Here is a 144,179-nt window from a genome sequence, read left to right on the forward strand (position 1 = left end):
CGGGGTACACACCTGAGTGTTATTTCGGAGATTTCATAAAATCAAACTAAGGAGGCCTTTTCTGGTACCCGAGTAGAATTAGGGTTCCTGTGCGTTGATTTCTAGATGGTCGAAGCTCCTTTCGATGCCATTTTTCTAAAGATTTCAACAATTCTTTAAAATCTCTATGTTCAATGACCCCCGGTAGACGACTATGGGGCATATTTCGTGATTACTTAAAAATGTCCTAAAAAGGCAACACGAAACCTTTGGAAGACTTTGTCTTTCACTATTTGGGGACCTTTCGGTCAAATGTGCTTTGGAGTGCTATTTTATGAGAAATCAAACAAATTTTTAAAAATCCTCCGAGTTAGTGAACCGGGGTACACGCCTGAGTGTTATTTAAGAGATTTCATAAAATCAAACTAAGGAGGCCTTTTCTGGTCCCCGAGTAGAATTAGGGTTCTTGTGCATTGATTTCTAGACAGTCGAAGCTCCTTTCGATGCCATTTTTCTAAAGATTTCAACAATTCTTTCAAATTTCTATGTTCGGTGTCCCCCGGTACACGACCGTGGGGCATTTTTCGTGATTATTTAAAACTATCCTAAAAAAGCAACACGAAACCTTTGGAAGACTTTGACTTTCACTATTAGGGCCCTTTCGGTCAAATTTGCTTTGGAGTGCTATTTTATGAGAAATCAAACATATTTTCATAAATCCTCCGAGTTAGTGAACCGGGGTACACGCCTGAGTGTTATTTCGGAGATTTCATAAAATCAAACTAAGGATGCCTATTCTAGTCCCCGAGTAGACTTAGGGTTCCTGTGCATTGATTTCTAGACGGTCAAAGTTCCTTCCGATGCCATTTTTCTAAAGATTTCAACAATTCTTCAAAATCTCTATATTCGGTGACCCCCGGTACACGCCTGTGAGTCATTTTTCGTGATTACGACAAATCTTTTGGAAAACCGACGAAATAGAGTAGGAAGAAGATCGGATTGACGAAGAATAGAGAGGAGAGAGAGTTTGCGAAAATTTCGATCTTCTTCAGTATGAATTTGGGATTTGGGAAAAACAGAGGAGAGAGAGATTGCGAAAATGGGGGTTGTGGCTGGCGAGGGAGGGGATGGGGGCCGTGTGGTGGAGGGGAGAGGGTGTTGCGGAGGGTGGGAGGGTCGGCGACTAGGGGTCGGGGGTCTTTTGGGGTGGTGGGTAGAGTGTGGTTGGGGAGGGTGGTGGGGAGGGTGGTTAGGGTTTAGTGTTAGTGTTTAGGGTTAAGTTAAATTAATTAGGACTAATGAGAGTTTAATTAGGGTTAAGTTAGGTTAATTAGGGCTGAATAGAGTTTAATTAGGGTTAACATTAACGGTAGTTAACGACAGTTAGCGTCGTTAGTCATTAGGGGTATTGGGGGTGTATTATGTTGAAACTAAGGGGTACCCCATGTATTTTCAAAAGTGCGGGGTACCTGGTGAATTTCGTGAAAACTCGGGGGCATTTGGTGAAAAAACCGAAATTACAAATAAAGTTGCAATTTTGCAAAACCCAAAAAAAGTTGCAACCTACCATTATAGAAGGACCAAAAACAGAAAAATTTAACCTGGACCAAAATAAAGTGATAAAAAATAATTGAAATTTATATTAGATAATATCAAAATTTTATTAAAAAAAATTATGGATTAAGGGTCTGTTCTTTTTAATTAATTTGTTTTGCACTATTTTTAATAAAATATTATGAACTAATCTAACATAACAAAAAACAATAGGGGTAAAATTAAATTTATCATTTTATTACTCCGATTCACTATGAAGTTCTACAATATACAAATATCAAAATTTTATATTAAATGAAAATACGAGTGGGAGTATAACACTAAAAACTAAAGAAAGATTGAAATTTATATGCATCAACAACCTTTAAAGTCTACAACATGATATAAAAATAAAAATATATTTTCATGGCCTAATTTGTCTACTTATATGGCCCAATCTATTTTCGAGCTCAGTCGTTCATTAAAATTAATCAGCAACAATCTGATTTCACAAAACTTATTTGAGTTTTCAAAAAAATTAATTTGATTTAATGTATAATACTTAGTTACTATGAAAAAATAAAGTGTGTCATTAAAATTCTCAAATAATTATAATAATTCTTGGTCGAAAAATGAAGTAATAAAATTCTGAATTTGCAAAACCTAGATCAAATAAAGAACGAAAATTGCAAAGAAAAGAGAAAAAATTACCCAAAAAATTTGAGCTTTTGACTTCTATACAAGTATATTAAATGGCGTGCATAAACAGTAAACTGTGTTTGATATTGAGACCTCAAGTACATATACTAAAGTCTTAACCATTAGACTAAGCTGTATTTAATGTTATTATCATAAAGTATTATATTAATAAATGAAATTTTTTCTTACCCGGGGTATAGTCCGGGCCTAATAACTAGGCCTGTCAATTAGGTCGGGTTGAGTCGGGTTCGTCTTCGGGTCAAGTAAAATCGGGTTGAAAATCCCTAACCTGAACCTGATCTGTTTTAATTTTCGGGTCAATATCATCAACCCTAATCTGATCTGAAAATCATCGGGTCAACCTGAGCTGTTTGACCTGATTTTTTAAAAAACGGGTTGTAAATGGGTCAACCTGAACCTGTTTAACCCGGTTTTTTCAGGTTGACCCGACCCATATAACCTGATTTTTTTTTTCAAAACAATTGCATAGTTCATAGTTATAGTTGGCACTTGGCATTTGGGCCTTGAAATTTCATCAAAGTATTAGCTAACCAAGTTTATACTTGGCAATATCACATACTTCTACCAAGTTCTAGCTAACCAAATTCATACTTGGCAATATTATAAACCAATTTAGCAAAATTTTATGAAATAAAACAATATTAATGTATCCTTAATGTTTTAGACATGTACAACCACAAGTCCACAACTCAAACAAACATTGTTGAGGTTTCACGGCATTTGTAAGAGTGGAGTCAATCTCCTCCTCCACCTCTGATGAGAGCTCAATTTGCTCCTTGAAGTCGTCAGCAGCCACATTAAACTAGAAACCAAAGTAAACAAATAAATAAAGAGCATGAAAAGCAACAGGATATTAATACTAATTGGTAGGAAAAATAGAAAATAACATTAAACAGAAAAACAACATAGAAAAATTAAACAGAAATAAATGACAGAACATTAAACAAAAAAATAAACAAAAAAATAGCATAAGAAAATAAAACATAAAATAAATAACAGAACATTAAACAAAAAAAAACAAAAAATTAAACAAAAAAACAGAACATTAATACTAATTGGTAGGAAAAATAGAGAATAACATAGAAAAATAACATTAAACAGAAAATAAATGACATGCAGAACATTAAACAGAAAATTAAACAAAAAATAGAAAATTAAACAAAAAAAAACAGAACATTAAACAGAAAATAACGCAGAAAAACAAATGACAAAGTACGAAAAAAACGAAAGACAAAATATGAAAATCACATAAATAACATAAAATAAATGACAAAATACGAAAAAAGGGTCAAAATACGAAAATCACATAAATAACAGAAAATAGCAGAAAAAAAAAACGAAAGAAAATAGATGAGAATAAGAAAATAAAGGACAAAATAAGAAAAAAATTTGACAAAAGAAGAATACCTGATGTTGAAGAAGAACAGCAAATTGTGAGACTTTGCGAGACGAAGAAGAGCAAATGTTGAAGAAGAGCAACAAATTGCGACTTTTCGAGACGAAATTGAATGCCTTTACGTTTATTTTAAAGCAATTTTGGGTTTCACGAGAAATGAACAATGGCGGTGTTAAGATGCTTTTCGAGGCTTCGCAAATGGTGTCAAGCACCCGCGTATCACGTCGGCACTCCTAAAAACGTTTATTCTAACAATGATAATCCTAAATACAATAAATAGTAGGTTTTTAGCTTCGCAACTTTCTAAATTTTAAACTTGTTTTAAACTTTAAACTTTTAGTTATCAAGAGCATCTAATGATTATTATCTAAATGCTCATTTGGTCGAAGGTAGGGAGTGCAAGTTTATTGGAGGTTTTATTTTTACATGTAATTATATTTTTTTAGGAATTACTAAATGTTGTTTGGTGATTCATGAAAAATATTTTTACATGTAATTATATTTTCTAGGTCCTATTAGGTAAGTAATTTCTTCCAATTGTAGTAAATGGAACTTGTTAGGATATTCTACTTCCATGAATTTGTCAATCAAACAACACCAAAAAAAATTCAATTCCTAGGAATTTCAGCTCCATATGTTAAATAATGTCAACTAAAAAATACCAAAATTTTAAGAATATTTGGTGCATTTCTAAAACAAGTAGGGGTATAATGCATTTTATGAAACCTCATCAGTAGCTTGTAAAAAAAACAGTTAAAAATGTGAAATTTTGAATCCTTATCCGTATCTATGAATCTAATAGCAAATAAACTATTTGAAGTCAACTATCATGTCGATAGAAAGCTGACATCGCATGAAGACATAATCATTTGACATTAGCAATAAATGAGGTAAGCAACATCATCATCATGTATTCATGTTTATCGTTTTGAAGCAATGAAAATGCCGCAGATGCAAACTGCTTCGTATATTGATGTGGGCACTTGGACGACTCGTGGGAAGTTGGACGACACATGCAGTGATGCAGACGCTAATTACAAAATTGGCTTCATAATAGACTATAAGAATACCAACCTTTATAGGTAATAAAAATACAAACCTAAAATTTGTATAATATTGTAGTCACTATTTATTTATTCAAAAATTTTTGAAAATATTGGTCTAATTTTAATATAAAAGTAAACCAACTAACTAAATGAATTAACTAGTCACGAAAAGAAAGTAACCTAGTCATTATTGGACTAATTCTCTTTTTAATATTAAATTTACCACGCATTATCTAATTTTAATTTAAAAGTAGACGGTCATTTACAAGACAAACTCAAAACAAAAGTTAACTATCAATGCAGATCAAACTACGGAAACAAAATCACATATTCACTATTAATTTCACTAACTATATTGATGTTTATGTCATGGAGGTTATAGAAGGCGTAATAGATAAATGGCCCGCAAAACTAATTGGACCAATGGTTTCCATCATCCTACTTAGATGGAAGAGTAGAAGGAGATATAGGTTACGGATCAAGTCTATGGAAACCCTTAAGCGAGAAGTGCAAAGAGTGGCTACAAAGTAAGCCAACAAAATCAGTCATTTACATCTCATTTGGTAGCATGGTTTCACTAACACAAGAACAAATAGAGGAAATTGCATTGGCATTAAAGGAAAGTGACTATTACTTTCTTTGGGTGGTTAAGGAGCCCCAGATTAGCAAGCTCCCTAAGGAGTTCCAGGCGGAGGTTTCGATAACTAATAAGGGGATGATTGTTACATGGTGCAATCAACTCGAGAAATTGGCCCACGAAGCAACTGCATGCTTCGTGACTCATTGTGGTGGAACTCGACACTGGAAGGGCTTAGCCTCGGGATCCCAATGATAAGGGTCCCACAATGGAGTGACCAATTACCGGATGCCAAGTTCATTGAGGAGGTCTGGGGGTGGGAATTTGGCCAAAGGAAGATGAGAAAGGAGTGATAACGGCCTTTTGAAGTTGACCATTGTGCATAAACATTTATGAACTAATGGAGTTACTTGTATGAATATGTGGTTGCTATTAACAATAAAAAGAGTCACTCCTATAAATAAATGTTAGTTATTTCTATAATAAAAGGGAATATTGACCAATTTACTCTTATGAACGAATGATGTTACTCATGTGAAGAAATGGGGTTACTTTTGTGAGCAATTGGACTTACTTATATGATTAAATAGGTGAGGTTACTCTTATGGATTCATGAGGTTACTCATGTGAAAGAATAAGGTTACTTTGTGAACAATTATTGGGGTTGTTTTAATTTAGTAAATACATGGAGTTACTCGTATGATTAAATAGTTAAGTAAGGCTACTCTTATAAACGAATGAGGTTACCCGTATGAAATAATGGGGTTATTCGTATGAATAAATGAGAGTTACTCGTTCGATTAAATAATCTCATCGTATAATTAAACGGGGTTACTCTTATAAAGCGAATGAGATTACTCGTATCAATAAATTAAAAAGATATTACTCTTATGAATGGACGGGGCTACTCGTTTGAATAAATGGGGTTACTAATCAAGTTTACTCTTATAAGTGAATGAGGTTACTCGTTTTAATAAGTTTACTATTGTGAATGAATGAGGTTGTTCGTTTGAATAAACACGGTTACTTTTGTGAACCTTTAGGGTGACTCATGTGATTAAACGAGGTTACTCATATAAATAAACGAGATTACTAGTATGAATAAATTGAGTTGTTTATATATTAAATGACACTAGTTGTATGACTAAACGAGAAAATGAAAAACTAATCAATTTACTATTGAGGGGGTTGCTCATTTGAATAATATGGATACTTTTATAAACAATTGGGGGTTACTCATATGATTAAAATAAGGTTACTTGTATAGATAAATGAGTCACTAGTATGAATACGTGGAATTACTCATAAAATTAACTGAAGTTACTCATAAAATTAAATGAAGTTAGTCATAAAATTAACCGAAGTTATTCATAAAATTAAACGAGGTTACTTGCATTAATAAATGGGATTACTCATAAGATTAAATTGAGATTTCTCACTTTTGAATCTCCTAATTGCAATTACCACATTAAATCAACCCAAATTCTCTTCCTTTTCCCTTCGTTCCATAAACACTTCACACAACCTAGAAAGGGACACGGGGTACAGCTGTACCCCCAATTTTTTTTAAAAATAAGTTAAAAAAATAAAAAAAATAAAAAAAAACAAAAAAAAACTCGCGCAGCACGCGTTTGCGTTTCAATTTCATTTTTCTATTTGAAACTCCTCTTTCTTCTCTCTCTCCTCTCTCACACCTACCAGCGATTGAACAACGACTACCGAGATACTTCCGGCGAAATCTGTGAGGGGCGCCGACCGCCGTCGTTGCGACACTGCCTGAGCCAGACGCCAGTTGCCCAGTTCGCCTTCTTCGGCTTCGCGAATCGCGACCCAGGCTGCCAGAATTCAAAGCTTGTATGTATATATATAAGCAGAATTCGAATTGTAAGTTCATATATTGTTAGATTCTTAATTTAACTTTTCTAAGCTTCGAATTGTAAGTTTATATATTGTTAGATTCGAAGTTTGTATATATAAAACACAAAAGCTTGTAACTTTTCTAAGTTTATAAATTGTTGGATTCTTAATTTAACTTTTCTAAGCTTCGAATTGTAAGTTTATATATTGTTAGATTCCTAATCTAAGTTTATATTATACACACTAACTGTTTCTGCCTAGAAACTAGTCAAAAGAGTAATATGCTTAAGGTGAGAGTCAAATCCCGAGTTAGGTTAGAATCCCGAGTCTCGTAGTCTCCAATCCTGCAAAACAAGGAAAAACTGGCCCGGGGGTGTTTCCGGGAAAGCCCCTCCGACGCTCAAGTCAGTTGAGATTGAGGTAGAGAGAGAAAGTAATCCAGTCTAGAGAGAGATGCTCTGGTTTTGTTAGGTGAGAATTGAATACCTGTTCATTGATGGGATTGTTGGTATTTATAGTTGTTGGGGATTTTCCAGACAGAAAACCCTTTTTGGGAGCCTCCCAATACCTAGGGGAGCCACCACCTTTTTAAGGTAATCAGCTTTTTGTACCCTAAAAGCTGGTGAATCCTCCTTGATATGAGAGGACTAGGCTTTGGGTGAAATGCCTTTTAATATTTTATTGGGCCAGACCAGGGGCCCAAACAATTAACCCCGCGCCAAATAATCTTAAATGAACTCTGGCTTCAGAATACGGTTGGTTGGCGAATTTTTCGGAACTTGCTCTCGATCCGGGAACCCGACCCGAGTTCTCCCACTTGTAGGGGGATCTTTTGAGGGGAATTAATAGACCACGAGAGGAGCTTCGGCTGAAGGCCCAACATTGACCCCGACCCGAGGACATCGTGGCATCTCGCCACACCGATTGCTGGAGTCCCGAGTGGGGTTTTGGGTTATAGCGTGGAACAGGGGTGTCAGCCCCGTCCCGAGAGCGCACTAATGACCCCGAGTGTGGTATGCTGAAATCCCGAGTGGAGGGGGGAGTCCAGCCACAAGCGCGTCATCCCGACTCGGGCATGCCGCGGCATCTCTAGGGAAGTCCTTAGGTGGGGGCCCGAGTGGGGGAGGTGTTTATTTGCATAATACCGACCCCGGGACAGGGGGACACCCAAGGATCTCATGCTATCCCGAGTTGGTCTGGGATGGACTTAGGCTATTATTTGGCTAAGTGTGAGTCCCTTGGATTGACCAAGTAGGGGTTCCCAACTCGGGGGCTAATGAGCCTCCGTATGCGATCCCGAGTTGGTGATGATGGAACTTACTCATATTTGGCTAAGTATGAGAGCCCCTTGGATTGACCAAGTAGGGGTACCCAACTCGGGGGCCAATAGGCCTCCATGTAATCCCGAGTTGGTTATGATGGAACTTAGCTCATTATTTGGCTAAGTATGAGGCCCCTTGGATTGACCAAGTAGGGGTACCCAACTCGGGGCCAATAGGCCTTCCCATGTAATCCGAGTTGGTTAGATGGAACTTAGCTCATTATTTGGCTAAGTATGAGAGCCCCTTGGATTGACCAAGTAGGGGTACCCAACTCGGGGGCCAATAGACCTTCCCATGTAATTCCGAGTTGGTTATGATGGAACTTAGCCAAATATTGAGAGCCCCTTGGATTGACCAAGTAAGGGTACCCAACTCGGGGGCCAATAGGCCTTCCCATGTAATCCCGAGTTGGTTATGATGGAACTTAGCTCATTATTTGGCTAAGTATGAGAGCCCCTTGGATTGACCAAGTAGGGGTACCCAACTCGGGGGCCAATAGGCCTTCCCATGTAATCCCGAGTTGGTTATGATGGAACTTAGCTCATTATTTGGCTAAGTATTGAGAGCCCCTTGGATTGACCAAGTAGGGGTACCCAACTCGGGGCCAATAGGCCTTCCCATGTAATCCCGAGTTGGTTATGATGGAACTTAGCTCATTATTTGGCTAAATATTGAGAGCCCCTTGGATTGACCAAGTAGGAGTACCCAACTCGGGGATGATTGGAGGGAGTCTGGTTTTGAGAGTAGGGTTGACCCTTGGAGTTTGACCGTTGACTTTCTGACTTTTGGCCATTTGGACTTTTGGGGGCCTGAATTTGAATTGGGCTTCTTCTTCAATTTTGGCCCAATCTTTTGAGGGCCCATTGAGGGTCCAGAGGTTGTCGCGACGCGGAGGGGAGATTTGAGGTTATATATAGAGATGGAGAGAGAATTTGTCCGTATCCCAAATCATTTGCAATCACTTTCTCTCTCTCTAGAATCTCTCTCTAGAATTTCTCTCTAGAATCTCTAAAATTTCGTCCGATCCCGAGTCCTCCTAGTGCGCGTCTCAGTTTCCGCTCCCGACTGTTTTTTGAGAAGGTACGCCCCCTCGTGTCCCTTTTCTTTTCTTACTTCTTTGTTGTTAGGTGTTTAGGATGGATCCCGAGTCGGATCCTAGTGAGTCTTCTTCTTCTCCCATTAGACTTTCTGAGGAGGGGGGTAGATGGATTCTTGGTTAGTACTCGGGTTCCCTGTGAGGACCCTTCCACCGTTCCCGAGGCCATTCCTCTTTCCACTCCATCGGATTCCCTAAGCGAGGAAGATGAAGGGGTTGTCCCGGGACCTTTTGATGTTTCCTTGGCCCATAAACCCTGTAGTTCGAGTTATCTGGATAGGTTATTGTCGGACAAGGTGGTGACGGTTTCCGAGGAACCCGAAGATGAAGCCCCGACCACATCCGGACAAGAGGTCCCTTCCTTAGACCCCGAGGGCGGTCCTCATACTTTCTTTCCCGAGGCCGGCTTTATGACTTATATGGAGAGAAATGCGAAGTATATTGGGACTGAGTTTTGGATCCAAGACCCCTACTTTGTTGTGAGGGCCAAGAGTGCAGAGTCGGTATTGACTCCTCCTGCTGGGTGTGTTTCAGTGTACCACCATAGCATGCAGATGGGCCTTAGGTTTCCCTTGCACCCATTTATCAAGGACCTACTAAATGGTTACCAGCTTACTCTGACCAACTTACTTCCAAACAGCTGGTTAACTATAAATGGATTCATTGCTGTTTGTGATCTTCTCGGGGTGGCCCCGAGTTTGCGCCTGTGGCGCAATGTTTTTACATTGATGCTTGGCCCGGCTGAGCGCCACGGTCCGGGGTGGTTCCGTTTTCAGTGTCGCCCAGGTTACAAAGTGGTTCGTGATCCCCCTTCTAACCAAAAAGGATTCAGAAGAACCTTCTACCACGTCTATACCAGCGGCGATTGGGGAATCCCCATACTACCCCCCGAGGAAGGTCCCAGATTTAGATTGAATCAGACGGTCCTGAGATGTCTCGGGAGGAGGCGTTGTGGGATATACCTTTCTACTACCCGAGAATACATTCGGGGGATTTGGCTTATGTGCCTTCGAATTGGTTGCCCACTCGCCATGATATCCGGAACGAGATGTTCCTGGCGGCTGTAGGCTTGAGCCGTAGCTGTGATAAGGGTAAACTCCTTATCCAAATGTGCAATTTATCTTGTTTAGCTAAATTTTGACATTTTGTTTGTTTCAGTTCTAGCCCGACACCGACTCGATCCTGTAATGGCCGAACGATTCATCAGTAGCCACGACTTGGCAGCTAAGCTCTTGGCGGAACTGGACGCAGAGACTATGGCTGTACCCCCGGCTCCCAAGGTGAATCTTAATTTCAGCTTAAGCCCGACACCGAGTTGATTCTTCCGTTTTGCTAACTCCTTTTCATTTTCAGGATACCGAGTCCAAGAGGGCTAAGAAGCCTCACGTCCGCTCCCGCAAGGTGAGGTCAGATGTGGAGAAGGCTCAAGCTGCTGAAAAAGCAGAGGCGGAGATGGCTGCTAGGCGCCTTCGCTTCGTGGTCTCGAAGGTTTCCGACAAGGCCTCGTCAGGGGTCTCCTCGGGAAGCAAGCGGAAGGCTCCGAGCTTTCTCGAGGATGCTTTGATAGGTTCTGAGGAGCCTCTCCAAAAGCGTACCCGAGTCGAGAAGTTTGGGATTGATACTCCCTTTACTTCTATTACTCCGACGCAGAAGATGGCTAGAGTGAGGTCTGCTCTTCATACCCTCTATACCGATGCCGATGATAAGGCTCTCTTGGACTTGGGCATAGGCGAGAGTAATGCTTTGTACGAGTCCTAGCTCGAGTTAAATACCTGTCCCGACTCCTCTATTTTTCCATTTTAAGCATGTCTTAATGTTCTGCTTTATCTTGCAGACATCCATTCGTATGACCTCTGTGATAAATCGCCGTTCCCAATTTGAGGAGGGCGTCGTTGAGCTGAAAGGGGAGATTGACGTCCTTAAGAAGCAGATTCAGGAGAAGGATGCTGAAGTTATTCGGCTCACTGCTACCGAGTTGAATTCTCAAAAGGATACCTTCGAGCAAGCCTCCGCTGCTGTTAAGGAACATAAAGCGCTGAAGGATAATCAGAAGGTGCTGACCGATGACCTTAACGATGTTACCCTTGCGAGGAACACCCTTCAGGCGGAGTTGGACGAGCTACGCGTCAAGCTCTCGGCCGCAGAGAAGAAGGCCAAGCGCTCCGCGCACAAGCTAAAGAAGGCCTCCAAAGAGGTGAAGGCTGGGCAATCTGAGTTTTTGGAGGTATGGAAGAGGTCTCCCGAGGGTTTGGATTTCCTGGGAGAGATGGCTTCTCGTTCATACCGGATGGCGGTCAGGGAAACGAAGGAGCGATTGAAGGGTATCTTAGTTGGTCCCGACTCCTCTCTAGATTGGTCGAGGGTCGAGGCTGAGTTTGATGCCCGCATAGCCGAGGAGCAGCGGGTGAATGCAGAGAAGGCTGCAAGGAAGGATCCTCCCCAGTCATCTGCTTCCAAGGTGCTTCCGTCTCCGGCTTCGAAAGTTTCTGAGGACCCGACTGCCCTTCCTTCCACTTCCCCTGAGGCTCCTACTCCCAACCCCGAGGTAGATTGAACCAGAGACCTTCTGTCGGGAGTTCCAATGACGAGGACGGTACCGGCAGTACCGACAGCTCCCCACCAAGACTGCTGCTGTTTAGATTTTGTTTTTGTATCTTTTCTGTTGAACTTTTTTCCCGCCCGAGAGTTTGTTCCCGGGTATTATTTGCGGTTTCTGAGAGTCTGTTCTTGAAACCTTTAGGCGTAACTTTTTTCTTATGAATGGAAGTATTTTCTTGATTCATCTTTTGCCTTTTCCGTGTTATGCTATAAATATGTATCATTCGTTGCAATTATAAGATAATGTGAACTTTTCATTACGTTGCAATAATACCGAGCTCTAATAAGGTATTGCTAATGGCCCCGAGTTGTAACGAATGATAAAACCGACGGCTCAACTGTGGCAAGGCGGCTTTAGTCAATGTTAACTCAAAAGGGGACTGGCGAATACCCCGAGTTGGCTTGCATTTTGATTACAGAAATGGCTCAAGTGTGGCCATGTTACAAGGTAACTTAGATAAAATACTTCTTCAAATTGTCTGCATTCCAGGGTCGGGCAAGGGGGGTGCCTTCTGGTGACTCAAGTCGGTATGTCCCGGGCTTGACCTCGGCGACAACCTTGTAAGGTCCATCCCACTTTGGCCCGAGCTTGCCTTTGAGGTGGGTGAGGCCAGTGCTTCCACCTTCCTCACCACCCAATCCCCGACTAGGATAGGGCGAGCCCTGACCCTTTGATTGAACTGTCTGCTACTCGTAGCTTGTTGTGAATGGATTTCAGCAGAGCATTGCCTCTTGTCTCGGGAAGTAAGTCGAGATTGACTGGTTTTTCTTCTTCGTTCTGCTCGTAATCGTAGAATGTCATTCTCGGGGATGGTATCCCGACTTCTACAGGAAGGACAGCATCGCTTCCATAAACCAGGTTGAAGGGTGAATGGCCAGTTGCTTCTTTCACTGTTGTCCTTGCCGACCATAACACTCCCGGGAGGTCGTCAATCCAGCTTCCCTTAGCTCCTTCTAGAGACTTTTTTATCCCATTCAGCACAACTTTGTTTGCAGCCTCTGCTTGACCATTTGTCTGGGGTCGGGACACTGCTGAGAACCTTGTTCTAATGCCGAACCTGGAGCAGTATTCCCGAGTTGGCCCACTGTTAAATTGCCTTCCATTATCTGAGATGAGAGTCTTGGGAACCCCGAACCGGGTGATGATGTTTCTCCATATGAAGTTTGCACTTGCTTGTCTGTTATGGAGGCCAGTGGTTCCGCCTCGACCCATTTCGTGAAATAGTCGATGGCTACCAAGAGAAACCTCCTTTGCCCCGAGGCCGCTGGAAAGGGACCTATGAGGTCCATTCCCCATTTGTCAAATGGAAGAACAGCTTGGATGGTGGTTAGTTGATTGGTTGGGGCCCGAGGTATATCTCCATGAAGTTGGCAATTAGGGCACTTCCTGACCAGGACCTCTGCATCATGTTTTAGGGTGGGCCAATAGTACCCCGCCCTTAGAGCTTTCCCAGCTATTGTCCTGGCCCCCTGATGGCTGCTGCAAGCCCCTTCATGGATTTCCCTTAGAATATAGTTCCCTTCGAATGGAGTGACGCATTTTAGCAACGGGTGCGTGTAAGATTTTTTATACAAGTCGCCTTCATACCAGAGAAACCATCCCGCCTTCTTTTTAAGGGCTTCAGCCTCTTTCTCATCTATGGGCAAGAATCCGTCCCGAAGATACCCTATGATTTCTGCCATCCAGGTGTCGGTGCGGTTCAAAGTGTGCACTTCCAAAGAGTTGATGCTTGGTTGCTCAAGGACTTCCCAAATTATGCTGCGGGGGGCTAACCCTTCTGCTGAGCTAGCCATACGAGCCAGGGCATCAGCCTGTTGGTTCTCGGACCGGGGGAAATGCTGGATTTTGAATGAAGTTAGCTTCTGAATTAGTTGTTGGGTCTTGTTAAGGTACATCCTCATATTGTCTTCCTTAGCTTCATACTCCCCCGAGACCTGCCCCACTATTAGTTGGGAGTCGGATTTTGCCAGTATGTTCTGGGCTCCCGAGGTGATACAAATTTGTAGGCCTAGAATCAGTGCTTCATACTCGGCCTTGTTGTTTGAGGCAAGGAAGTCAAACTTCACTGCATATTCCATTTTGTCCCCGATAGAGGGTATGATGACCAGTCCAGCTCCACTTCCCGACTTGGTCGCAGAACCATCTACTTGTAATTCCCACGACTCCCTTATTTCGATGTCCTCCGGACGGGAGCAACATTCGCTGATGAAATCTGCGAGGGCTTGGGCCTTGATTGCCCGACGCGGCTCATATTCCAACCCGTAGTCGGCCAGCTGGTCCGCCCACTCGGTCATTCGGGTCGAGTGATTCCTGCTTTCAATTAGCTTCCTGATAGGTTGTCCGGTTAGGACGATGATTTGATGCGCCTGAAAAGACGGCTTCAACTTCCTACTTGCCATCACCAAGGCGAACACCATTTTCTCAGCCTCGCTGTATCTCGACTCTGCCCCTCGGTACGCATGGCTGATAAAATAGACGGGGTGTTGGATGTTTCCCTTTCTGCAACCAACACCGCACTGAGTGCATGCTCTGATACCGAGAGGTATATTAAAAGAGTCTCTCCCGGCAAGGGAGATATGAGTTTAGGCAGCGTGCCAAGTGTTGTTTCAATTGCTGGAACGCTTGTTCAACCTCTTTGTCCCAGTCGAACTCTTTTCTTTTCAAGGCTCTGAAAAACAACAGGCTTTTGTCGGTTGATCGGGACAGGAAGCGCCCCAAGGCAGCGAGGCACCCCGTCAGCCTTTGCACTTCCCGAACATTTCTTGGGGAAGACATGTTCAACACTGCATTAATCTTGTCGGGGTTTGCTTCTATCCCCCTCTCGTCTACCAGAAATCCCAGACACTTACCGCCAGTTACCCCGAACACACACTTCTTGGGGTTTAATTTCATACCATGGCGCCTAAGTGTCGCTAAGGTCTCCCTCAGATCTTCTACATGATCCTTCTTCTTCTTGCTCTTTACAATCATGTCATCCACGTAAACTTCTATGTTCCTCCCGAGTTGCTCTGCAAAGACCTTGTTTATGGTTCTTTGATATGTGGCCCCTGCGTTCTTTAGCCCAAAGGGCATCATCTTGTAGCAGTACACGCCTTGGGCCGTGACAAAGGCAGTATGGACTCGGTCCTTTTCAGCCATGGGGATCTGATGGTATCCCGCATTGGCGTCCATGAAGCTGAGCAACTCGTGACCCGCTGTGGAGTCAACCAATCTGTCAATTTTCGGGAGAGGATGGTTGTCTTTGGGGCATGCTTTGTTAAGGTCGGTGAAGTCGACGCACATACGCCAAGCTCCGCTGGCCTTCTTCACCAAGACCACATTAGCCAACCACTCCGTGTATTGGCATTCTTCGATGATTCCCGCCTCTATTAGCTTCTTCACTTCTTCGGCAGCTGCGACATTCCTTTCGGGACCCTGATGCCTGAGCTTTTGTTTGATAGGGCGGAACCCTTCCTTGATGTTTAGCTCATGGGAAGCAAAGTCGGGGTTCAGCCCTTGCATGTCCGCAGCTGAATAAGCGAATACATCCTTGAATTCTTTCAAGGTCGAACCAGCTGATCCCTGATCTCGGGATTGAGGTTTGAGCCAATCCTCAATGTATGCCCGACTTCTGGATCTATCACGACCTCTTCGACCTCCTCCACAGGTCGGGGGCGTTCATAGTTTTTGGGGTTCTCGGATATATAAACCCCGAATCCCGCGGGGGTTTCTGTTGGTTCCTCTCTCTTTCTCTTCTTTTCCTTCTTCTCCTCGGGTGCCTTAGCTCGAAAGCTGTTGACATAACATTCCCGGGCTGTTTGCTGGTCACCATAAATCTTCCCGACTTGCCCATCATCGGTTTCATACTGGAGCAGCAACTGATATACCGAGATGGCGGCTTTTATTTTGTTCATGGTGGGCCTACCCATAATGACGTTGTAAGGCAGCGGGGTGTCAACAACTAGGAAGTCTACTGGTAGACTCCTACCTTTTCCCCTGTCCCCGAGCCTTACAGCCAGTTTAACATGACCAAGAGGATAGACCGACCCGCCTCCGAAACCGATTAACGGTTGGTTGGTGGGGATCACATCCTTCTCGGTATACTTTAGTTTGAGTAGGCAATCAAGCGTGATGATGTCGGCTGAGGATCCACTGTCAACGAGGATCCTCTTCACCCGGGAGTTTGCTATTTTCATTTCAATGACCAGTGGGTCATCGTGGGGGGTGTGTAAGTGCCGGTCAGGCTCCCCGAATGTCATTACCGGGCACCCGCCTTTACGGGCTCCACTTCCAACACCCGATGTGTCATTGCTTGAAGGTGGGCCTTGCGAGCGCGGCCAGATGATCCTCCCGAGGCATGACCCCCCGCTATGACACCAACATACCCGTCGGTGTTGTCGCTATCGTTTCTTGCTTCTTTCTCCTTCCCCTTCTCCTCTCGGGGATGTTTGATGTATCTATTCAATTTTCCTTGATCAGCCAAGTGATCCAAGGCCTTCTTTAACTCCCGACAGTCTTTCGTGGTGTGACCACACTCCCGATGGTATTCACACCATAATCTCTGATCCCGCCTATCTTTGGAAGTTTTATAGGTGGGGGAATGGGAATACCGATTTGTGCTTGAGATCCAAATAGATTTCCCTCCTATTTCTGTTGAAACGTGGATCATTCCCGTTATCTACTGCTCTCGGGAGCAACTGTTGGTGATTCCTCATGCTTTTGTTTGGTTCCCGGTAAGGGAGTTCTTCCTTCTTCTTCTTAGCCTTTTCCCGACAGGCTTACAATATGTCGAGGCTTGGATGAATTTCTGAGCCCGACTCATGGCCTCGGTGAAAGTGGTACTTCGTTTCAGCAGGGACCATCTGAACTTTCCCGGCCAGAGTCCGACATTAAGGGCGGTGAAGCAACCCCGTCCTGAAGATCTGAAATCTTCAGACTCCTCATTGAATCGCTGATATAATCGCAAGGCTCTCGTGTCTTGTTGCTTGATGGACATTAAGTGGATGCTGGTTTTCTTGTGCCTACGTCCAGCAATGAAGTGTTGGTGAAACAATGCCTCCAGAACCGAAAAGTTAGTTATGATACCAGGTGACAAGCCCGAAAACCAACTGAGCGCCAACCCTTTGAGGGTCGTCGGGAAATAGCGGCACCAAGTGGCTTCACATCCCGTCTGCACACTCATCTGAGCCTTGTAGGCTGCCATATGATCCTCGGGATCGCTACTGCCCGAGTATTGCTCGATGGTGGGGACCTTAACCTTTCCCGGGTTGGGTACCTCCATGATCTCCCGACTGAAGGGGTCATAAAGTTGAGGACTCCCCTATTGATCAAGGTGTTGGCTTGTTCCGAGGGGCCCTGATCCGCTTCGTCCTCCTGTCTCGTCCTCTTGGACCCGACAGGAGACTTCTCCCGTTCCCTCCTCGGGGTCTGAGAGTGAGCCTGCTCCTCTCGGTGCGTCCTTTCCCTTTCTTCTCTCTTCTTATTTAAGAGGAGCGAGCGTCCTGCTCCGCTCTGCGCCTCTGGTTCTCTTCTATGATGCGCCTGGCATCCGAGTTCTGTGTCCTCTGAGAGTGAGCCTGTCGGGATCTCTCTCCTACCACTCGCTGCTCGCTCCGGTTAGGAACGTGAGTTTGAGGATTATCCCGCCACGAGGCTCTCCCTGGTCATCTCTCGGGGTCCCCTTGATTGAGCTGGGGGATCCCGGCTATGAGCTCCCGCAAACTCCTCTGCATGTTATCGTTCAGCTGTCGGGCAATCCGCTCAATGTCCGCATCGTGACCGGCATGGGTCATCTCGGGGAGCAGAATGTCGTCGTTACGGGGGTCGACCCCTCGTCGTCTATGGCCAGGATTCGACCAAGACATTGGGTTGGTGAGACTGGAGAGGTGTGGGTTGACGAGACAGTGAGCCTCGGGTGGTTTTCCTTCGGGGTGCCATGTTGCTCTCGGTACGTGACTTTGAGATGTAGTATCCCCACAGACGGCGCCAAACTGTTTCTGCCTAGAAACTAGTCAAAAGAGTAATATGTTTAAGGTGAGAGTCAAATCCCGAGTTAGGTTAGAATCCCGAGTCTCGTAGTCTCCAATCCTGCAAAACAAGGAAAAACTGGCCCGGGGGTGTTTCCGGGAAAGCCCCTCCGACGCTCAAGTCAGTTGAGATTGAGGTAGAGAGAGAAAGTAATCCAGTCTAGAGAGAGATGCTCTGGTTTTGTTAGGTGAGAATTGAATACCTGTTCATTGATGGGATTGTTAGTATTTATAGTTGTTGGGGATTTCCCAGACAGGAAACCCTTTTTGGGAGCCTCCCAATACCTAGGGGAGCCACCACCTTTTTAAGGTAATCAGCTTTTTGTTCCCTAAAAGCTGGTGAATCCTCCTTGATATGAGAGGACTAGGCTTTGGGTGAAATGCCTTTTAATATTTTATTGGGCCAGACTAGGGGCCCAAACACTAACAATTTATATAAGCTTCGAATTGTAAGTTTAATTAGAAAAGTTAAATTAAGAATCTAACAATATATAAACTTAGAAAAGTTACAAGCTTGTAAGTTTATATATACTTTTGTGTTTTAATTTCATATTTTTCAACTTTTTTAAGTTTATATATTTTTAGATTCTTAATTTAATTGAGTATTAAGATGTAAAATGTTGAATTTGGACATTGTTGATTAATTAGTTAGGGTTTGCTTATTGAAATTCGAAATTGAATTTGACAATTAATTTTATGAATACAATTAGGAAATGACAAATGACGAATGATACACCCAAGTTAAGTTTAATCTTTTGCATTTTTTTTACAAAATTGGTTGTATGACTATAGATATTTTGGTTGTAAGACTTATATATTGAACAATTTTTATGAACTTTTTTCTACGATTTTTGTGTTTGTTGTACGTCCGTAACTCCGTATCCCCAGATTCGAATTCCTGGGTCCGCCACTGTTCACACTCCTATACTTATTTTACCCAAATCGTCTCCCTCCTCCTCCTACCTTCTCCACCTCTTCCATGTTTTTTTTCACCAACCATAAAAATACCAAAGCAGCAGTATTCTCAGTATGTCAAACGTAACTACACAAAAAAAATCAACTTTCCACATCACTGTATTTTAATTGAAAAACGAGGAAGAAATTGATACAAAATAAAAATCTGTTCCAATTTCTCCTTCGAATTTTTCACCATTTTCATCCCTTTCTCTCTACATTATAAAGTCAACATCAAACATCCATAAAAACTAATCAAAAACAGAGAAAGAAAATAATGGCAATTCCCCTTGTTTCCCAACCAATTTTTCGTCATCTTCTCCTACAATGCCTATTGCCAGGTTACCACCACCAGTCGAATCTGTATGTTGCTTGGATACGGTGGGAAAGTCAGCAAAGAAGACCATTTCTTTGATTTAATGAAATTTTAGGAATTTCACTAGCAATATTTGTGTTGTTCTATTAAGACACGTTTGCTTGGACTTTATATATGGACTGGCCACATCTAAGAATTGGCCAAAAAAAAGTAAATTGAAGTTAAGGTGCAAGTGAGTTCTTCCCTAACTTGCTCCTTCCACTCCAGGTCGGGAGAATACCCGTCGTCTGTATACTATGCCTGCACATCGGTCTCTTTGTGCAACAGCAAGAGCAACTGGGCTCTCTCTTCTCCGAAAATACAAAGGTCTGAATCTCTCTTTTTCGTGTTTAGTTGTTTAGCAAGTAGCCATTCGCCATTCGCCATCAGTGCTTAACATCAGTGCTTAAGAAATTTCTCTCTGCCACAGTGAGAGTGGGAGTGACAGAGTCCGCCGCCTTCTCAAACCTACATCGACACGCATCAACAGTAACTTGGTATTTATAATGGAAGATAAGAAAAGTGGGTAATAACCTAAACGTATTATTAGGCAGGACTTCCTAGAATATTCAATCACTATCTTAATAAGAAGAGGAAGTTTTTAATTGCCACGTATCATTAGGAAATTTACCCTAAATATTGCAATCACAATTTATCTCAATCTCAATATTTAAATGATGTAGGTATCATGTGCATGGAGGTAAATTCAACATTTAGATTGATATATGGAGGTAAATTCAACGTGTTAATTTGTTAATTTATTGATTGAATTAAGAAGATTGGTGATGCCACTTGTCATTGTAATATTAGAATGTCACATGTTCATTATAGGAAAAGTATAAATTTGTTAATGTTATAAATTAAAAAATATATTAATTGGCGATGTTCAAGTTAATTGATAAAATTGATATTTTAAGCAATTAGACCTAGAATTGAGGCTAATTTATAGGAATAAAATTGTTATATGCTCACACGTTTCGTCAAATAGCCTTGATGGCATTTTCTTTAAAAAAAAAATCTAAATAATAGGCATAAGATTCCCCTTTTTTCGAAATTTGATTTTCAGTGCTATTAATCCCAGAAATTGAGAACATGGGAATTATGTACGTGTTAATTTGTTGATTTTATTGCTTGAATTAAGAAGATTGGTGATGCCACTTGTCATTGTAATATTAGAATGTCACATGTTCATTATTCATTCTTCAATTTTATGGTGAATTAATTGATTCTTTGTATGTATGGTATAAATTTTTGCTACTTTAATCACTTAAAGTAGGAAATAATCTTTGAAATAAATTAGGTTATTGTTTGATATCTTGATTGAATGACTTGATTGATTTATATTCTACCGAATAAAAAGATTTACTAATAAATCTAAGTTTAAAAAATTTACAATTTGTGTTTCCATAGTATAAAAGATCATTTTGTAAAGAATAACAAAATAGGGAAAACAGTAAAGGAAAAAGAGGAAATTACTTGGGTGTTTTCCTTTTAAAAAAATATTTAATGTTAGCATGCAAAATATTTTAAAATATTGATGTTACCAAAACTTAATGCTTAACTGTAGGAAAAGTGTAAATTTGTTAATGTTATAAATTAAAAAATATATTAATTGGTGATGTTCAAGTTAATTGATAAAATTGGTATTCTAAGCAATTAGACCTAGAATTGAGGCTAATTTATAGGAATAAAATTGTTATATCATCACACGTTTCGTCAAATAGCCTTGATGGCATTTTTTTATTTTTTAAAAATCTAAATAATAGGCATAAGTTTCCCCCTTTTTCTAAATTTGATTTTCAGTGCTATTAATCCCATAAATTGAGAACATGGGAATTTTTATTTTATTTTTTTGAATGGAGGGAATTTATTTTTTATATCATCAACATAAAATGTGCTAAGTTTTATATAATGATTAGTTAGAATTGAGAACATGTGCGAAGTCATCAATTTAATTTCTTGGAGTAGTGCTTGTATAGCATGCAGTAACATATTTGCGTTTAAGTTACTGATTTTTTTTTTCTTCTTTTTGGTTGGGCAGTTGAATCATGATGTATATATAAATCATATTATAAATTGTCATCTTTTAGTATTCATAAGATTGCAAATAATATCATGATAAGATTGATCATAAGTGGTTAGGAATATTTTTTATATCAAAAATTATATATTGTTATCATAAAGTAGTGCATATCATTAAATCAAATCATATGTAAAATACATTTCTAAAACAAATAAGAGTACAAATTGACTTTTATTCATAAGCTTTCATATTAAAACACCTGTAAAATTGCAAGAAATTAACAAAGTATATTATCAATCGTATTCTAAGACAAAGTACACTCTTATTAATCTCATACATGAAGAATGTGTAAGACATTAAATTCGATATCCCATCAACGTCTTCTAGTTTTGCAAGCATCTTCTGTTTCTCCTCCATGCGAATCCTGTAAAAATTAATAGTAGTGGTTTTAAATCAAAAAATGAATATAAAATATGTTTTTTTTTTTTTTAAAAAAAAAAAGGAAGTATGAAATTAAGATATAATACTTAAAGAGATAAGCACACTATTCAGCCCAATCCACGCATGTCAAGTCAACGACGTCAAAAGAAGGATAAAGTGAATTCTGAATTGTTGATTTTAGTAGAAAAATATAGGCATCTCCTATATGTGCGTAAAGCTTAGTGCGTAAAATGTTCTTGTAGTTGACCTAAACCAAAAAATATGTTAGTGACAATGAATTATATGCGTAAACAATATAACATATATGAATTTAACTACATACACTTCTTATATATAAATACGTACCTCATTAAGTTCATTTCGTAAATGATACTTTGATATTTGTAATATATATGCAATTTGGTTGTCACGCAATGTAACATTCATTGTTCCACTCATGTCTTTTATTTGAATAGTTACAGATAACCTACATTGATCAACATTGATGTTGTTAACTCTCCCAATAATTCTACAATACTTTTCCTGCAATGAATAAAACATAAAAATAAATAATCGTCCAATTGCCTAGAAAATCAAATGCAATTTTGTCAATAGGTTAGCATGAAGATCTTTCATACCCTTTTGTATTTTAGAAATTCGCGTATCGTCAACCGTTTTGCATTTGATATGAGCAACAATCTACTTAGTAGAAGGGAACTAATGTGTATCTTTCGAACCTTTTGTTGATTTATCATTGATGAACCTATTAAATTGACAATATTACAAATACGTATTTCAAGTTAGTACATAATTGAATTTAAATATTTTTTATTATAATAAATGTCTCACCATTTTCGTAATTTGTATGCACGCTTCATTCTAGGGTTGACCATCATTATTGTAGTACTTCGTGATTGTAAAAACAAACCTACAAAATCATGATATATTGTTCAATTAGAAAAGAATAACCCACGTAGATCATATATCTCTTTAAAATAAATTAAGTTTGGATTAAAATGTTTACCTGTTTGATCATTGTTAATGATCAAACCTTTTGCGAAAAGTGTGATATGTTGTGAGACAATATCCCAACTATTCTTTTGTAGAGTTCCATGAATGAAATTGTTCAAAAGGCACAATATAGTTGCAGTACAACTAATCATATTAATAAAATAAGTAAATTAGAATCAAAAGGATATATATGGTATCATGGTCAACATATAAAATGTGATGACAAAAAACTTTAGATTTACCTTTTATCTATAATGATAATATGTTGCTTATTGATGTTTTGAGTAGTATCTAATTCCACGGCACCTAAATATATAACCATTGCTAATACACCTACAAAAACCATTAGTTGAATATTCAGGTTGTGTGATTTAAAAATAATAATATATAAATACATATTTCAATGTTGTCAATTGCTTGAAGTATTTGGAGTTTGCATAGCTTTGTGAATTTGATAGTTGCTTCCATAGTCCACGTGTATCTTATTAAGTAATGAGATGATTTATGTATTGTATTGTAGTGACCGTTAAAGAATTGATTTCGGTATTATATAGGACCCATAATCGACTGTGTGTTTTTTAGAATAATATTAAAAAAACCGATTTGCTTGTATTATATTATAATATTATATGTAAAAAAACGATTATGCTAAAGTAAAGATTATATGTAATAAAACCTCACGGGATTTGCTTGCACAAAATATTGCATCATCATCATATTATTTACTAAAGTAAAGATTCTAGTCTTTACTTGTATTATATATGATTCTACATAGTGTATAGCCGAAAATGATATTTTTTTCTAAAGTCATTCAATCATCATATTCTTTCCTTAAATACTATTCTAAGAATTGGTTGATGAAAGCTAAGAATTGGTTGTAGTGACAATGAACGATGGAATTACTAATTACTTAATTAGTGAGGATTTTCTAAAAGTTGTAAACAAATTTCCTTTTCCATTGTCTCATATCATTGTACGGCCACCTCTTTACTTAAATAGTGAGGATTTTCTAAAAGTTGTAAACAAATTTCCTTTTCTATTGTCTCATATAATTGTACGCCCACGTTAATTTGAACGTAAATTTCTACACAAAGCATTGGTTGAAATTAGAAGATGACACATGGCAATTTTAAGATGACACGTGGCATAAGCAAAGAGGTGGCCGGAAGAATTAGAATGAAGGAGAGCGGAGGAAGCTTCATGTCTTGCCACGTGGGTGGAAGTTTTCTTGCTTTAATATTATACTAGATGCATATGCACTCTATGCGTGCGTCGACAATCTTATATAGTTATATATAAATGGACATGTCTTTTTTTATCTAAAGTTATTTTGATAGTGATATAAATTATTGAGGTTCTTTTGTAGATGTTATTATCTTTTTAAATTAAAGGTGAATGATTTTTAACTGTTCAATACCGTCACTGTAAAATTTGGTGAATAATTTAATAATTTTCTTTTCAGCGACTTTAGTATAGTTTTTAACAATTATAAATGTTAATAAACCATGTAGTTTGAACTTTATAAATTTAAAATATTATATTATCACGATATATTGCTAACTTTTTTTGGGTTGAAGATTCTAATTGATTTCATGAATTGATTGTTTCAATCTAGTTTTTCAAGCTATTAATGGTATTGCATATTTCATTTTTGACATACTCATATGGCAAGTTTCATTGATTCTCATTTTTCAATTTTTTATAAAAAGAAAAATATTATTTTAAATTATTAGAGGGTATTTAAGTCACTTCAAAAGAGGACACCACACCTCCTCTCTTGACTTATATAATAGTGACAAGTTTCATTGATTCTCATTTTTCAATTTTTTATAAAAAGAAAAATATTGTTTTAAATTGTTAGAGGGTATTTTAGTCTCTTTGGACACCACACCCCCTCCCTTGACTTATATAATAGAGATATGATGATGATGAACCGAGATACTTCCGGCGAAATCTGTGAGTGGCGCCGACCGCCGTCGCTGCGACACTGCCTGAGCCTGACGCCAGTTGCCCAGTTCGCCTTCTTCGGCTTCGCGAATCGCGACCCAGGCTGCCAGAATTCAAAGCTTGTATATATATATATAAGCAGAATTCGAATTGTAAGTTTATATATTGTTAGATTCTTAATTTAACTTTTCTAAGCTTCGAATTGTAAGTTTATATATTGTTAGATTCGAAGTTTGTATATATAAAACACAAAAGCTTGTAACTTTTCTAAGTTTATAAATTGTTGGATTCTTAATTTAACTTTTCTAAGCTTCGAATTGTAAGTTTATATATTGTTAGATTCCTAATCTAAGTTTATATTATACACACTAACAGTATATATAAGCTTCGAATTGTAAGTTTAATTAGAAAAGTTAAATTAAGAATCTAACAATATATAAACTTAGAAAAGTTACAAGCTTGTAAGTTTATATATACTTTTGTGTTTTAATTTCATATTTTTCAACTTTTTTAAGTTTATATATTTTTAGATTCTTAATTTAATTGAGTATTAAGATGTAAATTGTTGAATTTGGACATTGTTGATTAATTAGTTAGGGTTTGCTTATTGAAATTCGAAATTGAATTTGACAATTAATTTTATGAATACAATTAGGAAATGACAAATGACGAATGATACACCCAAGTCAAGTTTAATCTTTTGCATTTTTTTTACAAAATTGGTTGTATGACTATAGATATTTTGGTTGTAAGACTTATGTATTGAACAATTTTTATGAACTTTTTTCTACGATTTTTGTGTTTGTTGTACGTCCGTAACTCCGTATCCCCAGATTCGAATTCCTGGGTCCGCCACTGTTCACACTCCTATACTTATTTTACCCAAATCGTCTCCCTCCTCCTCCTACCTTCTCCACCTCTTCCATGTTTTTTTTCACCAAACATAAAAATACCAAAGCAGCAGTATTCTCAGTATGTCAAACGTAACTACACAAAAAAATATCAACTTTCCACATCACTGTATTTTAATTGAAAAACGAGGAAGAAATTGAACAAAATAAAAATTTGTTCCAATTTCTCCTTCGAATTTTTCACCATTTCCATCCCTTTCTCTCTACATTATAAAGTCAACATCAAACATCCATAAAACTAATCAAAAACAGAGAAAATTAAATAATGGCAATTCCCCTTGCTTCCCAACCAATTTTTCGTCATCTTCTCCTACAATGCCTATTGCCAGGTTACCACCCCCAGTCGAATCTGTATGTTGCTTGGTTACGGTGGGAAAGTCAGCAAAGAAGACCATTTCTTTGATTTAATGAAATTTTAGGAATTTCACTAGCAATATTTGTCTTGTTCTATTAAGACGCGTTTGCTTGGACTTTATATATGGACTGGCCACATCTAAGAATTGGCCAAAAAAAAGTAAATTGAAGTTAAGGTGCAAGTGAGTTCTTCCCTAACTTGCTCCTTCCACTCCAGGTCGGGAGAATACCCGTCGTCTGTATACTATGCCTGCACATCGGTCTCTTTGTGCAACAGCAAGAGCAACTGGGCTCTCTCTTCTCCGAAAATACAAAGGTCTGAATCTCTCTTTTTCGTGTTTAGTTGTTTAGCAAGTAGCCATTCGCCATTCGCCATCAGTGCTTAACATCAGTGCTTAAGAAATTTCTCTCTGCCACAGTGAGAGTGGGAGTGACAGAGTCCGCCGCCTTCTCAAACCTACATCGACGCGCATCAGCCAATGCTGGTAAGTGGTAGTGCTACCATTATGTTTTTCTCTATAAATTTCTCGTTTTTGCCAATATTTCAATGTCAAGTAAATGTATTTGTACTTTCTATGTTTTAGGTGCGTGATTTCATACATGCGGCGCTATATCACCCTTGCAATGGTTACTTCTCCAAAACCACAACATCAGATCCTGTTGGAGTCTTGGAGGCTACTATCAAGTTTAATTAGCTTCAAGGTTTTTCTTCTCTTTTTTACTTCCAACTTACTTCCCATTCTTTTCTATTCTAATTTCTAGGGTTCCTCTTTTTTCTACTTCAGGCAGGAAAGCTTATTTGCAACATCTAAACAAGATTTACAAGCAAAGTCACACATCATGGTTTACTCCCGTCGAGCTTTTCAAGGCAATCTATCTTATATACACCTTGTGTTTGTACTTGTGCCTTGTTTGATATTTCCCTCTAAAATGTCTTCACATAATGTACTCAGTCAAAGACTGCACTAGTTGCATCAACTACTATATCTTCAATTAAGAAGGAAAATTTTTTGAGTGTAATATATATGGCTCTTGAGCGTTCAATCTTATAAATGGATTGTACTCTGAGCAACTATATTAATCTAATATGCTTACTTATGGACACATACTTCTAAGCTCTAATCGCTCAACTTTCTCTACAGGGCATGCTGTATGGCTTTGCACTTGAGACCTAGTTCGTCAATGTTTTGCTTTGCACTTTATTTCATAATATTTTTGAAGGTTTGCTGCACCTGAATCACCGTTTGTTGATGCTCTATTTCACATGGTATTTCATCTCTTGCAGCCTTGGTATGCTCATGGCATAGCTGAAGCCATTTTGCGTACTGCTAATTTTTCAGTTCCTCTGAAAGTGAGTCTCTTTACCTCTCGTCTCTTATTCAATTATTTTTCATCTGGTTAATGGTGTTAATTGGCCAGTTGGCTGTCAATTATATATATGATTCGGTTATCATGGGTTCCAGAAATTCCATTTCTTACCCTAGAATCCATTCTTCCTTAAAACCTGCCAACCAATGTGTTTCTTAAAAAATTCTCGTTATTATTCCCCTGCATACGTCAGTCCACCTCTTGATCCTAATTATCTCGATTGAATTTTCTGTTATTGTCAGATCTATGAGATAGGTGGCGGATCTGGAACTTGTGCAAAGGGTATAATGGATTATGTAATGTTGAATGCACCACCTCAATTTTACAACAACATGACTTACATGTAGGTACATGGTTGTGGGTAGCTTTACCTTTGTTAGCATGTATGTAAATTGTGGATGATCCCTTCCTTTATTTTATTTTATTTATGTTCTGTTGGTACTTGCTTTATATTTTTCTTTCTGTCTCATCAGTTCTTCAATATTTTGTTGTTGTGTACTTTATCTTTTATTTTGTATTTTAATATTAACCTATATAGCAAGAAAAGAGAAAAATGGCATTCTAAAAACAAGGAAACTGGATAGAGTTAATTAACAGGGGCGGATCTATTAAGTAACAAGGGGTAGCACATGCTACCCCTAAAAAAAAATTTTGAAAAAAATAGGCTGGAAGAAAACAAAAGAAACTAATATATACTAAATCGCTAGTAATGTATCACTGATGAATTTGCTTGGCGCAGTGGTAGCATCACTATTCTGAGACACGGAGGTCTCAAGTTCAAATACTTGTGGTAACATTTTGTTGTTTAACTACCTACTTTAGTTCATTCTCTTTTTTCTTTTTGTTTTTTCCTTTTTCTTTTATTTTCTTTATGCCTTAATCTTTTCAATCTTCCACACTTACACTTGTCAATGTAAAAAAATATAATACTTCATATTACAACAAACTTTATTCTAGTTATAGTTGCTTTTCATTATATTATAAAAAAAATCACACTCTCGTAATTTCGAATAAAAAGGTTCTAACTTTTTATAAATCACATATTATAAAGAGAAACTTCTTGAATTTCTTTTTTTTATAAAATACTCATGTATTTTTCCATTTTCTGCGCTATATTTTGATTATTTTTTCTTTTCAAATTGTAGCTTTGAATTTTTTTTAGGGTAATGTTATATGTAGCCCTTAGGGCTACATATAAGCATTAAATACATTTCTTTAAATGGAAACAGTTTAAGAATTCAAGATACATTTTCACATCAACAGAGGTAATAAATGCTTGATTCAATATATTATTTCCATTTTAAGCACCTTATACATAGCCCTAAGGGCTACATATATCATTTTCCTTTTTTTTATTGTATATTCTACCCCTATGTTAAATCAACGTTAATTTTTTCATTAGTTTCTTACTTTTAGTTCTTCAGACTTACATTAACAGGGAGAGAAAATTCTTCGGCTTTAAAAGGGTCGGATATGATAAAGTAGTAGGGTATGTAGAATTTTTAAGGGAAGAACTCTATCATAATGTAAGTCTAAGGAATATAGTATCGTATTTTTAAAAGGATTATAAGTGTAGGTTAACGTGAATTATATTCTATCATTATGAACCGTTCTTTGGTTCGTTATATTATGCTACCCCTAATTGAAAATCCTGGCTCCGCCACTGTTAATTAAGGAAAGCAATTACTTCCTTTGTTTCTTTTTAGTTGTTCTACTTTGACTTCCACTTTTGTTAGTATAACTTTGACCATTAATATCTTCAACTATCTGTTAGTAAAAATTATAATTTTGAACTCTACGTTGAGACAAATTTAACAATAATTTTCAATTTTTTTAACTGTATATTAGTAAAAATAAAATGGTCAAAGCAGGGTATGTAAATAGTGTCAACAGTCAAAGTAGAACAACTAATAGGAAATAGAGGGAGAATTTTTAAATTGTTTTTAAAGAATTAATTACTTCCTTTGTTCTTTCTCGGTCACTACATATAGCTTGGGAACACATATTAAGGCAATGAAAATAGACAGTGTGTAAAACAAGTGGTCCTTAATACCATGCAAAAGTAGATATATGGACAGGGAAGAGTTACATTAAATAGGCATGTAGAGATTAATAGTAAACTTCCATGAAAAGGACTTGTAAGTGATTGATAAAAAATTGAGGAAGTATATTTATCAACGTTTTCTTTGTTCATAGTGATTCCTAGTGGTTAGATTTGAGAAACCAAATACTTCCTTCGTTCTAAAATACTATTTCCATTTCATATTTTCATGGTCTCTAAGATACATGATTGGCCATTGATATCTTTAACTACATATTAAAAAAGTTTTGGAAAGTTGATCTATCAAAAATACAGATTAAGAGCTTTTTAACAAGTTACCAAATGGTAATTCTTTTCTAATACATAATGAAAATATGGTCAAAATTGATGAACTATGGTTTCGAAACAATGAAATGGATTCAGTATTTTGGGACAGAGGAAGTATTATTTTGTGGTTTAAAATTAAGGTCCAACTTATGAGCCTAGCCCATGAACATACAACCGAAAATAGACGAGGATCACAAAAGCCCATCCACCTTCATTGAAACAACGAAAGCCAGGCCAACTTAGTGCTCCTCGTATTCCCCTCTCCGAAGAAGTAAGCTCCACTGTAACAATATTACATTGCCATGGATCTCACTTCCAAAGTTTTCATGCTTTCCCTCTCTCCTGAAGGATTTTTGGCGTTGTAGTTTTGTGGCAACTAGATAAGGCAATAGCCAGTATAAGGAGAGAAGGAAGCTGCTTTGTGGCTGGTTTAGCAAAATTCAAACATTTTTCTCCAGAGAAACTTATTTCCCTTCTTATTTCTTTCTAGCAAATGGGCCTGATTATCACTGGTGTGTCTGAATGCCTCACAAAAGTCCGCACAGACATTTCCTAATTTCCAAGACGTTTTCGGCAGTGGAAGCACTGTCAATACGTTTGTTTCGGCACTTCCTGGCATTTCTCATTTCCCACACTTTGAAACGCTACCCCTCAGTCGTTTCTGTGCTTCCTAGGTATCGACTAATTAGTAGTCTAGTTTTTTTCCTTACCCTTTGCATGTTGTCATTTGAGTTTATAAGTATGTGGTGCATCGACATAGAGTTTTGACTATTTGCTGCAAAATTGCTTATGTATTTCTGCACTTTTGTGAGTGTGGTTTATGACTATAGAGTCGATATGCAACATATCAACCACTCCACTAGATTGCATTTTCAGCATGCGCAGCTGCTATTTCCAGTCATAGAAGGCCGTTAAGACAACTGATAGAGTGATATAAGGTCAATATGGTAGAAGCAGGGCCATGTAAACCTTATGGCTGGTATCAGAGTAATGTTTCATCAATTATGATTCTTGACGCAATACCATAATAAAGTACATCTTGTGTGATGTGAGATGTTTCTGCGAGTTAAGTCTTGCCCTAGGGTGTTCATTGTACTAACCTTCTCCAGTCAAGACAAGCAAGGGGAGGTTGTTTTGCTAGTCTAGAGTAGAAGACATTATCAGAAAATGAAAGGTACTGAAAGATAAATTGTAATTGCTGTAGTGCAATTTCCTAAACCTTTATTGAGAGTCGATGCTGGTTCCTTCCAACACCCATTCTGCCACATATGGTTGTTGCTGGTGATTTTTTTCGGTTAGCTGATTTATCCTTTTCGTCCTCACTCTCTGTTAGGTGGTCTTTTTGATTTCCGATATATTTTCCTTACCTTTCTTTCTCTAGCTTCCACACATAACTCGCACACCTTTTTTTCCCCTAAACTCTAGCTTCGTTTTCAACATTTATCTCTATGCACTAGAGAACTCTTGACCGGTGACTTTATGTATTCTTTTGCTTTTCCCTAGTTATGTTTTTGCATATGTGTGGCTAAGCTCTGCTGTAACTTTCATTATTGAAAGCATAGTGACCAATTTATATTAGAGCTTCAATTTTACTTAATTCTTGGACTCTTTACTTGAACCAGTAAATATGTCGCAAGAATCTTAGTAAAAGTGTACCTCGCTCGCACCTTGGTCTCATGCCTTGCACCTGGCCCTTGAAGACTTTAGCAGCTTCATGCGCATCGCAATTTCCAAATCTAAGGGACGTGATTTGGTGTATGAGTCACTATTTTGTGAGTGTACAGGGTTTATGACACCGATGGTGAATCAAACACGCTGTCAGGGGAGACATTATGTTGTCGCGGGACATTTGCGTGTAATATTCTTGAACTCTCCTGGTTGGTGAGGGCTTGAAGTATAGCAAAGTGGTCTGCATTTAGCGGTGGATCAAAAAATAGGAGAAAAAGAAGTAGGAAAAAACAGGATAAAGACAACAAATATATACATCCCAATATCCCATGGCGCAATAGAACAGACAATTCAACTTGGCCGGGTAGTTTTGACTTTTACCAAGGTCATAAAGTCCCTATCTTCTCATGACGGATGCGGGCATGAATTCTGTTATAAGACTGAACTTTTTAACTTTTTTTTTCCTCATTTCTTCTTTTCTCTAGTATTTTTGGAACCCAAGCGGTTATCACATTGATATGGAGACGGGGACGGTCACGGGTACGGGGACGGAAAATGGCAATATCAATTTTTTCGAAAACGGGTATGGTTTGGATTCGCCAAAAAATAAAAATAATATGATACATTTAATGAATAACATTACCTTAAAATTTTCATGCATATAGTCTCCATATATTTTTTTTGTACAAAAAAATTAATCGACAGACATATAAAAGAATATATATTGATAAGCTTTCTTCCTTCCTAGAGTATAAATATATGGGGTTATAAAGTTGAAAGTCATAGTTACGTGGACTCGGCTAGGAGTGTCGGATATGGGTACGGATCCGAGTGTCGAGTATGACGATTCCAAAAAATCAGGACACGGGGACTTTGTCCGAAATTTGGACACGGGTACGAGTGTGCGAAAATAATATTTTATAATATAAAGTTTAATAATTAATCAGCTAATTTATATTCTATAATTGTCTATTTATAATATATTAATAAAATTAAGTGTTAAAAAGAACAACTTAGCCATAGGCTAAGAAGAAAAAAAATTTCTTAAGAAAAGAAAGTAGAACAGAAGAAGGAAAGGAGAGAAAGAAAATAAAAAAGAAAAAAGAAAAGAAAAGGACAAGTCATGTGGACTTGTGACAAAAAGAAAAAGAAAAAGAAAAAGGAAAAGAAAAGATGAAGAGACAGAAGAAGATCGAAGAGAGAGAAGAAGATAAGAGAGAAGGAAGAGAAGTGAAGACTGAAGAGACAAAATACTTACGGCGAGTTTGAAGTTTCGGCGGCGAGTTTGAAGCTCCGGTCGGCGAGTCAAGGTGAGTTATCGCCTTTTCCTTTTCTCCTCTTCTTCTTTTCTTCTCTTCTCCTCTTCGAACTCTAGGGTTTGAGAATCTAGGGTTTAGAGCCGCCGTGTCCGAGTGAACTTTGCCGGATCCGACACGTATTTCGTATCGGTGTATGGCAAAATTTGCCGAGTCTGGGTAACAGAGTTGAAAGTTGTAGATTATTAGGTTAGTTAGAAAAAAGAAGAAGAGAAAGTAGTAAAAAAGAAGGTGTTGGACAACTATACTTCACTATCGCCTCTTTCACGTGCCTTCTAGACTTAGTTCAACTTTTTTCCCATTTCCTTCCCCACGTTGAAAAAAAAAGTAAACTAGACAACATGAACAGAGTCGGACATGAAAGAGGAGTGCCAGACTATTCCTGCCGGTAGGGCTTATGGCGACATTAGTGGAGCGAAGACGACACTTGCACCATGGGGAACGTCAGTAAGTGTCTAAATCCGTCCCAAGACGTTCCCGCTGTTCCATATACTGTTTAGGGATGTATTTTTCCATAAGTGTCTAAATCCGTCCTTGACTACACGATTGTCCCCCAGTTCCATATACGGTTCAAGGATGTATTTTTGCCGTACTCGTCCCCTTTATACGGCACGTGGGAGAAATACTCGTGCTTTAGAGGTTATTTGGAGCATTTTTGTCACCTTAACTTCGTAATCACCACATTAATTTTATGTTGGTTTCAGCTTGGGTACTCGATCTTGGATCTTGGATATAGGTATTTGATTTGTAGTTAGATATTCCGAAATGTGCTTTGGGTGCATGTTAGATTGGTAGTCGTGATTAGCCTTATGTTGAAGGCTATGGTTTTAGATTCAAGAGAGGGTTGATTGAGCTGTCAATAGTTGGCAGACTTAGGCGCGGTTCTCCCTTGGTGCTTTATGGAATATTTTAGTCATAAAATGTGTTACGGAGCCTAGTTTCTTGGGTTGGGTCAACACTAAGCAAGGTGTTGCTCTCTTGAAGCAGGCGTAACTTTTTATGTGATTGCATGTCTGGAAGCTTTCGTGACACTATTGGAGGATGTAATGATCATTGTTGAGGTCTGAGTTGTCAACAATTAGTGGTTCTTTGTTCATACTTCTCTTTAAGCTCCAGGCCTAACTTTGTGGGTGCTTTAAGGGCATATCAGTTAGAGATAGAGCTGAAGTAAGGTGTGGTAAGTAAAACATTTTTCGCAGTGTAACTAAATCATTTTCTCAGGTGATCATGTCCTTGAATGATCATAGTGGAAAGTGTTCCTTGTAGCCTGAAGACTGAGAGTCTGAGACACTGAATTGTCTCCCCAATGATTATGAATTCTAGAACATAACAAAATTTTTAGTGCATCTGATTACCACTTGAGTACTCCCTCTTTTAGAAAGAAGGCTTTCTTAGTCTGTCCATCAGTTCATGACCATATCTGATTACTAAAGAGAATTGATATTCATACAATGGTTTAGAATGGTAAAGGAACTGAATTGACCCCTGATTGAAAGCTAGAAAGCAAGGAAAGCACTGTTTTTTCCGTCTATAAGATGGGAAGAACTTCGAAACTCCAGAACTGCCAGTGAAACTTGCCTGAAATGCCCTTCCCCTTCTGGAAATGATTCACGTGTTACTTTTGAGATATTTCGGAGATGCGGTAGTTGGATTAACCATGGCTGTCAGAACCTTCAGAAGTTGTCTCCAAGGAAGGCTGTTTACCTCTCCCCTTTTCTCTTGTGGCTTTATCTGCCAGAGGGGACATCCCTACGTGGCATCCCATATCTTTGGTGCACGAACCATGGGAATGTCTGCACATATTTGATTTGCCTTTAATTTTGGTCGTTTTTAGGCTCCTTTGTGTCCGGTCATATTTTTTTCTCCGAAACTTTCCTAGGTGGTTCGACTCGATTTGATTTGCGCCCTCTAGATTGCCCTAGAATGGCACCAAATGACCCAATATGATTTTTCGCCACGAAATGACCCTAAATGGTCGTAAAAGTCGTCCCTATGCCCGATTTAAGCTTTGGGAGTCCTTTATATACCCTCCCAAGTCCCCTGTCCCCACGAGGCATCCCACGGCCTTCGATGCACGGCCCTCGGGGACGTCCAAAAGCCTGACTTATAGTCTTCGGCTGTTTTTGCACTTCTCCGGTCCCCGCATATTTTTCGCTTAAATCTTCCTAGGGGGTTCGGCGCAACTTATAAGTTATAACGCATGCAGGGTCCACGCTCTGTATTGCCTCAGAATGCCACCAAACGACCCATTTATAATCTTTCGGTGCAGCTAATGGTCTAAAAGTCGCCGTTATTCCCGTTCAAAGTTGTACATCTAGGTGTAGTTAGGTAGTGGGAAACTTTGAGGCAACTACGAGGTATACTTGTGGCATATAAGGGCCACCCCCTTCATTCTTCTTTTTGTTTGATTCTTCTCCCTGCCCCTTAATTCTTTTAGAAATCTTTCCCACTAAAGTAAAATGAAGTAGCTTGTATGTATGCACAAAGCTAAAAATAGTCTAGATAATCTATAAGTTGTTTGCAAAAAAGCATAGTTCATGTGCATGATCAGCGTTGCCTCATTATTCATGCCTTGGCACCGAAAACTTTTTGTGTCTCGAAGGTCCTTTTAGACAATTGTAATTTCCAACGTTTGAAATTTGATTCTGATTGTGGGTATTGGAACATTCGAATAGTATTTTCCGTCTCATATATGTAATTTTGTTGTATGAGTTAGATACTCTGCAATCTCTATCTGGAATTTGCAGTAACCTTGGCAAAGGAACATAACGAGACTGTTCTCTATTTTTTTTTAGGTGCTTGATAACCTCCCCCATGATCTTATCCATTCTAAAAATCAAGCTTTACATTGGGAAGAAGTATGGGTTGAGAAGCAGCTTGACAGGTAGGTACTGGAACACAACTTGATGTCTTTATATAGCTTTTGTGGTTTAGATGCTATTTTTCACAACAATAAGAACAATTCAATATGGAAGCACATATTGATGCAGCTTTACTATTGAGGGGTTAAATTAGTAGAAAGATTTCATAGTTTAATGGTAATTTAGAAAATTTAATATTCTACCACTTGCCTATCTTATGACATGTTCTTAGTTTGACCTTTTATGATTCTAGAAGGTTATGACTTGTCTCAAAACCTTCATTTTAGCCGGAAACAAGATAATAGAAAATTTTATTATGTGGCCTCAAGATCACCAGAGTGTTGAGAAGGAAGAAAGCTTCACATGCAAAAGGCCTTAACAAGAGATATAATTTGTGATCTATGTTTAAGCTCCATGGCTGGTACAGTGTGTAGGCATATTTTTATTGCTTATGCGGTGTGAGGGCGAATTTAACTATCTCATTGAAGGGATTTGGTTTTGTGTTGAAGTCGCCAACAAGTCTTGGAAGGAAGACTAATAAACCTAATTGGATATTTGGGAAACCATAGGGACATCTATGGACTTAACCAATGTAGATTTCCCCGTCATAACTTCATAATTGGTCAATGAACCAAAAATTGAGTTCCTTGTTTAGGTTACAAACAGGATAATGAATCAAGCTCGTCCATTGTTGACCTCTCCTTGATACGATCTATAGATCTAGTTTTATGCAATTAAACAACCAAATTATATTTCAAACACCCTAAAATAGAAGTGAAAGTATTGGGTCAGACCGTCTGACCTAATATTCTCGTCAGACGGGCTGAGCCCAGTACTATAATATACAACAAAGGAGAAAAAAAACCTTCTTCTTCGTAACCTTCTCAAAATCCGCCATGGAAAGAATGTTAGCCAAGAAATATTATGTCCACAAAGACTCTAAAACAATAAGCAAAACCAAAGAATATAACGTGTCGTAGTACTGAGCAAGATTAATATGGCTACGACAGCAGGACAAATGAGAGAATTTGGTGTGAAGTTATGATGATTCAAGGTTGCTATATATAGTGAGGACTACGTACGTTGGAGTTGATTGTATTTGTATGAACATGGTTCATGATGTATTTATGTTACGTACTCTCATGAAATTTCTTAGAGAAGATTTTGGGTTTGAATTTCGGCGCCATTTGACGATAAAAACCAACGAAAATTAGAAGAAAAATGGTGTACGCAAAAATCGCCGTCTATTTCAAAACTGAAACCGGTATTATTGCAACAATTAGATAGTAACATGGTTAAGCAAATTCACCAACAATAATAACGCGTCCTTCAAGTGGAGATGGTGATAATTCTGGTGACACCATGAAGAAGAAGGAGAAAGTGAGAGAAAGTAGAGGTTAGTGTTTTGTTTTCTTTTCAGTTGGACTTTGTTTTCTTTCAGTTGGACTTTCTTTTCTTTCAGTTAGACTTTGTTTTCTTTCAGTTAGACTTTGTTTTCTTTCAGTTAGACTTTGTTTTCTATCAGTTGGACTTTCTTTTCTTTCAGTTAGACTTTCTTTTCTTTCAGTTAGACTTTCTTTTCTTTCAGTTGGACTTTCTTTTCTTTCAGTTGGACCAACTGAAAGAAATAATGGGCCAACTGAAAGAAATAATGGACTAACTGAAACAAAATGAAGACTACCTGAAGAAAAATGTAGACTACCTGAAAAAGAATAAAGACCAACTGAACCCAAGTAAGTCTAACTGAAGCACAAAAACCCACTGAAAAACAAAGAAGACTAACTGAAAACAAAATGAAGACTACTTGAAAAAAAATTAGAACCACCTGAAAAAAAATGAAGACTATTGAAAAAAAATTGGAACCACCTGAAAGTCGTCCGACCAAGATTATGGTCGGACGAGTCCGACACAATACGTTCTCAAAATATAATCTATATTGGTTTATTAAATACAAAAGACTAATTTGGTGATATGTTTATTGGCAATTAAATACTCAATTCCTCAATCAATTGTCCAAGTTATTAGACTTTAATATTAGAACATTTATTTAGGTCTTTGCTTAACAAAATAAACATATGAGGTGATGAAAGCAATAAAGTGATAAACACATAAACATGAATATGTACAAAAATATACAGAAAAGGTTGGGGATTTAGAATTTACAGAAAGACATGAATTGTTTAAGATTGTTGTCGACTGGGTCTTAATGAATATTGATCTTCATGAGGACCAATTTTAGAGCTTCAATCAAAATCAATAGAGATTGAAAAGTGTATTGAGTGTTTGAAGTGTTTTGGAGGTGTATGTTTGGAGTATGTTACTATGTTAGATGAGATCTCCGTTGAAAGTAGTGCCAAAAATCGGGTGGAACGACGCCTATTTGTAGGAAATTATAAATAACAAGAGAACATCTCAGACTGCGCAAGCATCATGCGCTTGACGCATAGGTGTTCTGCAATGCGTCGCGTGTGCGCACCAATGGTGCACGGGAGTACGGGATGCATTTCGGCTGCGTGATGCGCAACAGCAGATCAGCAAGCTTTTCTTAGAAATTAATAAAATTCCTTTTATCCTTCATTAAGTATTATTGTTTAAATCCAGAAATTATCCTTCTAAGAAGATAAATTTTGATTTTCATAATATCCTTTATTTTAGATAATATTTATTAAGAAAATGATTAAAAATACAATTAATTATTAAAAATAATTAATTGGGCTTTTCTAAAGATGGATACAAGTATCAAGAATATTTGATTAGGCTTTTAGAACCGGGCTTGGAACCTTCTAAACAAATAAATAGACTTTGCTAAATTAAAAAGATTTTGAGCTTAGCTCTTTGGACTGCTTGCATTCGAATCGGACCAATTAGGACGATGTGATGTATCATCATCATGTACTAAAATGGGGAGACACGATAATGTGTCTACAGTATGCATCCTTCGGATGTTTGATGTTACAAGGCTTATTTTACTTTATGTTTGTGTTACGAGAGAAAAGATTGATTAGCCCCTTAGAAGCATCCTTACAAGTTACATATGATAAGATTGAAGCTAACATCGAAGAGGATGATCTATGAATCAAAGCAGAGGACATGGCCCTTATGGGAAATAATATGTCGCTTGGTTCACCTAGTGAAAGCAATGTAACCAAAAATCTTAAAAGTCCTCCAAAATAATGGAGTAGATTTTGCAAGGAATTTTCCAGATCTTTTTAAGAGAATTAATGATACTCATATTGTCTCCACAACATCGTTAGACCTAGAACGGATTTGCTTCAATTTCTTATTGTAACCTCCGCGCTTCTGCACAGTTCCCGAACAACAAATATTACATAAATGATCATAATGAGAAAGTTGAACTACCATTAGAGAGTTTGTAACCTTTAAAAATACCTCATCACCTTTGAGAAATAGAGGAAGATTGGCTAGAAGGAGCTTTCATATTCCAGATACAATGGTGGTCAACTTTACGGGGGAGGGAAAGACACTTGAACGCTGAGCAATTCAGGCACCCTACTTCATTGAATAGGCAAAACCAGAACTGACAAAAAAAATTGTCTTTTATATCATTAGATGGAACAAAGAGGTTTTAAATAACATTAACAATGTTTGGGAGAACTAAATTGCTTAACAAATTTACATCTCATTGCCTGCCTCTTGTGATGACATCACATACCTTTAGATATTAATGGATATAGACTTGTATTTATCTTCTGCAAAAGTCGGAAATGGGACTTTAATGGTCGATCTTCATATATTGACACATGATCTATTTCAAGGGGAAAACTATTTGAGTGGATTTATCTTGCTAAAAGTTCAGCACAAAGGATGTAAGGATCATTCTCATGTAAGGAGCATTCTCATGTATAGAGGCAATATCACATGAGAATGCTTCTTACATGAGAAATGAGAATGAATCTCAACCACACGATTGGTTTAGAGTTACAACACTTATTCATTAGAGTTATACCTCCCTAAAAAAAATTGAGGCCAAAAAAAAATTGATTCTTTTTTCTAATATTCTTTATTTTGAGCTACATCATTTTTTCATTAGAGTTACATCACTTATTCATAAGAATTATAACGCGTAAAACTTCATTCTCATTTCTCATGTAAGTAAGCATTCTCATATGAACTCACTTATTCATAAGGTTGAAATCCAGTGAGAATACTCCCTTATATGAGAACACTTTAAAATTTAGAACATGATGTATATTGTCTTAGAACATGATATACATGATGTATATTGTTTTAGAACATGATATACATTATATTGTTTTATAACATGATGTACATCGTTTTAGAACATGTTGCTCATTATTTTAGAACATGATATACATTAATTCAGAACATGATATACATTGTTCTAAAGTAAGTCGTTGAGCACCTTGCAAACAACGAGAAGACAAATCGTCGATTCCGATGATATGTCCAGCAGAGTAATAGGCAAAATCACGTGTTTTCGATAATGATTTTGGAAAGAGGAGAAAGAATGAGAGAGAAAATTTGAATCGCTTATTGGACGAAGGAGGAGGAGAGAGAATCATGGTGGTAGTGCTAGTCATCGGATGTTGGTGGTGTTGATATCACCATTGATGGTGAGAGTAGAGAGAATCGTGGTGGTAGTGCTGGTCGGGCCGGATGTTGGTGGTGTTGATTCCACCATTGATGGTGAGAGGAGAAAGAATCGCGATGGTAGTACTGGTCACTAGATGTTTGTGGTGTTGATTTCACCATTGATGTTAAATTCGATCCAAATTTTTATTTAGTCCGGTAAGACAAGGTACACTTGGGCCAAAAAAACTCGTACCCTAAAAGAAGTGGATTTTTATTTGGGTACAAGTTTTGTCAGTAACAAAAAAATCCAAACATAATAAATGGATTCATGTGTAATTCTCTGAAACGTATCAAACTATCAATAACCTAGACCTGCAAGTTGTTTCATGCCATAAATAAACTCGAACGCTTAAAAATATGTTGGACAAGCGGATTCACATATCTCACAACCAACACAATCCTCTATTCTTGGAGCAGAAGCCATGTCCAGTTTGAAATAATTTTTTCGAGTCCTAATACAGTCTAGTCTAGTTTGATTATTATACAATATACCAATATATTCCCCCCTATTTAGATTCACAGTCTTTTATGATTATTGAATTATTGAAATTTGAAACATTAGACTCATTATATTCATTTCACAAAGTAAGCTAAATGCATATTTAAAGTCTTATAAAATGCAAATTGCAAAATACAAAAGCCACCAAAAGGGTTGAAGTACACAGTCTTTTCAAATTTCAATCCTCATTTTGGACATTTGGAGGATAAGTGAAAATTACTGTGCCAGGTAAAAGTATCTAGAGCGAGAATTGTAAAACGTCCAAAATTATTTCAACAAAAAAAGTTTAAGTATATATATATATATATATAATATTATATAATATATATATATATATAATATACATATATATATAATACATATAATATATATACATATAATATATATACATATATATATATAACATATATATATATATACATATATTATATATACATATATATATATATACATATATGTATATATATATATACATATATATATATATACATATATGTATATATATATCTATATATATATATATATATATATATGTATATGTATATATATATATATATATATATATGTATATGTATATATACATATATATGTATATGTATATATACATATATATGTATATGTATATATACATATATATGTATATGTATATATACATATATATGTATATGTATATATAAGTGAGTTCATATGAGAATGCATACTTATATGAGAAATGAGAATGAATTTTACACGCTACAACTCTTATGAATAAGTGATGTAACTCTAATGAAAAAGTGATGTAACTCCAAAAACATAATATTTGAAGAAAAAAAATTCAAAAAAAACAAATTTTTTTTTGAATTCAAAATTTTTTAGAGGGATGTAACTCTAATGAAGTAGAACCTCGAAACTTCTTTGAAAAACCGTTTTCTTTGTTGGGAACTAAAACCATGAGGCTCAATCCCACAAGCCAAATAATTCGCATAGTCCGTGAACCATGGAATCTCATTGTTCAAAATGGCGAATAACACTTCTTCTCTCAAATCGTCCTCAATAAGGGTCTCGTCGAGATCCAAGAGCTTCTCATCAAGAGGGAGGCGAGAAAGATGGTCAGCTTCCACATTTTTTGTCCCCTTCTTCTCTTTCATCTCAAAATCGAACTCTTGAAGAACCAACACCCACCTAACGAGTCGAGGCTTGGCATCTTTCTTACTCATCAAATAACGGACCGCAGAATGGTCCGTATACACAACAGCCTTATTACAGGTCAAGTAAGATCGGAATTTGTCAAATGCAAAGACTACGACCAACACTTCCTACTCTGTAGTTGCATAATTCCGTTGAGCATTATCCAGAGTCCTACTTTCATAAGCTATCACATGTAGCCTTCCTTCCTTTCGTTGCCCACAAACAACACCCACTGTAAAGTCACTAGCATCGCACATTAGTTCAAAAGGCAACCTACAATCCGGGGCTTGCACAATGGGGGCAGATTTAAGGACATTTTTCATAGTTTCAAAAGCCTTAATACAAGACTCATCACCTTTGAGTATATTCGTCAATGGTTTGGCTATTTGAGAAAAATCCTTGATGAAACACCAGTAAAAACCTGCATGTCCAAGGAAAGCAAGAACTCCCGTCACCGAGTTCGGTGACAGAAGCTTCTCAATAGCCGAAACCTTTGCCGAATCCACTTCAATGCCCTTCTTCGACACTTTACGCCCAAGGACAATGCCTTCCTCGACCATAAAGTGACACTTCTCCCAATTCAGGATGAGGTTCGTCTCTTCACACCTTTTCAATACACATTCAAGATTAATTAGACATGCATGTGTCAAAACACGAACCACACACGCTAAAATCGTCCATGAACACCTCAAAAGAATCCTCTAGCATGTTAGAGAAGATTGCTGTCATACACCTTTGAAAAGTGGAAGGGGCATTACACAAACCAAAGGGCATCCTTCGATATGAGAATGTCCCATACGGACAAGTAGTAAAGGTGGTTTTCTCTTGGTCATCAAGATGAATGGGAATTTTAAACAATCCGGAATAACCATCGAGAAAGCAAAAGTGTGAATGACGAGCAAGCCTCTCCAACATTGGTAAATGAAGGGAAGGGGGAAATGGTCCTTGCGGGTGGATTTGTTCAACTTCCTATAATTAATACAGACTCTCCACCCAGTGACAGTTCTAGTGGAGATTGTTTCTCCTTTCTCATTCTCAACTATAGGCATGCCTCCCTTTTTTGGAACCACGTGAATCGGGCTTTCCCACTTGCTATCTGAGATAGCGTAGATGATTCCTGCGTCATGTAGTTTCATGATCTCCTTTTTCACAACCTCTTTGAGTTAGGATGGAGCCTTCTCTTATGCTCTATGGTAGAGGCATTACTATCGATGAGATGGATACAATGCATAGCAAGAGAAGGGCTTATCCTTTATGGTCATCAATCGAATACCTAATGACATCTTTATATTTTTGTAGTATCTCAATCAGTTTTGATATAGAGATGTCATCAAGCCTCGAATTTACAATAACAGGGTAAGTACATGCATCATCAAGAAAAACATATTTGAGAGAGGAGGAAAGGGGTTTGAACTCTACATTTGGAGGGGGCTTATAACACTCCTCTTTGTCATTGGATGTAGCTAGAACCTCAAATGCTTCATTTTGTGGCTCCTCAATGGTAGTGTCAAGAAGCATGGAGAATTCGTTCACCTCTTTCATGTCCAACTAGGGGCTTCGATAAGAGTAGCATACAACTCATCTCCTGTGTGAACCGCACTCGCGGCATCCTCTATCTCATCCTCCACTAGACTTACACGGCAAATTCTCTCCATCATAGGCCTCTTCAAAGTCGAACTCAAATATAACCCGCTCATTGCCTACCTCTACCGTGATTGAATCGTTTTTGCAGTTTATCACGGCACCCAATTTCTTTAGAGCTTCTCTTCCAAGAATAAGAGGAGTCTCCGGATCTTCTTCCATATCCACTATCACAAAATTGCATGGCACAAAAACATGCCCAACTTGAATTCTTATATCCTCCAACTCACCATAGGGGACTCTCACAGTGCGGTCCGCCAATTGAATGATTTTTCGCGTAGGATGAAGAGGAAATTTAAGGTGCTTAGCAATTGATACATCAAATTGACTCTCGCTCCTAAGTTGGCCAGTGCATCCTTAGGCTCTAAATCACCTATCTTCACCGGCAAGGTGAAACTCTCAGGGTCCCTTTACTTCGTGGGCATGGTTTGTTGCACAAGAGCACTCACTTGGTAGGCTAGGGTGATAAGCTCATCTTCAAGTTTGCATTTGTTGGAGAGAATTTCCTTTAAGAACTTCGCATAAGCCGACATTTGAGATATAACCTCAAGAAAGGAGATGTTGATTTGCTGGTTCTTCATCACGTTGTGGAATTTAATGAACTTCTCACTCAGCTTTCTCTCTACCGACCTTTAAGGATAGGGAACTGGAGGCACATATGTCTTGGTTGGTGGAGGTGATGGCAATGGATTTTTATCACTAACTTGGACTTGTGGCTCATCTTTTTTCACAACTTCTTCTTTCTCAGTTTCCTCGGCTTCATCCTCCTTCTCAACGACCCCAACTTCTTCTTCCTTCTCTAACTCCCCATTAGGCATCTTAGGACCCTCATAATTTGTTTCCGACCTCAGATGGATGGCTTTGGCTTGATGGAGTTTGAGGTAAGGGATAGGTTGGCCCGGAAGTTGATTTGTGGGAGTTGAGGGATTTTTCTAGGCTACTTGGGCGATTTGGGTTTCAAGCATTTTGTTATGGGCTTGTAGCTCTTGAAAACTTTGCTCATGGTTTTGGAGAATTTGATTCATGGATTGGAGTTGTTGGATAATTTGGAGAGAGGTTCGATCGGGAGATGGAATGGGTTCGGCATTTTGTTTGTGAAATGGAGGATTAGAAGGGGTTTTTTTAGTATTGGCTCTTTGATGTGGAGCTTGGTAAGTGTTGGACCCTTGTGAGGATGAACCACCTTGGTTATAATTTTGGTTATACCCTTGTGCATACCTGATGTTATGGTTTTATATAGAGTTTTCTCCCCTAATTATGTGCTAAAAGTTGTGATTATGGTGCTCTTAGGAGCCATTTGGTACTAACTCTCTCCATCTAGTTGTGGTTTGCTATTTTGTATTGAATTGTAGGTTTTGGAAGCTATCACCTACTTTACATGATTGCACAGTGGATTAGAGGGTTAGATGCCGAGTTTCTAGATCCCGAGGATGATTTCCGGGACTTTGAGCAAAGGAAGAAAGAAAACGAAGATAGCTGACGGCCCGATGGATCGGGCGGCCCAGCCCGATCGGGCGAGATACCAGTTCTCATGCTTCTGCTGCGGGCCCGATCGGGCGTTTTATGCCCTGTCGTAATTCGGTCTTTCGCCCGATCGGGCGAGTTGGCCCGACGTCGGGCGCCATTCCAGCACTCTGCCTCCCATTTCATAAGACCGCCCGATGTCATCGGGCGGGTCAGCCCGATTGCATCGGGCGTCTGGCGATTTTGGCCTTAATCATCTTCTTTGGAGCCCGATCACGTCGGGCGACTTTGGCCCGATCGGGCGGCTGGCGAGACGCGAGATTTTTAATGATTGCGGGCCCTTTTTCGAGATTTTCTTCTATTGTTTTAGGGCTTGTATAAATAGAAAAATCAGAATTATTAACTCCTATCTAGTTTTTATTATTAGTTTTCTCCATAGATTGTTTTCAAGAACCTTAATTTATTGCGTTGTGATTTCAATTCAAGATCAAACCTTTTGCTTATTCATAGTTCAATATAATTCGGTAATCTTTCTTCTTTACTTCTTTGTTATTTCTTCCATTGTTAATATATTGTTTTCTTAGTTATTTGCCATGTTTCAAGTATGAGTTTTTATATGATTCTTGTTATTGATTTCATGATTATGAGTGAGTAGTTCTATATCTAGAATTGTGGAGATCTATGTTACAATAAGGGATTGATAGATTAGTTTGATTATCTGGTATTTCAATTGTTTCCTTTGATTGTTTCTTCATGCTAGGATTATAAGTTAGGCCTGATTTATATTTCTACTTCTGCAATACTGAATCTACTTCGAGAGGAGAGATACCGTATAGGCTTTCAATTATTAGGCAAAGTGACCCTTGACTATGCGAGAGCGGCTGGGTGATCTTTGAGGGAGGTAATGTTCGAGAGAAATTACATGTGCCCTAGACAATTGACTTACTAGGTGGTTATCGTTTATCCTTGATTTCCCGAATTGTATGCATAGTGATCCATGATTCTAGTACTTTACTGATATATTTACACCTTCTTATTTAATTCTGTTACCTGTTTAGCTTAGTAACACAACCATTCATCTGATTTTGTTAGTATAATATTAGAGTTCAGATACAATAGTATAACTTCTCCCTGTGGATTCGATCCTGACTTCCCTGACTACTAGTTAGTGGACCTTAGGTTATTTTTGATTAGGTGATACGACTTTAGCCTGTCAAATTTTGGCGCCGTTGCCGGGGAGACGGTTTATTTATTTTTGTCTGAATTATAGTATTAAACTAACCTCTACTCTGAAGAACACCTGTTCTTTGGAGCATCTCACGTTTGTTTTAGTGTTTTTGGTGTATGAGCAGGAAATTGAAATCTCCAAATCTCATCCCGTTCGATCCAGAGATTGAAAAGACCGCTCGTAGACTCAGAAAGAAAACTAAGCAAGCTAAGCTGTCTGCAGGGACACCCTCCCAAAAGACACCATCTCCACCATCACCCCCACACCAAGAAAACCCCACCTCACCTATTACTGTCAACATGGGTGAGAATGTTACTCGAACCTTCAGAGACTATGCGCAACCATCTCCTGATAACGTGCCTACTGGGGTACGGATGCCCACTATTGCTGCTACAAATTTTGAGATCAAGTCTCATGTTTTGAATATGGTTCAGAACAATCAGTTCGCTGGGTTACCATCTGAAGACCCAAATCAGCATCTGCAGAGATTTTTACAGTGTTGTGCTACTCAGAAGCAAGCTGGTGTTACTCCTGATGAGATGAAGCTCCTTCTATTTGGTTTCTCTCTGCGCGATAAAGCTTTGTTCTGGTATAACAAGCTGCCTTCCACCATCACCACCTGGCCAGAACTTTCCAAGATTTTCCTCATCAAGTGGTACCCTTACCAGAAAACTGCAGATATGAGACATGCCATAGTTACTTTCACCCAAGATCCTGGTGAATCTCTATATGAAGCTTGGGAGCGGTTCAAGGATCTGCAGCGTCTATGTCCTCATCATGGGTTGGACCAGTGGTACTTGTGTCAGATTTTCTACACTAGAGTTGATGCAGATACACGACGGGTAATTGATGGAGCATCTGGTGGGTTCTTCATGGATAAAGCAATTGAGGAAGGGTATGAACTTTTGGAGAAGCTAGCATCTAATCAAGCCTCTACCATTCGTTCCTCTTTGAAAAAGGGTGGTAAACATGATGTTGAAGCCATTTCTCTACTGTCTGGGCAACTAGCTACTCTAACTCAGAAAATTGACTCCCTGAAGTTAGGTAATGATTCCTCCCATATGAGTGTTAATGCGATGGCTAGTGCTTCTAACTATAATGTGCATGTATGTGATGCTTGTGGAATATCTGGGCACAACTCTCAAGAGTGTCCTGCGCTGGGAAATAACTGTGAGGCGTCAATGCTTTCCAATCACAACCTAGGAACCAATTCAACCCCTATTCCAACACCTACAATCCTGGGTTAAGACATCATCCCAACCTCTCATATAGGAGTACTAATGTGTTGAACCCTCAACCTCAACAACCATATCCACCTCAACAACAGGGTCAACAATACCAACCTTCACAACAAGCTCCACCTGGTTTTCAGAGAAATCAAGCACCTCCACAGCCTGCTCCTCCTGCTGACCCAGCCATGACAGAGTTGAAGAATATGATGTTCCAGATGCAGAAGGGGTTCAATGCTTTTCAAGCTGACACAAAAGCTCAACTGGAAAATTTGGGCACGCATAACAAGATGTTGGAGACTCAACTAGCTCAGTTGGCTAGTTCTTCTGCTAGTAGGCCACCTGGGGCCTTACCTTCACAATCGATGCAACCAAGGGACACTGCCAACGCCATCACTCTTAGGAGTGGCACACATTATGATGGTCCCCCAATGCCTAAGGATGGTCCGGTTGAGTCAGAAAAAAATGCAGACATAACTGAAACTTCGTCAGCTCCTGAGGCTACCACCAACACAAATGCAGAGAAGCAGACAGTACCTGAAAACAGTCCCTCCACCACTCCTGCGATCAAGGTTCCATTTCCCACTCGTCTATCAAGGAATAAGCTGGATCACCAACTTGGTAAGTTTATGGAGGTAGTGAAAAATCTTCAGGTAACTGTTCCATTTACTGAACTCATTACTCAAGTACCTGCATATGCTAAATTTTTGAAGGAAATTTTGACTAGGAAAAGAGCTTTAATGCAGTAGAAACTGTTGCCTTTACTGAAGAATGTAGTGCTCTTTTCAAAATCAATCCCCCCCTAAATTGAAAGATCCGGGGAGTTTCTCCATCCCTTGTAATATTGGCACCATATTTATTGACAAAGCCTTATGTGATCTAGGTGCTAGTGTTAGTGTCATGCCCTTGACTGTTTGTAAAAAGCTTGACATGGGAGATTTAAAATGTACCAACATTACTCTTCAAATGGCTGACCGTTCTGTTAAATACCCCCTAGGTATCTTAGAGGACGTTCCTGTGAGGGTAGGTAAATTTTACATTCCTGTGGATTTTGTTGTGCTTGACATGGAAGAGGATACTCAAATCCCAATCATTTTAGGGAGACCATTCCTTCATACTGCTGGAGCTGTCATAGATGTAAAAAATGGGAAATTAACTTTGACTGTGGGGATGATAAGGTAACTTTTAGTTTGACCAATGCTTTGAAAAGTCCCATGCTAGAGGAAGCCTGTTACAGAATAGATGTCATTGATGTGCTGGTTAATGATGACATGCCTCAATCCCTTATGCGGGATCCACTGGAGGCTTTGCTTTGTTTTACCTCTTCCACAGGTGATGATATTATCCGGACTACTGAAGCGGATGCTTGGGAAGCAGCTTTTACCTGTGTCGAGCTTGATGGTACTACCACTCATGAGGATGAACGGTTAGTATGTGCTACTCCACCGGTAGAGGTAAAGAAACCTGAACTGAAACCCCTTCCCCCTTCTCTGCGGTATGCTTTTCTGGATGATTCTGAAAATTGCCCTGTGATTGTTAGTGCTGCATTAAATGATGGTCAAATGTCTCAACTTTTGTCTGTTTTGCGACAACATAAAAAGGCAATTGGATATAACATTGATGATTTGAAAGGCATAAGCCCTGACTTTTGCATGCATAAAATCCATCTTGAGGATGATCATCGTCCTAGTATACAAGGTCAGCGTCGTTTGAACCCGAATATGCAGGAAGTTGTCAAAAAGGAGGTTATGAAATTGCTTGATGCTGGGATTATCTATCCTATTTCTGATTCTAAGTGGGTGAGTCCAGTTCAAGTGGTTCCTAAAAAGGGTGGTACTACTGTAGTTAAAAATGAGAAAAATGAATTAATTGCTACAAGAGTAGTTACTGGGTGGCGTATGTGCATTGATTATAGGAAATTAAATGTTGCCACTAAGAAAGACCATTTTCCCCTTCCCTTCATTGATCAGATGTTGGAACGTCTAGCTTGTCATTCTCATTTCTGTTATCTAGATGGCTATTCTGGTTTCTTCCAAATCCCTATCCACCCAGATGACCAGGAGAAGACCACCTTTACATGTCCTTATGGTACCTTTGCCTATAGAAGGATGCCCTTTGGCCTATGTAATGCCCCTGCTACTTTCCAACGTTGTATGATGGCCATATTTTCTGAATTTATTGAGTCCATCATGGAAGTATTTATGGATGACTTTAGTGTGTATGGCATTGATTTTGATGCATGTTTGCTGAATTTGACTAAAGTACTGAAAAGATGTGAGGATGTCCACCTTGTCTTGAACTGGGAGAAGTGCCACTTCATGGTTACTGAAGGAGTGGTACTTGGTCATATTATTTCTGAACGAGGCATCCAGGTGGACAAAGCAAAAATTCAAGTGATTGAGCAATTACCCCCTCCTGTGAATGTTAAGGGTGTTAGAGGTTTTCTTGGTCATGCGGGATTTTATCGCCGCTTTATCAAGGACTTCTCTAAAATTGCTAAACCACTTACTCAGTTGCTCCTCAAGGATGCCCCGTTCCTGTTTACTGATGAGTGTCTAGTGTCTTTTAACAGGATTAAGCAAGCTTTGATTACTGCTCCTATCATCCGATCTCCAGATTGGACCCTCCCATTTGAGATTATGTGTGATGCCAGTGATTATGCTGTGGGAGCTGTCCTTGGTCAGAGAAAAGACAACATCCTCCATGCCATCTACTATGCTAGCAAGACACTCGATGAAGCTCAAGTCAATTATGCCACTACAGAGAAAGAGCTGCTAGCTGTGGTCTATGCATTGGACAAGTTCAGGACCTATCTGCTTGGGTCTAAAGTCATTGTCTACACTGATCATGCTGCATTGAAGTACCCCTCGCCAAAAAGGAGGCCAAGCCTCGACTCATTCGGTGGATTTTGCTGCTCCAAGAATTCGACTTGGAGATCAGAGATAAAAAGGGTGCAGAAAATGTAGTAGCTGACCATTTGTCCCGATTGCAGTATGCAGATATGGAAGAAGGTCTTCCCATTGACGACTCCTTTCCTGATGATAAGCTCCTGGCAGTCACTTCTGTTACCCCGTGGTATGCGGACTTCGCCAACTTTTGTGTGAGTGGACAAACCCCTCCAGAGCTGAGCTACCAGCAGAGAAAGAAATTTCTCCATGATGCCAAACAATTCTTCTGGGATGACCCTCTCTTTACAAGCTCTGTGCTGACACTATATACAGGCGATGTATCCCAGAGTGGGAGGTGCATGACATTCTGAAGCACTCTCACTCCCTTCCATGTGGAGGCCATGCTGGGCCTTCCAAAACAGTAGCAAAGGTACTTCAATCTGGTTTTTATTGGCCAACACTTTTTCATGATGCTAGTATTTTTGTTAAGTCTTGTGATGCATGCCAACGAACAGGAAATATTTCCCGTAGACATGAGATGCCCCAAACACCCATCCTAGAAGTTGAACTATTTGATGTGTGGGGTATTGATTTTATGGGTCCTTTTCCCTCTTCCTCAGGCAACAATTTCATACTTGTTGCTGTTGACTATGTCTCTAAGTGGGTAGAAGCTATTGCATCACCGACCAATGACTCTAAGGTTGTCATGAAAATGTTCAAAAAGATTATCTTTCCACGGTTTGGGGTACCAAGAGTTGTCATTAGTGATGGGGGATCCCACTTTCACAAAAGAACCTTTGAAGCCCTACTCAAAAAGTATGGTGTCTACCATAGGACTGGCCTAGCATACCACCCTCAGACAAGTGGGCAAGTAGAAGTGTCTAACCGGGAAATAAAGTCTATTTTGGAGAAAGTGGTAGCTAAATCGAGAAAAGATTGGAGTGATAAGTTAGATGACACCTTATGGGCTTATAGAACTGCTTTTAAGACCCCTATTGGTACCACCCCTTATCGCCTAGTCTATGGAAAAGCATGCCACCTACCTGTCGAACTAGAGTATAAGGCTTTTTGGGCGGTTAAAGAGTTGAACCTTGATGCTAAATTAGCAGGAGAAAAGCGTTTACTGCAGATTAATGAGCTTGATGAACTTAGATTAAATGCTTATGATAGTTCGCGGCTCTACAAAGAGCGCACTAAGAGATGGCATGATAAGAAAATTCTGAGTAGGGAGTTCAATATTGGTGACAAGGTTTTACTGTACAACTCTAGACTAAAGCTTTTTCCTGGTAAGTTGAAATCTAGGTGGTCTGGTCCTTTTTCTGTCACTAACACTAACAAGTTTGGTTCTATTGAGGTTATGAATGCAACAGGTGAGAATTCAAAGTTAATGGAAACGTCTGAAGTTGTACATACCGGAATCCCTGTTGGATCTGTGGAGGAGTTATACCTTCAACCCCATCCCCTTCTTGAGAGATGAAGCATTATGGTCGTGCGGGACCTTTATAAACCAGCGCTAATCGGGAGGCAACCCGATTTCTTTCCTTTTCTTTCGTAGTTTTTTCTAGATTTTTCTTTTTTACTTTGTTTATTTTTGTCGTTTAGTGAGAGGAGGTACTGATATCCTCTTCAGGTTACATGTGTGCAGGGTGCTTAGCAACCGTATTCATTGAAAAAATACGAGCCCTGCTTACTGGGCATAGCCCGACGACATCGGGCGAGATAGCCCGATCGGGCGCGCAACGGAAGTCGAATAAGCAAGGAAAAGTGCGTCGCCCGATCCCATCGGGCCATGACGCCCGATCGGGCGAAACACCGTCACAATCCTTTACGACAAAAACACCCGATCGGGCGTGGAACCCGATCGGGCGCGCAACCAAAATTGAGAAGACGAAAAATTGTCGCCCGATCGGGCCCGCAACCATCATTCTTTAAGAGAAAAAAAAAAGGCAGAAGCCCGATGGATCGGGCGATCCAGCCCGATCGGGCGCGCAACCAAACTCAGAAAAGTTCAAAAAAAAAAAGGGACGCCGATGGCGGGCCTCTCGGTCGGGTCCGGCTGGCGATTTTAAAGGGGATTTTCCCCTTCTTTTCACTCACTTCCTCTCACATTTTCTCTCTCTTCCAAACCCTAACCCCCAAATTCTCCCATCTTCTTCTCCAAACCCCCTTTCCACCATTGAAGACCCTCCTTCAAATCTTCAAATTCTTACCAATTTTTCTCTCCTATCACTTTCTACTCATCTCTCATCCTACTTTCTTCACTTTTCTCCCACTCTATCTCTCTCCTTCATCTTTTTCTCCATTTTTTTTCTTCCACCATTAAAGTGAGGATTTGAGTGCTTCAAGTCTTCCCCATCTTTTCCCCATTAAAGAGTGAGTTGAAGGGTTGATATTTTTGACATCTTAGCATAATGTTCACAAGGCGACGAAGATCTACCACGGGGTCCCAACCACCACCACCACCACCACCGGAAATTCCCAGAGATGAGACTTTCCCGGACGTCATCTTCACCACGGAAGAACAGAGGGAACGATTTCAGCGCCTCAAGGGGCGCGAGGTAAGTCCTACCACATTTCTTGATATTGAATTCTTGGATAAATTGGGCATTCATAATGAATTTAAGGAATTCATGAAAATCATTGGTATGGAACCCTTTTATACTGTTCATGTCAATACCTATCCCGTGCTTGTGTATGAATTTTATAGTAGCTTGAATGTGACTCACCCTCGTTCCGGACCAATCTCACATGTTTCCTATAGGCTTTTAAATAGGGACTTCACCCTCACCCTGCCGGAGTTTGCTCGCATACTCCGTGTCCTCAACCGGGGGGAGATTGGGCATCCACCTGACTATCATCACAGGGATGTCTACTATGCTATAACGGGGGATGAAACAGATTTTACCTTGCAACACTGTCATGCTAGGTATATACACCAACCCATCTTCAAAATTTGGGTTCGTTTCATGTCTAAGACCTTGTTTGGGAGGGTTGAGGGGCAGCTCATTCGCGGGGATGAGCTTTATCTCATAGGCAGCTACATGTATCGGGGCACTCCCCGCCGTTTCCACTACAACATCCCTCACCATGTTGCGCTCCAAATGGAGCGTATTGCCACCACATACCCTAAGAGGCGCGCCGACGGAACGTTCTCCTCTCGGCCCATCGTGAACGGGGGCTAGTCACTCTTTTTGCTAGGGCCATTCCAGACTTTGACGAGACCCGGTATCAGCCAGCCTTAGGCCCTACCCTCTTGGACTATGCCTATCTCACTCGCCTGCATTGGTTAGAACGGGGTGGGGACACATACAAGTGGCAAATTAACGGAATGCGTTCCATTGACCTGCCCAGCCCTTTGGCCAAAATCAAACCTGGCCAACCTCACTATCACCTTCCCATTGCAGGTTCTGACTTTCCCACCCCCGCCCCGAGATCCCTGAGCGTACGTATTATCGTCGTCCCCATGTTGAGGATATTCCCTCATCTTCTGATGCTCCCCCTCCCCCATATTCTACTGCTCCTCCTTCCTTTGATTTTCAGGAAATGATGACCCTGCTTCATCGCATGGATACTGGCATTACAGCCAATACAGCGGCTATCCAAGGTATCAGCCAGCAGGTTGATGCCAATGGTGTTCTTCTACAGAATCTTAGTCAGCGGGTCGATACACTAGCCAACGATCAACACCTGGCTTTGTACTCGATGTATGACGAGAACTGCCGCTTGCATCGCATTGCTGAGCATGATGCACATCCTTCGTGGTATACGTGGAACCCGAGCTACAGTCAGCCCGGCAATGAGGTGGATGGAGATGATGCTAGTGAGGACGTGCACATGGATGACTGATATCCATGTCTCCCCTTCCTCTTGTTGCAATGAGGTCATTGCCTCGTTCAGCTTGGGGGAGGATTTCTGTAAGTACCCCTCTCACTATTATTGCTTTTTAGGTAGGTTAGTGTTGTGTTCTTAGGTTAGTTAAGCTAGTTAATTGGTTAACTTTTTCTTTTCATAAAAACAAAACAACAAAAAAATGAAATATTGCTGAAAAAATACCAAAAATACGAGTTGAACATGAATAGTGAAATTGCTTCCCTGTGCCCCAAACTTTGCCTTTAAAAATGATTTAACTCATTATACTGGATAATCGGGCATTCGTGATTGGGATGTTGTGATGTGATCTTTGATTGCCTTGGTCTTGAGTAGATTTTGATGATAAAACACCTACTTTAACTGCATGCTTGGACTGGTTACATTGTAAGGATTCATTCGAGCCTTCGGATGCATATTTATGTCCGAATTATCCTTGTGTGTTAGTTCCTCATATCATTCTTATCTTGACTTTGGCATTGTACTCGTTGATTTCTGATGACTTTGAACATTGTGCTGTGATAGAGGCGTTCAATTGTTTGATTTTTGGCCTCAGAATTTTCTACAAAAGAATCATTTCCCTCCTAGCCCCGCTGAGCCTAATGAGTTTCTTTGGATCTATATCAAGCCACATTACACGCCTTGAGCCTTTTCAATGTTTATTGTCCCAAGCCTAGCTTGGGGGAGCATTTGTTAGGATAGAACTAGTGTGGTTGATTTTCGGGTTGATTGGAATTAATATGTTTATGATGACATGAGTGAAGTGAATAAGAAAAAAAAAAGGAAAACAAAGAAAAAAAAAATAGAAAATAACACATGAAAAGAATCAAGAAGTCACGAGTCATGAAAAAAGAGTAAAAACCAGAACAATACATTTTGCTGAAAACTATCAAAGAAACAATTGTTGGTTGGTTCGAAAAATCTAAAGTTGGTCATTATTTTGGGTATGTGATTGAGACCATGGAAGCTTTTTACCACACCTAGTTCTACTAGTGTTGATTGCTCCCCTTTTCTGGGCTTTTCCACCACATTCCCCAAATAATTCCCATACCTTTACCCGAGCCCCATTACAACCCTCAGAAAGACCTTTTGAGCACTTGTTTGAATGTTTATTGGAATGATACAGAGTCAATGTGCCAAAGTCGAAGTTTAAGTTTGTTATTCGAGTCGACTTGAGTAGGATGAGCGATATTTCACCTTTTCTAAACACATGAGAGTGTGAGAGGGAAGGGATATTATGGTTGGGTTGGTGAGCGTTCGGGCACACTTTATGCTCGCCACAAAAATTGAGAGGAGTGACATCCTGGTGAGCCCCTTTTCAAGATGTGCAAGTTATGTATGGTTGTATTTCGGACAATCTGCTTAAGTGATTGGTAGTCAAAAGTGATCTGATCAACTGAACTTGAACTTTGCTTGCTTGAAGGTTTTTGAGGTCAAAATGTTTGAGTTTCATACTTTGAGGGGTGAAGCAAATTCTATTCATATTCATGTTGTGCTTTGCTTAGGGACAAGCAAAGGTTTAGCTTGGGGGAGTTTGATGTTATGGTTTTATATAGAGTTTTCTCCCCTAATTATGTGCTAAAAGTTGTGATTATGGTGCTCTTAGGAGCCATTTGGTACTAACTCTCTCCATCTAGTTGTGGTTTGCTATTTTGTATTGAATTGTAGGTTTTGGAAGCTATCACCTACTTTACATGATTGCACAGTGGATTAGAGGGTTAGATGCCGAGTTTCTAGATCCCGAGGATGATTTCCGGGACTTTGAGCAAAGGAAGAAAGAAAACGAAGATTAGCTGGACCGGCCCGATAGGATCGGGCGGCCCAGCCCGATCGGGCGAGATACCAGTTCTCATGCTTGTGCTGGGCCCGATCGGGCGTTTATGCCCTGTCGTAATTCGGCTTTCGCCCGATCGGGCGAGTTGGCCCGACGTCGGGCGCCATTCCAGCACTCTGCCTCCCATTTCATAAGACCGCCCGATGTCATCGGGCGGGTCAGCCCGATTGCATCGGGCGTCTGGCGATTTTGGCCTTAATCATCTTCTTTGGAGCCCGATTCCGTCGGGCGACTTCGGCCCGATCGGGCGGCTGGCGAGACGCGAGATTTTTAATGATTGCGGGCCCTTTTTCGAGATTTTCTTCTATTGTTTTAGGGCTTGTATAAATAGAAAAATCAGAATTATTAACTCTTATCTAGTTTTTATTATTAGTTTTCTCCATAGAGTATTGGAAGAACCTTAATTTATTGCTTTGTGATTTCAATTCAAGATCAAACCTTTTGCTTATTCATAGTTCAATATAATTCGGTAATCTTTCTTCTTTACTTCTTTGTTATTTCTTCCATTGTTAAATATATTGTTTTCTTAGTTATTTGCCATGTTTCCAAGTATGAGTTTTTATATGATTCTTGTTATTGATTTCATGATTATGAGTGAGTAGTAGTTCTATTTCTAGAATTGTGGAGATCTATGTATACAATAAGGGATTGATAGATTAGTTTGATTATCTGGTATTTCAATTGTTTCCTTTAGTTGTTTCTTCATGCTAGGATTATAAGTTAGGCCTGATTTATATTCTACTTCTGCAATACTGAATCTACTTCGAGAGGAGAGATACCGTATAGGCTTTCAATTATTAGGCAAAGTGACCCTTGACTATGCGAGAGCGGCTGGGTGATCTTTGAGGGAGGTAATGTTCGAGAGAAATTACATGTGCCCTAGACAATTGACTTACTAGGTGGTTATCGTTTATCCTTGATTTCCCGAATTGTGTGCATAGTGATCCATGATTCTAGTACTTTACTGATATATTTACACCTTCTTATTTAATTATGCTACCTGTTTAGCTTAGTAACACAACCATTCATCTGATTTTGTTAGTATAATATTAGAGTTCAGATACAATAGTATAACTTCTCCCTGTGGATTCGATCCTGACTTCCCTGACTACTAGTTAGTGGACCTTAGGTTATTTTTGATTAGGTGATACGACTTTAGCCTGTCAATACCCCTTGTTCTAAGCTTGATTGTACCCTTGTTGAGATTGATTCCATCCTTGTTGAGGTTGATTGAAGCCTTGGGTGTAGTTTTGTTGAGGTTGTCTCCAACCCCCTTGTTGATTGCTTCTATACCCTTGGTTTCCTTAATATCCATCTCCTCTAGAATTTATCGCCGCCACATGCTCCGAATGGATACCTCCACAATAAGAAGTATCATGGTTAGTACCACCACAAATATCAAAAGAAAAAAAATTTACATGTGAAGGATTAGATGAGGCGAGATTGATCTTTGAAAGATTTTTGTAAGTTGGTCCATCTTGGCTTGAATTTGATCCATGGGATCTAATTCAAACTTCCCACTCTTCTTGGGTTGAACACCTCTTCGTCGTCCACCCAATGAATAGTTCTTGATCACTTCCTCTATAGTCGATTCAAGTTGCTCTTGCGGGATTTTAGAAAGTTGACCTCCCGCTCCAGCATCAAGGTTGGCACGTGACATAGAGTCAAGGCCATCATAGAAAAACCGCATGAGGAGGTTTTTATTAAACTCACGGTGGGGACACGAACGGATCACCTCCTTACCGCTCCCAAGCTTCCGCAAGCGTCTCATCGCTCTCTTGCTCAAATGAGGAGATCTTCCTCCTTATGTTTGTCGTCTTCCACTCTGGGAAGTATTTATTCAAAAAGGCTATTGTGTCTTCTTTCCATGTAGTGAGGGAATCAGCAGGCAAGCTCTTGAGTCATGATTTTGCCTTTCCGATATGAGAAGATCGGAACAAATGCATCTTGATGTAGTCAGGGGAGACGACATTTGTTGTCATCATAGCACAGATCTCAAGAAACTTGTCAAGATGGTCAAGAGGATCCTCATCCGACCCCCACAAAATTTGCTCTACATTCACCATCCGAGTATACTGAGGATGAATGCTGGAATTTGTAGTGGTGGTGGGGAGTCGAATACCACCTTAACGAACATAGGAACCCGGATTTCCGAAATCCCTAAAGAGTTGTGGATTTGTTTCACCCATTTATATTTCAACTTCACTTGTTGTACTTGATACTGGTGAATATGACTCGGAACCCAAAGAAAATTTTCCAAAATTTTCCGAAGCTTTCGCAATGTACGGTCAATTTCAGGATCTAAAGGCAAAGTGGGTGAACTGTGAGCTCTTCTTCTCATGTAACACAACAAAGCTAAGTAGAGGATCAGCAAATAACAACCACAATCAATAAGAAAATAAAAGAAAAATCAACAAAGCAAGCTAAACTAAAATAAACTTCAATTAATAGCACAATTTCCCCGACAACAGCGCCATTTTGATAATAGGTTTTTAGTGTGTCGTTAAGGCACCAAAAATCGCTTTTCAAACAATACTTATAAAACCTAATAAGCAATTACTAAGTAAATAGCAAGGGCAAGTCAAGGGTCGATCCACAGGGAAAATGGGATCAATTCAAGTCTATCAAGTCTAGACTACCTAATTGAATGGTATTTGGGGGTTTGAAAAGATTTGGTAACAACTATGAGTAGCTAATAACAAGCACTAGCAAATAACTCGAATTAATGAATCAGATACGAAGACACTAGAGTTATGGTTACTAGTATGAATGAGAATGGATAATGAATGTTAATGCGATTGTGAAGTAACGGAGACGATTATGCAAGGTTTAGTTTTCCTCTAAAATACTCGAGTCCTCTCTCGAATGGTCCTCAAGAATAATCACTTAATCAATCAACTAAATTCTCTCTCGAATGGTCTTTAGTCAATTGATAAGAGATTCGATAAATTTGAAAAACCCTTAATAAAGGATCCCTTAATTTATACCCAATATCTTGGCCTAGAAATTAAGTTGATTCTTGGGGGATGATAAAAAAGTTCAAAATTGAATTTAAGAACATTTGAATCCAAAATAGCAAAGCATAAATGTGATCAATATCTATCCTAAGGTCTGAAAACACCAAGATCAATGCATAAACTTCCTCAAAACATCACAATCACATCAACAAAACATTTAAAACCCTAATCTATACTTTCATCCTAACCCTAGATAAGAAACAACTGCATGTGCTGAAGAAGATGAATTGGTTGAGGTTCTTCCTGAGGAACAATAAACTGAAGAAGCTGTTAAGCATGGGGAACATGATAAAAAGAAAAAACAAAATATAGCTCCTAGTGCTAAAAAGGTCAAAAGGCCTACTCAACAAGGCTTCATCTACAACTTTTACAAGAAAAAGTTACAGGTTGAGTGCTACTAAGTCTTTCAATGCTCTTCCCTCCAATGAGGATGATTGATAGGCTAAAGTCATATCACCTAATAAAAAATAACCTAAGATCCACTAACTAGTAGTCGGGGAAGTCAGGATCAAATCCACAGGGAGAAAGTTATTTTATTATATCTCAACTCTAATATTACACTAACAAAATAAGATGAATAGAGTTGTGTTACTAAACTATGGTATGTCTCATATCGATAGTGGGCATCCGTACCCCAGTATGCACATTATCAGCAGATGGTTGTGCATAGTCTATGAAGGTTCGCGTAACATTCTCACCCATGTTGAGAGTGTGAGGTGAGGCGGGGGATTCTTGGTGTGGGGAAGATGGTGGAGAAGGTGTCCCTGCAGACAGCTTTGTTTGCTTAGTTTTCTTTCTGAGTCTACGAGCAGTCTTTTCAATCTCCGAATCGAACAGGATGAGATTTGGGGATTTCAATTTCCTGCTCATACACTAAAAACACTAAAACAAACGTGAGATGCTCCAAATAACAGGTGTTTTTCAGAGTAGAGGTTAGTTTAATACTATAATTCAGACAAAATAAAATAAACCGTCTCCCCGGCAACAGCGCCAAAATTTGATAGGCTAAAGTCGTATCACCTAATCAAAAATAACCTAAGGTCCACTAACTAGTAGTCTAGGAAGTCAGGATCGAATCCACAGGGAGAAAGTTATATCATTATATCTGAACTCTAATATTACACTAACAAAATCAGTTGAATAGAGTTGTGTTACTAAACTAAGCGAATAACAGAACTAAATAAGGTGTATATATATAATTTAAGCATTAGAATCATGGATCACTATGCATACAATTCGGGAAATCAGGGACGAATAATAACCACCTAGTAAGTCAAACTGTCTAGGGCACATGTAATTTCTCTCGAACATTACCTCCCTCAAAGATCACCCAGCCGCTCTCTCATGGTCAAGGGTCACTTTGCCTAATAATTGAAAGCATATACGGTATCTCTCCTCTCGAAGCAGATTCAATAGTGCAACAATAGAAATATAAATCAGGCCTACCTTATAATTCTAGCATGAAGATTCAACCATAGGAAACAATTGAAATACAAGGCAATCAAACTAATCTACCAATCCCTTCATTACATACATAGATCCCCACAATCCTAAAAATAAAACTACTCACTCATAATCATGAAAACAATAACAAAATTCATATAAAAACTCATACTTTGAAACATTACAAATAACTAAGAAAAGAATCTAATTAATAATAGAAGAAGTAATTAAGAAAGATTACCGAACTATATTGAACTTGTGAATAAGAAAAAGGTTCGATCTTGAATTGAAATCCAAAAACACTAAATTCAGGTTCTTGAAACACTCTCTAGAGAAAACTAATAATAAAAACCAAGATATCTTCTAATAATTCTAATTTTTCTATTTATACAAGCCCTAAAATCCATAGTCAAAAGTCTCGAAAATTAGCCCCGTATTCATTAAAAAGCGTGTGGCGTAACGTCGCTCGATCGGGCCAAAGTCGCTTGATAGAATCGGGCTCCAAAGCATGAAAAACAAGCCAAAATCAAAGGTGCGTGATGAAATCGGGCTGACCCACCCGATGACATCGGGCGGCCTACGAGTACAGCAGCTACGCATCCATTTTCCAGGGGCGCCTGACATCGGGCCATGTCACCCAATCGGGCTGAACAACGAATCACGATTGGGCCTTCAACACCCGATCGGGCCCGCAACAGAAACATTTATGTTGCTCATTCGCCCGATCGGGCTGTATCGCCCGATCATATCGGGCTGATCAGCATTACTCGTTTCATGGCTCTTCTTTTACTCAAAGTCCCGAAAAGCACCCTCGGGACCTTGGAACTCAGTGTCCAACCTCTCTTATCCAGTGTAGCGGTCATCTAACAAATACTCCCTCCGTTTCCTAAAGATCTTCCCACTTACTGTTCCTACAGATACCAAGAAAAATCAAGTTGGGTGGGGCATGGTGTGAGTAAAGTAGGAGAGAGAAAGGGGTTAAGATAAATAAACAAATAAAAAGGGGTTAAAGTAGGAGAGAGAAAGGGAGTAAAAAATTGAATTAATAATGTAATGGTGGACCATATGATAGTGACATGAGAGGGTAAATAGGGAAATTTGTTTTGCCAAATAAGGAATAAAGCAAAAGAGGGAAGATCTTTTGGAAACACCCTTAAACGGAAAGAGGGAAGATCTTTAGGAAACGGAGGGAGTATGAAGTAGGTGATAGCTCCCTAAAACCTACAATCCAACAAAAAATAGCAAACCACAACTAGATGGAGAGAGTTAGTACCAAATGGCTCCTAAGAGCACCATAAACATCACTTTTAGCATATAAGTAGGGGAGAAAAACTCTATATAAAATCATAACATCAATAATACTCTAGTTGTTTCTGATGGGGTGAAATTAAGAGCGGCCACTACTAAGGTCTAGATTGTTTCCTCCTCTCCTTTTCCATGTGATCCTATTTCTCTACCTCTTCAACCTATCTCTCCTTCACTTCAATTCTCTATATCTAGTGTTCCTCAACTTTATTCTTCTACATTCTCTGTTCCATCTAGCTATGAACAGATGAAATTGTTATAAATGATCCAAATCCCTTTGTTACAACATCAGACACTTCTTCCTGCATTTCTCTCACGAGAATAACAGTTCCTTCATCACCAGTTCCTCCCAAAGGTATAACACCTATTTCTTCTATCCATCTCCCTTTATATTATTGTTCCAAAGGAAAAGAAAAACTCTCTCCTTCTACACATTATGGGTGGGTAAATAAGGTGTGTATTCCATCCCAATACATGCATGCTCAATTTTTCAATCATCTTCATTGGACATTGAATTACAAAACTGACAAGCTGCTTGAAATCATCAAAGTGCTTAGTGATATGGTTACATAGCAACAAATAATTGAAAATCATGGTTCAAGGGATGAACTCTCTTGAGAGGCAGTTGGATGCTCACCATAAGGATGTGATGAAGAAACTGGAAGAAGTAGTGTTAAGAAGAGGAGCTTGTTGTAGAAGCACATACATCACATCCCTCCTAACCCCTAATTTTTTGTCTCTTTGAAAGAACATGAACTCAACCTTTGTTTCCATATGTTATCTTTTTCTCTTTTATATCTTTTTGAAACTTTTGGAATAATTGCTATGGTATATGCTTTTGCTATTTGTCTTCAATTTTGATATAATTACATTACTTCTTAATTTGAATGACTAGTATTATGTGATTGATGTTTGAGCAAGTCTAACCTTTGACTAATAACTTACCCATATTTTTAGTGCTTGCTTATGGTCTTAGGGTATCTCAATAATAGTCTTCCCAAAATCACAATGGTTTGATCTTTTTTAGGATGATAAAGGTAAAAGGAACAAAGACACACTAGTGGAAAAAACCCCACCTGATGCGGTCAAAACTGGCCTTTCTGATGCGGTTTTGATCCGCATTAGGTGGGCTCGCAGCAGCTTACAAAAATTTTCTGATGCGGTCCAAAACCGCATCAGAAAGGGATTTACTGATGCGGTTCTACGGAAAACCGCATCCGTTAAGTTGATTAACTGATGCGGTTTTCCTTAAGAACCGCATCAGTATTTCATCTTGGTACCAACTTTTTGTGCGCTTAGGTCAGTAAATTGATCCGGTTTTGTGGCACAACCGGATCAGTAAAGATCAATTCACAAAAAAAAAAAATATTGAGGCTTTCATTGGCCAGCTACACACGCCAGCCAACAAAAGCAAACATCCAAAATCATAAACAAGCTGCCACTATCCCCCCCCCCCCAGCAGCCCAAAAGGCCAACTGGCAACAACAAAAAAAACTTATTTGGATGACTTAATTAGGATTTACACCCAGCTTGTTTATATAATGTGGAAAATAGGTTGGCATTTGAGTTAGTTGGAGTGAATTGCAAGTATAGAACAGTAAAAAACTCAAAAAAACAACAATCAGAGTACTTTATTTCCAACTGTAGCAGAGATCTCTGCTATATTCAAGTATTGATGCAATACAGAATTTCATGGGCAATGGGTCAAAAGCACAGATTCAAAGTAACTGTGGATTGATAGTTATTATTATAAAAGTAAGCATCGCAGCAAAGATCAAAATCAGAACCAAATTGAAAGTTATTGGTTAAATACAAAGGAGAACAAAAGAAATAGAATGTGCAGTACTTCTTCAGCTCAATCCCATTTGCTTCATCCACAATGACCATCTACAACCTCCAGAAACTTGTCAATCCTGCGCAATGCAGATACCAAGTTGAGATAAGTAATCTTATCAGGTATTTATGACACAATTGTTCTCGTTAATCATAGTGGTTGAGGTATCCTTTACTTGTGGACTTTTTCACCCTCGCTTGAAGGTTCTCGGAAGTGTATTTTCTCTTAGTTAATAATTTTATAACTTCTGACTAATAACTTTAATAATTGATTGTAATTGGGTTGATCCCCAAGTATAGAATAACAAATTAAATAGGATTAACAAATCCGATTTCCATAGGATAGATTTTAGTTCAAACATTTCTACTACACCAGAGGGGGAGGGGGTTATATGATCCTTCAAGAATCAAGAACCAAACATGTCATGATATAACTTATTACAGTAAAGGGTAAGTGCTTACTGCAATCGTAGTGCCATTCCTGCAAGACGCATGGTAGTGTTTTAGCTGCTTTCCACAAGTCCATGCAGCACCTAACCACAGTATATCTGAGTAGGATTGCTTCAAGTTTCTGACACTATGATCCTGAATAATTCAAAATGCATTACCAACTTTATATCAATAAATTGATGTTAGGGAAAAAAAGTAAGGACTTACAAACTAGGAAATGTTAAGAGGTAGATAAGGACAAGTAAAAATAATTACTAATAAGTCATATACACATTTTCAGAACAGCAGTCTAGACAGAAGCATAGATCAGTGCAAAGAACTTCATTACAGTTCTGACTAGACATGTGCAATAGACCCATTTAGTATGATTTCCAAATTTTTCTGCTATTAGTTTTAGACCTATTGATAGTATGATTTCCGAAATAGAGCTTTATCAACCATCTAAAAAAACAAACTTTCGTCGAACTTCTAACGCAATTTGGATATTGCTAGCCTAATCATCATAATTATCAAAACGAAGATGAGTAGGGGTAATAAAATCCCCGGGACGATCTTGAGAGCCAAGATAGTATGGGGAATTTGGTTCACTTTTAAGAGGAGTTTTGGGAAGTGGTGGTGAGGATACTTCACCACCAACCATGGGGGCGTGATTTAGGGAGCAAAAAAATCATGTTTTTGGAGTTTTATATGTTTGTTGGCTGTGAATCATTTCAAGATTAACAATGAGGCTAAATGGTTGAAGTATTAATTGAGCAAGCATATCTGTAACGTAACTAAGAAATATCCTAAACAATAATACAAAGTATCCTAATATAACTAGAACTAGAAAAAGATATTTACTCATCCAAATCCTATTAGGCTACTATTCTCTACGTAATCTGAATTAATCAAGGACTCCTTGAGACCTTGATAAATGAATCAACCCTTAATAGCAGCAAACACAGTTTAGCTTGATCACCACAAAAAAATAAAAACAGACCACAAAAAAAACCCCAGTTCAGCTTCGTCCACCACTAATGGCAGGAGTTTGGAGTTCAGGTAATATTGTAGAAGTGTTGGATAAAGATGGTTACTGGAGAGAGTCTATATGAATTGGAAAAAAATCGAGCATATATGAATTGGAAGCAGTGAAGGAAGCAAGAGCATTGGCATTCCCAGGTGATGTAAGCCAATCAACAACACTAGTAGAATAATTACTAATTGTTGCGGTGATGTTGCTGCGGTTTTACCCATACGCATAAATATATCACGTAAAAAAATAAAAATAAAAAAGATATTGTTGAGGTTCGGCCTAAACCGCAGCAATATGGTAACGGATATTTTTTTTTTGAAAAAAATTAAATTTTTGACCAGATATATTGTTGCGGTTCTTTTGAAAAACCGCAGCAATATCATAGGTTTTTTCATCACTTTCCGTCTCTCAACCTCACACACGCCTCTTCAGTGTTCTCTCTCTCCCCCCTATCTCCTCTCTCCTCTCTCCTCTCTCCTCTCTCCTCTCTCCTCTCTCCTCTCTCCTCACTCCTCACTCCTCACTCCTCACTCCTCACTCCTCACTCCTCACTCCTCACTCCTCACTCCTCACTCCTCACTCCTCACTCCTCTCTCCTCTCTCCTCTCTCCTCTCTCCTCTCTCCTCTCTCCTCTCTCCTCTCACGCACGCCGTTCTTCACCGGCCATTCTTCATCTTCCGCTTCCAATCTATTTCTTTTATTCACTGATCTCTGAGTGAAAGCAGCAGCCTCAATATCGTTCTTTACCGGCGACGCGAATGAACAAATGTACAGTAACACCGGCAACGCGAGGCGAATAAAGTCAAGCGGACGGAGCGACGCGATGAAAGCCGCCAAGGCCACCGGCGTTCGATCCGCCTCGCCGCCTCCGATGCGTGTTCGTTCTTCTCTAGTGCTCGTCGCCGCCTCAGACGAGTTTCCTTCTTCTCATTTTTTTTCTTTTCGTATTTTAGATCTGGTTGGATTTTTTTCTGTAATTATATTTTCGTGTAATTTTTTTTTTCAGATTTGTTTTTTTTTTTTTGTGTTATTTTTTTATAGTTCCTTTGTTTAATTCAGTAATTATAGTTTCCTTCTTCTCCGACGAGTTCCTTTTTTTATAATTTTTTCCAGATTTGTTTATTTCTGTTTGTTTAATTTTTTTTTTTGTAATTTCACCAGATCTAGAATTTTTATTATTATTTCCTATAATTTCATTTTTCTTTTTTTGGTCTTTTAGTTATTTCTATTCTATATGGGAAGAGGGGTAGGACACCAAAATATTAGAAATCCCATTTTACCCTCATTACATCTCTATTCTAACTGCTTAATTTAATTTTAAAATAAAAAGGAAACTACCTAATTAATTTAAAAAATAAAAAATAACATTACAAAAAGAAAACCATCAATAATTCAAATATCCCTAATTTATTAAATATAATTAACAATTAATTTAATTTTCTACATTTCCCTAAAAAAAATTTCTACATATTTTCGCACGCATCGCGTGCATATAAAAACTAGTTCTTTGGATGGTAAGTTATCAATTCATTTACTTCTTTGATAATATTTTCTAGAAACTGAAATTTCAACATTGTTGTTGATTATAAAATGTTAATAGTGGATATATTAATTGCCTGGTTTTAATATTTTAAATTTGATTGTAAAATACAAAAAAAAAAAATTAGTTGTACCAGTTAATATTGCTGCGGTTTGAAGCAATAACCGCAGCAATATGTAAATTTTGCATTATTAAATAAATCATATTGCTGCGGTTTTTAAAACCGCAACAATATCCTTTATTATTCTAATATAAAATACATATATTGCTGCGGTTTTACCCAAAAATTGCAGCAATATTGAAACATATTGCTGCGGTTTAAAACAGCAGCAATATAATTATTACCTATTGTTGCCCCCTTAATTGTTGCGCGCCCAAAACCGCAGGAATAGGCCACTTTTTGATCGCAGCAATAAGCATTTATTCTACTAGTGCAACCTGATTTTATCTATTGCTAAAATTCAAGAACTAATTACTGCAATTAATACAATAACAAGAAAAAATCACATATTGCTCAATTAAAACTCAAGAGCTAATTATTTGTACTAATGTTTTAAAACTCAATTAGAATAGAAACGTATACTGACATAAATCCAAAGCATCAAACAAAAAATAAACATATCAACATAAAAAACTAAAAATAAAAACATATTGAACAATTTCATAACAAATCTAGGGCACAATTCTCAATTCTCACTAAGAAATTTCAATCAAATAGCGAAAATAAAAAAAATTCAGAGCATAATTCTAAACCCTAAAAATGAAAAAAGGATTGAAATCGCATTTAACTATCATTCTAAACCCTAAAATAACGAAAAAAAAGATTTGAAATCGCAACTAAAATTAAAAACGAATTGAAACAACTTACTGATGGCAGAAAAATGAAACGAAATCGCATCAATTGAAATCGCCTCACTGAGTTCTTGAGGTTCGCTTATGGCGTTGCTGGTGAAGAGAGGAGGAGATGAAAAGAGAGACGACGGTACTGATGGTGTTGCTGGTGAAGCGAGCAGGAGATGAGGAGAGAGATGACGGTGAAGAGAAGAGGAGATGATGAATTATTTTGGGGTTTAGGGTTATGTTGAGGAGAGAGAGTGAGAAAAGATGGCTCTGGTATTGTGAAATGAGAGAGGAGATAGGTGTGGGCTGTTTAATTTGGGCTCTAACTTTTGGGTTCGTTCTAAGGGAGAAAAAAACGAAAAATGAACGATAAATTTGATGCAGTCCAGCAAACCGCATCAAATTTTAAAAAAACCGCATCCGTTTTTTTAATTTGATGCGGTCCACAATAGGACCGCATCAGATTGTCCACCCAGCTTTTCGTCCCATTTTTTTGTTCATTTTCGGATGCGATTTTATAAAAAATGCATCTGATACAAAGTGACATATAAGGTTTTTTCCACTAGTGACAATTACAAATAAATCTTAAATACTTAATCTGTCCTTAGTTAAAAATAAAAATTATTTATATTATCTTGCATTCTGTTATCTTATTTCTTGCATTTATTTTCATTAGTTTGTTTCTTTGTTATCATCAAAAAGAGAGAAATTGTTGAAACCTAGTTTTCATGTTGACAAAGAAACAAAAATTCAAACTAATTTGTAAACGAACAAATTATTGAGCGAATGGAACTATGCAAGGGTATCACAAATTGAGTAAAGAGAATTCTAAGTATAAATGAAGAAATGAAGTGAAGAGGGTAGATTTTCAAGATTAAGTGAAAATGCTCAAGAAACTAGTATTGGAGTCCACATTGGAACAAAAGGAACAAGCAAAGCTTTGTACTTTAGTTTCTACGTAAGGAATGAGTAAGATAGGTAAGCAACTTGAGGTTATGACAAGAGAATGTTTATCTTTTCCTTTCAAATGAACAGAATTGTTGGCATAATTAAAAATAAAATAAAGGAACTCAATGAGAAGTCATAGGAACATCGGCTAGTAAAAAGCAATGACTCTATTGCAACTAATTCACACGTTTCTAAATCAGTTAAGTGTTTAAGGCTAAATTTTAGGAAGATTTAAGGAAATGATTTTAACTAATTAAAATCATGAATCGTTTCCCAATCTAGTGTTAGAAATTAAACAAATTCCTAATTTAGTGTTTGCTCAAAACTTATTCTATAATCTAGTGTGCATGTAGGATTGGAATTACAAACCTAATATTTTTAGTTTAACAACACTCCAACCTTCTTTTTTTTTTGTTGAAACTCCAACCCTCCTTATCATCTTGTAAATTTTTTTTGTCCTCCTCCCTTCATCCCACGCCTGTTTTTTTTTTTTTTAGAAAAAATTTCTCTTAAAAAAAAAAGAATACTACTGTTCATTTAGGACCAAATTATAAACAATCTTCACATTACTAATTTAATCAAGCTGGTTGTCAAAATTGAGACAAATTCATATAGGACCAAAGTTACAGGCAATCTTCACATTACTAATTTAATCATGTTGATTGCCAAAATTGAGGTAAAAACATGATGTCACCAAAATAATTCAACATTGAGAACATAGTGCTGCCAAAATAATTAAACATCGAAAATTAGCACCAGACAAATTCCAAGGACATAACATATCTCCAGATACAAAAAAAAAAAAGATATATAACTAGTTCATATACAAAATCATTAGATATAAGTTCATTGTATTTCCAAAAGCCTAATCACAACTAATATGTGACAAATGGTGCCACTTCTTTCCTTGAATCTTTTTCCACCATAGACAATAAAATCAAATTGGTCGCATGGTTCAGGATGCAGATGTTGATGAACCTCCATGTGATTTGCCAATTACAAATGAAGTTAGTAAAAAAAAATAGATATGAATTTCAAATAATAATCCATATAGACCACTACCTTCAGAGTTTGTGCAACAAAGCAAAGGTAAGCCGCTCAAATTCCAGAAATTAAACTAATTCGCATAATTTAAACCGAAAAAAAAAAACTGAAAAAGAAAATGAAAACAGTAAGATGAACTAAAAATCAAGAGATAAACAAATGGAGAATCTTGGATTCACAAAACCAAAAACAAATAGATGGGTGATGCAGTGGGTGATATGGCGTGAACAATGGTGGTATTGCTGTAGAGGAGTTTTGGAGAAAGTGTCGTGAATTTTTTTTTTTTACTAGAGAGAGAAAGGTAGGTGGAGGGGAGTAAAAAATAGGTTTGGGATTCCAAGCCTACATGGACACCAGAATAAGGAATTAGTTTTAGGCAAGCACTAGATTTGGAATTTTTTTTATTTCCAACACTAGATTGGGAAACAATTCTAGTTAAAATCATTTTTCAAGAAAATCTTTTTAGTAATACAAAGATTATATTTTACTTGAAAAATGAAATCTTATGTGTTTAAAAAAAATCTTCTTATATTTTACTTCATAAAAAGACTTTTAAATCAGTTTTATTTAAATTATGATAAACCAGAATACTCCTTGTGTTTTTTTATCGTTCTCACTTAGAATCTTGACAATATTCATACTTAGAGATAATCTTCTCAATTTTTTCAATTTATAAGGAAAAAATATAGTCATGTGGTATCTTATTTGATTCGTCTCAATTAGTACATTATTAATATTCAATCATTATAATTTTTACTAGTATATAATGAAAGATATTTAAGTTCAAAGATGTGTATTGGGAGATGCGCACAAAAAAGTGTAAAAGATAAAAAAACATAGGGAGTACTCCCTCTGTTTTTTTTTTATTGTTCTCACTTAGAATCTTGGCACTATTCATACTTAGAGAGAATCTTCTCAATTTTTTTCAATTTATAAGAAAAAATATAGTCATGCGGAATCTTGTTTGATTCGTCTCAATCAGTACATTATTAATATTCAATCGTTGTAATTTTTACTAATATATAATGAAAGATATTTAAGCTCAAAAATGTGTGTTGGGAGATGTGCATAGGAAAGTGAGAAAGATAAAAAAAAACAGAGGGAGTACTTGTTATCACGCTTAATTAATTGCTAAATTTAGGAAAGTGGTTGGGTTGGTTTTACATAATTAATATGAAGGCTACTAGCTAGTGGTGAATGTGCTGCTTGTTTCTCAAGCAAAGGAATAATATGGACTAACGCACTAATCCACTAACCTATGATTAATCCCATGTGTTATTGTAAATGACTACTATATGAGAACATGTTTAATTATGTTCAAATTTTAACTAACAAATTGATTAAATGAGCTTAACTAATTAATGTGTCAGTGCCTTAATTCTCTTATAAAACCGAGTGTTCCTATTGCCTACTTATTTTATTTCAATTAAGTTAAATTTTGATTGTAATTTTGGTTTAGGGGTATGGGAAATTTGAGTAGAATCTTGTATAAGAGAAGCTTTGAGTGAAACAAGTAAAAGAGAAATAAGTTCGATTGAAGTAGAGAGGAAAACTTTTTTTTTTTGTTGGAAAGAGAAACAACTATTAAGGGAACTTCTATTAAGGAACTTGAGTATAATAACTCAAGTTGTGGTCTCGAGTATAATTAGGTTGTTACAAAGGTGTTCGACCTAATTAGTGAAAGAGTTGAGTTTTAAATCCCTTGTGGTCAAGTTTGTTTCTTCCTGTTGGGTCCATTAATTTTTCCTTCGTAAAAATCTCTCTTGTTACTTTAGCTTACTTTTCTGTTTCAGTTTTATATTTTCTCAAAAAGTACGTTCACTTCTACATATCTCTTAAGCAAACAAAACCTAAAACTTAGTTATTTAATATATGGGTCTCGAAGGAGAATACTATTTTTTAAAGGAAAAAAAACATTAACAGTTCCTTCGCACAGTGGCGGATCTAGAAATTGAGTCATGTAGGTTCGAGATTGTTCGAACATATATTCTAAAATACTTATTACTATCTAGAGTTACATTTTATTTTTATAGAAAAAATTTCAACAAATATACTTAATTAGCGGTGCTTCCACTCTTCATTTCATTACAAAAATATAACTATATATCTATGATATGAAACATTGAAAACAAAAATGAAATATTAGCAATTAGCAGAAAATCTGGAATATAAAATGACTAATTAAGAACGAAACAAAAGAACAACAATAATAAGATCTTTGCATTTTGAATGATATTGAGCGTTGCCAAGAATTTTATTTAGAAGTGATGTATAAAAATTATTTCATGTAAAAATTTAATATTTGCACTTTTAGTTTATAAAATGCACTTGTAAAATTTATAAAAATATATAATATTAATCCTTCACATTTTAACATATCATATATATATACGAGCAGTGAATCGAATGGTCAACATAATGAATGTTTGACTAATTTTACTTAGTACACTAAGTACTCACCTTGTACGGATAGTATAGCATTAGTCTTCAGACCAAGTTTTATTTCATAATAAAGTGAATTTTTGACTATGTATATTTTACTTAGTGGTCAACCAAGTACTGAAACATAAGACAAGGGGAGGGTAAAAAGGAAAAGAATAACAAATGAAATAAAACAAGACAAAAAGAGAGGAAAAATATAAAAAGAATAACATATGAAATAAAACCTTCCACTAAGTAGAAGAGTCGAACCTACGAGCCCCCGCGCTCTCATACCCTTGCATGCTTGCACGCACAATTTCCAGTGGGCCAAATTGGCATATCTATACCTACGCGTGATTTTATATATTTTACGATTTTTTTACCATATACTCTTGACAAATTTTTTTTGCACCATATTTCCTTTTGACTTTTGAAATTCACCATATACCCCTTCACTTTTGAAAAAAATACACCCACTTACCCTTAATGACTAACGACGTTAAACTTCGTTAGTCATTATCTCCTAATTTCCCTCTACTCCTAATTAACTAACCTAAATTTATCCCTACCCGTAACCCTAATACCCTCACCCTAATACCTCCACCCCCTTCCCCACCCCACCCCTACCCCTGCAGGCTACAGCCCTAACCGTTCCTCCACCACCCCTGCAGCCCCCCTTCTTCACCCCACAGCCCTGCAACCCCTTCCCCCTTCCCCCATAGCCCGCCTCCCCCTCCCCTTCCCCTGCAGAATCGCACAACCCCCTCCCCCTGTTTATCCTTTGTCTTCCTCTTCTTTTCTGTGACCTGATTGCGCTGGTGTGTAGTTGGTGGAGATGCGACGAAGGGGCAAAGGAGGCGAGCAGGGGAGTGTGGATGGTGTGTGAAAACCACGAGGATACGATGATGATGGTGGTTGGCGGCAGACACGAAAAGAAAGACGAAGGAAGAAATAGGGGCGAGGAGGTTGCGGGTCTAAAAAGAGAGGGAGGGTTGCGGGTCTAAAAAGAGAGGGAGGGTTGTGGGTCTGAAAGGGAGGGGGATGGGGGTTGTGGGTCCGAAAGGGAGGGGGTGCTGGGGTTGGGGTACAGTGGGGACTGGGCTGGGGGTGGTTAGGGTTAGGGTTAGGATATTAGATTAGGGGGTTAGGGTTAGGGTTAGGGTTTGGCTTATGTTTAGGTTAGTTAATTAGGATTATGGGGGATTAGGGGTTAATGGCTAACGAAAGTCTAACACCGTTAGTCAAAAGGGTAGTTTGATGTATTCTTTGAAAAGTGGAGGGTATATGGTGAATTTGGAGACGTGCGAGGTACACGGTGCAAAAAAAAATTGTCACGAGTATATGGTGAAAAAATCGTATATTTTATTATTTAGTTTTCGATTTCTCACGGTTTTTCTATCGGTTCTGCGTGGGTTCAGTTGAACCCACTGAACAGAAGCTGTATTCCGCACCGTCTCCGCACAAGAGGAATTGTAGTATTGTTTTGTTAAAGTTGGTAAGATGAATGACCCTACTTAACTGGTACTTCGTATAAGTACAACCAACCAGATTTGCAGGTCAAATTCTTTGGAGGGAGAGAGGATGGTAAGGGAAATCTCACCCTCAAAGATCCCCTAATGGGTTTTGATCCCATAATCTTGAAGTCATGAGGCCAAATCTTAATCACTAGGCCAAACCTTACTTAATTAGGAACCCGTAATACGTGATTTACAAAAAGAACACATCTTATATATAATATATGGTCCATAAACTGATGAATACATGGTCTTGCAAGTTTATTCATATAATATATTAGTAGTTGTTAGAAATGTGATCACATCTAACCACTCAGATTCCCAAATGTTGTCTCCTTATTCCCAAAATAAATTCTGAAAGCTTTTGCATATCAGGAAGAGAACTTTTCACAGTTTCTCTTTGCTCACACCGTTTTGCCCATGCAATGAGCTTCGGACACTCTGCCTCTACACTGAAATTTCCACAACATTCATATGCTCCAAACCAGCTGTAAAATGGAACAAGTGCAATGTCCACAAATCCAAAGCTATCACCTCCAAAATAACAGTTATCTCCGAGTTGTTCCTCTAGACACTTCAGACTTTCTATGAATTCTGTTTTACCTGTCTCTCTTTCCGTGCTTTCCTTTGATTTCCATAACTTTAAACTCGCCAGATAAAACTGTAACATCAGAGCCATTGATCCAAATTAAATCATCAGAATTACATGTGAAAATTACATATTCCCTTTTATCATCTAATTATTGCATGCACATTTTCACACTTGTTGATAGTCGATAATTAGTATCTTTAATTTTTAAATGTTAAAGATTATGACAAAAAAAATTTATGGGAATTTGCACAAAGACAAAACCTAACAACATTGTACATCATAATATTTGTTACTATGTGTTAGTTAAATAGGTCAGAATGGATTATCTCAATTGTGCATAAATTAAAGTGAAAAACCTAAATTAAAACTGAAAGGAAAGCCACCTAACATATTCACTTAAATTAAAAATATTGCAGAGCTTTCACCATTTAATCATTAGTTTTAACATAATCAAAATTATTAAGCATGAAAAAAACTAACATTTCCCACCTTGCTCCTTTTCCAAAGTAATTCTTGCAACATGAATGTTCAACCTATTATTGAAAAAAAAACTCCTAACCTCCCATATTCTCTCTCACCGCCCCCTCTTTTCCTTTTTTTTTTTCTACCTCTGCATCTATGAGGGGCTGATGTGGAGGTTATCATTCATGATAAACCCCTTCTCCATTGTTGTTTTCAATTTTTAGTATATTTTCTTATTCTGTAATTAAATAAATTAGTCTATCTTTACGAGAGTTTCTGGAGTCTTGCTATGGGAATTTTTGTCTCTATTGTGGAGCTCTGCTTCTCCCCAGTGAGAGTTGTGAGTCTGATTTGTTTGTTCGTAGGTATAAGAAATTCTTCTTATTGGTTAAAGTTCAAGAATACGAACATGAAAGTATATATTGGAACTTCCGACGCGGTGAACATTGTTAGACCAAGAATGTTCTTCTCCGAACTATGTCAAAATGATAGACGGTTTTATTAATAGTTGCAAGATTCAGCAAATGCAAGGAGCATATGCTACTTTGATCAATCTGATTGATTATAGTTTCATCAAAGCCGGATTAGATTTACTCTTATCTAAGTGTTTTCTTATTCAATTAATGAAATTTCTGTTAAAAAAAATAATTCCCCTATGCAACATTATGCTGATGAGTCGATCTTGATAGTTAATAACAGTCACACTATGGGGGGATATTAGTATCTATCTGAATAGTGCACTATATATTGCGCAAAAGAAAATTTTAATTTAATATCCAAAATACTTTCAATTTGGTACTCATATTCCAATATGTAACTTTTATGGTAACTAATAAGCTAAGCTTTGTCGAGTTATAGAAATGATACCTTTCAACTCAACAATTTTATGTTCAAGACCTATTCTTAAAGTATCTTGCCTGATGCTAACTCGGACTGCAGTAACAGAGGTTCCTGCTCTGTATAGGGCCTAACACTATGAATCAGCAATTGTCACATTCAAAAAAAATTATATGACCTTTTTCCTTCTCTATTTCTTTCATTTCTAAGTTAATTCTATTAGAGATTTATTCTACCGATACATCAGCTTCCTTTATCAAATCTTCGTAAGTATTCCAGTTTACATTTATTCTACCCATACGATTTTGCCGCAGATAGTTGATCTCTTGTAATATGTTCAAGCAGATTAAGGGGTAGTTTGGTTCAATATATGAAATAGAAAGGGAATGGATATAAATAGAGGAGGAGAATGATTACAAAAATGGTTACCTTTATTGAGTGTTTGGTTCAAGCCAAGTAATGGAAATGAAGGGTAACCATTACCTTCAAGTAATGGATTTTGTTAATTGAGGAGGAGGGGAAGGTAACAAATTGAGGGAATCCATTACCATCAAGTAATGACTAGGGATTGATATAGAGTTGAAACAAACAAAAAGAAAGAGAATCGATAATTGATTCCATTTCTTAAAACTCAAAAATAATGAACCAAACTACTCCTAAGATGAAACGTTTTTTCTAGGGGACCCAAGCCACCAAGGTCTTACCTTAAAACTAGAATAAGTAACTAGTCTCTCTTGTTTTCTGTTTTTAATTTATATCAAAACAAAAACATAAGCATAAATATGACTAATTTTAAATTGATTACAAGATTTTTTGTAAGTAGAAATTACTTTATTTGTAAATAAAATATTTTTTATCATGTTTTTTATTGCGAATGAGTACTGTTTGCCGGATTATGAGAGTTTACTACAAACCGCGGCGTTTACTTGATCATTTGATCCCCAAAAATAACCCCAAAACACCCTAAAAAAGCCCCGAAAATTCACCACCCAAATTACGTTTCTCTTCTCTCTTGAACTTGCAAACTGCATGACCCATTTGTGTTATCAAGTTTCTTTCTTGATATTCTTGTTTTTCACAAATGAGAGAAAAACTCTGCCCACTTTCTACAACAACTTTATTTGTTAATTTAATCTCCATTTTTGTAAAACCCTTGAAATATCCAAATTTATCAATATTTCCTAAATTTTTTAAAGAAAGAGCATTAAAAAAGAAAACCTAGATGAGCAAGCTTCGTGAAAAACATTGTATGAGGAAAAAAATAGCCAAAATTAGGAAGAGATGGCAAAAAAGAGCAAAAACTAAGAACAATTAACTCATTTTAGGAGTAATTTTGTGAGAAATATAATAGTAGTAGTACCTTTTTATCAACATAGTCAGCCCAGAATCTTGATTGAGATCTTTGATAAGGATCAGACGGCAAGAAACTACACTCGCCCTTCCAAACTTCATCAATATACTCCACAATTATCATGGACTCACAAATGGGTTTACCATTGTGGATAAGAACAGGAATTTTTTTGTGAACCGGGTTCATTTCTTGCAATAGTGGACTTTTTTTTTCATTCATAAGATCCTCCACTCTACAATCATAATCAGTAATGCCCTTCTCAGCTAATGCAATTTTGACCCTCATACAAAACATACTTGCCCAATAATCTAGCATTATTAGTTGCTTATCATTTGCCATGGCTCTTAGTTTCGAGTCCAAGAGATTGATGGTTCAGATGGCAAGAGTTCTAATTTTGAGTGAGATTTTGGGACTCTAAGCGTTTTAAATATAGCTTATACAAAACATACCTGCCTAATATATACTACTTTTTCAATTTCTTTCAATTAAGGTCGGCCTACTCGTTGTAACTTGTAAGATCCTTCTTTTATTGCTGTGACAAGTATTTAATTCTCACCCTCTTACAATAAACATATCTAATTTGTCTACTTTCTTATAAGGTAATTCTCCTTACAAAAAATAAATTATAATTTTTACTTTTACACATGTATCAACAAAAAAAGTAAAATGTAGTGAAAACAATTTTTATTTTTGCTCATGGATCATGCAAGTTTTTTTAATCCCATGGTTAATGTTAGTAAACATTTAGTAATGTTATTAGTACGAGACACTACTTTAGATCATAATGGTTTGTCACACCAAAACGATAGGATCTAATGGGATTGTAAAATCTTACAATATAGGGTAAATTAGTGAGAAATATGCTATAATATGATCAAAAGACTCATGTTAGAACTTTATACACATTAATAATGACATTTTTCATTTCCAAATGGTGATAGTAGTTTAATATTGTAAGATTGAAGTAACATGTGACCAAAAGCTAATTGGAGAAAGACAATATTTGGAATTATCAAGTGAAATTTAATGATAGAATCGGATCGTACAATCGCAAGATCGTGTAATTGTATTATGATCCTACCATATGAATTTTGGTAGTTGGGTAGGATCTAAAGATCCTACTAAATTAAGATTCTATGTAGGATCGGTATCGAAAGAAATCCTTCCAGATCGTGGAATTGTAAGATCGTAAGATTCAGATCCAAATTTTAACAACAATAATGCTTCTTGTTAGTTGTATATTAATTTTGGTTAATTTTAGGTATAAATTAATTTTTTTATTTAGAGTAAAAATACAATTAGCTTTTAATATACTTCCTCCATTTCTGTATAATTGTTATACTTACACTTTTCGCGCATGCCAATGCAGAGTTTTGAGTGTGTGTGTGTATATATATATATATATATATATATTATATATATATATATATATATATATATATATATATATATTATATATATATATATATATATATATATATATATATATATATAGTTTTGTGTTTGTAAAAATTACAAAAAGTACATATCAATGAAATACATACTATGACGAATCTAACAAGATCCCATATGATTATGTTTTTATTCACGTATAAATCAGAATCGAGAGTCAAAGTGCAATTTGTGAATAAAATAAAATGTCAAAGTGTAACAATAAAAAAGAAACAAAAGTATTAATTACTCCCTTCGTTTCCTTAAGATCTTTCCTCTTTCCGTTTAAGTGCGTTTCCAAAAGATCTTCCCTCTTTTACTTTATTCCTTATTTGAAATTTTTTTCCCTTTTTACCCTCTCATATCCCTATCATATTGTCCACCATTACATTTTTTTTTTGACAGGAAAAAAATAATTTCATTCATAAGGGATAGCCAAACGGCACTTACAATCAATTCCTGAAAAATCGAAAATTCCAACATAGGTATATAACACCTTGGAACTAGATACATCGCAGATTTGATAAAAAATAGCCTTAATAAAAACTTCATCTGAAGCAATACAATCTGTGAGTTCGCCCTGATTCGGCTTAACTTCCGCTGATGCATAGTCGTTTGGGTGAAAATACTTCTGTGGTCTTCCAGATCCTTACAGAGAATAATGATTGTTAGATCTTCCTTCTTCATTAGACGAACAAAAAAAGAAATGGAACATCCTAAAATAAATACCATCTTAATGATGGGATATACTTATTGGAAGCAATTAAAAAGGTTTTTGGGGCTTACCACCGGTACGAACACCAGTGGAAGCCCCTACAAAGATTCACAATTGAGACCAAGAAGAAAAGTGATGAAAAAACAAAGAGAAAGAAGAAAGAATGAAGGAAAAACCTTCAAAAAAAGAAGAAAACCTAGCGACGGAGGCTAGGAAAAAACCCTCCCAAGGAGAAACCCTTGAGAGAAAAAATCCTCTCAAGAAGAAACCCTAGAGGGAACTCACTTATGGGAAATTCTTGCCCACCATTACATTATTAATTCAATTTTACTCTCTTTCTCTCTCTTACTTTAATCCCTTTTTATTTGTTTATTTATCTTAACCCCTTTCTCGCTCCTACTTTACTCACCCCACACCCCACACAGCTTGATTCTCATTGGTATCTGTAGTAACAGTAACAAGGAAGATCTTTAGGAAACGGAGGTAGTATATCATAACATAATCCAAATGATATAAATTTTCACTTACCTTAGTTTTTTTGAAAAATGAAAAACAACATTATGAAATACAAAAATCAAATTTTTTTTTGGTACCCCCAATGGGGACCCGTTGGTAAGAAGAAAGACCCTTGGGGACTAGCACTTCGCTCAGGTTAGCCAACCCAGCTACATAGGTCAATGCTTGAGAGTAAGGGGGAATATAAGGGAATCCCTACTTCCAAGCACTTGTAGGTAGTGGGGTTCGAACTTGTGACTTGGAGGTGAGTTCTCCACAACCTCCACCAAACAAGCTTGGTTCAAAAATCAATTGATTATGACAAATTTATATTTTTATCAATGTAAAATACGAAGAGAATTCACTTGATAAGATAAAGATAATTCTTATTTCTTCAATTAGTCTTAAACATGAAATTAAATCCCTATACTTTAAAGATATAAGATGATAAGTGATGCTACTCTCCTATCACCTCAACTTCTTCTAAGAATCTTCGCATATGAATTGGTAGTTTATTGTTCAAATTATAGGGTGATTATTTGATTTTGGAAAAGTAGAAATAGAGTCATTGGAGTGGACGAGTCGTTATTGATTTTTGGTTGTTTGACAACCACGAAACTTCTTATGTTACATTTATCATTGATGTCAGCACTTACGTTGGGGGTTTGAATTAGAAATTTAGATGTCATGTGCAGCCCTCAAGGGGTCAACACGTGGCTTTTTAATCAATTTAATTACACCGGTATACATTTAACATTGTAACTAGTTATTAGGCCCAGATTATGTCCCGAGTAAGAAAATAATTCATTTATTAAAATAATACTTTATAATAATAACACTAAATACAACTTAGCCTATTGGTTAGAACTTTAGTATATGTACTTGAGGTTTTGGGATCAAACCCTATACTATGCAATTTCTTAATTTTTCATTGTATATGGATTACATGAGCTAAAACTCCCTAAGGAGAGCGCCACATGACACAATTTCTTGTTTTCGCACGCCTTTTAATATATTTGTATAGATATTGCAATGATGTAAGAGTTTCTCATTTCTCATCTTTACATTTGCCATTCACGTCTCATATTATTACTTCCTCCGTTCCATAATATTTGTAACACTTTCAAATTGCGAATTCTAAGGCAATTTTTATTAGTATATAATTAGATAGGAAGGGATATGTAATTAGACTAACAAATAATATTTCAATCACCACCCTACTACCACCAGCCGCCACCATCCTGCCACCGCCACCACCAGAACCACCCAAATCGCCTCGCCAACACCACTGACACAACCATCACGCCAACACCACCGCCACAACCACCCTGCCAACACCACCGCCACAACCATCCCGCCACCACCATTAGAACTGCCACCACACCCACCTCGCCACCATCACCACCACAACCACCCTGCTAACACCACCACCACAACCACCGCGCCAATACTATCATAACCACAATATTTTAAAAAGAAAACAGATCTTCATTTTCTAACAAAGTATGTGAGCAAATTAAAAAAAAACAGATCTAATCTAACCAAATTATAGAATGATTTAACCAAATTATAGAATGATTTAACCAAATTACAGATCTAACCAAATATAGATCAAAGTCGAAAGAAGAAGAAGGAGATTGAAGGAGAGAGAAAGAAGGAGAACAAACGAGAGAGAAAGGAGGAAATGTGTCGTGTTCGTTCGTCTTCTTCGTTCCGGGTCGTGTTCGATCGTCTTCTTTGTCAGTTCGTTCGTCTTCTTCGTCAGTTCATCTTGTTCGTCAGTTTGTCCGCTACGATGGTCGACGTCGTCCATACGTGAGTTCTTCACAGCGGTGGTCGACTTCGCAACGTGGTGGATTCAACTCGACTTCGCAGCGTAAGGGAGGAAATAGAGTGGCGTAAGGGAGAGTGATTTGAGGGTTGTGTCGAGGTATGAAGGAGGGAGAGAGAGGGAGGAGAGAGAAAGGAGGTGGTCGGGAATGGGTTGGGTTTTGTGGTGGGGGTTGGGGTGGTAGGGGTGAAACAATGGTTGTGGGTTGTGGGAAAAGAGGAGAAGATTGTGCTTGGAGATCATAGAGTAATTAGGAGAAAGATTAACTAGTTTAATTGTTTTAGATTAGAGTAGGTAATCAATACTAATTTCATAAAGTAAGGGTATCTAAGTAATTTCACCCCCCAAAACTTACTAAATAAGGAAACAAAAAGAGGTGTTGTCTTTATTTTGAAACATTCCTAAATGAAAAGTGTTGCAAATATTATGAAACGGGGGAAGTATCTAGCTTATCGGTCCTCGTTATATTTCAAACGTGTTCGACAATGATAGCTGTGGTAGAAGTTTTTAGATTTAAAAGTAACTATTAGCTGTGTTGGTAGCTGTTAGAGGTTTGTGTGTAGCTTTTAGTTGTTAGATATTAAAGTAGCGGTATAATATGTTGATGTTCGATAAAGAAGATGTCAAAATAGTTGTTTACAAATAATTAGCCAAAACTCAAATAATTCATTCATATAAAGTTTATACGCCACTAAACATTATTCTAAAAGTTACAAATTATATCTTTTGACAAACACTACCAAAATAATACTTCTAGCAATAAAAGCTACTCATACCACTAATTAACCAAATACTCCTATTTTTCTTAATTAACGTTGGGACTCAGCCAAAACACTAAACGCTACCTCAATTGCGCCGAACACGCCCCTCTTATTTACTCCATCTGTTTTAAAATATAAGTCGTTTAAGGTTTTTGAACACAGTTTAATAATTTAGTTAGATTTGCATGGGTAACCAGAATTGACATTAAAAATTATAATGATAATACAAAATAACCTATAAGCTTATCTTGATAGTATAAAGTTACATTTAATCTTACATTGATAGTGTAGGATGTCTTACATTTTGAAACAAACTTTTTTAGCTAAAATGACTTATAATTTGAACAGAGAGAGTATATTAATTTTTCATTTTATTTTAAAATCATAGCTCCAAATATCACTTGATTTAGTGGTAAGATGTTAGGGGCTGTTTGGTTTGGGGTATTCAAGAAAAAGAAGGGAATCAAGTAAGTTGATTCCCTTACTTATTTGATACAACAATTTAATTATTCTCTTTAATGTCTGTAAATAGGAACATGCAGTCCTCATCCTTTCCCTCAAAGTCCTCTAGTTCTATATCATATCACCTCCCTAGGTTTCACTTACCCTTTTCCTCCTCTACTTTATGGTTACCTTGATACATTATTAACCACCGCTGAAACTACCACAACCACCACTCTAACGACTAAAACACCACAACAACCAGTTGACCACTACCCAACAATCCCATCACCACCCAGCCATCCCACATAACCAACTATTCACCATGAAACCAACACCCACCACCACCTAGCCACGACATAGAACATCCAACCACCATGAAACCAATACCCACCACCTAGCCATGCCGCGAAACCACCCAGGCATCCGAAACCAACGACAGGCGCATGATCATGTGTCCAGCGCACAATAGGTTCTTGCGCCAGACGCAGGCCTATGCGCCAAGCGCACAGTGTTGTGTCTAGCGCAGGACATTGTGTTAGGTGCAGTTGGTCTAGTCAACACTTTTTCACATTTTTCAATGCATTCTTACGTATTAGGATGTATTTTCGGAAGAATATTTTCTGAAAATTTAATTTCGCATCATTGATAAGAAAATCCAAAAAGAATAAGAATATTATGTTTCCAAAGAGATTTGATTATGTCATTAGGGTGAGGTCATTAGGGTGAGGTCATTAGAGTGATATCGTTAGGGTAATTAAAGATGAGAAAATCAGATTTTTTTTGGGTTAAAAGTATGATTGTCTACTTCCTTCAAACCCTAAATCATTACTTGATTTCCTATAAATACCCCCCTTTTGTTTTCATTTTGAACCAACAACTCCTCACAGACAAGAACCACTTCATCAATAATTTCTCATACAACTTCTCTCACTCTCATCTTCTCTACTTCCTCTAAAAAAATCTCATTCAAGGAAAGAAAGAAAAGTTAGGAAAGTTATAATTAGTAAGTAAAGAAGTTCAACAAAAGAAAAATACAATAAAAGGGTTTAAGTTAGTAATTAAATAGATTTAGAAACTCACTTAGAAATTAAGAAAAAAAAAGAGTAGAAAAATTTGCAAAAAAAAAAAAGGAAGTGCATCATTGAGCTAGCAAGGTAAAGTTTAAATTCTTGTTATTTTTCTTGATCTTTATTAATCATCTACTAACTTTTTCTTTGTTTTTTCTTACCATTTTTTTAATTTTTGGAGTGATTTGGGTATAAGGAAGTCCTAATAGGTTCCCAACCTTAAAAAAAACCCACCTAGAATAGTCAACTCTAATGGGGTGACTCTTACGAAACAATGTGATTATGTAATTTTCCTTAATCAAGTTGTTGTTCATCACCAAAAAAAAGTTTTCATAAAAAATTCAAGAAAAGTTGTGCATAAATATCTCCATAAAGAAAAATGTGATGCTGTAATTATAATCAGTTTTAAATTCGTACTTTATTTCATTTTTTCGTCTGTATTAAATAAATAGTTGTAGGATTTAATATATTTTTCTATGAAGTGCAAGATGTGTCTAGCAAATGGGCTTTGAAATTTCAAGAAAACGAATTTTGTACAAATAATTAAAAGAAAAAAAATCACAAAGATAGCTCAACTATTACCCCTTTTTTTCTAAGTCCCAACCATGGATTATTTCCTACAAGTCTCAAGTTACTATCTTCTGATTTTTATAGGTCATGAGTTACTTATAATTGGTTCAGAAGGTAAGATTTTTAAAAGGGTAATAGTAGGGCCCCCTCTTGTTGTGCAAAACTGATTTTGTTCAGTACCACCTAAACTTGTTCTATCAATAAAGTTCAAAATAAAAACCATTTAGATAAAACTAAAAACATCAAGTTTATATAAAACATTAGTGGATTTCCCAAAATATAAAAACATGTTCATATGAAGTTTTTCTTTTTTTTGAAAGACATATGAAGTTTATACAATCTTATATCATTATTTTTGCAAACACATTCATGTAAATCACTAAATTCCTGAATACTGATTTTCTCTTCAGTTAAGAAAATAAACAAATATGGTCTTGAAAATGTCCAATTCAAGTGACAATCTTCAGTCTAGTTTTTCAAGGTGTCTAAACTGGTCATACCAAAATTCACGTCAAAATAAATTCAATAAGTTAGATTTTAAAGAACAAATTGAATAAAGGTCCCGTTGTGACCAATTTTGGCAGAAAATTCACCATAATTCTAGTTTTTACTAAACGTTTGGGAAATTTTAACACAAAATAAAGAATTCACTAGACTGTCCATATATGTATCACATGCTCAATTTAATGCTTTTTAGAGAAAGTTATGATTTTTGCAAATCAGTACAAGAACAAAAGTGCAATATGGAAAATGAAATAAAGTGATTAACTCAAGTTTCATAAAAGAAATTTTTTTCTTTTCCCACGAAAAAGTTAATTCAAAATCATGTAATTTTAAGTTTCTCTTAAACTGACTCATTTTATCATGTAAATAAAAATCAATAAAAATTGTTATAAAATATTAATCGAAGAGGTCAATTAATCTCTAATTTGTACAAGTTTACAAATAAACATGAATTCCAAAGCCCATTGAAGGAGATGAAGATTAAGGAGCCTCAGAGTGAAGATCAAGATTGAATATTTTGTATAGATCATAGATTTTGTACATTTTATTGTAATAATAATTTTTTGTAAATAGTTATTACATCACTCAATTAATTAAAAAACATGGAAATGTTTATGCATAATTCTAATAAATAATTTCACAATCCCTTTTGAATAAAATGAGCAACCAATGCTACAAATATTGCATGTTGGGCCAACATATCATAGTATATGAACCAAATGACCCAATCCTAATTAAGAAGAAAAATTACAAATCTAATTTAAGTTAAATTGTTTGATGATCCATCTTACATTTTAATTTTGTTCTCTGTCTTCAAATAGAGTAATCAAATAATTTGACATAATTAGATTTATAATTATGATCTCTGAATTAAAAATTTCAATTAGCCAAACACAAATCTCCAAATTCAATTTAAAATTGATCATTTCTCTCCAAATGACTTAGTAATCTTTAATTAAGATTATTTCTCCAAAGCTTAAATTAGGAAGCAAACCTCTACGACCTCTTGAAAATCGTAAATGTTATCGCTATTTAAGGTACTTATTTCAATCCTCGATTAATTGCTAATTAGAGTGATTAACTCAAACTTTTCATTTAATTACTAATTAAGGTGATTATCTTTAACCTCTATTAGCTTAACCTTTCATCATATTTAATCACTAATTAGGGTGATTAGCTTAACCTTTCATCATATTTAATCACTAATTAGAGTGATTATCTTAAAACCTTAATTAATCACTAATTAAGGTGATTAACTTAACCCCATTCATATTTAATCACTGATTAAGTGATTATCTTAAACCTTACTAGTCGTTAATTAGGACGATTATTTTTCTTCTTTAATCACTAATTAGAGTGATCATCTTAAGCCTTGAATAATCACTAATTAGGGTAAATATCTTAACCTCCATTTTTAATCACTAATTAAGGTAATTCTAAAGGTGAATTATTCATATATTCTTCCCTTTTCTTTCCCCAATGGAATTGGCCATTTAGGGTGAGACATAAGATTGAACTACAATGATTTTGATCCATGAGTGGATTCCGATCCCATAATGATTGGTTCTCAATGCAACTTTGGTGCTCAAATACCATGCACAAATGATATATTGGTCCTAAATAAAATGGTTGGTGTATATATGTGCAAATTATGTGATTTTCTTTTTATTTTTAATAGCCATGATTACTTTAAAACGGAAAATAACGCATTTAGTAAGAGCCCGTTCTATTGAACAAAAGAGGAGACGAATTCCAGACGTTCGCACCTCTTAAACTAATCCCGAATCCTATCTCATGGTATGAAAGACTAATGTTTTCAAAAAAAAAAGGTCTTATCCTTATGAAGTCATCATCGTTTTTTAAATATATTTCTTGAAAATTGATTTTAGAATGAGTTATTAAATAAATTTGTCCCTTTACAGATATTAATAGGGCGGCAACTTCAAAGTTTTCTAGAACTCATAGTCCAATGAGAGACTTTCGTGGGATTTAGACCCTTAATCAAGACAATAAAAAATCAGGTACCACACTACCTTGGCCCCTAAACGATCCTTCATAGAAAAAGTTCTAGCAGCAAGTTTTGGGTATTTCCTTTTTATAGATGGGTTACAGTTGGCTTCCTCCTCATCTCATTCCCATTCCCCAATATAACTTCTTGGCCACTCTAGAGGATTTCTGCATCCACACTATATAACTCTTGAACACTTTCTCATATTCTAGCCTCTCCTACGTATACTAGATAAGATGATCTCCTCAATATTTTTCCCACTTCTTAATCCCTCTCCAGGTTAGACCATATATCTTAGGAGGAATAATGTCCTATGTAGGAATCAACTGGCGGTAACCATAGTGTATCATTACCCTCGACGAAAAATAGTAAGTCAGGGTGTACAAGCTACATAACCTCACATAGGGAGAATCTTCACGGCCACCTACCATAAAGGCAATCCTCCACCACAACATTACCCATATGATGCTCAGTTCGTCATCCCCAAAGAAAAGGGTCCAATATTTGATAAGCTGATTTTTAGTGGCATATGCGTAGGTATTAAGTCCCATTTTCATGAAGTTTTTAGTGCATCTTAGATCTAATTGCATAATTTTAGAATTCTTTTGAATAATTGTGTTATTTTGAGATACTTTTGGCTCTTTTATGTGATTTTTTAGATGCTTGGGGTCGATTGTGACTAAGAGAAGTTAATATGGTTCGTAGATGGTCTAGTTGGCGGTTTTCAGATGCGAGAATATGAGTTTGAGTGCTTTGGGGTTGAAGGAATGATGGTATTGAAGAATATTCTCTTTGCGGGACCAATCAAAATTATGCTTGCCCATGCACCAGGGAGCACGCCCAAGCGAGATTCCACTTGCCCGTGCATTACTGGGAACAAAATCACCTAAATCTTTTGTCTCACGTGCACGCCTAAGAAGGATTTCGCTTGTCCGTGCACCATGACGCACACCCGTAATGATTGATACACAGGCAAGCGAGATCTTTGATTTATACTAGTTTGATTCATTCAAGTAAAGATAATTGAACCCTAGCAATGATAATGCATGGATCCCTCCATAATACCGATTTGACGTGACTAATTGTCCTTGCTTCTTCTTTGATGGAATTCTTGTGAACTTGTCCTTTAGTTCATTAGTTGTGCAGCTTTCTCTTTGTAATTTCTTTTCTTTTTAAAAAAATGAAAAAAAGAAATATAGATAGCTTGTAGACAAAGATTAACAATCATATTCACACACTCTTACTTGAAGTTTGTATCCTATAATGTTAGGTCGCATGACTTTATGGTCAAGTGGTCAAGTAGTGAGCCATAAATCTTAAATCCAATGGTAAATTGACTAAGATTATTTTGACTGGTAGGGATGCTCCTGTGGAGTTGTACCGACCATTACAAGATCGATTAATTAAACTTTGCATTGAGATATTGGCTGAGGATATCAATGGCTCGGTAAATAGACTGACATCAGTTGCAAGGAGTATTTTATCTAAAGTGTTCCCTAAGCCTCAGCAGTGTTGGCTACCAACTGGCTGTTTGGTAAGTAGAATTCAAATTCAAACCTTTTCATATCCTGCTTTACTGATTATATGAAGCTGAGGTGGCTAGTAATGTGCTAGCAGAAACTTATGGAGGCTTTACATAGTTCCCTGCCAAAAATGTCGTTGATTGCTTCAGATTTTAGTTACCTACCTGAAGTGAGGATACCTGGTGTGAGGGCTCCGCTTGTCTCAGCAAAGGTACTTCTTGCTATTGATCCATTTATGGTTTAGATTCAGGCTAATTTTAATTATCTGCTTGTACTGTGAATTACTTGGATGCATAGATCTGACAACCCTGTGAAGCTAATTCTGCTACAAGGTTATCTCGATTGCATTGCTACTGAAAGGGAAAACTGTATTCCCTTTATGTTTTAGTTCCTGATGACAATTTACGCTATTTATCTGTTACAGACTGACTGTACTTCTTTTATGCTTTGGCGAATGAAAATGCTCTAGATTCTCGACTTCTTGCTGGCATGCGATGTTGATTCGGGTGTATCTTTCAGTTATTGGGACTTGTTTCAATATGTGTACTGATCTTCAGATTTATTGTTGTTATATAGTGATCTAAAGTATTTTGCTTGTATATGATTTAGTTGTTTGAAGCATTTTCACTATAGGAAATAACTTATTTACTGCAGCCCTTAGCGTAAGAGCCAATAAGTGGCTCCGATTTTTGACCGGAGCCAATGAGAGCCCTTAAGGAATTATTGGCAAAACCGGAGCCCTTAACACATTATTGGCTCTGGACTCCGGTTTTCAGTAAAGTGACGTACTTTAGTACTTCTATCCTGAACTTATTTGTGATGCATACAAATATACATGGGTGAGTAATATTTGTGAACCATCTTGTCATTAGCTCACTTAACCATGTCAGGAAGATCTAAAATTTGTAGAGACTGCTATTACTGCTTTCCAGTATAGTTTCTTTACATACTGGCTCCCTGGAACCAGTTTGCAATTTCTCCATCTTTCTGGTAATTGGACCCCCAATGGACCCCTTCAGTCTTCACCCCCTAATCAACCCTTGTATGCTTCAAAAAAAATAGTTGTTTTTGGCATCATTGCACCTGCTACTCTCTATCTATGATAAGTCATTGCATCTACATTTGTCAAAAGGCTTAAAAATATTAAAGCTAAAATTTCAAGTTATCCGACTCAGTACTTTGCTTTGGATGCAAAGCAAGTGATAGTCTTCCTTACTGGTTTTGTTCAGGTTCATGGCCACAGCGTAGATTATGAGAGTTACCTGGATGCAAAGGTTTGCTTCTTTTTCATTTATTCTTTCTTGAAGTTTATTGTTCATTTAAGTACCATTTTTTTGGGTTTAATTTTTTAAGAGGGTAAGGTGGCTTCCGGGGGTGATAGGTTGGAAAGCCCGTACGTTGCATAACAAGATAATCTACCTGCATCTTGCTGTTTGCAAGGTGAAAGGTGCACTACTGTGCCTGATTCTCTCTGTTATAGGGGAACGGAATAATGCGTATCATCTGACAAATTCCTATGTATATGTATGAACATTGGCGCCTTGCAATAATGGCATAACAATTTTCGACTTAGATGTATTATGATGATGAACTAGTATTTCTTGTCGCTTTAAAGTTAACAGTATGAACAGTTTCATTTATGTCCAATTACTTGTAAGGTTAAAGATGCCTTTGGTGCAATGGAATAGGCAAATATACACTTTCATTTGATAAACTAAGAGAGTTTGTAATGTCCATTTTGTTGGTTTTCGAAGTTCTATAGTTTTATTTTCTTGGACGTTGGGAAGTTAATATTCATCTGATATAGAAAAATATATTTCCTTTCCCTTATATTTTCATGTGCAGGGTGATGCTGATATCTTTTCCCAACGGACTTCTGGCTTTTAGAGCGCATTGATCACTATTGCTCCGGTGGGATGCAACCATGTCAAAAGAATGCAGCCAAGGGCAGGAAGAAGAGACGAACTATTACAGTGAGTAGCTTTCTGGCTTAATATGTCTTGGAGTCTATACCATTTGGGTTGAAATTGTACAGTTAAGCAGATTGGTTGGTGATCTTTAGTTGAATCATCTTAATAACAGTAAAGTGCACTTGATCTCTAGAGTTTAAAATAGAGAGAGTGAGATTCCTGTGCTGTTATGAAGCTTAAGATATGTTTCGGGTTTTGTCGAGAATTTAATGTGTGGAGCAATAGACTGACCACTTAGCTGCACCAACTTTATTCTCTTCCATCCAAAATCTGCCTGCTGCACCAATTTACCCTCATCAGAAATGCCCATATAATTCACTTGTGTGCCCAACTTTATCTGACTCTACTCAAAATACAATTCTTGTCTCAATTGATGCCTTCATTGATTAATACCTCGAATTTTTGGTCATTAATCGCTTATTAGTGGTATGGAGGTAGATAGATATGGAGGTCTGATGTTTTAGATCTGGTGGTTGAATTTGTTGTGCTGGTGGTGTGGCAGTAAGGCAAAGGAATTTTGGTGGTGAAAAAGCTCTTAAATTTATTTTAGTACAACAATTTTTTAGAATTGAGATGAAACTATATGAAATCCCTAAGAAAGGTCGACCCAGGCCACTTTCGGAGTACCTCCCAAAAGTTGGGGCTATTTTGCATTGATTGAAAATGGCAACAATGGTCGGGAATTTGGAATGTTTATATATTTTTTCCCTTTTGAATGTTTGTCGTACTTGGAATGTCAGTTTTGTTTCCAAGGTTTAGAGCAACTCCAATGTTTGGGGTGAAGGACTTGCTAGCAATTAAAAAAAATATGGGGCAACTAGCTTAACCATTGGAGTATGTTGCTAAAAAAAAATTTTGCTTAGCAACTTGGTTGAAGTTAGCTAATTTGCCCAAGCAAAAGATGTGGGGCCATGTTGATATTGTTGTTTTTTAAATTCCTAGTTATTGTTGTTTAAATTCCTAAATATGCCATGTTGTTTTTTTCTTCAAAAAATTTTATGGCTTTGTAATTCAAGCATATTTTCAGATTTTTAATTAATTTTTAATCGATGTTTTTACAATTTCTTTTTTCCAATTTGTGTTTTTATTTACTCTTTTATAAATTTTATATGTACTAAAAATTTATCTACAATTTAGTTCTAATTAATAATAAGTGAGTATTGTGTCAAAAATAAAATACAAAAGATGAATGACAAGTGGGACCTACTCAAACTAAATGGAGTTTGGCTAAACCATTGGAGGTGTTTTGGCTTAAAGTATAATTTAGCTAGATAAATCTAGGTGGCACTTTAAGCCAAACTTTATTTTGCTTACCATTGAAGTTGCTCTTAGAAGGCTTGAATAGCATTAGTTTGTACTTTAAGAATTACCTTTTTTTAAGAATAAAAGGTACTTCAGGAATTACCTAGTGATGTCTTCATACTCAATACTCAAAATGGCCCATCAAGAGCTAGTGCCAGGTGGGAAATTGGGTTTTCAGGTGATTTTTAGCAAGCACTAGAGTAAGGGATCAAGTAGCAAACAATACTTTGAATCATAAACTATAAGGAACTATAGATACTAAATTACCTGAAATAAACATTTAAAACATTAAGAGTAGGGGGCATAAAGTTTTCCAACTAGGATAGCACACGTCTCCTTTGAGTCTGGACAAAATTCTGTTGTACTTCATTTTTCTTTTTTTATAGTTGCACCATTTTGACTTTACAATATTGATATGCCAACATTGATATATAATAGGCAATGTTAGCATACAAGATGATGTTGAATTTGTTTCGACGTATATTTTCAAAATAATTTTTTTTATAATTTTTAATAATGAACAAATCGAGATAATGATGGTCAAAGTTTTGCATTGGCAAGTTTGCAAGTCAAATGGAGCGTGTGTTTAAGAATGGAGGAAGTATTAGGTAAATGTTATAACGTGATATATGTTGTTGGATTAATGATACTAATTGTCCAAGTTATCTCTTGATGAACATGAAACTCAAATGTTGCAATTATAAAACAAAGAACTGCTAATCTTTACTCGTGAAAGCACCAACTCGTCTTCTAATTCTCAAATGAATATGAGGGGATTATTGGAGAAAGAGGATGGCACTAACTGAATCGTAGACTTCAATTTTTTAGAATTTTGTTGTGAAAACAGTAATCTTGGGTTATTAAGCTGCATTCAATATTTTGCGATGGATCAAATCTATTGGACTCAGGTTTTACGAGTTCCTTTTCCTCGTCCCTTCTCCTAGCTTGAACTTGCAGCTCAACCTGTTATGGGTTGATCTATGATCCGTCATCTTGTGCCTCATGGCTTGGCTTTTTATGAAATTGACTATAGCTTGCTGATTCTGCAGCGATATAAACTTTGGACAGTAAGCTTAGCATACTACTACTCTGAGCTAGTAATTCTCTGTTTTCTTTAGAGGGTAACATATATGTTTTTCTCTTTCATTCGTATATGATTCATTCTGATAGACTCTTCCCTATTTGATATTCTGTGTTCTCGAGTTAAAGTAAGCGTTTGTAATCTTCGAATTTTTGTTTGCAGCTTGATACATCTGCTTTCATGGAAGAATTCTTCGCTCTGAAATAAATGAAACTGTTCTCTCAAAAAACTCTCATATAAAAGAAAGAAGCGTTTCATTTATTCCATAACGGAGGAAGTATCTAAACGAATGGTTGAAAGATAATTAAAGAAATAATGAAGGAAAGAAGTAGTTGGCAAGTTGCTTTTTTAGAAGCAGGAGATTCAAAGGGTTACTTTCTTATATGATGTTAGTAGGAAATATTATTGTCGTAAGTTATGTTTTCTTTTAAAATAGACAAATAAACAAGTGTTATGTTACTAGACAACTTATCTTGAAAGACCAGATGCACATTTCTTGTAAGATGAGTGGAAATTGATTCAGACTTAAATGTCAGAACTTTTACCGAATCACAACGATTAACTCTAATAAATGGCTGCATAGACCACAAGGATTAGTGGGAGTTAAACTGGAGATTAATACTGCCAAATAAACAGAAGATAAGACAAGGTTAATAGTTAATACCGCCGAGAAGGTAAGAGGAGATAGGACCCTCTGATTTCTGACAAGTCAACGTCCCCTCTTTGGCCAGAAATGTTGTACGAGATCCGTTGACCTTCCAAGGTCTATCTTATACCAGTGATATGCCTGGAGTTTTTGCTCCAATTTTGACATTAATATGCATCCCTACATCAATTGTCTTTTGCAATCTTCTGTTTTTCTGTCTCTCTCTCTTCTGTGGCCATTTCATGTTTGTCTTGTACGAATAATTATTAATTCAAATATTGTGTTTATTAACTAGGATATGAAATTATTTTGCTCCAATTTTGAGTCACACATTGGACATTGCATCGTTTGGAGCTGAAACCTAGAGAGTTCATGTGCATTGTTGATAAGTTGTAAGCGTAACAACTTGGAAATTAAACTTATTACTTGTACTTCCTCCGTTTCTTTTTACTTGCAACGGTTTGACTTTTACACTATTCACCAACTCTACCTATTTTATGTTTGGTGATTTATAGTTAAGGAAAAACATATTCATGTGGGATCTTGTTAGATTCATCTGAATGTATATTTTCCGAATATATACTTTTAATAATTTTTATCTGTTGGTAATTAAACTTAATGACGGTTGAAATTATGCATTGGCAATTGTGAAAGTCAAATTGTTGCAAGTAAATAGAAACAGATAAAGTATTAAAATTCAGAAATATTCGAACACTACTGCAACACTTCATGTAGCATAATATACTAATATGGAATAGTACTATTCTTGACACCACAATCCCATCATGCAACTTCAAGCTAGTAATACTCCTATGTGTACAATCAATTAACCGTATCTTCACAGGTCGTACTCGTACCTAATCAGCTGAGTTGTATACATGTTTGCATTTATCAAGAAATAATTAACTAAAAGTTCGATATTGAATAGAAGGCATCATAACAACAGCAGTATTAATTGATATTCGTGTTGGAATGAATAAACGTAAAGATTTGCTGCACTGAGCTAGCAATATCATCAGCAGTGAACCTTGCTTCATTAGCAACCTACAATAGAAATCAAATATTAATTGATCTGCGATTTTGAGTAACAAAAACATGAAAGCAGAAACGTATGTTTGTAATAAATCAGATTAATGCAAGGAAAGAGTACCTTGACATTGAAAGAATAAAGAACAGTTTGCTCAATGGTAGTGATGTTCGTGTGGAGAATAGTGAAGTGAAGATCTTCAAGGGCAGCAATGGCCTTGATGAGCTGTCCTGGTCGTCTGCGAGAGAGGATCTTTATTAAAGCATCAAAACCTAACACCTTCACTTCCACGTCTGCAATGCAAGACTTGCTCTCAGCTGTCTCTTCCGGAAGCAAAGAGCTGTCAGGGTCTAGCTGATGATCCACAAGTCGTCTAAGTTGATCATCATCCTGACCCTGATGATTTGGTGGTGTAAAAGCCAGTGCTAATGGTGGTTGTACTTGTGGCATTTGCTGAACTAGCCCTACTCCTAGGACAGTCGTCGATGAGGAGGAGTTAGAGTTGGAGTCACCCATTGCAATTGGCCGTCCTTGATCTCCATACAGTCTCCTCCTCTTCTGGGACTCTAGACATTGTAGCAGTTGCTCCAGTTCTCTCACAAACTCTATTGCTCCTCCTATTATTGATGCTTGATCTCCCTACATATATTCAATTAGAAGAAAATTAATAAGCTTGTATATATCTATTTATTATACTCCTAGCTATATGATTAGTTGTTACGTACCCTTTGGACGTAGGAGCTGAGCATGAGAGACCTTAAAACGCGTAGATGCTCGTTCATTTGCTTCCTTCGGTTCCTTTCAACAGCAATATGAGTCATCCTTTGGCTTTCCACTTCCTCATTCGTCTTGATGGTTCGAGGCCTTTTCCTCTTGCTGCTGCTGCTGCTGCTCTTGTTATGTCCCATTGCTGCTGCTGCTGCTACTGCACCTTCTCCGCCTGCTTCCATTCCTTCCAGTTCCACGTTGGCTCCGCTTTTCTCACCAGTGCTCAAGTCCATAAGATCATTCACATCACGAGTATTACCCAGAAACTCCAGCTGCACCGGATTAGTGTAGTTACTAAGGCTGTTATTGGACGTTCCTGCTGTTAACAAAACACCGGCAGCAGAAGCATCTTCTTGTTGATGGTCGTAGCTATATTCTCTAAGGTCCTCTAGAGGATCACCAAAGCCTCCCTCTCTGTCAGTAATACTATGATTTCTATCATCATGAATACTACGAGTATTGCCAGAGTTCCCAAGCACAGGAAATTTGAGAAAATAAACAGGGTCGATCCCATTCCCGGGGATCATGGTGTTGGTTTTGGTGCTCTCATCATCCTGCTGATGTTGTTGGAAACGGTTAAGTCCCAACTTTGGCCCAAAATCTGCAAACTGCATAACATCTGCGAAGCTGAGGCCGGTCCTATCTGCATAACCTCTTCCACTAACACAGTTTATGGGCTGTTCATGATGATGATGATGATGATGATAAGCTGTTCTTGATGGGATGGCATTGTTGATCGGGTCGTGTAGCATGTAATCCACCATAACTGATCCTGATCCTGATCCTGATCCGCTCCCATGAATTATGTGGTTGTCACCTTGACCTTGAACTTCAGCTTCAGCTTCAGGTTGATGATAAGACAGCAATGGACCAGGTCCACCTTGATGATGATGATGATATGTGGGATTAGGAGCAACAGAAGAGTTGTCCACATCGTTGGCGATGCCAAATCTCCCTCCTGCTTCATATTCGGAGGCCCCCTGTACAAATAGTGGAGTTATAGCGTACCCAGTAATTGTAAACAACATCATGATGATGATGGTGATAGAGTGAGTAGCTTGAGTACAAGAAAATTACAAACATGCAAATTTTGTTTTTGACAAATAATCCTACCGTGTAGTTTTCTTCTTTCTGCATCTGACTTCTATTAATATATACTCCACTCCTAGCTGGCTAGCTACTAGTGTCAGTAATACGGTTTTGCTTTGGGTTTGAACTGCGTTCGATATTCATATACAGACAATTGTAAATATATATATGAATATTATTATTTCATGGAAATGCAACTTCTATCTAGTGTATTTGTAGGCCAGGTGTGATCTCTGCTTTCTGTTGGCTTAATCTAGGTTTTGTCCACTCCTAAAAATGTATATATACATATACCTCTTGGATAACGTTAGCAATCTATATACACTCTAGGAGATCTGGCTAGTTACCATTTACGTACCAATGCAATAAGATAATAGATCTATTACAGAGATGGAAATATGAGATGAAACAGTGCGAAAATTATTTCGTTTTTTATATGAACAAAAAGGAAATTGAGTATATAAATACAATATACTCTATTGTTTTGTATGACTTGTATATATATATATATGTATATATAGTCAAATGCGTGCAAACTTGAAGAAATTAATGTAATTTGCTGGGATATTAAGAACTTATTAGGAGATCAGATAATGGTAATGAAGAGATCAGATAATGGTAATGAAGATAATGAGATGGGGAAGGGGAAGGACTAAGGAGCCTTTGCAGAATTGCAGAACAAATACTTGTATTGTTTTTACACCACAACTCCACAAGGCTCAAGACACTGACAGCAAAAGTCGTGAGTCCACCACCCAAATAATACTACCAAACATATATAGAATCACATGCAACGCAAACATTAATTGCTTGTATATTCGATAATCGATATAATACAATTAAAGTTAGAAAGGACGCTAAGTAATCAATTTCATGGGCTGGTTGAGAGGCAGCCCAGATCAACAGGCCTTTCCCGTTGTTTACCTATTCAAACAATAAATAAAAAAAATTCAAAGTGATTCAACTAGCGCTTAGCATTAGTCGAGTATCCGGACCAATCATAATTGGTACGGGTATTCGATAACTAACTAGTATTTGGATTTGACAAATTTATTAAGGGTCGGAAACAAGGGTGATTTCTTCAAATATGAAGTAAAATTTTCAAAATAATATATTTTCGGGCCTTTATAATTTTGGGGGCCCTGTGCTGTTGGGCTCCTTGCACACCCTCATCTACCCCTTTGTCGATAACTAACTAATATTTGGATTTGGGTGTTGCTCCGAGTTGATACTGTTTTTCGAACTTGATATATATATTTTTTTCATTCCCATTAAAATATATTAAGGAAAAATCAACATTTAAAAGGCACAAATACAATAATGTGGACACTTAAAGCATGATTAAAAGTTGCTTAAGATGATTATCTCATGTACAATAGCAAGAGGTCACGAGTTCAAATTTTATTGCAAGCTAATTTTATAATATCCAAATTTGAAAATTTAGACTCTATTAATTTAGTTGTTATAATATTATTAAATACTAAATAGCAATGTTACCATATGATTTCCACTACATTACTAGGACGATCATTATTACTCAAATTATAAAGTGACCCCTTATTCAAAGAGGAAATTTTTTTTGTCTCAGTTATTTAACTCGTGGAATTTTTATATATTTAAATGCAAGTCTTCAAATTCGTTCAATTTGATGATTACCCAATATTAATTTAAAAGGCCTCAATATTCAATCTGATAACTTATATTTGAGACCGGATACTTGATCCGATAAGTTTTATTGTCTTGGTATTCAATTATTCGAAACTGTTCTTTGGATTTTCGGATAATGTTGTTCGGCCCTAGATTCAACACATCAAGTGAGTCTGAGAATTCAAACTCGATCTAAAGACTATCCAGAAAAAAAATGAGATGATGAGGCTTTGCTTTTTCATGATTTTAATTAATGAGGATCACATTCACAATCACAGCCCAACAGGCAGCAACGCTCTTCCTTTTACCTTAACCACCTCTTTCATGCATGCTTGCTTTTTCATGATCCTAATTAAACGCTTTGCCTTTCTTTCTCTCTTAGTTGACCACTTACACCCTAGCTCTTCCTTTTACATTCATCAACCTTTTTCCTTTTTTATAGAAAGTAAACAATATTTCAAATTTATCATACATATATATAATCCAACTTGTTATTATACCAAAATTTGAATTCTCCTCCTGCGCCTTAGCTTATTCAACCTATATCATGATATGCGTGAAACTACTATGGCCAACGCGTACATACCTATATGGGCGTACGTGGTTGTTGATTTATTGTGGATTTGTGGTCAAAATGAACATGATGTTTAAAATTTACAAGGAGAGAACTAGCAGGATTATTAAGACTGAATTAAAATGGGCAATCTGTTTACATATTTGAGAACGCTTTTTCATTATAAGCTTAAAAAAAAACGTTCCATTTTACATTATTGATTATACACAAATTTAATTGATATTTTATGTGTTCATAAATTGGAATATTTAGATCATTTTGTTCAAGAGGTACATACGTGTTTAGGGTTTTGTTTAGGAAGTAATAATACATGGGAGATATTTAAATTAGTTCTTCTTTAGCTTATTCGAATACAGAATCACGCTCAGGAACTGGAATTGTATGATTTGTTGTGTGGAAATATATAGTTCATGATCGTGTTATGAGTTTACATGTTTTCTGATTTTGGATTATTACTTTGTACAATATAGGCATGAATTATAAGTAGTCTTGGCATGATTTTATGAATTTTTGATACGGAGCTTATGTTTAGAGGTTATGTTTAAGAAGGAAGCATGAGCTTATGTTTAGAGGTTATGTTTAAGAAGGAAGCATGGTTTAATTTGTTCCTTTAAGCATGTTCTATGGCTAGATGTCACTTTGTTCAGTAATTAAAGATTAAGTAAGGTTGTTCTTACTTGACCACTTAAAGTAAGATAATAAAAGAAATATTGTGCCTAGGCCTATGTGATAATGGTTTACTGTTGTCTAAATTACTAATGACTTAAAGTGAAGAGGAATGCCATCTAAACTCATAACCTCAATATATGAGGAGCGAGAGTGCCTAAATGGTCACGAAATGGTCGTAAGTGTCGTTTCCATGGCCGTTCAAAGCCGTGGGAGTCCTTGATATATATAACCTCCCATGTCCCGCAAGGCATCCCACGACCTTTGGTGCACGGGTCCTGAGGACGTCCAAAAGTGTGACTTATAAACATCCATTTCGGCCGTTTTTGGGGTCCTTCGGGCCCGGTCATATTTTTCGCCCAAAACTTCATAGGAGTTTAGGCATGACTTACAACGTACTCAGGGTGCTTCGCACCTTCTTCATTTCAGCATAATGCCAACTAATAACTCATTTATGATTTTTCGTTGCAACCACAGAATGGCCCAAAATGGTCGTAAATGTCGTTCCTATGTATGTTCAAAGTCGTGGGAGTCCTTAATATACCGTCCCATATCCGCACAAGGAATCCTACGGCCATCGATGTACGGCCTTGGAGACGTCCAAAAGTGTGACTTATAACCTTCAATTTCGGTCGTTTTTTAGCTCATTTGCGTCCGGTCATTTTTTCGCTGAAAACTTCCTAGGAGGTCATGCACGACTTATAACTTACTCCAGGTGCTATGCATCCTTTTAAGTTCACCAGAATGCCACCAAAGGACCCATTTATGATTTTCCGGAACACCCATTAAATCGCCACGAATTGGTCGTAAATGTCATTCTTATGTCCGTTGAAAGTCGTGGGAGTCCTTAGTATACCGTCTCATGTCCCCATAAGGCGTCCTACAAGCTTCGAAGCATGGGCCCTGGAGACGTCCAAAAGCGTAACTTATATCCTTCAATTTCGGTCGATTTTGGGCTCATTTTGGTCTGGTTTTTCGCTGAAAACTTCCTAGGAGTTCATGCATGACTTATAACGTACTCCATGTGCTTTGCGTCCTTTGCATTTCAGCAGGATGCCACCAAATGACCCATTTATGATTTTCCGGAACACCCATTAAATGGCTCCGAATTGGTTGTAAATGTCGTTCCTATGTCCGTTCAAAATCGTCGAAGTCCTTAATATACCGTCCCATGTCCCCAGGAGACATCTAAAAGTGTGACTTATAACCTTCAATTTCGGCCTTTTCAGGCTCATTTGCGTCCGGTCATTTTTTTTGCTGAAAACTTCCTAGGAGATCATGCATGACTTATAACTTACTCTTGGTGCTTCGCATCCTTTGAATTTCACCAGAATGCCACCAAATGACCCATTTATGATTTTCCGAAACACCCATTAAATGTCCCGAATTTAATGTAAATGTCCTTCCTATGTCCGTTCAAAGTCGTCGAAGTCCTTTATATACTGTACAATGTCCCCACAAGTAATCCTACAAGCTTCGAAACACGGTCCCCAAAGACGTCCAAAAGCCTTCAATTTCGGCCGTTTTTGGGTTCATTTGGGTCCGGACATATTTTTCGCTGAAAACTTCCTAGGAGTTCATGTACGACTTATAAAATACTCTGGGTGCTTTGCATCCTTAGCATTTCACCAGAATGCCACCAAATGACCCATTTGTGATTTTCTGGATCACCCATTGAATCGCCGCGAATTGGTCGTAAATGTTGTTCCCATGTCCGTAAAAAGCCTTGGGAGTCCTTAATATACCGTCGCATGTCCCCACAAGGCAACCTACAAGCTTCGAAATACGGGCTCTGGAGACGTCCAAAAGCGTGACTTATAGGCTTCAATTTCGGCCGTTTTTGGGCTCATTTGGGGCCGGTCATATTTATCTCTGAAAACTTCCTAGGAGTTCATGCACGACTTATAACGTAGTCCGGGTGCTTTGCATTTCACCGAATGCCACCAAATGTCCCATTTATGATTTTTGGTAACACCCATTAAATCGCCACAAATTGGTCCTAAATGTCATTTCAATGTCCGTTTAAAGCCGTGGGAGTCCTTAATATACAGTCCCATGTCCCCACAAGGCAGCCTACGATCTCCGATGTACGGACACCGGAGACGTCCAAAAGCGTGACTTATAGCCTTCAATTTCGGCCTTTTTCGGCTCATTCGGGTCCGATCATATTTTTCGTTGGAAACTTCCTAAGAGGTCATGCAAGACTTATAACGTACTACGGGTGCTTTGCATCATTAGCATTTCACCAGAATGTCACCAAATGACCCTTTTATGATTTTCCGGATCACCCATTAAATGGCCCCGAATTGGTTGTAAATGTCGTTCGTATGTCCGTTCAAACTCGTCGAAGTCCGCAGTATACCGTCCCATGTCCCCACAGGCATCCTAAAAGATTCGAAACACGGGCCTAGGAAACGTCCAAAAGCGTGACTTATAGCCTTAAATTTCGGCCGTTTTTGGGCACATTTGGGTCCGGTCATATTTTTTCGCTGAAAACTTCCTAGGAGTTCATGCACGACTTCTAACATACTCAGGGCGCTTTGCATCCTTTGCATCCTTTGCATTTCACCAGAATGCCACCAAATGACCTATTTATAATTTATCGGATCACCTATTAAATCGCCACGAATTGGTCGTAAAGTCGTTCCTATGTCCGTTCAAAGCCTTGGGAGTCCTTAATATACCGTCCCATGTCCCCACAAGGCATCCAACGACCCTCGATGCACGGCCCCCGGAGACGTCCAAAAGCGTGACTTATAACCTTCGATTTTGGTCGTTTTCGGGCTCATTTACGTCCCGTCATTTTTTTTCTCTAAAAACTTGCTAGGAGCTCATGCATGACTTATAACTTACTTCGGCTGCTTTGCCTCCTTTGAATTTCACCAGAATGCCACCAAATGACCCATTTATGATTTTCCGGAACACCCATCAAATGGCCCCGAATCGGTTGTAAATGTCGTTCCTATATCCGTTCAAAGCCGTCGAAGTCCGTAATATACCGTCCCATGTCCCCACAAGACATCCTACAAGCTTCGAAACATGGGCCCCGGAGACGTCCAAACGCGTGACTTGTAGTCTTCACTTTCAGCCGTTTTTGGGCTCATTTCGGTCCGGTCATATTTTTCACTGAAAACTTCCTAGGAGTTCATGCACGAATTCTAACATACTCCGGGTGCTTTGCATCCTTTGCATTTCACCAGAATGCCACCAAATGACCCATTTATGATTTTTCGGATCACCCATTAAATCGCCACGAATTGGTCGTAAATGTCGTTCCTATGCCCGTTCAAATAAGTGGGAGTCCTTAATATATTGTCCCCTGTCCCTACAAGGCATCCTACAAGCTTCGCTGCACGGGACCCTGAGACGTCCAAAAGCGTGACTTATAGCCTTCAATTTCGGTCGTTTTTGGGCCGGTCATATTAATCGCTGAAAACTTCCTAGGAGGTCATACACGACTTATAACTTACTCCAGGTGCTTTGCATCCTTGACGGAAATATGCGAGCTTTGGATGGTCTTCAAGGTCCTGTTTATGTAGGAACCGGCTGCATGTTTTGACGATATGCACTTTATGGTTTTGACCCCCCAAGGGCAAATGAGTATACAAGAATGTTTGGGCAATATAAGCAACCAACAACAAGAACGATCCAAGAACACTCTGATCAAGAAGAGGATATGTCTGATACACAAAATTTGGCATCACATCCTGATTTAGAACTTCCTAAAAAGTTTGGAACTCATCTGTATTTACTGACTCCATATTTGTGGCCGAGTTCCAAGGACGACCCTTAGTGGATCATATATCTGTGAAAAATGGTCGCCCTCCAGGTGCTTTAATACATCATCGTCCTCCACTTGATGCACCCACAGTTGCAGAAGCAGTTGCTGTTATTTCTTGCTGGTAATTCTTTTTTTTTTTGTCGGTTGAATTCTTTTCTATACCTTTTGCCTATGTTAGTATGTTGTAAATATGTCATGAATATACATGTATGTAGGTATGAAGATAATACAGAATGGGGAGCAAGGATTGGTTGGATATATGGATCAGTGACGGAAGATGTGGTGACCGGATATAGGATGCATAATCGTGGGTGGCGTTCTGTTTATTGCATAACAAAAGCGTGATGCTTTTCGAGGAACAGCACCCATCAACCTCACAGATTGCTTACACCAAGTCTTACGTTGGGCCACTGGTTCAGTAGAAATTTTCTTCTCACGAAACAATCCTATGATAGCAACTAGACGCCTTAAATTTCTACAACGTATGACATATCTCAATGTGGGAATCTACCCTTTCACTTCCGTGTTTCTAGTTGTTTATTGCTTTTTACCTGCTTTGTCCCTTTTCTCAGGCAAATTCATCGTACAAGGCTTGAGTGTTCCTTTTCTTAGCTACCTTCTTACTATAACAGTTTGTCTTATGCTTCTTTCTCTTCTTGAGGTCAAATGGTCTGGGATTGGCCTTGAGGAGTGGTGGCGTAACGAGCAATTTTGGGTCATTGGAGGTACTAGTGCCCACTTTGCTGCTGTCTTACAAGGCCTCCTCAAAGTTATTGCAGGGGTTGAAATCTCATTCACCTTAACTTCTAAGTCCAATTCTGAAGATGAGGATGATGTTTATGCGGATCTTTATGTTGTCAAATGGACTAGTCTTTTTTGTATGCCCCTCACCATTATTGTCATTAACTTGGTTGCACTTGTCATCGGCTTCTCTAAAACAGTGTATAGTGTCATCCCAGAATGGAATAAATTTTTGGGTGGTTGCTTTTTTAGCCTTTGGGTGTTGGCTCACATGTACCCATTTGCAAAGGGCCTCATGGGTAGGAAAGGAAGGGTGCCTACTATAGTATGGGTTTGGTCTGGATTAGTTTCTATTACTGTATCTTTACTTTGGATTACTATCAGCCCTCCACAAGGTAATGTTAGTGTATCTAGCGGTGGTGTCCAAGTTTGAAGTCAAATATATATCATTGTGTTAATTCGTTACAATCAAATATTATTTTTTTAGCTGTAAAATAACTAATTTTATTATGCGTAATTTATGAAGTCGATGTTAGTTATTTAATTTCTAATAATAGTTTTTTTACAAAAACAAAACTTGTAATGATATTCTAATATTTATAGATCTTTTATTTAAATTTTAAAATATGACATATTAGTTCCATCATTTATTAACTTTCATGTTAAATAACGAGTTCTTAATTGCGATGAAGGGATCCGATCCCATATGCAAGTATGCAACCGCTATGGATGTACAAATTTTGGAGGTCATTAACCAACTGATTTTTCATGGGAAAGATATTCCAATTATCATCATCTGACCAAACTAAAGTGAGAAATTACTTCGATATACCATGACAACCACTAGCAGAATAGGTTTACTTCATAGTTCTACCAATGCTCTATAGATCACTTGTATAAAAAGGCTCCTTGTATGTTTCAAAAACGCTAAGATTGACTTTGTAGCACACAATAGCGTATCTCTTTCCTTTTTCTTTTCCCTCTGTAATTCTCACCCCCTCATTGAAGTTGAGATGCAAAAGGCTCCAAGCTTTAAATGTAGATGCAGGTCACATTGACCAAACCATAGTAATATGTCTTCTCTATTAGTTACTTTACTTTAAATTTCTAGCATTTATTGTTAGATTCACAACTCAAGTGAGCAATCCTTGGGTCCTATAGCAAGAGCATTCATGGTTATAGTAGTTATAAGGAGAGTGAGGGATAGCTCACTTGGTTAGAGCTTTCCTCCCTATTCCAAGAAATCATGGGATCATCGATTCGGCTCTCTAGTAAAAAAAAAAAAAAAAAGTAGTCATAAGGAATAATGTATGTGCGTCATTAGAATCACTTTTCTCATTATACTGTTCTCTCTTTGTTGATTTGTTGTCGCAATTACCTTTGGCTTTTAGCTGCTGATGTGAATCAAGACAAGTGTCCTAAAAGTCCTCATGCTTATGAAGGTGATAAAGTGTTTAGGATGTTTCTGAATTCACTGGTGAAGGAGATGCTGGAGATTACCTTGAATGGGTTCGTAGCTTAAGAAGAAATTTTTCCCTACGCAGTTCAATTCATACTGGACAACTACCTGATGTTAAATCTTCTTGAACAAGATAAACTTAGTGATACTGAATACACTAAGGAGTTTGAGAGGCCTTTCTTTCTTCGGTGATCTCTGAGAAACTGAAGAGATGACTTCCTTTAATTCTTCGATGATGTTATTAAAATGGCACTTTATGCAGAGACACAAGAAATAAAGTTGTAAAGGAAGAAGCCTAAATCTTCTTATTACAAAGAATCTTCATACTACAAAGAGCAAAAATCGCAATATAATGCTCCTGGCTCTAGTAGTAATTTCACAAACATTCATACTTCTAGCTCTACAGCTTTTCAGCAAAGATGTCTTAGTAAAGCAAACTTCTAATCCTCCTGACCAACTTGCAATGAAGAAAACACATCGTTTCAAGTGCCAAGATGTAGGCATATTTTTAGCCTACGCGTTATGAGCACGGATGTGACTATCACATTGAAGGTTTTTATTTTGGAAATTAATATTTAAAAAAAGTATCGAGCAAGTCTTTAAAGAACGAATCATACACCTTATTGAATATATTTGGAAACCATAGGGACAATTAATAGGGACATTTAGCCAAAGTAGATAATTCACAACTTTGCATTTGGTCAATGAACTAGAAATTGAGCTCGAGAGTAAAGATACATATGATTATGAATCATATTTGCTCGTCACTGGCCCCTACTAGATATGATTCATATGCAAATAAATAACCACAAAAATATTTTTATGCACATTAATAATTAATCGACGGAAACTAGTTGAAGTAAAAATTGCACGGCGCTTTGCATACAAAAATTCAGTCATAAGCTTATATATTGCTGTCAACTTGTCATACTGTTTTGAGGGTTCAATAAACAAGGTCAAAGCACCAATGTTTTACTTTGAGCTTACTGGTTTGAAATTTTCTAAGGTAATATACCCATTCTACGAAAGCAACTTTTCCATAAGACATGCGTTTGGTCTCCGTCATAGCAAGAATTCACGCATACGCACAGGCCTCTTCACTGCATTAGTAAAACCCTGTAAAGATGGAACATCAAACATGACCAAATGTTAGGATTCAGTACCATGTTCCCTCGGAGTGAACTCTAAGAGTAAATACGTACTGTAAGGACCGGACAAAGCCAATAATTATATAATTCCAAGTTCTGAATGGTCATTAATTATTGTTCTTGGTCCAAGAGGATCGTAATTTGACCATAGGGTATAAAATTGAATGTTTCGACTCATTGATTCCAGAAATTACAAGGCAACTAATCTACTCACATTGAACAAGTCTGTAAAAGATCGTGCATTGAGAAGAGAGTTTAATAGCTCAACCATAACCATTAGATATAAGACCATATGTTTATATGCCCGATGATCAGCACCTGTAAGAGCTTGAAGAAGCAATGCAAATTACCAAGGTAAACAAAGACTCGTATTAAGGATCAGATGATCCGCTACAGCCTACAGGAGATGGCAGCACTACAGGGAGACAAACTATAGACTGATATTAAGGTAAACAAAGATATGATTTTGGTCAGGCAGTCAGGCTCAAGCATTAGTCATAACAGTTACTAACCTTATATTTGACCAGTTTAAGGTTTGGATTTGATCAATGAGAAAAACTTGCAAGAACCATCCCTTTCTCTGAAGAGAAAAGGGTTGAGTAAATTTTAGACTGTCAAAAATGATACTTTGCCAAGGAGGATGCAGGGAGTAACAGCGTGGGTTCTGTAGGACCACAGACACAGTTAACCTTAAATGAAACTCCACAAGACCACACTCATCAGTAAACATGTTAGTTAATTCTTACATTTCTATAGGGACAAAAGACTGAAAGGCAATACAAATCGATTGATACTCTTTAGGGTTCAAATTCTTGTCATGGAAAGAAAATTTGCTAAAATTACCACTAATATAGAGCTGGGCATGGGCCTTCTAGAACGGCAGGACCAGGTGGTAATTGATTGGTGGGGAGGGGGTTGTAGAGTTGTGGCGCAACCAAGACACTAACACTCAAACATTAACTTGTTTTTCAGATATCTTGCCTTATGCATGAAAAAACCAAATGACCAACGCACAGCAATTTCAAAGTAGTGAACTCAAACCCTAAAGGTAGTTTGTCATGTAATCTACTTTGAGGAGCACCTTCATGTTTCCTTATTGTAAAACAAACAGACCAACTGAATTGGTTTCTGGGTATTTTTGCCTCACTATAACAACCAAATGACGAACTGCACAGCAATGATCAAACGGTCCACTCAAACCCTGGAGGTAAAATGTCATCTATTGGTACGTTGGTAGGGAAAACAACCATCACATTTCACTATAATCATGGAATACTTTCATGTAATCCTCTTTAATCAATATGTAATCCATTTTTGGCTAAATTGTAACCATTTTCTATTGTGAGACCAATCTTCAAAAGGGCTACATTTTCAGGAAAAAAGATTATCAAGTAATATGTCAAAAAAGGATCATATTTTCACTAAACTGGATTATATATATATATGTGTGAAAAACTAATCCACTTTTAAGATATTATATATATTCCTTTTTCCTGAAAATATAATCGTTTTGGAAGATTGGGCTCGTAAGGAAAAAAAGAAGTTATAATTTAGCCAAAATAGATTACATACTCGTTAAAAAGGATTATAACAAAGTATTCTCATGTTGTCATATAAGGTTTTCTCATGAGAACCCAATTTTCTCTCACTAATACATAAGGTTTTCTCATGAGAACCCAAGAAGTTTTATACTTTTTTTCTAATATTTTTTTTTTTTGGAGTTACATCACTTTTTCATTAGAGTCACATCACTTATTCGTAAGAGTTATAGCGCGTAATATTCATTCTCATTTATATATATATATATATATATATATATATATAGAAGTGAGTTCATATGAGAATGCATACTTATATGAGAAATGAGAATGAATTTTACACGCTATAACTCTTATGAATTATTGATGTAACTCTAATGAAAAAGTGATGTAACTCCAAAAACAAAATATTTGAAAAAATAAAATTAAAAAAAAATATTTTTTTTTTTGAATTCGACATTTTTTAGAGGAATATAACTCTAATGAATAAGTGTTGTAACTCTAAACCAATCATGTGGTTGAGATTCATTCTCATTTCTCATGTAAGAAGCATTCTCATGTGATATATATATATATATATATATATATATATATATATATATATATATATATATATATATATATATATATATATATATATATATATATATATATATATATATAGAGAGAGAGAGAGAGAGAGAGAGAGAGAGAAGTTCAGGTGAGAAGCGTTAGATGAGTGAGATCCAACGGCCTAGAATGAAAAAATGAGTTCTTCCTTCTTGGCAGTTAGCTCTCCAGGTAGGTCACCGAGGACGAGGGGTTTAAAACGTGTCATTAATGGCATAGTTTGTAGATTATTACAACTCTCAGAATCCAGTGTAAACAGAGAAATTGCCTACATGAAATCCCAAGTGAATCTGGGATATCAATCTGTCTCCCATCTCCCCGTGTCAGTCCCTGTCTCCTTTCTCCCTTTGTGAGTCTCTCTCTAGCACTCCGCCACTGTCAGTCTCTCTCTCTCTCTCTCTCCTCTCTGCCGGCCATAAGTTTGTATTAGCTAACACATACCGTCATAAGGAACAAGACAAGTAAACAAAGAAAACTGAGAATATGGAAGTGAGGGAACTAAGACGAAAGACAACATAAGAAACAAGAAAATGAGGGCAGTGTACGTGGAAACTAAACTATGAGGATAACAATAAAATTTGAGAAAGACTTTGAAAGGAGGTGTAAAAGGAGTCAAGAGAGAAAAATGTGAAGAAAAACAAGTGCAAGAAAAAGAACAATTAAAATATGCTTAATGGAGAAAGTTTCGAGAACATAAGAAGTCGACTAAAAGGAACTAAAAGGGAGCCTGCTGGGCTGTTGGAAGGGCCAGAAGGAACATTCCCACCTTTGAACCCAGGATTAAACCAACCCAACCAGCCCAATGACCCACCTTGCAACCCAATTGACACACCACTCACTGACCAAGATAAAAACACAAGCAAAAGCCCAACTGAAAAGCCCACTTATCCAAATGAAAACCCACCTGCACCAAATATCAGAAACACAAAAAGTGACCCAAATGAAAACTCACCTGCACAAAAAATACGAAACAAAAAAAGTCCTGCCAAGAAGTTAATACCAGTGAGGTCAAGTTCTAGAATTAAAGATTCCATAGCAGAAGTACAGTTTCTGTACCACAAATCTAAATCAGATCTGCCTCCCCCTGATATACCTATTATTGAGCCAACTCCTTGTAGTTCCACATTAAATGAAACACAGTCAACCCAAGAAGCTCCACAAACACAGTCACAAACTTTATCCCAAACAACTCCACAAACACAGTAACAAGATCAACCACCAATACCACCTTCAGATACACCTATATCTGGGAAAAAACCAGTTACTGAGCCTGAAGAAGCTTTCATTTATGACCAAGAAACGTTTCCACATGAATACTATCAGTGGTATGATAACAGACCAGAGAGTCCACTGACCTTAAATGAGCTCCTTGGGAAAGAATCTTCTGAAGAAGAATCAGATCCTGAGTATGAAACTTTTGGTGATTCTGATGGAGATGATGAGTATGATACTGAGCTAGAACCTGAAAGATTGAGTGATCTAGAGAGGGAAGAAGAACCTGAGCTGGGGTTTCTAGAACACATTGAAGAAGAAGGGGAAGGAGACAGTACTCAAAGTTGTTTCAGTTGGCAAAGCAACTTCAAAAGGATGCAACAGAAGGAAGATTGGGCCTTAGATATCATGCTCCTAACAGGGAGGAAATTGAGAAAGATACTGGTGAGGTAGAAAATGTGAGTGAGTATGAGGACAGTGAGGATGACATCCATACCCCAGAGGACAGTGGTGATGATAATGTGGATGTTAGGAGAAGAAGAGGGAGAGGACTTCTAGTTACTGAGAATACAAATTTCACAAATTTTGTGTGGAAAGTTAGACTCAAGTTCCCAAGTAGAGAGGCATTTAGGAGTTCTGTGGCTAGGTTTGCTATAACCTGTGGAAGAAACTTGTACTTTGCTACAAGTAATAAAAGGAGGCAAGGGAGAATGGAGGTGAAGTGCACTACAGGGTGCCCATTCAGGTTGTTTGCTTCCTGGGATTCAAGGAGGGCATGCTTTGTTGTGAAATCTGTTGATGATGAACACAGTTGCACAAGGAACATGGAAGGCAACAGACAAATGACATCTACTTGGCTTGCAAAGCAGTGTTTGGAGATTTTCAAGGCAAGGCCTCACTGGCCAGCCAAGGAGCTGATTGAGACAGTGAGACAAGCATATAGAGTTGCTATTAAGAGTGCCTTGGCCTATAAGGTGAAGTACAAGGCCCATAAACTGCTTCATGGTTCCATGGAAGAACATTATGCCAAACTAGGTAGATACCTTCAAGCCTTGAGAGACAGTGATGCAGAGATTTGTATAAGGTTGTTGAATGATGAAAGACCAAGGAGGAGTGCAACTCCAGTGTTTCAAAGACTCTTCATCTGTTTTGATGGTGTGAGAAAAGGGTGGCAGGAGGGTTGCAGAAGGTTCTTGTCCATTGATGCTTGCTTTTTGAAGACCTTTTTGGGTGGTCAATTATTGGCAGTTGTTGGCAGGGATGCCAATGGCCAAATGTATCCAGTTGCCTAGGCCATAGTTGAAGGTGAGAACAACTCCTCATGGTCATGGTTTCTTAGTGAGGTTCAAACAGCTTTGAACCTAGGACAAGGTGAAGGTCTTACAATTGTTTCAGATGAACTCTTGGTAAGTTTTAATTACATATGCATTAAACTACATTTGTTTTGATGATTAAGTTATTCATAATTACATATTAATGCACAATCATTTTAATTCTCCTCTATGTTTGTTTTACTAGGCAATTATAAGCTCAGTTGCATCTATTTTTCCCCAATGTGAGCATAGGCATTGTGCTAGGCATATCTTTGCCCATTGGCACAAAGATTTTAAGGGTGATGAAATGAAATTGTTGTTCTGGAGAGCAGCTAAGGCTTATAGTATTGCAGACTACACTGATGCCCTAGATGAAATGGATACCATTAACCCTGATGCAACAAAAGCTTTCAAAGCCCACAACCCCTCTGTTTTTTGTAGAGCACATTTGAATACTAACACTAAGGTGGATGTTTAACAAGTAATCTGTCTGAGACTTTCAATGGCTATATTATAGCTGCTAGGACAAAACATATCATTTACATGTTGGAGACATAAGGGTAGCCCTTATGCAGAGATTAGTGGTGAAAAGGCAAGAAATGGAAGCATCTAAGGCTCAGATCTGTCCTAGGATACAAGCTAGGTTAAATAAGGAAAAGGCAGAGGCTGCCAACTGCATGGTAATTCCATTCACAAACACAACTTTCCAAGTTAATCATAAGATGGACAGTTTGACAGTGGACTTGGCTGCACAGTCATGCACATGTAGGAAATGGGATTCATGTGGAATCCCCTGTTGTCATGCAGTGGCTTGCATTTTATTTTGTAGAAAGAATGCTAAGGACTTTGTGTCAGGATTCTACACAAGGGCCACATACCTACAGTCTTATGTAGGATCCATACCCTCAGTAGTTGGTGAAAGGCACTGGCCCAAGGTTGTAGCTCCTTTAGTCCCTCCACCTATCAAGATTGGTCCTGGGAGACCTAGAAAAAACAGAAGGAAGGACCCCCATGAGAACCCTAAGAAATCTAGGAGGTTAACTAAACATGGGGTGGAAATGAGTTGTAGCATTTGTAAACTAAAAACTTACAACAAAAGAACATGTCCAAACAAAGGTAGTGAACCTTCCCAACCACCTCAAAAGAAAGCTAAGAATGCATTACAGCCTACACCAACTGATTCTGACAACCATGGATCACACCTTAATGCAACTGCCCAACCAAGTAGGTTAGGGAAATGAGGAAGGGTAATTAGGGGAGGCAGGAGTTCATCAACTGAAGTAGGTGGTGGGGGTTCCAGAGGTGCTAGGGGGTCAGGATATGCTAGGGGGTCAACATCTGCTAGGGGAGGAGGAGCTGGCAGGGGGTCAACATCTGCTAGGGGAGGAGGAGCTGCCAGGGGGTCAAGAGCTGCTAGGGGAGCAGGAGCTGCTAGGGGTGCAGGAGCTGCTAGGGGTGCATCAAGCAGTGGCACAGGTTCAAAGGGAGCTAGAGGTGGAAGGGTAAGGTCTCTTGATTCTCTTATTGTGTAAATATTTCACATTGTTATCTAACTTGAAAGAAATTGATTAAGTGTCTCACCTTTACCAAATGTGCAGGCTCCTTCTCAAAGTGGTCGTCCTATGGAGGTTTCTCAATCAATAGTTTCAACCTCGAAAGGTCCATTCAACAGCAGCCAAGCATCAACTAGCAACATATGAATCCCAATTCTGCCAATTCATTATTCCTAGGGTTACAAATGTAGTCTCATTAATCTGTTTTGGACTTGTTATGTAGTTTTGTTGCCTTAAACAATGGGTATGCTATTGTAGTCCTAGTTTTAAGTACTTGTGAAGGATAACAATGATATTGTAGTTCAATTTTAAGTACTTGTGAAGGACAACAATGATATTTTGCTGTGAATTTAAAGTACTTCTAAGCAATTGTAAGCAGGCTTTGATTTTGAAACAAAATGCAAACTTTCATTCATTGTCAAAAGCTTCCAAAATACATTCTTCTACCCATCTAACATTTGCATTAAACTAACATCCCCACCCTTACAATTTGCATCATACTAACATCCCCACCCTAAACATACTATAATGATCACTTCATGGAAACAATGATCACAGCAAAGAAAATCCAGGACAACAACAACGCCCTTACAACCAATTTCTCTTCTCCATTAGTCTTAGCCAATTCAGCATTAATTCTAGCCATCTCCTTCCTCATCTCTTCAACTTCAGCAGCCATTTTGTCCTTCTTCATCTTTATTTTGCTAACCTTGTCTTCAAAAATCTTGAATTGCAACTCCAACTCAGCAATGCTTGTGAACTGCTCCAACAACTTCACATGTAACTTCTCACATTCATGACATTCCTTTGAATACCCTTCATTAACTTCCCATTTGAAAAATCCACAACCTGCTGCCTATTAAAGAGAAAGAACCACAACATTAGTCATGTATTTTTTTTTAAAAAAAAAACAGAAACAAAAAATTTTAAAATTTTGCCCTAATTTCAGGTACACTTACTGGCCACATCGCAAACCCATAGAATTTCCTTCCAACATGTCCACCAGATTTCACAGTGCGCAATTTCGTAGGAATGTCATGGTTACACTTCGCAATTGCTTGGTGGGAACTTCTTGTATTCACTGACCCATATCCAGATGCAGAAGCCATTGAAGAGAGAAGAAGAAATGAAGAACAGAGAGAAGAAATAAGAACAGAGAGAAGAAGAAAGGGTGAACAAAGAGGATTCACGAAAAAACAACAGGGGTGGGGAGGTTTTTAAAGTCACGCGTTCATTTAATGATCACGTGACTCAAGTTACCTGAAGTAGCAGGTTAAATTACCTGTTGGGTCCACGCAAATCCGGGTCATACAATACTTGGGCTCCCCACTGGAATATTGAAAGTTTGTCCCTATTAAAGAAAACCGGGTATAGTTCAGCCCCATGGTGTCAATTTTTCCTTATAATAATGAAAATTTCACACTATTCACCCATCTTCCTTTCACTATCTATTGTGATTTTTACTTACAAATAAATACAGTCATGCGTGGTCTTGTTATTCGTCTCGATATATACTTTAAACATATCAAATATTTATAATTTTTACTAACAAGTATTTATTGTAATAGAAAAAGAACGAAGAAAGTATTAACTTAATGTGATACGTATAAGGGATATCACACAAATAAATTTGCAATTTTTTCAGAGGTAAGAACTTTCAATAGTGCCCCCCTCTAATCATTTGGGACATTATTCAAATATCAACAATAAGCTATTTGGTGACCAACCTTGTGGAGATGAGTTCACCTTTTTTTATTTTTGATGACGATCATTCCACATTTTTTTTGGAATAACTTGGACGGGACTAATGCACCTACTATTTGATATAGGGTAGAGTATCCTCCTTCAAGAAGCTTTAGAACTTGTTTTTTAACCACCTCTTTCATGTTGGGATTTATCCTTCTTTGAGGCTTAATAAAGAAGGTTTGATCATCATCTAAATGAATTTGATGCATACATAAAACATGAATTACACCCATGAGATTGTCAATTGTATGCCCAATGACACTTTGATGTTGAGAATACAAAGAAGGTTTTCAAGAGAAGTACCATTGAGTGTAGAATTGACAGTCACGGGTAATTCGCATATCTCCAAGTATACCATATATCAAACAAGGGGGAGGGGGTTCTAACTCACATGTGGGAGGAGGCGTAGTCATCTTCTCTTTTTTCAAAGAAACTTCCAATACATCAAACTTTGCATGATTAATTTGATCGATAGGTGCCTTGTCCATGGCTTCTTTGATCGAGGTGTCAAACTTCACCCTTCTTCTCTTGTTCCTCCCCCAGAAGCACATCTTCAAGGGGATCCCTTGTTTCAATCAAACCCCGTTAGCTTACACTTCTTGCTTAAGGGGTATTAATCATAAGCATATCTTCCATAATAAGGGGCTTTCATGCTCTTATTGAATGCAAATTCCATTTTCTCATCTCCAACTCTCAAAGTCATGACATCTCACTTCGTAAGGCCTAGTCCCTACTCCTCCTGGCTCAACGTTCCCCATGGCACTAATAAAAAAGACGGATCGAGGCAACGCATCTTCATTAACACTAAATTTCCCTAACACTCTCATCCTCCTCCCTCCTCCCTTAACCCTTCTTAACTCCTCTCTCCAGCGATCTTTAACCAGATGTCTTGTTTATTGCTTTACTTTTTGATTGCTTTTAGTTGGTACTATAGTTGTTTTTGATTTAGTTTAGGCTAGTTTGTTAGCTATTTCCTTAATTTGTGCATTTTTCCTTATTGTATGCACTTTATTTGGTCGCTTTGTTTCATTTCAGGACTTTAGAAGCATACTGGGAGGACACTTGCATAACCCCAGATATTAAGATCGAAGAGAAAGGTCATGGAAGCATCAAGGAAGCATAAATGAGTTCACGGGGGCAAATATAAGAAGCTTAATTTTGGAAAGGTTTGCGCATAAGGATCACCTTAAAATGGCCATAAGTTTTAGCACACAAGACATTTTTTAGAGATTCAAGTTGGATATGAAATCTTGGCTCAATAGCTTTCCAACAAGTGGTCACAAGCTCATTTCCAATGAAAACCAATGGCCATTTGAATGTGAACTGACGAAACTGAGAGCTCAAGTCAACTGACCCGCACGAGTCGATACGTGGAAAAATGAAATTTCAATATTGTTGGTCCGACCCGCCTGGGTCAGACTTGACCCGTCCGTGTCAACCTCAACTTGATCGCTCGGGTCCTCTAACCCGCCCGGGTCGCTGAGTCTTTTTGGAAATGAAACTTCCTTTAATCCTCTTATGTACGAGGGTTTTATTGTGATTATGCTTACTTTATTTTAGGACTATATATGAGAAACTCCTCTTGTTTTAGAAAAAGCTAATTTACATTCTAATTAGAGATAGATTTAATTTTGCTTATTACTCAAACTTTAGAAGAGAGAAAGTTCAATTTTGAAGCTTTGGGACTCTATTTTCACATTTATGCAAGCTGAAAAGTTGATAATTTCTTATTTATTTCATCTTCTCTTTTCTTAATCTTGTTTATTTTCATTGTTTTGTTTGCTTAGACCTTGTTTATTAGTTGATTATTTCCCCCTTTTCTATTTCTTCCATGATTACGGTGATGAAGTTATTTCAAGTTTTGTTTTGCTTTATTTCCATGATGCGTGAGTAGTTTCTTACTAGGGGACGAAATGTAACCTTCATTTACTTTTCGGATCCTAAATCTAAGTTAGAGAGTAAACTTTTGGGGTTGAACTTGTTGATAAAACTTGCTTGATTTGGTTTGTTGGATGCTTGATCGCCACTTGACATGCATATTTGAAATTACTAGTGAAGGATTGAGAGATCAAGCTAGGAATAAACTAAGTTTGGTTGCTAGACTAGGATATCCATGAAAAAAGGTATTTTCTAGTTCAGGGGAGCTTCCTTAATCATGTTGTTCTTGATATGGCTAAATTGGTTGCTCATGCCATGAGAATAGGTCACGAGTGACTAATCAAGCTCCTCTAATTAGCTCGAGAGAGTAATCAAAGTTCCTTTATGCATGATTTCCCCCTTGTGATCCCCTATTTGTTAACCCTTAGCTTTGATGATTGGATTGTTGGATCGAAAATGTTGGTGAATTCCCTAATCCTCTAGTTCCTTTACCTTTATCTTATCTCCCTTACTTGCTTTATTGATTTATTTTGCCAATATCCTAGTTTCCTTAGACTTTAGAATTATTGCTAAACTTTCGAAAAACCCCCAAAATAGATTAGCTGATTATAATTAGTGAATTAACCCTTGATTAACCCTACTTTCTTATGGATTCGACTCTATACTTACCCTATCTTGGATAGTTTAGGTTATATTTGACGAGTTTACAATGATCCATCATAACCCTAAAACTCCAGCCCCCTCTTCTCTCTCTCCTCCATCTCCCTGTCTTCTCTTACAGCTCCAGAACGCACGCCATCTCTGTAATATCCCGAAAATTTGAGCTTGATTAAAATTAATTAAACACAAATTTAATTTATTGAAATAAAAGAAATCAAGTATTTAATAAAATAATCTAAGTTACTTTGGTTTTAGATTGAAACAAAATAGGAAAGTACTAATGTAACAGGCTTATTTTTAAAGGCGTTTATTAAATGCTAAATTATATTTAGTAAGTTAATTATGGTTTTGATATTCATATTTTATTTAGGTTGGAGTACTATTTTTATTTGTCGTGTTTGTAATATATTCATATATTTAATTTTTGTGAAGTTATTATTATTAATTTAAAATTTTGTTGGGTGGTGTTTGCCCAAACTACAAACATTAAAAGTTGTGATTTATCGATTTGGGTTGGTATCCTTTCCTCTTTGTTCTTTTGTCGGTTTAATTAGGAAATCAAATACTAATATTCCTAACCTTATTCTTCTGATGTCACGACATTTCTAGACAAAACCCCAACCCAACCCCGTGAAAAACCCAAAACCCCAATTATTCCTCTCTTCTACCACCGGTTGTGTTTGTCGGTGATGTTGTTGTTGTTGTTGTTGTTGTTGTTGTGATTTCTCGTTGGTGTTGTTGGTGGTGCTGTCGCTGTTGCTGTTGGTCGCCGTTGCTGCTGCCCTGTTATCATTCTCCTCTGCTTGTTTTGTTGTTGTCGCTGTGGTCAGCACTGTTGTGCATCAGGTGGTGTTCTTGTTCTTCCCTTTTCTGTTATTATTGTTGTGTTATTGTTCAACTACTGCTGCGTATTAATGTTGTGCCCTATTAATTGTTCTTATTTCTTACTCTATTGTTGTTTCAAAAGAAAACTAAGCTTATGGGTTGAAGAAGTATATTATCATCAACCTTATTATATTATTTTATTTCTATTAATTGATTGTCTAAATATTTTCATGGGTTTTGAAAAGAAAATCAGATTAAGATTTATAATTTATCTTTGTTGTATTAGTTTTTGTTGATAGTTTAGTGGTTTCATATAAGAAACTTAGTTGTTAGGGAATTGTTGTTGTTGTAGTTGGAATCGTTATATTTGAAGATAAGTTTAGAAGTTATATAGAATTAGTTAGTTTCTATTTGGGAGATTTAGTTTAAATTAGTTCTTATTTAGTGAGGATCCTACTGATTATTATTATCGTTGTGAGGCGATTGTTGGAGGATGATCATGGAGTGGAGTATTATTCGGAGAATAAGGAATTGGATTGCGTTCAGGTAACTTTTATGTTCAGTAAAATCATTTACTCATGCCCATGTGTGTTTGGATTTCTATTCTATTTTTGATAAATAAGTTCGTACTATGGCCATAGTTATGAATGTAATGATGAAATGTCATTGATTGATTATGAATACGCAACTATTTTGCTGGCTTAGTTTATGAACTGAAAACAGAAAGTGGGCAAGGTATGGGTGGAGGATGGTTACTCTTTTGATACGGTCGGCTACGCTCCATAACGAACCTTGGGGGTAGTATTGCTGGGCTCCATAACGAACCTTGGAGGCAGTGTTTGTTCTTTGTCCAAAGCCTGTACTTGCCACTGGTTGTTTAAGAGAATGAGCTATGCCAGCGTTGTAAATAAAAGGAAATGATTTGAGAAATAAAATGTTTATAACGGGCTGAAGTAAAGGTTACGAGTTTTCCATTCATTTTGGAATTTTGTTTGTTTTGTATTTCTCCTCTGAATTCGCAGGTTTGGTATCAAGAGCTCGAGAATGGAAGTGAAGCAAGATTAAGATGTCGTCGTGGCTTAAGGATTAAGTTTATATTCTAGATAGTTGTTTATATTTCGATGTATAATATTTGGGAATATTAGTCGAGTTATTGGTGTAATTAAGGTTATTTTTCCGCTGCGATTTTATTCATTAAGATTTAGATTCTAGTTTATGGTTGTTAAGTGTGTTTCACTAGCAGCTCGGAAGACCGGGCTGTTACAACTAAACTTAGTAATAGCAAACGAATTAGAAATTTTCCGAAAATAGAAAATCACTATCCACACAACCCATCTTCTTCCTCAAGCTTCTCTCCTTGCTTCCTAAGGTATTCTAGAACTCCTTGATCCCCAAGTATACTTCACCATGAAGCCTCCATTAGTTTCAGGGACGAATTATAGTTGGGGCGGGTGGGGGTTTTGGCCCCTCATAACTGTATAAGATAAATTAAGTAAAATTGTAATTTATGTCTCAAAACAAATTGTGGCGCAATGGCTTGAAGCAAGGTGTAAAGGAAGTTTTAAGCCCTAGAGGTTGCAAGTTCAAACCTTGCATCAACACATTGGCTTATCTCAATTTGCCTAATTTAGAAAAATCTTTTCCATTGATTGTACTATTTTTTATTCTTCTTCTCTAAAAAACTTTCTTTTTTTTTAACTGCAGTAGTACTTCTTATTTCCTCAAACTCATTCCTAACAATCATAAAATATAAGTTTATCTCTTTTTTGTGACTTCAGAAAGCAATTTTCTAATTTTTTAGTTTTTTCTTATTGGAGTGATTTATTTAGTTGCTAATGATTCATGTAACACCCCCAAAATCCATACACGTCTACATCTACGTCACATCGACTTTGGGAGTGTTACCGCCGCGATGAAACGCAAGGCATAAATAGAAAAACGTTAACTCAAAAAATTATCTCGAAAACTAAAATGCAGCAGAATTAAAAAATGTAACTACAACTCGGGAATCATCGACGACCCCTTTTATTCAAACCACAAACCATTATGTAAGTTTTAGAAAATCCAATAGTACTTAATTCAAAATGCTTTTAGATTCAAATATTAAAGACTAGCCCCCGTATGCTCGATATCATGCAGCAGCACCAGCTCACCTAGTCTGCTCCCCATTGTAGCATCAATGGTTCATCACAGGTCAACTTACACATAATAACACACAATCAGCTATGCTGAGTATGTAATGAACCATTGGATGTATATGAATATAAATAACGCAACATTGAACAATCCTAAGCATGATACTACAATATGTTACATCCTTTAATCTTTATTTAGTTGGCATCGAACGGGCACCGTCATCTTACTAGTTACATACGGGTTACTAAATCCTTAATAGACAACTTGGTATATTAGATAAAATGCAAATACGGTTTTGTTCCGTCTCACACCCATCACCTTAGTATGCATACCCCCAAGATCGTACGGAACCTTCCGCCTACTTGAGTTATAAAAAATATAAGGACACTACTGTCGTCACAGTAGGCCTGCGTAGGAGTGTAGGACAAGTCCCACACTCCCCCCATTGTTCATCACTTGTAGGGAGTCCAACTACAAGTTATTGCCATAATTCACTTTTGAATACCGTCCATTCTTTTCATAACCATATAGGGTCATTTACATGTTCTCTTAGTCACAGTACTCAAATCGTATATCTTGTAACACTCTCGTTACACTATGGATCAGATTAATATGAATACAATGCTCATGTTCATAATACGATAGAATTACGCAATCCAATGTAACATATTGACTTCAAATTACAAACATATTACCAAACAATATCCATCAAACGTTCCCTATCATGCTTCTAGGTTCCAATAGAATAAATTGCAACCTAATCATGATACTAATACTTGGAATTTAACTGGTACGCGTACGTACCTTGTAATGGAGAATTTTCGCTGTATTAACCGAACGTGCCGCTTATGAAATTGGGACCTAAACGATTAAGTAAATACTTTAGTGCTACGTCCTTGACGACTTAGTAATTCGAAATATAAACGATAACTAGACTCATTGTTCATGAACTTATGTTTCTTTTCTATTCTAATGAGTTTAGTGTCTTTTAGGAGTCAAAGTTAGTGAGCAACTAAACTTAGTTAGTGTAATTAGTCCACTACCTTTACCAAACCAATCAAGTCAAATGTCCAACCAAGTCTTATGTCCAAAAGTCTTATGTCCAATCCAGTCTTATGTCCAACCAAATCTTATGTCCAAAAGTCAGGTCCGTATAATAAGATTGTACCTCCAACTAATAACAGTAATATAATTTGTTCTACTACCTATCTTACTTAATTACAATCCTAAACCAGATTCACAACTAAAATCAGTATGATGAATTAAACTAATTATACAGCATAATTAGTTACTAATTAACTGGAATTACAAATTAATTAATAACAACTTAACATAATTATAAAAACAGAATATATAATTAAACTGATATAATATTATCTACATATTAGGTTTTATACCACTGACTTTCGCCGACAAATGAACTCCGGCGACCGACTTCCGGCCACAACACCAAAACCGTCGCCTACTCGCGCGACCACTCCTCGCTTCTCGCACAGCAGTCACTGCAAACCGCCCGCACAACCCTCGACTCGTTCGAGACTACTCACGCACAATCAAGCACCCACTGCTTGCTTACCCAGCCTTCTCGCACAAAACCTCAAACGCAGCTCGCACCACGCAATGACCGTCGCGCGACTCGAACACCACAACATCGACGTTGCTTCGACGAGAGAGAAGAATAGAGGAGAGGGAGAACAACGAGAGAGAGGAGAGAGAAGAAAGTGACGGCTGAGAAGGAGAGAGGGGAAAAAAAAAACGGCTGGGGGAGGAGAAGGAGAGTTAGGGTTTTTTTTCTGAAATTTTTTTTTCTTCTTTTTTTCCTTTTATACTCTCCTTATTATAAAGTGGCAACCCTAGGTTAAGTGAACTCGATTTAATCTTTTATAAAATCCAAAATTAACTAAATCGACTCATATTATTATTATTATTATTATTATTATTATTATTATTATTATTATTATTATTATTATAATATTCTTATTATTCTGTAAATAATACTAAAATACCTTTTTATTAACTTCTTTATATTTTCTTAATTATAACGAATTAACTCCAAAATACAGAGTAACAGGCTTCCCCCCTTAAAAGAAGTTTCGTCCCGAAACTTGAGGTAGCCATCTTAACGACGATCTTTTGCACTTTAAGTCCCAAAATTTCACAAGCGTTTTCTAACGTTCGCACAACAGATAAGCAATAACTACACATAACTACATAATTAACATACTTTAGGTGAAAGCGCGAAATTCTATCGCATTCTTCCCCCCTTAAAAGAAAAGTTACGTCCCCGTAACTCACGTACCTCTTGAAAAAGCTCAGGGTACTTCAGACGCATCGCATCTTCGGCTTCCCAGGTGGCTTCCTCGTATTTTGATTTCTCCACAACACTTTGACAATTCTGACGTCCTTATTCCTCGTACTACGCACCTTGTGGTCTAGGATCTGGACAGGTTTCTCCTCATAGGGACAAGGTTTCGTCTATCTCGACGTTTTCCGATTCAAGGACATGTGACTCATCAGATACGTATCTCCGGAGTTGGGATACGTGAAACACGTTATGGACCCTTTCTAAGTCGTTGGGAAAATCTAGGCGATAAGCGACTTTGTCTACTTTTGCCAGAATCTCATATGGTCCTATGAATTTAGGACTTAGCTTCCCCTTTTTCCCGAATCGCATCACTCCTTTCATTGGGACACCTTAAGCAATACTTTTTCCCCGCTTCGTAATTCTCATCCCTTCCTTCTGATCCGCATAGGATTTTTGCCTGTCCTGTGCAGCCTTAATCTTTTCTTGAAAGACTCGCACCTGATCCACTGTCTCCTGAATCATCTCAGGTCATAACACCAAAGTCTCACTAATGTCATTCCAACACAAAGGGCTACGACACTTTCTCCCATATAATGCTTCGAATGGTGCCATTTTAATACTAGCATGGTAGCTGTTGTTGTATGAGAAATGAGGTCCAAATGGTCTTCCCATGATCCCTGGTATTCTAAGGCACACGCTCGCAACATGTCCTCTAAGTTCTGGATAGTTCATTCGGTTTGACTGTCTGTAGCTGGGTGAAAGGATGTACTCATCAATAGCTCACTACCAAATGCTTCCTGGACCTTTTTCCAGAAATTCGAAAGGAATTGTGAATCTCTATCTGATACTAAACTCGTGGTACTCCATGCAATCGAATGACATTTTTCACATAAGCCTTGGCTAAGGCTTCCATACTCCACGTATCTTCATAGGTATGAACCTTGCTGTCTTGGTTAATCTGTCCACTATCACCCATATGGTATTATTACCTCCTCGACTCCTAGGTAGGGCTACAACGAAGTCCATGGATATTGAATCCCGTTTCCATGTCAGAATGTCTAAAGGTTGAATCTTTCCTTGAGGTCTCTTGTGTTCACTTTTGACTTTCGGCACGTTAGACATTTGGAAACAAACTCAGCTACCGCTCTCTTCATCCCAGGCCACCAGAACATCTTCTTGAGGTCCTTATACAACTTATCTCCCCCTGGGTGGACGAAATAAGTCGTGCTAGGATCCTCACCCATTATCTTCTGTTTCAACTCTTCACACTTTTATGGTACACACCACCGACCCTTATATCGTATGCTTCCATCCTCATGCATGGATCGCAAACCCCTCTGCTTTGCCCTCCTTAAGCTTTGCTTTGACTCGCTCAACCTTCATACCAGGTTGACTCTCTCTTATTTGTCTAGAAAGTTGGGCTCGATGGTTAGGGCACTCAGCAATCTTTCTACCTCCCCTTCATCAACAACCTCTATCTAGAGCCTAAAAAATTCCTCACAAAGTTTGTTGGCAACAACTAATGTATTCAGGCTATGGCTAGACTTGCGACTTAGCGCATCAACAACGACGTTGGCTTTACCCTCATGGTACTGGATGTCTAAGTCATAGTCCTTAATGAGCTCTAACTATCTATGTTTTCTCATATTAAGGTCTTTCTGGGTGAAGATGTATTTGAGGCTTTTGTGATCAGTGAAGATTCGACAGGTCTCCCCGTAAAGGTAGTGTCTCCAGATTTTTAGAGCAAATACTATGGTGGCCAATTCTAGGTCGTGTGTCGGGTAATTGACTTCATATGGCTTCAACTGACGGGACGCATAAGCTATGACCTTCCCATTTTGCATCAGAACACAACCCAACCCATTCTTGGACACATCACTATACACATCATATCCCTCGTTCCCATTAGGCAAGGTTAGGACAGGGGCTGATGTTAACCTCTCTTAGCGTTTGAAAGGCTTTCTCACTGTCCTCATTCCAGTTAAACCTACAACTCCTTCTTCATCAAGTTGGTCATGGGCTTTGCTATTTTGGAGAAGTCTTTCACAAACTCCTATAGTAACCGGCTAAACCAAGAAACTTCTTATTCTGTAATTCTTTGGGTAGGCCATTCACTCACGGCTTTGATCTTTGCAGGATCTACTGACACACCTCCTTGGAGACAAAGTGACCCAAAAATGACACTCTTTCCAACCAAATTCACACTTCGAAAACTTCGCATACAGTTGGTTGTCCCTACGTGTCTGTAAAATGACTCTCAAATGACCCTCATGTTCCTCCTTGCTCCTATAATAGATCAGTATATCGTCTATGAACACAACGCAAATTTATCGAGGTAGGGTCGAAAAATCCTATTATGAAGGTCCATGAAAACTGCAGGTGCATTAGTTAACCCAAAAGGCATGACGTAAACTCATAGTGACCATATCTAGTCCTGAAGGCAGTCTTGGTATATCTGATCAACAATCCTCAACGATGGTAACCTGACCTTAAGTCTATTTTGGAGAACATCTCACCCTGAGTTGGTCAACAAGTATCAATCCTAGGTAATGGGTACTTGTTTTTCACAGTGACATTGTTCAACTCCGATAGTCTATACACAACCTAAACTACCATCCTCTTTTTCACAAATAAGACAGGTGCTCCCCATGGTGACATGCTAGGTCGAATGTACCCTTTGTCGAATAGTTCCTCCAACTGGTTCTTCAACTCATTCATTTCTGCTGGAGCCAGTCGGTGTGGGGCTTTCAGAATTAGTCCAGTCCTAGGTACTAGGTCAACGGTGAACTCTACATCTCTCCTTGGAGGCATACCGGGTATTTCTTCAGAAAAAACATCATGGAACTCTCGGACTATTGGCACATCTTCAGGCCTCAACGGATCATCCTCAACTCTTCTCACCGAACACATAAATAGGGCCATCCCTTGTCTACGTAGTTCTTAAGTTGTAAGCATTGATCACCTTAATCCCGGGTTCTCGAGGTATTCTCCTATATGACACTCTTTTTCCCGAAGGATCCTCAGTTCCACTTTCTCGCATCGCAATCTATCTTAGCCATGTACTTCCAAGCAATCCATCCCCAAAATAAGTCTAGGTTCGATAAGTTAAACTCTATCAGATCAGAAGGAAAGAAACCCTCCCTATTTTCAGTGCACTTTTAGAAATCTTTTAGAGCAATTAACAGTCTCCCAGACGGAATGACTATAGGCATAGAAATCGACTCAGACTCGATCAATGTTAAAGTCTTAACAGTTGAATGGGCAATAAATGACAATGATGCTCCAGAATCAAAAATACTTTAACAGGAGTGGAGTTGATAGAAAATGTACCCGGACAACATCTCTTGAGCCTTCTTCTCTAGTCGCATCATATACAACTTCCCCTTGCCCTTATCTTGGGAATTGGTTGCATTGTTCCCAATAGAGATCTGATTGTTGGTGTTGGTTGAAGGCTTGGAGTAGTTAGAATTCCCATTGTAAGCACTTCCCCCATTTCCATTCCCGTTTCCGTTTCCATTTCGAGGCTTGTCTCCAAAATTCCCCTTCTTTTGGCCAATGGGGTTCAGTTTTTCTTCGAGTAGCACTCATATGCTCTATGTCCCAATTTCCGCATTCTCGACATTCACCTTGTTACCCTCACAGTCTTACCAGGATGGTTGTTAGGGCACTTTCTACACCTATACACACGCTCAAGCTGCGGTTATTGGTGTTTTATTGCGGTTATTGTTGTTGGGATTAGATTGTTGTTATTGGGTCCTTACCGAAATTCCTTTGAGGGTTTGATGGTTTTGGTTCCCATTATGCTTCTTTTAAACTTCTGGCCTCGGGGTTTGGATTATCTTTCCGTTTCTCACCAAGCTTACCCCCTTCCTCTCTCAACCTGATGGCATAAAGATGAGCAGCTTTGCCAAACACGTGATCTAAAGAGGTGAATGTATCTCCCCCCAGTCTTCCTTGCAGGTCAAGGGTAAGTCCTAGCTCGAAACGTGAGGCTTGAGCTTCCTCAGTAGGGGTAATCTTCGGGGCAAATCTCATCAGCTCAATGAACTTTCAGTAATACTCCTCCACAGACAGGGTCCCTTGGTCTAATATCATAAATTCCTGGGCATTCTGCTTCTTAAGATATGGAGGGTAATATTTGTCTCTCAAGGCCTTTATGAAGGTTTCCCACCCAAACCAGGCTGACTCAGGAGGTTGTCCTTAGCTTGGGTTCACCAGAAATGGGCATATCCCTGTAGGTAGTAGCTAACTAAGGGCACAGTTTTCTCATCAGGGCAGGATAGGGTGAAGAAAAGTTTATCGAATTCCCCATCCCAGTTCTCTGATTCCTCAGGTCCCCATTTCCCGTTCAGTTTAGGTGGATTTCTACGGGCAACCTTCTCAGATAGATCCCCATCACGATTGTGACCTTGGGCTAGGTTGGCAGTGATTTGCACCAAGTCACGTATCGATTGCTCGATATTCAGAGAGGTTTCAGGGGTGCCTCCCGTTCGAACCATTCTGCGTTGAAATTAACATAATAGCTATTTAATTAAGTGACATACACATAATCTTTTACTCATCTAACGATTACACATTGCATAGATAACCAGTTATTGCGAACAAATATTAAGTATGTACTGACTTGCACTACACACATCTTAAATAAGACGCCACAATCAATAATAAGAATAACATAATGTACTACTATTGAAAATGGAAATGTAATGTTTGTAGAGAAATACCATATATATATATATAAATAACTACGTAATGTTACTCACTATTCGGCATGCAAGCCTTATTAACACTGAAATAAACAAACGAATAAATATGACAAAAATAAAATAAAAGTTCTAATCCTAAATATGTGACCAGAGGAACTATGGACTATGGCGGCGAGCTTCATCCTCTGATTCAGGATCCTCTATCACTTCTTTCATGTCGATTTCATCCGCATTAGGCCTCTTCTTCAATGGGATCCTGTTCCTCAACAGGTTCCTCTACCTCAACAGGTTGCTCTTCCTCAACAGGTTCCTCTTCCTCAACAGGTATATCTTCTAATGGGGGTACTTCCTCTTCCTCATTTCCCCCATCTAATAGCGGTGCAGCCTGATCCCCTTCAACTACTACGATAAAGGTCCTATTGTTCCTCTCATCATCAGAGACGTAGGTGATGGTTCTAAGGTTTTGGTAACTCTCAGGTACTAGCTCGTCCTCAAACGCTTGGTATCTTGACCTCTTTGCAACTCTAGGTGGCGTTTGTGGTTCAGGTTTGACCCTTGGGTTCTCAGAACTCTCATCTACGGCCCTAACACCCGAACTTTCCCCCATATGATAGGTTCTTCGGGCTGATGGTGATGAAGTAGAAGGGTTTACACCTCTTGTTTCCCAAATCTTCCACTCATTCTCGCAGTATTTGAGGTCAGCTAGGAAATGTTTTTCAGTAGGAAGGTATTGGTGTCAATAGGTATGCTTCGCTCTGTTAGAATTCCCCTCTTCGGTCCACATATCTCCATACCTACGATGAACGAAGCGATAAGACTCTATGTTTGGGACAAACCGAAGCATAAAGTGTATCCTTGACAACTCAAACTTTAACCACTGATCCCCTTGCATGATTCTATAATCCATGGCAACCCTCATCTTATAAGCCCAAACATCCCAATCCTCCCCTACTGGTTGTTTCATCAGGTAATCCTTAGAACCTATGTCGTGAACCATCTGCGAAAATAAAGAAAATAGAATAGTCTAAGCTTTTGTATCAATAGGTTTTAAAAACATATTATATATATATATATATATATATATATATATATATATATATATATATATATATATATATATATATATATATATATATATATATATATATATATATATATATATATATATATATATATATATATATATATATATATATACATGTTTAAGAGCTAAATGCTCATTTTAACTTTGAAATTCACATATAGGATTAAGATCGTTTTTATCAATGAATTAATTTTATACTAAAATAAGGTTTTAGTCCAACATCATTTTCGACCTATCCTTGTACATCCTCTTAATCTAGTCATATTTGAAGATTTCAAGAATCTTTCACAATTTCAGTTAAACAAACAATCAACACATAGGAATTCAAGGCACGAAATGAATTTGCAACTGCAATCATTCCTATGACTTAATGCACATAACATGATCTATATGCTCCTATCCCATACTATCCATTTTAAAATCCTTTTAAAACATCTTTGAAATTAGGAACTTCTGGCTCTGATACCAGTTTTGTAACACCCCCAAAATCCATACACGTCTATAGCTACGTTGCATCAACTTTGGGAGTGTTACGGCCGCGATGAAACGCAAGGCATAAATAGAAAAATGTTAACTCAAATCATTGTCTCAAAAACTAAAATGCAGCGGAATTAAAAATGTAACTACAACTCGGGAATCATCGACGACCCCTTTTATTCAAACCACAAACCACTTATGTAAGTTCTAGAAAATCCAATAGTACTTAATTCAAAATGCTTTTAAATTCAAATATTAAAGACTAGCCCCCATATGCTCGATATCATGCAACAGCACCAGCTCACCTAGTCTGCTCCCCATTGTAGCATCAATGGTTCATCATAGGTCAACAAACACATAATAACACACAATCAGCTATGCTTAGTACGTAATGAACCATTGGACATATGAACATAAATAATGCAACATTGAACAATCCTAAGCATGATACTACAATACGTTACATCCTTTAATCTTTATTTCTTTGGCATCGAACGGGCACGGTCATCTTACTAGAATCATACGGGCTACTGAATCCTTAATAGACAACTTGGTCTATTAGATGAAATGCAAACACGGTTTCGTTCCGTCTCACACCCATCACCTTAGTATGCATACCCCCAAGATCGTACAGAACCTTCCGCCTACTTGAGTTATCAAAAATATAAGGACACTATTGTCGTCACAGTAGGCCTGCGTAGGAGTGTAGGACAAGTTCCATACTCCCCCCATTGTTCATCACTTGTAGGGAGTCCAACTACAAGTTATTGCCGTAATTCACTTTTTAATACTGTCCATTCTTTTCATAACCACATAGAGTCATTTACATGTTCTCTTAGTCACAATACTCAAATCGTATCTCTTGTAACACTCTCGTTACACTATGGATCAGATTAATATGAATACAATGCTCATGTTCATAATACGATAGAATTACGCAATCCAATGCAACATATTGACTTCAAATTACATACATATTACCAAACAATCTCAATCAAACGTTCCCTATCATGCTTCTAGGTTCCAATAGAATAAATTGCAACCCAATCATGATACTAATACTTGGATTTTAACTGATACGCGTACGTACCTTGTAACGGAGAATTTTCATTGTATTAACCGAACGTGCCGCTTATGAAATTAAGTAAATACTTTAGTGCTACGTCCTTGACGACTTAGTAATTCGAAATATAAACGATCACTAGACTCATTGTTCATGAACTTCTGTTTCTTTTCTATTCTAATGAGTTTAGCGTCTTTTAGGAGTCAAAGTTAGTGAGCAACTAAACTTAGTTAGTGTAATTAGTCCACTACCTTTACCAAACCAATTAAGTCAAATGTCCAACCAAGTCTTATGTCCAATCCAGTCTTATGTCCAACCTAGTCTTATGTCCAAAAGCCAGTCCAAAAGTCAGGTCTGCATAATAAGATTGTACCTCCAACTAATAACAGTAATATAATTTGTTCTATTACCCATCTTACTTAATTACAATCCTAAACCAGATTCACAACTAAAATCAGTATGATGAATTAAATTAATTTTACAGCCTAATTAGTTACTAATTAACTGGAATTACAAATTAATTAATAACAACTTAACATAATTATAAAAACAGAATATATAATTAAACTGATATAATATTATCTACATATTAGGTTTTATACCACTGACTTTCGCCGGCAAATGAACTCCGGCGACCGACTTCCGGCCACAACACCAAAACCGTCGCCTACTTGCGCGACCACTCCTCGCTTCTCGAGCAGCAGTCACTGCAAACCGCCCGCACAACCCTCGACTCGTTCGAGACTACTCACGCACAATCGAGCACCCACTGCACGCTTGCCTAGCCTTCTCGCACAAAACCTCGAACGTTGCTCGCACCACGCACTGACCGTCGCGCAACTCGAACACCACAACAGCGACGTTGCTTCGCCCACACTCGGATTCGTCGCACAACGCCTCGCAAGACTTCGCACACCCTCGTCTCTCGCCCGCACAGCTTAACATACACACCGCACAATTCCTCGCGACTTCGCACAGCAAGTCGCGCCACCCTACGTCATGAACACTCGACTCGCTCGCACCCTCGAACGCAGCACACACACACAACCCTCGCACTCTACTTCGTCGAAGGCGACGAGAGAGAAGAATAGAGGAGAGGGAGAACAACGAGAGGGAGGAGAGAGAAATTGAGAGGGAAGAAAGTGACGATTGAGAAGGAGAGAGGGGAAAGAAAAATGGCTGGGGGGAGGAGAAGGAGAGTTAGGGTTTTTTTTCTGAATTTTTTTCTTCTTCTTCTTTTCATTTTATACTCTCCTAATTATAAAGTGGCAACCCTAGGTCAAGTGAACTCGGTTTAATCTTTTATAAAATCCGAAATTAACTAAACAGACTCATATTATTATTATTATTATATTCTTATTATTCTGTAAATAATACTAAAATACCTTTTCATTAACTTCTTTATATTTTCTTAATTATAACGAATTAAGTCCAAAATACGAAGTATTACAATTCATACCTTCAATTTGTTAAAAAAATTACTCAATTTCTTGAACATTTCATAATGGTCAAACAAATAAATTGAAACAATTTCTTAAAAATTACACCTTTGAGATTTTAATTTATTACATTAGCTACAAGCTCTTTGTAGCCATTAATAATAGTATATTAATATTTTGGAGTGTATTAGTGTTTTTATTCATCATTTAAAATTTTACACTAAATTTTTTTTTTTTTTTTTTGAGGGGAAATAACATGAATTCATTGATTCAAAGTCATACGACATCTACAATAGAAGTAGAAACTAAACAAATACATTTCAAAATGAAATAAATACAATTCTAATATGATAAAACCACGATCGTTGAGTAGATCTAGTACTTCTGAACACCCTCGTCTTTTACATCGCTGTCTGATGCAGCCTTCTGCAAGGGGGTCTCTCGATCTTTTGTAGTTTTGAAGTAGAACTGGATTTAATTCAATTGATTGTAAATGAAGTCTTGACCTCTGTTGCAACTTCGCACAATTTCGATCAACAAATTAACATCTAAAATCACACAAAAATCCAAAAACAACGTCTCCAAACTCTCATATGGAGAGAGATAAAACCCAATATATGGGTAGATATAACCCAATATATGGGTAGAAAAACTCTCCATGAGAGAGAGACTAAAATTTATTAGAAACATAAACATAAAAAACTAGTAACAAAAGGAGAAAGGGGACTTACCACCGCCCAAAAGGGTGGTGGTAGCCCCTAGGTTGAAAATAAGGGTTTTGTGGGAGAGGGGAGAGAAGAGAGGAAAAAAGTTACTAAATTTTTTATTTTACCAACTCAGCCCCTGTTAAATAGTTCGTTAAGATCCGCCACTGATTAGTTTAAAGTTTAATCAAGTTTTTCTACAAATTTTTTTGATAAATAGTAGGCCTAAATTCACCATTCTTCACCAAATAAAAATCTGAAAAATTTCAAACACCACCACTTACCCTCCTTGTTTTTCGGCTAACCTCTGACCACCATCACCACCTGTATGCAGTGGCGGAGCCACTTGGTAACAACGGGTAGCACGTGCTACCCCTGAAATTTTTATAAGACTATTAGTTTAGCTACCATCTGGCGGTCGCAAAATTAATTAGCTACCGCTTTAGCGGTCGCTAACTGTATTAGCTACCGCTTACTTGGTCGCTAATCGAGAAGAGAACTAAATTTCAATTTATCTGCGATTGGCGGTTTGAAATTGTTGGTAGAGTGGGTAAAATCTGTTGAAAGCTATAATCAATGATGAAGAAATGCTATGATTGATAAGGAATTTCAGAGAAATAACGGGTTATTGGAGATAATTTCTTCCATGGAAAGTGTGAGATGAGAGAAATATTCGGGAATCAAATCTTCAGTTGCATATGATAGGTTTTGGTATAGTAGATAATGGAGTTACAAGAGATATTCTATCTCTCAATGCCTCCATGTTTGCTTGTACAGTAGGTCAAAAGCCTAGCAAAGATCAATGGAGTATTACTTTGTGAATTCCAAGCTCAAGGAAAATCGATATTTGTTTAAAAGGAAGGTTCATTATGGAAGAAATATTTTTTAAAAAATTTTCTTTTCCAACTTTGGAAAAGACGGGAAGAAAGCAAAGTAGAGAAGATGAAAAGGTTAATATTAGTTGAATTACAATGGGATTTAGAAAATATTAGTTGCATTAATCAATAAATTCTGGTGTTATGTATATTTATGTATTTCAAAATTATGAGCATAAAATATCTCAAACTTTTTCTTAAATGAGAATCCGTAATGAAGATCGAATTAATTATAATTCAAATTTTCCTCCAACTCAATTAGAAAGGACACAAAATGAAAGTTGAGATAGTTTTATAACTTTACAAATTTAGGTGTTGTTTAGCCAGCTAAAGAAAACATGGTAGGTGATTTTTCTAATAGGTAAAGAAAGTAGCGTTGTTTGGTTATCAAAAATATGGGAAAAACTTTCGACATAATGGAGTAATTTACTTACCTATAGGTCCTTCTAAGTGAGTGGAAATTTCCATGATAAGTTAAAATAAAAAAGTTATATATTTTCCTTCGTATGTTACTTCGTATGTTAAACAAATACTTAATCATTGTAATTTATGTGGTTTTTTCCCCTAACCGACACCACAGAGTTACGCTACCCCTTACTCAAAATCCTGGATCCGCCCCTGCCTGTATGCCGCCCGTCTTCGCGCCAAACACGCACCACCACCACTCACCATCGTCGCCACCTCCTTCCTCCTCTCCCTCATCCTTCTCGCTACTCCTCTTCACCCTCTCCTATCTTGCTGCTCTCCTCCCTCTGCCCGCCTGATGTTCCCCCACCCGCCTGACTCACTGTCGCCCCACAAGACGAGGCCTACTGTGCCGCCTCGTCCGCGCCACCTGTTCGCCAGAGACGACCCCCTGTTATCCTTCCTCCGCTTTCTCGTTACTTGCCAGTAAGGTAAGGATATAACTTTCCCTCCTATTCTTTGTTTTGAAAATGTATTTGCAAGTCATTAGTTTCTTTGTTATTTTGGGCTTAGTAGTTATTCTAATTTACCCACCTCATGATATTAGTAGATGAGCTAGTAGGCTAATTAAAAAATTAGTTAAGGTTGAAATTTCATTTGTCGTTGAAATTCATATTAGCTAATAAAACTATTTATGAATAATTAGTACTTTTAATCTTGCAAGTTTAATTTAATATAGAGACTTAGTATGAATAACAAATCAAGTGGATTTGACTTAAACTCGATGTTAGAAAGTTCACTCTACTTCATCAAATAATCATATAACCTAATTATAGTTTTAAATAGATTATGACATAATTACTATTATTACACCTTTATTATATAAAGGGTGTCTTTGGTACCAAGGATGTCTTGGCCTAGTGATTAAGATTGAGATGCTGTGAATAATAGGTCACAGATTCGAATCCCCTCCTCCCCTTCTTTGTACTTTGTACCGCCTTCATGGCTTATACGGATAAAAAAAGGGTGTCTTTGGTCAATTAAGTTATAGTTTCATGGTCACATAATTATAACTTACGTTTATGTATTATAAAGTAATACATACTAATTAAGTACACTTGGATTATAAGTATAATGTTAGATTGTTAGTAAGCTTATTCTAAGTAATGAATTATTGTAGTCTCGCTTTTTCAGCATGATGAAATGATTATCCCCTCAAACAAAATGTAAGTCACTAATACATGGACACTAACTAGTTGAAAATAACACTAGTACAAGTTAAATTCTAACAATTAATTAGATAACTACTTTATGTTAAAGTCTAATTAAAATATGAAAGTTCTATAATCACAACTTCAAGTCATTAAACATGAATTTCCATGAATCTTAGAAGTAGTGGTTGTTATTAAATAATTTTACATAAGTTGGACTTAGAAGTCATGATAAATGTGTTATCTATGAATTAAAAAGGACATTTGTGACCAAGTTAGTAAAGTCAAGAATTATAGTTTAAGTAATAAATGGTGATAGCGAGATTCCATAACCATTAATTCATAAACACTCTAGTAATTCATATTAAAGTACTTCCTATAATGTGCACATGATGTAAATGGATTGTAAAGCTTAAAATCTATAACAAAATATTATTAAGTTGTCCTTTATTAATTATTGAATAGTTAGAAAGGAAAAAAGACATTACAAGCCTCCCCGGCTATCAAGTATAATAATCACGACTCAAGGTAAAGTTTTGATGATATGTATTTATGGATTACAGGATATGAAATGTTTTGTTAAATGATGTTTATGATGATGCTGTTATAATAAATTGGGTTTCATGATGCTCAAAGAGATGTGTTATGAAATATATTTTAAAATCCCGAAACATGATAAATGAAAGTGAAAGATGGTTTATGACAATACTATGTTCCGTGGGACGTGCACGTGTCATTTTGTTATATGGTGGCAACATCACCTTCTGATGGGGGAACAACGTCCTTGGTGGTACATGCATTATGTTTGGATGCCACCTTCTGATGGGAACAAAGGTCCTCGGTAGCTTTGCCTTATGTTATGATGTATGGCTTTATGCCACCTTCTAATGGGAGACATATGTCCTCAGTGGCTTAACCTTCTATTGTATTCGCCAAGTAACCAAAGGAAGATTTCTGATAATTAATATGATATAAGGATGAATGACAATACAAATCTTTCTTTTAAATTCCTGATAAGAATTATGAAATGGTTTAACTATATTATCTCATCTTTGTTTGCAAATAAAATGAGTTGAAATGAATTTACGTTGTTAGAATAGTATGTTTGGGCCTTGGCTCATGATGTGTTGTTTTTCTGTTTAGGTACCGATGGGGATGACGGAACGATTTAGCAGTGAAGAAATATGATTGAAATGACTCAAACATTTATAGCTTTTGTAACTTAAGTAGTTAGTTAGTTATTTAACATTAACTCTGTTTTACTTTAATTTATATAATCTAGTATGTTTTAATTTCCACGTTATTATATGCTTTAAGTATGTTGCCTTGTATTTTCCTAACGGAAAGTACGATAGTACCGCACCGACCAAAGGCTAGGTCTTCCGCTACTAATAATCAAGTAGTTAACCTAATAACGATGCTTAGAGGTCGGGGTGTTACAATCTCATTTTATGTTCTTCAATTCCAGGTTTGTTACCCTATCACCCTAGTCGAAATCTGTATCACGTGCAACAACCACTCACTCATCAGTCGTCACCATTGATGCTTCGTTCGCCACCTGACCCCTCACCATCATCAACTGTTCGTTCGCCGCGCCCACACCACCATTCTCCTCATCATCATCTTCAACCACCGCCAGATACTCGAGAAATGCGTTTTTTTGTTCATCAGTCCAATCTCCCCTTTTTGAGACTTATATCATAGCCACAATGTGTCTTACATAAGTATCACAAGCATAAATATGTGATTTAGATATGAAATTTAAATTAGAAAGTATCTAACAAATATAGTGTACTTGAAGTTCTAATAGAACCTTTTTGTAAATTTGCGAAATTTGAATGCCGAAATGATTGAAAACAGAACAAATTCCCCAGGCAAGTAGTTCAAAATATAACTAATCAACCCAAAATGTTAGGAGAACGAAAAATATGATAGCTCACTTTGTTGGAATAATTGCTTATTCAAACCACATATTCAAACAATACTTATATGTAGTACTAAATTTGACTAAGTAAAAAATTATTATATATTATGTTGAACTAATTGTTAATCTCTATGTATACTATCTAATTATCAACTTCTTATACTTTTTTAGTTAATAAATGAGTTTGAGGTATTAAAGTTCATTTTTCTTGTTTTTAAAAAAAATTAAAGTGCTACATATATCGAAAAGATTATGGTGTATGAAAAAATGATACAATGAAAGCATTTTCTAATAGCTGACACGAACAATATAATCTTTGAGCTTGACTTGGTTCTCATTGCGATATATGTATCATAAAATTATTAAATGGTTTTGCTCATGACCCCCCAAACTTAAAGTTTGGAATCCGTCTCAACCCCTATTTGTCCCAAACAATGAAGTAGAGAAATATACAAGTGGGGTTTTCGCAGCTCTCTCAACTTTGTTATTCAAACCAAAAATTACGACTTTTAAAATATTATGACTACTAACATGGCTGCTTTTAACCATAATTATTAATTTTTTTTTAAAATCTTACACTAGTAGAATAATTGCTTATTGTTGCGGTCATTAAGTGGCCTATTGCTGTGGTTTTGGCCGCACAACAATTAAGGGTGCAGCAATAGGCAATTAACTTATTGTTGTGGTTTTTGACAGCAGCAATAGGCCAAGCTATTGCTACAGTTTCTATCCAAAACCGCAGCAATAAGTTTATTTTATATTAAAAAAATTTAGAGCCTATTGCTGCAGTTTTTTTACCAAAAACCGTAGCAATATGTACTACAGTTTAAAAAAAATCTTGTCGATATCCATATACGATGAGAGAGTGCCAAAAAAACACTTAACTAAAACACAAACGAGATCAAATCTGCCTTCACCCGAAAAAAAGGAACCTAAATACTAACCTCATTACACTCATATATTATATAGAACCATATTCTTATATAATTTATAACAAAAATTTGACTAACAGGTCTACCTATAATACTAACCTAAAAAAAATTGACTAACCAATCTACGACATCTATAAAACTAACCTAAAAAAATCAAATCTGCCTTCACCCAAAAAAAAAGGAAAAAGATCGAGATCATGATTGCTGAAATGAAAAAAAATGAAAATTGCTAACCTAAAAAAAAGAAAATTTACAAACAGATCTACAAAAAAAAATTAACTGATGACACGCGTTTTATACTTTTTTTTAATACTTTTTAATGATATTTTTGCGGTTCCAGGTAAGAACCGCAACGATATATTAAAATATTATTTTAATATATTACTGTGGTTCTTGACAAAAACCGCAACAATATGTCTGGTCAAATAGTCAACTTTTTTCAAAAAATTTCCTATTGATACCATATTGTTGTCGTTTTTAGGTCGAAACCGCAGCAATATCTTTATTTTACATTTTACCTCTTCTTCTACGTGATATATTGTTGCGTATGGGAAAAACAACAACAATACCACCACAACAATAAGAAATTATTCTACTACTGTTATATTAAAAATTAATGAAATATTTTTAGTAATTAAAAAACTTTTAAACCTATTCGTGAGCTCTCGAGCGAGCTTGAGGTAACTCAGGCTCGACTCGTTAGAGTCTTGAGCCGATCCCGCGCTCGATTCGAGCCTTGTCGAGCCGAGCTTTAACCGAGCCGAACTCGAATAGTTTGCGAGCCACCATGCACTAGGGGAAAAAAAAGGAAGGGCTGCGCTTTTCTAAAAAAGCGCAGCCCTACTTAACAGAAGGATTGCACTTTTGAAGAAAACTGCAGCCCTTCAGTCAGTAGGGTTGCGCTTTTTGAAAAAGCGCAGCCCTTCACTTTGAGAAGGGTTGCGCTTTTTTGTAAAGCGCAGCCCTACTAAGTGAAGGGCTGCGCTTTTTGAAAAAGCGCAACCCTTCTCAAAGTGAAGGGTTGCGCTTTTTTAAAAGCGCGCAGCCCTTCGTTCAATTTTTTTTTTAATTGAAGCGCGCATGTACAGTATACCCCCATACTCATTCTATTTTTCCCACTTTCCTCCCTTAGAGAATTACGAGCGAAAATATTTGACCCTAACACCACCACCACCACTGCTCCAACACTGGGTTTGCACGACGACATTATTGCTGCGCCCACCACCTTGCGCTCCACTGATGCGCCCAACACCTTGCGCACCACTGCTGCGCCCACCACCTTGCGCACCACATTGCCCAATTCCTTGCGCACCACATTGCTCCACCACGTGCAACCGCCACCATTCTCTTCTCTTCTCTTCTCTTCTCCACCATTTGAGTGGTTAATTAGGTATGAATTAATTTTGTTTTTAAATTACTTTTGTTTTTTTCTTAATTATTGAATTAAATGATTAATGTGCAATGTGGGTTTTGTTAATGCTAGGAAGAAGAGGCTTAGGAAGGCAGATTAAAGGTCCAACTATCTCTTCTCTCTTCATTGCTCGTCGTTGGTGATAAGAGGTAAACTAGTTTAACATGTAGACAAAGTTGTCATGTGCTTCAAATTGATTAAGTTATGATAATTTAGTGATGTATATATGTATTTTTTTATAATGTATATATATTTGTTGATATGAGATTGTATGAAAACGCAATGTGATTTAGCTATATATGAAATCTACAAGTTGTTTGAATCATCATCATATATGCCTAGATACCCGTTCAAGACTTACTCATTAGGAGTAAGTCTTGAATAGTCCCCGGTTTGGGACTGTTCTTGGACGTTTGGTCTCACTTAGGTGGTGAATGTGTGTCTTCTTTTCAATTCTGAGGAAAATCTTGGCTTATCGTTTCTCTACATTGTTCTCTGGGTACATATGTAGATAAGCAATTATCTACATTGTGTACTTGGAGAACTGTAGGGAAATGCTACCAGATTTTCCTTAGAATTGAAAAGTTGGTATATATTCACTAGTGAGATTAGACGTCCAAGGATGGGTTAGGTTGGAGTGATAAGGACCTTCGACTGCATGCATACAATTGAATATGTCACTATCTTAGCTTGCTGTATACGTGTGTGATTTGAATACGTGAGTGTATGTACTTTAATAATGATTGAATGCATTATAATGAATGTTGTGTTTAATTATTAGAGGTGGTCTTCTTGAATGAGATGGATCGTACTTGGATGTATGATAGTCGTGAATCGATTGAGTTTGTGAATGGGGTCTCAGAATTCTGTAGAAGTGCATTAGAATATCAAACATCCTCTGGAGCAGTCGACTTTTATTGTCCTTGTTTGGATTGTAGAAATGTGAGCAAGGTTAGTATACATGTGGTTAGGGAGCATGTCTTTCGCCGTGGGTTTAGGCCTCAATACCACGTATGGGTTTGGCATGGTGAGCAGGGGAGGTATATAGGAAGCTCTGGAGTAAAGAATGATGTATGTGAAGAAGAAAAGAAGGATGATGATGAGTTAGAGGATGAGAATTTGGATGATGAATTTGGAGATGACGATAGGGATCGGGTAGACGAGATGATACACGAGGTTGAAGATCAGTCGTGTTGATGACCTCGTATTTTTTAGTCTATGTCTCAGGCTGCTGAAAAGCCGTTGTATCCAGGTTGTACAAAGTACACCAAACTTTCCGCGGTGGTAACACTGTTCAACATTAATGGTTGGACGGACTCTAGTTTCACATCGTTGTTGGAAGTTTTAGCTGAGATGCTCCCTGATGGAAATGAACTGCCAAAGTCGTACTATTATGCGAAGAAGATGATGTGTCCTTTGGGTTCAGAGTACGAGCGGATACATGCTTGTCCTAACGATTGTGTGCTTTATCGTAATGAGTATGAGCATTTACATGAGTGTCCAAGTTGTGGATTGTCGAGGTACAAGCGTGAAGGAGCTGGAGGTAGTGAAGGATCACCAGCCAAGGTGTTGTGGTATCTACCCATAATACCTAGATTTAAGCGCATGTTCTCAATTAAAGGTGTAATCCCCCACAATTTTAAAGGATTTTCATAAATATATTAAAGTATTTATGTAGTTATATTTAAATCCAAATGAGTTTGGAAAATGATTTGACTTTTAAAAAGGGTTGACTATTTTAAAAGTCAACTAAAAATATTTTTCATAGCTTAATAAAATTTGTGATGTTTTAATTAAGCATGTTTTAATAAGAGTTTTAATTATTAAAAGCATATTTGAAAATAAAGCTTAATGGAATCGAAAGCCCAAAAGTGATAAAAAGGGAAAGGATTATTTGATGACTAAAGTCCTAATGAGCCCATCTTATTAGTCAGCAAAGTTTTATTTATCGAAATCTCTTTTCCTAAGCCCAAAAGGAAAAGCCTCTATTTAAATATCCTAAAAACCCAAATTTTACCCTACACACTTTATTTCTCTCTCCTCTTTCCACGTGACTTTTCTTTTTTCTCCCTTTCATCCGGCGCCTTCTTCCTCTCTCTTATCCTTTGTGCGCCATCTTTGATTTTCTCTCAAAAATTGTTTCTTCTTCTTCAAGTAACATTTCTTGTTGAACAAGAAACGTCACAAAACTTTAATTGAGCCAAGAAACCGCCGCCGACCGGTCCTGTGCTGCTGCTATTGCCGCCGGCTTCCTCTTCCTCCTTGTTGTGGTTGTTTTTCTTTTTTTCTTCTCTAAGATTCCATTAAAGTATTAGTTTTTATATTATTTTATTATTTATTAGCATGTTTATGATTTAAATTATTGTTTTATATGCAATATATATTTCGGCTATCATATATATAAATATTATAAATTTTGGATTTATTATATTAAGTTATTTTCAGTTTTTATTATGAAAGTTATAGTTTTTAGGGTTTCTAATCACTAGAAACTATATTTATAAAATATAAATCATGAGATTTGGTTAGCATATAATTTTATATGTATTATTAGATATATTTTCAGAAGATTTATAAAATTTTATAAGTGCTGTAATTTCAGAAAATACGTATTTTAAGGGTTTTAAATGATTTTTAATCACTAGAATAGTTGTACGATACTAGGGATTAACAATAACGAAAGTTTGATACGTAAAAACAATTTTAAAACACGTTTAAGGGGTTTGGGTAGTTTTTAAAGTTGCTGTAAATTTTTAGTTCAAGGTATTTATTTCATTATTTTATTTTCTAGGCGGAGATTTCGTAGTAGGAGACTTTTAGAGCGTAAAAGTGGCCTACAGATTCGTTTATACAAGGTACGTACATTGTCTACGTGCTATATGAATTAGAAACATGCTTTAAGGATGTTTTATTTATTAGTATCATGTATAGGACTCTGTTGTTCATATATATGATTTACTGGAACTGTTTTACATGTTATTTGCCTGTGTGCTACATGTAAATTAGAAGCATTTATGAGTATAAATGTTTGTATGGAAGTTTGATGCAAGCAGATAAGTCCAGTTTATGTATTAATTCGTGAGTGAATTAATGTAAGTAAGATTGAATCATGTTACATGGATTCTTGAGTATTATTTATTTATCTTATAAGAACCGTGGATCTTATTTGGTAAGTACAATACCTAGATAAAGGTAAAGTTTACTATTGACTAGGTTCAACAGGCAAGTTAGTAAAGTATGAAAAGAAGTTAAAGGAGTCTTGATTGATAAGTTGTGATCACTTGTTAATTCTAAGATAAAAAGGATTTATGTGATGATGTGATTATTAGTTATGTGTTATTTGCTTGGTTGGTGTCAACACAAGTATTAAAAATGTATGCAACGTAAAGTGAAATGAGAATAGGTTATAGACTTTGGACTGGTGCACGTCTAGAGTTGGACACTAAGGGTTGGAGTACATGGTGGTAGCCCATGGCTTTCCTAGGATTGGATTGATCACCTTTCCTCATTAGTTAAAGGTTCCTCGATATTGCAGGTCATTCTGGATTACGGAGTCATGACCGTATTTCCTATTTTTAGTATAGACAACTCGTCCAATAACTATTCCATTTAAAGAAAGAAATAAAGTTTAGAGTCTAGTTCAGTAAGAGTTGTCTGCAGATTATTATATGTTTTATTATTATTTATTCCTGCAAGTTATATTTTTGTAGTATCATGTTTAGGGTTATGTATGTCTGATATGTAGTACTCAGCTTTGCTGATTACGTGCTTGTCTGTGTTTGTGATCATGGCTTTGCCTATTGATCCTGTGGTGATCCTTCGGGGGAGCAGAGTTGAGACGGCATTGACATTACAGGTTCGAAGATGCATATCATTGGGGAATCTGGAATGGAGAGGCTCTTGTGTTATTAGTTTCATTTAAGTTGTTTTCCTATGAGTTTATGTTTTCAGACAATAGTTTAAGTTGGTGTGTTTAGTTTCTGGCATTGTTATTGGTTTCATAAGTTTTAATATAGTTGTTTTTAATAAGTTATTTTCCGCTGCAAAATTCTGAGTAAGCCGAAACGTTATCACACGGGCGATAATGCCTGGGTAATTCTCTAAGGTTATTATGAAAGTATTTTCTAGAAAGAGAGAATTATCGGGGTGTTACAAAGTGGTATCTGGGAGCTTTAGGTTAGTTTAAGACTTATAGGCGCCAAACTAACTAGCTTATTAAGTGACTTTAGCCTATTAAGTTACCTAGCTTATTGGTTATTTGGAGGAAACCTTAGTATTGCTCCTACATTTTGATTTCAGAAACTTTTTATAAAAAACGAAAAAAAAAATTCGAAAGAATTAGGGGTTCGAATTTCGAGTTCGACGAAAAAAAAAAAAAAAAATTCGAAAAGTGCTGAGTCCGAAAAAAAAAAATTCGAGTGAAATTTTTTTTTTTTTTCGAGTGACCAGGTGGTCCGAAATTTTTTTTTATTTATTTCGAAAAGTTATTTTCAGGCACTGGAGTAATATTATTTATAAAAGTGTCTGCATTATTTTTCATGCCTTTAAGGTTATAGTATTGCATTGTGAGAATGGGTAGTATAAGAAGGGCATATAAGATAGAAATATTATATGTCTGCATCAGGAAGTTAGTTCAGCATCATTACTATTTTTCTTCCCTGCAAATCTGCACATTAACATTTTTTTTTGTAATAAGTGCATTATTATTATACTTCCCTGCTATTGATGCATAAATATTTTTCTTCCCTGCTAACTGTTTATAATTCTTGCCTGCAAAGTGTATATTTACATGCTTTTGTTGTTATTTACCTTTTTGTTATTTGTGGATACACGTCAGGAAGAGTGCTAAACCTTCTGGTTTATTGTGTTGTAGCTCTACGAATATGGCTGCTAATCTAGGAAACTATTTTAACTCCATCGTTCTGACTGACGATGAAGCCGACGACCGTCATCCACCCATTGACCATAGGGAGTATGAAGAACTGCATTGGATAATGCGTTGTATTTTGAGGAAAGAATTTGCTAGGGATGATGAAGTCATCATAGAGATGGACCGTGCTAGAGGTACTACTAGGGAGGATATTTATGATGCATGTATGAGGATTGAATCCGACCCTGAAGAGGACGAAGACACCATACCTATTAGAAGGTCTAAGATTCAGAGGAACTTCATCGATTACTATGAGCGAGGATGATGAAGAGGATGAAGCTAGTGATGAAACCTTCATACCTGAGCAATATAAGGAAGACAAGGATAAGGATGGCAATGTAGTGCCATAGGCTATATATACCTATATACTTTTTTTATATATATACATATAGATATACATAAGGTTTTAGCTATAAGAATAATGTTGGATATGTGCCAACAAGACAAAAGGTGTTTTATAGAATTATCATTTTAGGAAAAATATAGATACTGGTGTGTTGTTCTTTATTTCACATTATTTTCCCTTCTATGGAAGAATAAAAATATAGTTTATTTTATTGGAGGAGTAAGAAATTATTTTTGGGCACGTAATGGGAAATATTTTTATTTATTTTACTTTCATTATGTGATTGTATTTTCTTACTCAATTCATTTCATGTTGATATGAATTTATTTACGTGAACAATTATATGATTATTAGAGAACATTTCATATTAGAACTTAGTGGAATTGTTTGTTGATGCGATCTTTAATGATCAAATCAAGTGTTGCCTTGCTTAGATGACTATGTAAGTTTTCTGGAACCTGAGTAGAGTTATATTACTTTCAGGTCCCGAAGTAGAATGGCTAACAACACTGAACTAGCTGATGCTCTCCGCCTCTTGGCAGAGGAACTGAATCAGGACAAAGTCGAACGTCCAGAGACTGCTAGAGAATTGTTCGAAAGACTGGCCAAAGTGAAACCACCTTACTTTAAGAGACAATCTGACCCTACCATCCTAGAGAACTGGATTAGGGAATTTGAGAAACTATTTGAGGTAATGAATTGCCCTGCTAACATGAGAGTAGGCCAGGCGGTTGTATACCTAAAAGATGAGGCTGATTTGTGGTGGAGAGAAAACGGGGCTAGATTGAGTGCTGCTGAGGGATTCAATTGGGAAGCCTTTGTGATTGTGTTGAGAGGAAAGTTTTACCCTGCCTTCATGAAAAACAGAAAGCTCAAGAGTTCATCAACCTTAGAATGGGTAGTATGACTATCTCTGAATACT

At 37.3% G+C, this 144,179-nt stretch overlaps 4 protein-coding genes, 2 long non-coding RNA genes, 2 other non-coding genes and 1 pseudogene across 9 annotated transcripts; 3 read left to right on the plus strand and 6 right to left on the minus strand.

Annotated features, from left to right (window-relative positions):
- Window positions 1-13,099: 13,099 nt before the first annotated feature.
- LOC130591154 (uncharacterized) lies at window positions 13,100-14,542 on the minus strand. Its single transcript, XM_057394084.1, has one exon. It carries the CDS (start codon window positions 14,540-14,542, stop codon window positions 13,100-13,102), a length of 1,443 nt encoding a protein of 480 aa, XP_057250067.1.
- Window positions 14,543-15,664: 1,122 nt separating this feature from the next.
- LOC130591155 (uncharacterized) lies at window positions 15,665-16,363 on the minus strand. Its single transcript, XM_057394085.1, has one exon. The coding sequence runs from the start codon at window positions 16,361-16,363 to the stop codon at window positions 15,665-15,667; it is 699 nt and encodes a 232-aa protein (XP_057250068.1).
- Window positions 16,364-24,831: 8,468 nt separating this feature from the next.
- LOC130591272 (uncharacterized) lies at window positions 24,832-28,410 on the plus strand. Of its 2 annotated transcripts, XR_008969074.1 has the most exons (6): window positions 24,832-24,992; window positions 26,323-26,421; window positions 26,525-26,590; window positions 26,690-26,807; window positions 26,891-27,456; window positions 27,716-28,410. It is a non-coding gene; the product is annotated as an uncharacterized LOC130591272 (long non-coding RNA). The 2 variants fall into 2 exon arrangements; XR_008969073.1 differs by lacking the exon at window positions 24,832-24,992 and having other exon boundaries at window positions 26,050-26,421.
- A 4,772-nt stretch (window positions 28,411-33,182) lies between these two features.
- LOC104907687 (uncharacterized) lies at window positions 33,183-93,564 on the plus strand. Its single transcript, XR_008968939.1, has 7 exons — window positions 33,183-33,272; window positions 35,621-35,709; window positions 87,913-88,087; window positions 88,171-88,287; window positions 89,306-89,350; window positions 89,922-90,049; window positions 92,592-93,564. It is a non-coding gene; the product is annotated as an uncharacterized LOC104907687 (transcript).
- On the minus strand, window positions 46,977-47,083 carry LOC125497269 (small nucleolar RNA R71). Its single transcript, XR_007273898.2, has one exon. It is a non-coding gene; the product is annotated as a small nucleolar RNA R71 (small nucleolar RNA).
- LOC104907678 (uncharacterized) lies at window positions 63,489-67,881 on the minus strand. The gene is made up of 3 exons (XR_792064.4): window positions 67,587-67,881; window positions 64,178-64,300; window positions 63,489-63,795 (listed from the first exon to the last, which is right to left on the minus strand). It is a non-coding gene; the product is annotated as an uncharacterized LOC104907678 (long non-coding RNA).
- LOC104907677 (probable glutathione S-transferase parC) lies at window positions 73,678-77,253 on the minus strand. The gene is made up of 2 exons (XM_048643162.2): window positions 76,737-77,253; window positions 73,678-74,146 (listed from the first exon to the last, which is right to left on the minus strand). Exons 1-2 carry the CDS (start codon window positions 77,064-77,066, stop codon window positions 73,799-73,801), a joined length of 678 nt encoding a protein of 225 aa, XP_048499119.1. The 5' UTR covers window positions 77,067-77,253; the 3' UTR covers window positions 73,678-73,798.
- A 243-nt stretch (window positions 93,565-93,807) lies between the features above and the next one.
- LOC104907679 (transcription factor FAMA) lies at window positions 93,808-96,730 on the minus strand. Its single transcript, XM_057394313.1, is given in 6 exon segments — window positions 93,808-94,119; window positions 94,226-94,442; window positions 94,498-94,534; window positions 94,537-94,741; window positions 94,828-95,850; window positions 95,984-96,730. Coding segments are annotated over 6 exon segments (1,599 nt in total). The 5' UTR covers window positions 96,008-96,730; the 3' UTR covers window positions 93,808-94,026.
- A 2,594-nt stretch (window positions 96,731-99,324) lies between these two features.
- On the plus strand, window positions 99,325-103,801 carry LOC104907688 (cellulose synthase-like protein D1; annotated as a pseudogene).
- The last annotated feature ends 40,378 nt before the right edge of the window (window positions 103,802-144,179 follow it).

This window comes from Beta vulgaris, chromosome 4 (genome assembly GCF_026745355.1).
Source record: "Beta vulgaris subsp. vulgaris cultivar EL10 chromosome 4, EL10.2, whole genome shotgun sequence".
Lineage (NCBI taxonomy): Eukaryota > Viridiplantae > Streptophyta > Magnoliopsida > Caryophyllales > Amaranthaceae > Beta > Beta vulgaris.

What these genes read in the sequence shown, in the direction of transcription:
- LOC130591154 (XM_057394084.1), bottom strand. Translation starts at nt 14,542, where the DNA reads ATGGTGTTCGCCTTGGTGATGGCAAGTAGGAAGTTGAAGCCGTCTTTT.
- LOC130591155 (XM_057394085.1), bottom strand. Translation starts at nt 16,363, where the DNA reads ATGACATTCGGGGAGCCTGACCGGCACTTACACACCCCCCACGATGAC.
- LOC104907677 (XM_048643162.2), bottom strand. Translation starts at nt 77,066, where the DNA reads ATGGCAAATGATAAGCAACTAATAATGCTAGATTATTGGGCAAGTATG. An exon ending in CTGACTATGTTGATAAAAAG is followed by an intron (nt 74,147 to 76,736) that starts GTACTACTACTA and finishes CTGATGTTACAG; the next exon opens with TTTTATCTGGCGAGTTTAAA.